We start from the raw sequence: 142,467 nt of genomic DNA, 5'->3' as shown, positions 1-142,467 counted from the left end.
TAGTTGTCTTAATATGTCATTAATATGTCAGCTGTTTATTGCTGCTGTTCGGCTGGTTTTCTTTTACTATTATTATTATTTTTATTGTTTTTTTTGTTTGTGTTTGTTTGTTGTTGTTTTTCTCCTCCCCAAGCCCCCCTCTCTGTTCTCTTGCAGGTTTCGTTGCTTTCTGCAATTGGTGTTTCCCACAGCTTTTCCCTGTTGTCCCCACCCTCCATCCCCCTTTCCCCCTTCTCTTGCAGGTGTTGTCCTTTCTCTGTGCTGTCTGTTTGTGCCCCCCCATCCCCGTGTCTGCCCCCCTGTCCGGCCCGGTGACAAATCAATACATAATTAAATAAATAATAAAACAGACAAAGGAGTATTTTAATACTCTCTTGTTAAAGTAAAATCTGTCTGGCAGAATATGGTATCCAGGTCATTATACTCTATACCAGGCTGCTGGGCAGGACAGGTTTAAAAAAAAAAAAAAAATGTGGTATTTCTCATCACTCTAGAGTCACCACCTCTGGCAGGAAAGGAGCGGTACCTGGCTGTGACTTTGGCTGCTGCTGAGTCTGTTGGTGGTTTTGTTTTGTACATTCAGGAAACACAGACACAATGAAGCAAGAGGTAGCTTTGTGATCTCAATTTAACTTGTATGTCCCTGCAACATTATTATTTACCCAATGCTTCTCTAACATTCAAAACATCTTCCATAAACATTTTTCCTGGTTATGGTTTGTACAGTCTAAGCTCATTGTGTATTAGTCCCAGCAGAGTTTGGACGTGCAGTAGGCCCACTGATCAACACAGACAGTATGGTGAGAAGTCTTTCTGTGTGTTTCTGTGAATATGTTTTAGTTTACAAGGCCTTTATTCAACACAGTGAATGTCCTCCAGCAGCTCAACAACATATACGAGGAGAATCACAGCCGGGTTCAGCTGCGAGAACTGGACCCATCAGTCAACACCAGTTCATTTGACAGCATGTACGTAGCAGTAACCAGTCGCAGAGGTCCAGATGCCCATATATCAATTTGTCATCCAGTCCCAATCCAGACTCAACAACTCAATCAGTTACTGTCTGCAGGACGATGCTTCTGCACAGATAATGAGTCAACACGAGGAGAACACCTGCAGCGTCAGCAGCCCCTCCACAGAGGCTTGAGAGCAACACATCAGTGAGGATGTCCATCTACTCTACTCCACGGTCTGTTTTAACACAAAGGCAGCCACCCAGCCCCAGAGACAGATCAGATCAACTGCTCAACCCTCTGAGGTGTATACCACCATCAGACACCCAAAAACATAGCTGGTGTTGTTTTACATACTCATTTGTTTCTGTTTATAAGTTGTCAATGACTCATCCCTGGAGTTTGATAAATATGGTCACATCTTGTTCTTATAATGTTATTGTATCACTTACATCGACTTGTTTTTACGTGTGGAAATAAAATTTACATTTCATAGCTTGGAGCATTTTAAATATAAATCCTTCCACTGTGTCACATGTAGCTGTGCTACACTCTTTCTCCACCCTGTTTAGAAAGTACAATAGGTCTAATTCATCCTATAAATAACTAATGTCCACTGTGATGACAGTTTTAATGTTGTTTGCCGCAGGGCTCTGTTGACTGTGCCACCATGCAAACACAGCCTCTACTGTGGCTACCTTCTCGTTTCAGTATTTGCGCGTATCCAAAAATCTGTTGACATCCAAGTCTTTCATGATATTTAAAAGTATGTGTGTTTCTCCTTCCAACCAGAAATGTGGTCTTTTCTTTTGGGCATATCTTTACTACAGCCATGCAAAATGTTTGGCTAGTTGGTTTACAATTCACAGAACTGACTGTAAACAGGCACATGTATTGCAAACTGCGGTAAGACCATAGACTGTATAAAAAAAGATAAACATTCTGCATGCGCTGCATTCATGTCCAAAGAATCCTCCTAAAACCCCAATAATGTCGGCATATCCCACATGTCTTAGTTAGAATATGCTACATTACAAACAAGCCTGATTCAGAATATCCAAATGGGATAGGCTATTTATATGACCCTTTCAAATTCATAATATTGTTATGTTCAGAATAATACTGAAAAACTAGTCTGCATGTAAACGTATTCAATGATGTGCTTTCAGCATATTTTGAATTTAGCATTCAAATGTACGTAGATGATACAGTAATAGTGTATATAGCCTACACATGAAAATGTCAGTCATACTAGACAAACCAAGGCTGAGTGTATGGAACAAGAGCACGTTTTATTTCTTACAAATTCTATTTTTCAGTTGTATGAGAATGCGTTAAATCTTCTCTCAAAATTGAAATAGTCTCTTTCAACTTTATAATATATGTTATGGTAAATGGTTGTTTAATCATCTATGTGGTAACACTCTCAAACTCACATTCAAATCAAACATCTGAGTTGACATGAGACATTAAATAATATTATGTTAGTAATAGTATTTGTTAAACTATAAGTTTAGAGGTTGACTGACTTCACCTGGGGGCCTTACTAATACTACTTCTAATAAAGCCACAATGTGAACAAATATAGGCTAAAAAATGGGGGTGAAGTTGTAAAAGTTACATTTTATGGAACTGAATTAATTTGATATAATCTAATATTACTAGTTATGTTATGATTTAATAGACTACTAAAGTTAGAATAAACGTCATCTCATTTTGATGCCTCTCTTGTCACGATCGGTTGTGTGGAGCAGGGTGGAGCAGGTTGGAGGACCCAAAAGCAGGACACAGAGCGGAGCAGGTATGGTTCAGTGGTTTAATAAACAAACAAAAGGCGAGCACACTTACAAACTGAGTGGCCCCAAAACAAAGGCTGTCCAACAGAAAACCAAAAGGGTGAAAACCAGAATCCAAAACTGAGCAGGGTAACAACGAGACACGGCGAGTAAGGCTGAAGACACGAGAACAAACTGCAACACTGGGTGACAACATACAATGACCCGAACAAAGACAAGACAGAAACACCAGGTATATATACACACACACAGGGACTAACGAGCAGGGCGGGAGCAACACAGGTGAAAGACATGAGGCTAATGAGACACAGGCAGGGAGAGAGAGAGCGAGTGTAGGGGAAAACAGAGACAGAAATGCAGAGTGTGACATCTCTAGCCTTAATTTCCACCACTGTCATTTAACTATGAAAAACATCCTGTGCTCTCCACATTGAAGAACTTATGTACGAGGTGTGGTGTGTGGACAGAGAGGACCCAAATGCAGCACTCTGAGGGAAGGAGGTTTATTGAGGGAAAAAGGGTGAGAGGGACTGGAGTGGAGGGAGAGGAGGACGTCGGGGAAGTACAGGCACGGGGAACCAAGGAGTCAGGGGACCAGGGGCCGAGGAAGCGAGGAGAGGCGGGGAAACAGGGAGGACGCCGTGAGGGAAGTCCCAGGAGGAGTGGGCCAGTGGATGAGCCCAGCCGAACGGAGGGCGAGGGTGAGTGTACCTGGGAGGGAAACAGACAGAGAGACAAGGTTAGGGAAGACAGTGACAAGGCACAGGGTAAATGAGAAAAAACAAGAAACATGGAAGCCTGAACACGGAAGTGGCACCAGGTATGGAGCAACGACGATCAAGCGAGGATGGAGTGGAGAACCGGGGTTGAAATACAGGCAGTCATGAGGTGATTATTAGCAGGTGTGGCAGGCTGACGAGGTGGCTGATGAGATGCAGGTACAGGTAGTTGGCTGGGCTCAGGAGCAGAGGAGAGAGAGAGCACACAGGGGGGAAAACACAGGGAGGCAGGCAAAGAACAGGAAACCAAGGAAAAAAGCAGAAAAACTGATAAAAAAGGAGAAAAAAACAGGACACTCACCGTCAGCCGGGCTGCCACCACAACAACTTAACTTTCCATATTATAAACATAGTACGTGTTGCCAATGTTACACCCACTTTAATAAAGTGAGGTTCTGCATGGATAGTGATTGATATCTAAAAGGTGACAAAGTTTCTCACTGTTGTGGGCCGGTACTCATCGGTACGCAGTCCCAGCACTTCTATATTTTACTCTTTGGCATACTGTAACTTTTTCTTGCGCACCCGCACTTCTCACAAGCTGCGCGTACGCTTCTCTGCTCTCTCCACCGGTGGCTGCTTTAATCTTGAGAAGCTGCAGAGCTGCAGTCTCTATTCATTCAACTGACACTGTAATTTTCCAGCTAAACAGAGGCTTTTTGACCCTTTTCTCTCTATCTCTCTCTCTCTCGCCTACCATTCACCGGTCTCGTGCAGAGTTTTGCATGCATGCCGTGCTGCCAACAACTGCATGCACACAGCGGTTCCTAGTGAGTCTATTTCAGGTAACCGGCTGTTTAAAAATGATAAAATATTCTTTGTGTGGTTCATCAACGGTGATAAATTACCCAAAAGTCCCGCGAGGTGCGGACAACTCGGCACACCAATGAAGCTGGGGCTCCGTTTCTTCTGCCACTACACACATACATGCTATGCCTATACATGCGCACTGACGACTCAGGGTTCGATTATAATTTTGGATTTATTCCCACACTTTAAAAACACTTATTGAAAGTTTTATTCTTTTTAAATGTTGATTTATAGCATTAAACATTGAAATGTATGTTGTAACTGGCTATATATTAACTTACTGGGACAAATCTGGTTGTTTTATGTAAAATCAGACGTTGAGCACTCCCATATAGCCAAAATGGCATGATCCTTGTTTCGCTGCGAAGGGTTGACTGTGAGATTGACAGTCGAATCAGGCTCCGCCCATCAAAGCATTGAATCTTTGACTATTTGGGGTCAGCCCTACTACTTTTCTCTATATATTTTGAATGTACCTGTTTCCAGACTTGACAAACAGCATAGTTGATCTGAGAGGAAGTAAGTAAATACTAAAATGATCACAAATCTCCTATCTTATCTCTAATTGGTGGAATTGGTGTTGTTACAACTCTCCCCATGTTACAACCATACCCGGTCTCCCCTACTTATAAACAGATGAAGAGACTGTGAGATGCAGCAGGTGAAGAATTTCTCTGAATAACACTCTCCATTTGTCTCTTTGTTTCACTCTCGCTGCATAACAAAACAACAACATCCTCTTTCTGAAATGCAAATGTTTTAAGTTATGTGCTGGACAAGAGATGCTGGCACACTCCTATTTTACACAGAGAAACAGAAGGTGTGACAGGAACTGTAAAACAGAAGGATCAAAGTAGAGACACTGCTGTCATAACGAAACAACAGAACAGAAATTTAGCTCAATATTTGATAAAGTAGGATTTAAACTATAGTTATCTGGAATAAATTACACCGAGACAATGACAATATCACGAAAAGTCATCATCTACTTAATGACAGGTAATTATATTTTCTTATGACTGTGAAACATATTTTGGCAAAAACTTGTTGATGCTGGAATAATGATGAAATCATTCTTTTCTTATATTTTTTGTGACAGCTAGTGTGAGTATACTGTGTGTGTCAGAAAACAAAGGAGGACCTGTCAACATTGCCTGTAAGTACAAGTAGGATGTAAAACATCATGCAAAATATTGTTGCAAAGAGACATGGTAGTTGAATGACTAGAAAATCATATATGTGGCTAGTACTGTAGTTATTGAGGTACTTTACTTAAGGATTTCTTTATTTTAGACTTTAAACTACTTGACTACCATTAGACATTTTACTTCACAACATTTATATGACAGTTATAGTTACTAGTTGCTTTGCAGTTAATGAACTTACATACAAATCATGTGATCAGCTTATACAATATAATGAAATATGATGAGTTATAGATTAAACCAGCTGTAATGACTGTTCAGTGGTTAAAATTAGCTCCATCTTAACAAACTTCACAACTGTCACAATACTTATTAATGTGTACACACTAAAGTCTAACAAGAACATTTAGAACAGTTTTATGATTTCTGTGTGTTTTTCTCTTTGGTCCTCTCGCTGGTTTCAGCTAAATATACACTTGCATGCCATAACTTGAGGACAACCAGTGGAACACAAATACACAAAAAAACCATCATTCTATAGAAAATGACAAAAATGTTATTATTGTTTTCTTTTAATGTATTATGCTATGAGCATTATTCTTTTGTGCCAATAAAGCCATTTTGAAATGGAAAATTGAAAGTGGGAAAGAACATGGCTGAAATTAGAAAAGCAATGTAACTATTTCCAGTAGTGGAAGTAATGTAACCAGTACATTTACTCAAGTTATGTATCTGGCCTTATGTGCTGAAGTAACATTTTGAGATTGCTGTACTTTACTTGAGTATTTCCATTTTCTTTCTTCTACTCTACTCTATGTATTGACAACTACAGTTAGTAGTTAGCTTTCAAATTAAGATTTGACATACAACAGTTTATAGAATTACAGAATTTCATGCATGCTTATAAACTACTTGTTAAAATGAGCTCCCTTTTAACTGGTCTTTTTGCATGCAATAATTTCACATGCCTTTTCACCACATCTCTTCTGGCTTTTTACCCACACAGTCCAGAGGCAACACCACAATCAATGACTACATCTACTTCTCGCCAAACACAAAGAATGATCCGATGATAGGTGACCTTATCACTTTGATTACTGCTACCTGACAACACACAGCTGCTTTTCAACTTAAATATACTAACACTTCTACTGCACAAACACACACACTGACAAACCTCTCCTTTATGCATGAATCCTGAGGAAAATAAACAATGAACTGCATGTATCCTTCAGCAGTTTCAACTGTTGCCTCTTGTTTGCAGGTATGATTGCCGGGGGAGTAGTGTGTTCGGCATTGTTTCTGATACTTGTTATTGTACTGTACAGACACAAATTCCCCAGGACAAAAGGTGAGGGATGGACTTATGGCAAATGAAACTTGTTAACACCCATACATACACACAATTTAAGATGTATTGGTAGTTAACCGTACATAACCTTCTGTCGTAATGTCAGAACTTTAGGACTCAAAGGCAGACTCGGACAGCTCAAAGGAGTGAGAAAAGGTTTTATTGAAATGTGCTACAGAAGGCTGGGTGATGTGTTTCAGCAGAGCAGAGTGCAGGCATGGAGGGGAGGGAGTTTGTCCAGGCGGGGTGAGAGCGGAGTGTGGCGTTCAGCAAGGTATCTGGAGGGAAAGTGATCATGAGCACAGGGAAACACAGGTTAATCTGAGGTGAACACAGAAAGCACAAAGAATCATACTTGACTCGAGAGTAGGCCTTGACAAGTATTCAAGTGTGGTTAACTGACGATCTGGTAAAAAGTGGTGAGAAGGACCGGGGTTGATATACTGCAGGAGCTTGATTAGTGGAATGAGGATCAGGTGCATAACTGGAGCTTGGCAGCAGGAGTCAGGGTAGCCATGCCCAGACAAACACAAACAGAGAGACAGACAGAACAGACAGGAAACACAGGGAAGGGTGAAACAAATGAAAACACAAGGGATGAGGTGAAGATACTGCAGTACCACAACACCTTCTTGTCTTGCACTGTCCTTCGATTGGCAAAAACAACATATTTCTATCAAATAAAAATTAAATAAATTTATTAGTCATGTTAATATATTAACTTACAAAACAGATCATGTGAGTTCAATGCTGAATGTCTGAATTAAGTAAGCAAACATTTTTCAGATGCAAATGAAAAGCATAACTTGCACATAATTTTGAGTGTTAGGAGAAACTTTGAATGCGGACAGATGCGAAGAACTTGTTGTTTACATCTATTCAAATGTTCTGTTTCTCAGTGTGTTGTGCCACAGGGGGATCATCAGAAGACAAGACAAACACTGGACATAACACAGAGGTGTGTGTGTGTGTATGATGAGTTTGCATAGAACAGCTGCATCTATCACACTGTTTAACACTGTTTCATCCTCTGCAGGGATATATTAGAGAGCACCACTATGACGACATACAGATGCAGAACCAGCAGGCAAGTTTAGGAGAAGCGCTGCCGTCTGTTTATGCCACTGTCAACCTTCCCGCAGACCAGCTTCTCTATGCCAGCGTCAGTTTTCAGAAGGACTCAACAGATGGGAATGCACTTCCTGTCCCTCAGCCTGCGACTGCTCCTCTATCAGTTGGCCTCAGGGTGCCACCCATCCTCCAGCAGCAGAGCAGACTCTTTATTCTACAGTCACATATCCTAAGCAACCATGAGACAGTCTTTCACCTGTTGATGTTCACTGTGCAGTCTGAGGGGAACACGCTGTGAAGGATTTGCTTTTGTCCTATGTACATACTGCCCTTTTACATTACATTACATTTAGTCATTTGGCAGACGCTTTTATCCAAAGCGACTTACATTTGAGGAACAACATACAACCATAAACAGAGCATCAAATACAGATCTATAACTGACAATACATACTAGTAAGAGCAGCAATAAATACTAGTAAGAGCTCATAGTACATATCACATCAATGGGGTAAATACCAAGGGAAGGAAGTAAGAGTTAACAAAAAGTGCAATCAAAACAAAAAAGTGCAATCAATACAAGATAATTGTAGGAGATAGAAGAAGAAGAGCACAGGAAGTGTATGTTAGAGGTTAGGAGTTAGAGTCGTTATAAGAGGAAGTGTTCTCGGAAGAGATGAGTTTTTAAGAGTTTCTTGAAGTTAAAGAGGGACGCCCCTGCTCTGATGGCATGTGGTATCTCGTTCCACCATCGTGGTGTCACAGATGAGAATAGCCGGGACTGAGATTGCTTTGTGTGAAGGGATGGCAGAGCCAGGCGGCGTTCGTTGGAGGAGCTTGGCGGCCTAGAGGTAGATGGGTGCAAGACCCAGTAGTCACTCTGTATGCAAGCATTAGTGACTTCAATTTTGATTCTGGAGGCCACGGGGTGCCAGTGGAGGTTACTGAGTAATGGAGTGACATGCGTCCATTTGGGCTGATCAAAAACCAGATGTGCTGCTGCATTCTGAACCATTTGTAAGGGTTTCACCGCTCAAGCTGGAAGACCTGCTAGGAGGGCATTGCAATAGTCGATGTGAGAGATAACCATGGCCTGTACCAGAAGCTGGGTGGCATACTGAGTGAGGTAGGGCCTGATTTTCCTTATGTTGTATAGAGCAAAGCGGCACGACCGAGAGACAGCAGCAACATGGTCTGAAAAGGACAGCTGGTCATCAATCATGACACCCAAGTTTCTCACCAACTTGGTTGGAGTGATGGTTGAGGAGTCAATTTGTAGTTTAATGTTATGGTGGATAGATTGCTTGGCTGGAATGACCAAGAGTTCAGTCTTAGAGTGGTTTAGTTGCAGGTGGTAAGCCTTCATCCATGCAGATATGTCCGAGACCGAGAGACAGTCCGTGATCCGCGCCAAGACGGTGGGATCGCCTGGCGGGAAGGATAAGTAGAGTTGTGTATTGTCTGCGCAACAGTGATAAGAGAAGCCGTGCGAGCGAATGATCGGCCCCAGTGAGGTGGTGTAAATTGAGAAGAGAAGGGACCCTGGCACTGAGCCTTGGGGCACCCCTGTGGAGAGGCAGTGGGAGGAGGATAATTGTCCTTGCCACAAAACATTGTAGGAATGCCCAGAGAGGTAGGATTCGAACCACAGGAGTGCTTTACTCGAGATGCCCATTGCTGAGAAGGCGGATAGCAGGATCCTGTGGTTGACTGTGTCAAAGGCAGCTGGTCAAGCAGGATAAGATTGGGCTGCAGCTTTAGCTGACCTTAGGGCTTCTGTTACAGACAGAAGAGCCATTTCAGTAGAGTGGGCATTCTTAAAACCAGACTGATATGGATCTAGGAGGTCATTCCCTGAGAGGAATTCTGAGACCTGTTTGAATACCGCCCGTTCAATAGTTTTGGATAAAAATGGTAGAAGAGACACTGGTCGATAGTTCTCAACATGAGTTGGGTCAAGTGAGGGCTTTTTGAGCAAGGGTGTGAGCCCTTTTGAAAGTGGTCGGGAAGGTTCCTGAAGCCAGAGAAGTATTTATCACATGATTGTCGGGACCACGGTAGGAGATATGGCTTGGAGGAGATTCGTAGGAATCGGGTCCAGTGGCCATGTAGTTGGACTGTTACGGGTGAAGAGGATTCTGATACCGCGCTCTCTGTGAGAAGAGTAAATGAGGAGAGTGAAGAACCACTGACCTGGGAGGGCAGAGGAAAAGATGTAGTAGGACTGCTACAATGGCTGAGTTTGAGTGTTTCAGATAATTGGCTAGTTATAGCCGCCACTTTGCCTGTGAAGAAGGCAGCAAAGGTATTAGCAGACAAGTTTGGTGGTGGAGGTGGAGGAGGATTTAGTAGAGCTTTAAAAGTGGAAAATAATTTCCTTGAGTCAGTGGCACTGCTTATTCTGTCATTATAGAACGCAGTTTTGGCAGCACTGATGCTTGTTGAGAAGGAGGATAGGAACAATTGGTAGCCCTTAAGGTCGGCGGGGTCTTTGGTTTTTCGCCATTTTCTTTCAGCAGCTCTGAGATCAGTACGGAGCCCACAGATGGTATCAGTTAGCCACGGGTGGGACTGGTTTGGGCGAGCAGGCTCTGACGCAAAATGAGCGGGAGACAGGTTGTGGAGGTTGCGGCGGTGTGAGACCAACGGTGTTGGAACAATGGGCTTTTCCTGTAGGCACACCGTGAACTGAATGAAATAGTGGTCTGACACATGTAGAGGTGTGACTGTTAGGCACTCTGTAGCACAGTTTCGGACAAGAACGAGGTCAAGTACCTTGCCAGCTTTGTGGGTCGGGGGGCTGAGAACCCGTGTTAGATCAAAGGACTCAATCAGAGACAGGAAGTCTGCTGAGTTTGAATTGTCTAAGTGAATGTTCATGTCACCGAGGACAAGTAGGGGACAGTCATGCTCTGGTATTGAAAACAGCAGTGTGTCGAGCTCCTCCACAAAGTTACCCATTTGTCCTGGTGGAAGGTATATGACAATCACAGAGACCTTTACCGGAGCAGACACAAAGACAGCATGGTATTCGAAGGAGGCATATTGATTCTAGGGTAGTAGCTGTGTGAATTTCCATCTGTTGGAAATTAAGAACCCAGTGCCAGTACAAAGAATGTAAACTCAGCAAAAGGACACTGTATTTTAAAGTCAATTCCATAAAATTCCAAATAACTTGCCAGATCTTTATTGTAAAGTGTGTAAATAATATCTTCTATGCTTGCTCAATGAATCATAAACAATTAATGAACATGCACCTGTGGAATGGTAGTTGAGACACTAACAGTATACAGATGGTAGGCAATTACCAGGTCACAGTTATAAAAACTTAGAACACAAAAGAGACCTTTCTACTCACTCTAAAAAACACCAAAAGAAAGATGCGCATGCAAGGGTCCCTGCTCATCTGCGTGAATGTGCCTTAGGCATGCTGAAAGGAGGTATGAAGGCTGATGATGTTGCCCTGGCAGTCTTCAGTGCAATGTCTGTACTGTGAGATTGTAAAAGAAAGCACTACAAGGAAACAGGAAAGACAGCTGAGCGTCCTCGCAGTTTCCATTTCTGTTATCCACATGTCTGTGAGACTTTGTTCACTTTATGTCTTAGTTATTTATTCGTTTTATGTTCATACAAATATGAAAACATGTTAAGTTAGCTGAAAATAAAAGCAGTCGTAAGTGAGAGGAGGTTTCTATATTTGCTAAGTATGTGTTGCCACCACCTACTTCAATAAAGTGAGATTCTGCATAGATACTGATTATTATCTAAGATGGTGACAAAGTTTCTTCCTTTATTTCCTGTTTTATCTGTTTGTCTTACTGATCTTGTGTAATCTTGTGCAACTCTTTTATGTCATAACCTGACATTTAGTCTACTAACTACTAGTACAAAGTCTAATTTTAAAAAGTCCAGAGGGACATTATGGACATTGTTCTGTAAAGTAAAACTATATTTTGATGTACATATAAACAGATGAAAAGACTGTGAGATGTAGCAGGTGAAGAATTTCTCTGAATGGCTCAACACTCTCCATTTCTCTCTATCTCTTTCTTCTACCTTTGTCTCTCAGTTTTACTCTTTGTTGCATAAAATAAGCAACATCCTCTTTCTGAAATGCAAATGTTTAAAGTTATGTGCTGGAAGGAGAAGCTGAAACTATTTTTTTAGTAGCGACACTGCTGTCATGACGAACAACAGTACAGAAATGTTGCTCAATGTTTGTGAAAGTAGGGTTTAAACTATAGTAAGCTGGAAAAACTGAGACAATGATGATATCATGGAAAGTCATCATCTACTTTATGACAGGTAATAAATTCTTTGATGAGAGTAAAACACATCTTGGCAAAAACTAGTTGATGGTGGCAATATGATGAAATAACTTTTTTAAAGGATTTTTTCCCCCTGCATTTTGTTGTGACAGCTGGTGTGAGTATGCTGTGTGTGTCAGGAAACAAAAGAGGACCTGTCAACATTGCCTGTAAGTACAAGTAGGATGAAAAACATCATGCACAATATTTTGCACAGAGACATGGTAGTTTGTTGGACATCAAAATAAAATAATGGCTAGAAAATCAAATACATGGAAGCACAACAACAATGAAAGAACATTTACTCAAGTACAGTACTTACTGATTTTTTAATTTTCTACTTTGAACTACTCGACAACCAGTGCACTTTTTACTCCACAACATTTATCTGACAGTTATAGTTAGTAGTTGCCTCGTATTTAATGAATTTACATACAAATCATGTGATCAGCTTATACAATATGATGGGTTATAGATTATACTAACCAGCTGTAATGATGGTTTAGTGGTTAAAATTGCTCCATCTTAACAAACTTCACCAGTGTCACAATACTTATTAATGGGTAATAATGTTTCATTAAAGGCCCTGAAAATGTATTTACTTAATGGGCTTCTTGTTGTGAGAGATGGAGTGCGATCCTTTACATGCACACCACACATCTTGAAAACAGTTTTCAGATTTCTGTTTGAGTTTTTCTCTCTTGTCCTCTTGCTGGTTTGAAGTGGGCTGGGCTCCAGTTTAAAAACTTAAAGGGAAAAAATTTATCAGGTTTAACAACATTTGAACCAGAATCTGGCCAAACACACACAGTCCCAATGAAGCAGAGTAAGTAAAGTTTTGAGTGTTAAATTCTTAATAAATAATAACATTTTTTTTATTATATAACAATCTGGAATATATTATATAACAATTACTTTTCCTTTTGATGCAATATTTGTTTTGATATATTTCACTTGTAACACTTAAGTAAAAAATCTAAATAATTAATCCGCCACTGAAAAAGACAGATTCTGTGCGCATGATAGTCCATAAAACAACGATGTGTGGCGTGGACAAGTTCGGGGTGGAGACAAAGATTTATTTAGACATGCTATGCTGCTTTGTGAAGTGCAAAGCCTTCTCTTTCAGACGTTGCGTTACAACCCCTTCTGTAGGTGACAACACACCAGTGAGTCAGACGGCACATTTGGGAGGCTCTGTTACCATCAACTGCAGGTATTCAAGAGCAGAAGAAAGCTACGTCAGATGCCTCTGCAGAGAAGATGAAAACTTCCATTGCAAATCTCTGATATCAGCTTACACTTCAGATTGCACAAAAAAAGACAGGTTTTCTCTGATAGACAACAAACAGCAAGGAGTGTACACTGTAACTATTTCCACACTGACCCTAGCTGATGCTGGAAGATACCAGTGTGCTATGGAAAGATTTAACAACAGTTCCACTGCGTGTTTAACTCGGATCGACCTGCAAATTTTGAGTGAGTATTGATCTGCTTTTAATCATCCTGATTCAAAACTAACCAACATAACACAAGCCTATACAGTCCCCTCCAAAAGTATTGGAGCGGTATGGCAAATTCCTTTGTTTTTGTTGTTCACTGAAACATTTGGGTTTAAGATCAAAAGATGAGTATGAGACAAGAGTTCAGAATTTCAGCTTTTATTTCCTGGTATTCACATCTAGATGTGTTAAACAACTTAGGACATATCACCGTTAGACCACAGCATTCTTAGGTGAGCAAAAGTAATGGAACAAATTATCTAAATAACATTTAATATTTGGCGACCCATCAACATCACCAAACGGTTGTTGTTGGGTGTTTCTCCCTTCAGTCTCCTCTTAAGGAGGTGAAATTCATGCTCTATTGGGTTAAGGTCAGGTGATTGACTTGGCCAGTCTAAAACTTTCCTCTTTTTCCCCTGATGAAGTCCTTTGTTTTGTTGGCAGTGTGCTTTGTCATTGTCCTGCTGCATGATAAACGTCCTTCCAATTAGTTTCAATGCATTTCTCCGTAAATTGGCAGACAAACTTTTTCTGTACACTTCTGAATTTATTCTGCTGCTACCATCATCAGTTACATCATCAATAAATATTTATGAGCCTTTTCCAGAAGCAGCCATGCACGCCCTAGCCATGACATTACCTCCACCATACTTCACAGATAAGCTTGTATGCTTCGGATCATAAGCAGTTCCTTTCTCTCTTCACACTTTGGCCTTTCCATCACTTTGGTAGAGATTAATCTTGGTCTCATCAGTCCATAAGATTGTGTTCCAGAACCTTTGCGGCTCATCTCTGTACTTCTTTGCAAATTTCAATCTGGCCTTCCGATTCTTACTGCTGATGAGTGGTTTGCATCTTGTGGTGTGGCCTCTAAAATTTCTTCTCTCTGAGTCTTCTTCGAACATTGGATTGTGATACCTTCACCCCTGCACTGTGGAGGTCATTGGTGATGTCACTTACTGATATTTGGGGGGTTTCTTCACAGCTCTCATGATATTTCTGTCATCAACTACTGTTGTTTCCTTGGCCGACCTGTTCGACGTCTGTTGCTCAGTATACCAGTAGTTTCTTTCTTCTTCAGGACATTCCAAATTGTTGTGCCTGCTACGCCCAATGTTTGTCCAATGGCTCTGGATGATTTTCCTTCTTTTCTCAGCTTGACAATGGCTTGCTTTTCTCCCATAGTGAGCTCTCTAGTCTTCATGTTGGTTTATCCTCTTTAACAGGAAATGCAGTCTTTATAGGTTTTAACCTATTTTTAGGATGAAAACTTAGACTAGACATGCAGAGCTATTTAATGTTTGGGCAATCAACCTAAACGGCAACACCTGGGCAACAAGAAACATCTGTCAGTCACATGTTCCAATAGTTTTGCTCACTTGAAAAATGGGTGGGTTCAAACAAAGGGTGGTATGTCCTGAGTTGTTTAACACATCTAGATGTGAATACCATGAAATGTCTTCAGTGAACAACAAAAACAAAGCAATTTGCCTTACCGTTCCAATACTTTTGGAGGGGACTCTATATACTAAAAACCCATTTCAACGGAACATTTTATTTAGTTTGTAGTAAAGTGTCAGCATTGATCTCTGTTTTTCAGATTGGGATGACATTAAACCAACAACAACAAAAACTTCTGACAGCGGGGACACTGTAAGAATCAGTTGTTCATATCCAGACATCCATGAGAACAATCAGAAATTCCTGTGCAAGGGGGAGAATCCTTTCAACTGTGAGGAGCTAATACATACAACAGTAAATGACAGAGATGTGGTTAAAGGCAGGTTTGATATAAGGGATAACAGGAGAATGAAGTACTTCTATTTGTCCATCAAAAATGTGAGCACAGCCGACTCTGGAACGTACTGGTGTGGCTCTGACAGGACATGGCAGCAGGATAAATACATCAAAGTCCTCCTCTCTGTAGGTAAGTATACTGAGCACTTTATTGTTATAAATTAACACAAGTATTACTTATTCACTCTATACCTTTGTATTAAATACAGTATTTTATTATTACTTATTTAAGTATTTAATCAATTATTTGCAGCTGTTAATGAATATATGTATAGTAACTTAGTAAAAGTAAAAAGGTGTGTTTGTATTTTGTGTGTCTCAGCTGCATAACTGAGCGTAACAATAAAAACTGAGAGAGGGATTCAGAAAGAGCATGGCTGAAATTAGAAAAGCAATGAAACTAAATAATTATTTCCAGTAGTGGAATGTACTTGTACTTATGTACATAAGTAACATTTTGAGATGACTGTACTTCAGTAATTCCTGTTTACTGCTACTTTATAGTTCTACTGCACAACTAGAGATAGTAGATATTTTTCAAATTAAGGTTTGAATGCAGGGCGTTTTACCCACACTGCTGAAGGACACTTCATATCTGGAAAATCTGGCTTTCCAGACCCAGAGGCAGAACCAGAATCAGCTCCTGGATCTAAATCATCTACGAGATATGAATCCCCTAATCCTCCGAATATAGGTGACCTCATCACTTTGATTACTGCTAACTGACAACACACGGCTGCTTTTCAACATAAATATACTAACACTTCTCTTAGACACAACTTCTCCTTTATGCATGAATTCTGAAGACAATAAACAGTGAACAACATGTATCCTTCATCAGTTTCAACTGTTGCCTCTTGTTTGCAGGTATGATTGCCGGAGTAGTAGTGTTTTCGGTATTGTTTCTGATACTTGTAATTGTACTTATACTGTACCGACACAAACTCCCCAGGACAAAAGGTGAGGGATGGAAATACGGCAAATTCAACATGTTGAACTTGAACTGTCCTTTGATTGGCAAAAACATCATATGTCTATTATCAGTAAACTTACTTAATTTAGATATAGAAATTAAAGGCTTAACTTCCACATGTTTTGCCTGAGGAGTAAATTTGAATGCAGACAGATTATCTTGTTGTTTACAGATATTCAAATGTTCTGTTTCTCAGAGTATTCTGCTGCACGGGGTTCATCAGAGGACAACACTGGACACAGCAATGAGGTGTGTGTGTGTGTGTGTGTATGTGTTTTTGGGTTTGCTTACAACAGCTGCATCTATCACACTGTTTCATCCTCTGCAGGGAGATATTAGAGAGCACCACTATGACGACATACAGATGCAGAACCAGCAAGCAGGTTTAGGAGAAGCACTGCCGTCCGTTTATGCCACTGTCAACCTTCCCGTAGACCAGCTCCACTATGCCAGCGTCCGTTTCCAGAAGGACACAACAGATGGGAATACACTTCCTGTCACCTCAGTTTGCGACTCCTCCTCTATCAGTTGGCCACAGGGTGCCACCCATCCTCCAGCAGAAGAGCAGATTCTCTATTCTACACTTACATATCCTGAGGAACCATGAGACAGTCTTTCACCTATTGATGTTCGCTGTGCAGTTTGAGGGGAAAATGCTGTGAAGGATTTGCTTTTGTCTTATGTACATACTGCCCTTTTACACAGAATATGGAAAAGTGATTCGGCAACATTTATGACTGTTGGACCCAACATTTGACATTTTGGCACTAGAGTTATTAGAGTATAATGTGTCATATGTATCTGAATATGATAATTACATTTTTGAGAATACATCTGTCTCTGGCTTAGGTCTGTCATTCTTAGTAAAACTTGCTACAAATCAGTTTGGTTGATGATTCTCTAACAGATCATTATTTGTTATATAAGCTTTGATTCATTGATATATCTGGCACTATCCAGATCCAGTATCCAGAGAGGTTAAATAACACTGTTAGATTAAATAATGTGATAGGCCTACCTCTCCTGCCACCTGCTCCACATGAGCAAATTTGTCTATTTTATCCTGCACAGGCAATCAAACACATTTTTAGAAAATAATTTCTGTGATTCAAAGACTACACTGTGGCTGCTACTATTTTGAGCCTTCCCTGAATACAGGATATTTGTTTTGAAAACAGTGGTATATGTATTTGGCTCCAGCTTCCTCCCACCGTCCAAAGACATGCAGTCTAGGTTAACTGGCGACCCTAAATTGTTCTTAGGTGTGAGTGTGAGCGTGAGTGGTTGTTCATCTATGTGTGGCCCTGCGATGGACTGGCGACCTGTCCAGGGTGTACCCCGCCTTGCGCCCGATGTCAGCTGGGATTGGCTCCAGCCCCCCCGCGACCCTGTATACAGGATAAGCGGTCACTGTTTTGCGCCTTCCCTGAATACAGGATATTTGTTTTGAAAACAGTGGTATATGTATTTGGCTCTGGCTTCCTCCCACCGTCCAAAGACATGCGGACTAGGTTAATTGGTGTCCTTTGGTGTTCGTGTGCATGGTTGTCTGTCTATGTGTGGCCCTGCGATGGACTGGCGACCTGTCCAGGGTGTACCCTGCCTTTCGCCCGGTGTCAGCTGGGATTGGCTCTAGCCCCCCGCGACCCACGCAGGATAAGCGGTTGATGATGGATGGATGGATGGTATATGTATTTGTACAGGAGAGATTACGCTATTTTGTCCTTGCCATGTTTTGCTCTGCAGCGCCCTCTTCTGGTTGAACTAGTGATCAGCTGGAGATTGGTGACTGTTGTGACTGCGCTCCAGCAACAGCTCCCAGAAATACAGTGTCCAGTACCCATTATAACTTTTACCTGATACAGAAAAAATCGATTTGCCCTTTATATTAACATCTCATAGGTGTTTTTGTCACAAGTGGATAAAAAGTTTAATTATTTTCAGTGGACAGTGGACGTGGTGGTGTGCACAGGAAAAACTACGCTGTGATGAATTTGCTTTAATTTATCGCCCCCCAAAATGCACTCTTTCTATGAGGTCCCTCACCAGCAACAAGATAGTTTTAACCACTTTTATCCCATTGACTTGTCCCAGCTTTTAAAAACAGTATCACAGATAGGAGTGTCTTCCAGCCCACTTGATGTTATACCAACAAAGTTTTTATTGAAAGTAATGGATTCTGTCAGCCCCACTTGATTTCTGTTTTTAACAGCTCCCTATCTACTGGTTGTGTCCCTGATTATTTTAAAATTGCTTGCATAAACCCACTTTAAAAAAAAAGTGGATTAGATTCCTCCCTCCCTCAAAATCTTAAACCAATTTCCAAACGACCTTTTATAGCAAAGATTTTAGAAAAAAAGTGTCAAAACAACTGCTCTCTGTACTGGAAAATGACAACATATTTGAAAAGGTTTAATCTGGTACTAAAGCAGACTTAGACTGCATGGGGATCTCTGGTACAGCTTTGGAAAGGTTTTCATCCTACCTGTCCAGTAGGAGGTTCTGTGTCTCTGTGAATAACTATGTCTCTTCATTTTGTTCAGTTAAATATGGAGTGCCTCAGGGATCGGTCTTAGGACCCATTTTATTTTCCTTGTATTCGCTTCCCCTTGGACACATTATCCAGGAACATGGTGTCTCTTTTCATATTTACACTGATGACACACAGATCTACATGCCTGTCTTGCATACTGAGTTTACTTACAGACTGCCTCTGTGAAGTCAAAAATTGGATGTCAAATAATTTCAGACAAAACAGAGATCTTGGACATTGGGTCCTAGCAAATGGCAAAGTAAATACTGCCATCTGCTGGTTCCCTATGGAGGACTGATCCTGACAAATTCAGAAATAAATACAGAAATAAATAAATGCTCAATAAATAAATAAGCATATGATTAAATGCACAAAAAAGTAAATAAATAAATGTAAGCAGTAATTAAATTATACAAGGAGGCATAAATGTATATATCTACTTTAATTAGCTTCTTTATTATTCACCTTTGTAATAATTACCTTATTTATTTATTGTCCATTATAATCTTCAACTTTATTTATTACTTATTTTTTAAATTAAATTATTTATGTGTGTTTTAATATTTTTGTCTGTTTTATTCTTCCGTTGCATCTTCTACCCTATTTATTACCCCATTTATTTGCCTGTCTTTTTACATTTCTTATGCATCTGCCTCATTATGCCTGTGTCTCAAGGTGTGAACTTCTCTCCTATTGGTGGACCAGTCAGTCGTGAGAGCTCTAGGCCTACTCTGCCTGCACACATTAGTGATGGCAAGTTCGGGTCTTTTGACAGACTCGTTCATTCAAATCTCGTTCATTAAAATTAACTAATATTTTTTTTGAGTCATTTCGTTCATTTGAACTAGGCTGGTTATTGTGGCGCTGCAGCCCTCTTGTGGGCGATTAAAAAAACAGCGCCGTTCTCAAACACTGAAGGCTGCCTGGCTTGCTTTATTTGACAAAGTATAATGCACAAATTCACCTCTTGATTACTGTATGTCATCATTATATAACCCCCCCGGGCCCACAACCAAATTCAAACCATAAAAACCACAGAGATATGTTGTCTATATGCAATACACTACTCCGCCTAAATCCTTCCATTTTCACAATCTTTCCTAGTAGTATACAACCAGACCAGCCATATAAAGGCTTATGTATATAATAATATCATTATCTCTAAAGTGCTCATTCATACAGTAGCCTAACGTCCCTATCCATGAGTAAAATATTAGTATCAGATTTGCAGTATATATATTGAAGTAATAAGCTTGATACACTATATGAAGAAACACACTTATTAAAATTCAACCAATTTAATAATAATTTGGATCAAGCCACCAAGTTCTTAAAGAACTCCAGCACACAGAGAGGAACAAAGAAATATTAACACATTATATAAATGCAGCAGTTTGGCAGTTCTGGACGCAGAATGGGCCACATCAGGTCCTGATTCTGCAGACAGAGAAACAAACATGAGCACATCGCTCTCAAACACTGCAGGTTGTTCACCAGTCACGAGCTGTGAAACATCAGGGCTCTGTTGATAAATAATAAGTAAAAGTTACGTTGCGTTCTCTGGCAGACCTGGATCAGCTGTTACCTGTTTACAGGGCTAACGTTGCTACGTGGCTGTGTTTTAATGTTTCAATGACCGGGTCTGTTTGTTTTGGAGAGGAGACGACCTCGGAGGTAATTCGGCTCCATGTAGAACCCTGTCAGAGCTCTGAAGTGGAACCAGAACAACTCTCATCAGCTTTTAGCTGTAAACACTAGCAGGACTAAAGTTACGGTGCGGCTGTGTTAAAACTATAACTTAGCACAACATCACTGCGCTGTAATAACGTTATGCTTTATAAAATGTCACATAATTAACAAAATAGTTATATAATGTCAGTCCAGTGACTGTTACCTGACAGCCGACCTGCCTCTCATTCTCTGGCGCTGGCAGTCACTCAGCCTGCGAGTGAACAAAAGACTGAGGAGGACCCATGTGAGCGGTGATCGAGTCGTTCATTCCTGCTCCACAGTAGGAGCTGTCACGTGACAAATGAAACCTCAAACCTAGAGACCCACAGTTGCTATAAGTCGTAAACTAATCAATTCTGTTTCCTGTGCTGACGGAGCCCATGCAGCTGCCGTGTGACGAGTGAGCGTAAGAGTCCAAGATCCTTCACGCATGCGTGAAAATGACCGAACCACTCACTGATTGGGTCTTATGAACGAAACGTTCTTTGAAGGACACAACACCAGCAGACAGACAGTACTTTCAGTTTGCTACATACATGGACACAGAACTGCGGTATAGGGAGAACCACACGGTCAGCTGGCTGCAGCTAAATCTGGAGTGCACTCGTATTCAATTCTGTATGGTAAATTCAGTTTTAAGGTGGCAGAGCGAGCTGACAGGCAGAGTTAGAGACTGTTTCTGTCTCAGTAGTACGCTACTGTATATTTATACAGTATGATATGCAGTATGAAAATAAGATTAATTGGATTATATTCACAGGAAGTATAAAACCTGTTACATGTGTCTATTAAAAGTAAAATAACACAAAAATGTCAGGGAAATTACTTAGATTTAAATACTGCAGTTGTACATTGAAGTATCTTCCTACCTTGAGATGGTATAAAACATTTCTCCTTAAATTCTGATTTGAGTTGTGTACAACTATGACCCCATGAATTTAAAAATTATTAATTAATATAGTATTTGTTCTGAGTTCATCCTGCATTGCAGCAGCTAATAAAGCCCATTTAATCCCAAAAATTGTTTCTTTTAGGCAGGCTGGAGCAGAAAACAACTCACCTTTCTCAAGTTGTACAGTAATGTCACATATGTGTATGAAGGTGGATCCAAACAAGCTAATCTTAAATGTCAAAGTAGAGATGAGCCTAGGAGGCCTATTTATTTTCATTCATTACACAAGATGAATAAACTATACAGACAGTTGTAAAAAATCTTGAATGTTCCCCACTTGTTATAGTTACGCAGAAATATTAGGGATGTGGGCTGTTTTGAAAGTATCCACTTTCTCCCATGCTCTAACACACAGTAACGATGAGATGTGTGCTGTTCTCCCATTCTTCCTCTGTAACTACACATAAACAACAAGGCATGTAAGGGGAATATAAAAGGAATTTATTTTATTATTTGGGGATTATTTTCCTCTCCTCCATCTTCTTCTTTTCCTCTGAGGATTATGGTTATGTTCTCCGCATGTCTCCTCCTGTGTTTTCTGTGCAAGACATAGAAGTACATCCAACGAAGGTTAAAATCAAGGGCAACTGGACTTGGTTGAAGATACTGGAAGACGTTTCGTCCCTCATCCAAAGGACTTCTTCAGTTCTGACTGACTGGCAGGGAAACTCAGCTATTTAACCTCATCGATACCGCTGGTTCGTTAGTGTTCCTTGTTGCTGTGACGACAGTCGTTACAGTCGTTAAGACTACCTGTGACCAAGACTGAACGACCATCGTTGGTATCTTCACCTGAGGCCAATAGGTTACGTTTGTTGAGTTTCCTGGGAAGTGATGAAAGGACAGCATTGTAAGTGGGGGATAGGTGGTGGCGTAGACCCCCTCCTCTGTTCAATGATGGCTTCTCGACCCTGGTGTAGATAGCTTCCTTGACACCTCTTTCAAACCATCCATCTTCTCTGTCTAAAATGTGCACCTGGTGGTCCTCAAACGAGAGTCCTCTGTCCTTCAGATGTAAGTAGACTGCTGAGTCTTGACCTGAGGAGTTGGCCCTTCTGTGTTGAGCCATGCGTTTGTGTAGTGGTTGTTTAGTCTCCCCAATATACAGGTCTGTGCATTCCTCACTGCATTGGACCGCATACACTAGATTGCTTTTCTTGTGTTTGGGTGTGCGGTCTTTGGGGTGTACCAGCATCTGTCTTAGTGTGTTCTTGGGTTTAAAAAACACAGGGATGTTATGTTTGTTGAAAATCCTCCTGAGTTTCTCTGATACTCCAGACACGTATGGAATCACAATGTTGTTGCGTTTGACCTTCTTTTGAGAAGAAGCTAATTAAAATAGATATATACATTTATGTCTCCTTGTATAATTTAATTACTGCTTACATTTATTTATTTACTTTATTTTTTTTTTGCATTTAATCAGATGCTTATTTATTTATTGAGCATTAATTTATTTCTGTATTTATTTCTGAATTTTTCAGGATCAGTCCTCCATAGTTCCCTAGTGGAACACATTAAACCTATACAGCTCCTCTCCTGTGGAACCAGGTTCCAGTTTGGGTTCAGGAGGCAGACATCATCTCCACATTTAAGACTTTCCTCTTTGATAAAGATTATAGTTAGGGCTGGCTCAGGTGAGTCCTGAACCATCGCTTAGTTATGCTGCTATAGGCCTAGACTGCCGGGGGATTTCCTATGATGCACTGAGCTCCTCTCTCCTCTACTTTCTCTCCCTCTGAACGCAACCTCATCCCATTATTGCATGTTACTAACACAACTTCTCCCCTTTCTGGTAGTCTTGTGCTTTCTCGTCCCTCTCCTCTCTCCTATCACTTCCTGCAGGTTTTCTGGCTACTATTGTTGCAAGTCTTCTTGTTATTATAATCATTAACATTACGACTGTTACCATTAACACTACTATAAATATCTGTACCATTTTTCATTTAGTCTATAGCAACATCACCTTTACCATCTGTACCTCTGTGTGTATATTGTGTAGGCTGCCTTCCTCCCCTCTCTCTCTCCTTCCATCCCTCTCTTTTTCTCTCTGTTCCTCTCCTGCCCTCCCTCTCTCTCCTTCACCACAACCGGTCGAGGCAGATGGCCGCCCACCCTGAGCCATGGTTCTGCTCGAGGTTTCTGCCTCTTAAAAGGAAGTTTTTCCTTTGCCTAGTGCTTGCTCTTGGTGGGAACTGTTGGGCTTCTGTAAATAGCATCATAGAGTACGGTCTAGACCTGCTCTTTTATGAAAAGCGCTGTGAGATAACTGTTGTTGTGATTTGGCGCTATTTAAATAAAATTGAATTGAATTGAAACCTGCTGCAAAGAGTATTGGTGTCTGGTTCAATAGTAGTTTAAGTTTTGAGCAGCACACCACAAAGCTTGTACAATCATGTTTTTTACCCATTTAGAAATATTTCAAAATAATGATCAATGATAACTTTTAAGGACACTGAGACCATTTTACACGCCTTCATCTCATCACGCCTGTATTACTGCAACAGCCTTTTTACTTGCTTAATCCAAAGCCAATTGATCGACTCCAGACTGACCTCAACTCAGTTGCCAGGCTTTTAACCAGAACAAAGAAATACGATCGCATAATCCCTGTTTTAGCTTCATTACACTGACCCCCAGTATGTTTTAAAATTGACTTTTAGAATTTAATAGTCACGTTTAGTAATCAATAAAATAGATTTTTTTTTTTATTAGAGATTTGCTGTGGCTCTGTCAAAAGAGAGAGAGAGAGAGAGAGAGAGTTACAGGTGAGGTTTGAAGATGGTTTACAGCAGACAGTTGTCACAGGTTATTTTTTATTGACTGATGTCTCCGATTTATATTGTCAATATAAATTTAAAATATCTGTTTAAAATCAGTAATGAGTAAAATTCACATTAGCCAATATAAGTCCTGTTTTAGGCAACTTAAAGCTATTCATGCAGTGAACCAGGTGAAGATGACGCCCAACACGTAGGCTAGGCCTATATGTTTCGTGGTTTTTATTATAAACACATCCAGATTCCATTTTCATTGCTCCCATTTCAAAGTGCAAGTCCCAAAAGCTGTGCTGTAGAAATATGTCTGTGTACATTGACAGATGCCCCAGCTGACCAATGACAGAGCAAAGTGACGCTTGGGGCGGAGCCACACTCTCCGGCGGAGGCTGGGTGTCGCCTGACCGGATGATGACAGAACTTTTAGGTTTAATGTGGCTACTTTTATCACATAACCGTCCAGTTGAAACCTCACCAGAGCTCTGACCGCAGTCGGGACTCTTAACTGCTTGGTGTTTTCATAAAATAAAGTCTTAGAGTCTGTGACAGACTGCTGTGCCATCTGGGAACTTTTGGTTTGCTGGAAGAGCCACCTTTTGGCTCTTATTTGACCGGGGAGAAGAGCAGAATAGAGCCCACTGGGCTGACCGAGGTGCCGCTATGGGTAACCGGGGAATGGAAGACCTCATTCCCCTCATCAACAAGCTCCAGGACGCCTTCAGCTCCATCGGCCAGACATGCAACTTGGACCTGCCGCAGATAGCGGTCGTCGGTGGCCAGAGCGCAGGGAAGAGCTCCGTGTTGGAGAATTTCGTCGGGAGGTTGTACCGTTTATATGTAGTTTTGGATTAATCTGTCATTGTGCATGTGGTTTATGACTGTAGTTTGTGCCTGTCGCTGTTCTTTTAAGACAAACTACGCCGAACTTTTGCGTAAACGTCGCCAACAAAGCACTTGGTTACGCGCTGTGTGTGTCAGTGCCTCCCAGTTCCTAACGTTTTTTTTCCGCCAGCGGATTCTTTCCATTTTGGAGCTGAGCCTATTCACGACCCAAATAACGCATTTTACGCAACAAATCAGCTGTAGAAAACCGGAGGGGGGCTCTTTAGTCGAGAGCTCCACATCCTTAATCCACAGTAAAAATGTAACTTCCTCAGCAGGAATATTAACACTGATCCGTGCTGTTACTGCTTCAGGCCCAGTCTGGTAAACATTTACAAAGGCTGTTTTTTTTCCTTGAGACTGCTTGCCTCAATGGTTGTAAACACAAATTTATAGGCCTCACACTACATAGGCCAGGTCAATGTTTTACTTTCAAGGTTGTTGGCGGGTTTGATGAGATCATCATCAGATAGACAGAATTATTGGAGAGACAGTATGAAAAATCAAAGTAGTCTGCTCTGCCAGCACGCCTGCTGCTGAATGTCTTTGTGAGGTTGATGAATGAGTTTGAAAGAATTTGAAGGAGCAGTTGTTTGACGGCAAATAGCAGCAAACCAACTGTGCCATCAGTGCCATTTGTTAGGGTCACTGCTCAGTTTACAACAACATAGAAAATACTGGCGTAAGAGGTTTTGTTTTGCAGTTAAAACACAGTTACACACGCCTTGGGAGTAAATCTTTTCATGAGGAAAAGGAAAGGGAAGAAGATACGGTTGTGTTGCCGCAGTAGAGGCCTCATCCGCTGAAGATATCCGCAGCAGCTTTGTGTTGTATCTCCAAGTGAAGGTGCCCAGAAAAGGTTCCTCTACACAGAATGATTCCACTTGTTGTCCAAGAGATAGGGAATGTTGATTAGGCCGCCATGTCTCCTTATTTTCCTGTTGCCTTTTGTCTCCGAGTCCCAAGCAGTGGCTCGGGGAGACAGTAGGGGCATTCATGTGTTTGTGCTGGGGTCATCAGTGATGTCACCAGCTGCACTGTCATGTGTATATGACACACTGGGTACCAGATACCCACAGAAGGGTACTCCACTGTTTTCATGTTAGTTAATTAGCCTAGTGACAGAGGTGTAAGACTGGATTATGAGATCAGTTTATTAAATTTTTACTTAATTGAAGCAGGTTTTAGTTTGTCAGGGCAGCAACTAACAGTTATTTAAATTCTTGATCAGTCAATTTATTGTTTTCCACTTAATCGGATAGACCAGTGGTCCTCAACCTGGGGGTACAGACTCATCATCATCTAAGGGGTCACAAGATGATTAAAAGATTGTTCTTCTTTGTTTTTAGATTTTTCTATATTTTCTTTTGTGTGTAAAATATTGGAAGGTTTTACATTTTCCGGCCTTTAATAATTTAACAAAACCTTTTTTGGGGGGGGGGAATAACTCTTTAGTGGTCAAATGCAAGCAGTGACAAGAAGTGGCAAGTAATCACTGTTCATTTTACATGGTCAAAAGCCAGGATGGTTGGGAATATGGTTGCAACAAATGATCATTTTCACTATTGAGTATTGATTAGATTATTATTTTGATTAACTGAGTCATTCTGTAGTGTATGAAAAGTAAAAACAACTGTGAAAAACGCTAGCTCTGAAAGCACAAGATGATGCCTTCAGATGACTTGTTTTGTCCGACCAACAGTCTGAAATGACAAGTGACAAGATGTTCAGCTTAAAATGATAGAAAACAAAGAAAAACACCAAATTCTCACATTCAAGAGGCTGAAACCCGAAAATGAAGACCAGAAAAAGATTTTAATGACTGAAACCGTAGATCATGACTCAAAATTGTTGCAGATGAATTTTTCATTCTTTTGGTCGTAGTTGGGAACCACTGAATGAGACTATAAAATGTAGACAAAAATAACAAGTAGACAACCTTGCAAGTTACCAGAGGCCAAACCAGCAAATGTTTGGGTTAGATTTAATTGATTAACTGTCTTGTTGGTGATCGTATTATTCATGTTGTACTTTCACAAGTGACAGGAAGAGATGAGGAAAGAGGATGGGAATCACTCTTGTGTAACATCCTGACTGCTCTGTCAGCAGTGGACAACAGGCACAGGGTGTGTGTGTCTTTTTCTGTGTGTGGCTATATGTGTGTGTGTACAGCCTGCTTACCTCACGCTGAAACCCAGTCTTTGCTGCTGACCTGGCAAAGAAAGACAGACAGACACAGACATATTCTGGTAGCCTGGAGAGATGTGTGGTCAGTGACCTGGACATGATCACAACTCTATTGAACAGCAGTTTCCATTCTGATGATGTGTGTACTGAGAGGAGGGGATAGAGACACGTTTCTTTCTCTCTGTACTATTTATAATGAATAAGGTTGTAAGTCAATCTTTGCCTGACATCAATAATGCAGACATGAACATGCACAGGCTCTAGGGATTCATTTTTCGAGCTTGTACTATTTTGGTCAAAGATGACACATATTTTGTATTTTGACATAGAATGCCTCCCATATATTTATTTACTGAGAAAAGTTTTACTGAAAACTGGATTAATGTTTTTGATTAGTCTTGTTCTACTTTTATTGATTTGACATATCGTGGTGACACATGCCAAATGGCAATTTGCCTGTCAATACCTTGTCCCTAAGTTGTGTGTTTGTGTGTTAATCTTTATCTGTTGTATCTCTCTCAGGGACTTTTTGCCCAGAGGATCCGGCATCGTCACCCGTCGTCCTCTCATCCTCCAACTGATCAACAGTAAAGCAGGCAAGTTGTATGCATCAGTGAAACAGTTTGGAAAGGGTTTGCACACTAAAAATCTTTTCAAGAAATAGAGTCAGGTGTGTGTAGCCAAAATTAACAGTCCTTTCTAATAAAAATGAACAAGAATCAGTAAAAAAGTAATAATAATTATTCGGAAGGTCGGCGGTTCAATCCCTGGCTCCCCCTGGTTGCGTGTCAAAGTGTCCTTGGGCAAGATACTGAACCCCGAATTGCCCCTGGCGGCTGTTCCGCCAGTGTATGAGTGAGTGTGAATGTTAGTTTCTGTTTGAGCACACTTAGGCTCAGTATGTGAATGCAGATGTAGACATTTTGCGCCTGGAGTGGAGATAACGCTATATATAAATGTTATCCCATTATTTTTTTAAATGTACTTTAAATCTGTATTATTGAAAGCTTATTACAACATGTTTTATGCAACTAATTTATCCTTTTTTAGTTCTTCCCCCTATCCCCTTTTCTTGTCATATTGTTTTAATGTTCATCTCCCTTCAATCCACATAGCCTTCTCTACTGTCTAAATCTCTCATTGTCTCCATGTAGAGTATGCAGAGTTCCTGCACTGTAAGGGACGTAAGTTTGTGGACTTTGATGAGGTCCGTCTGGAGATTGAAGCGGAGACTGACAGGCTCACTGGATCCAACAAGGGCATCTCCCCCATCCCGATCAACCTCCGTGTCTACTCCCCTAATGGTAACACACGCACACATGCACATACAAACTCAGCCTTCTAGCTTCACGTTTCCAACCTCTGTCTTCCTTTATGCTGACCTCTCTCAGTGCTAAACCTGACCCTGATCGACCTGCCGGGGATGACCAAAGTGCCCGTGGGAGACCAGCCACAGGACATCGAGCACCAGATCAGGGAGATGCTGATGCAGTTCATCACCAAGGACAGCTGTCTGATCCTGGCCGTCACCCCAGCCAACACTGACCTGGCCAACTCTGATGCCCTCAAGATTTCTAAGGAGGTGGACCCTCAGGGTAAGGGGACGTTGTGACAGTGAGGAAAGTTTGTGTTTAGGATCCTATTTATCTGTCTGTTCCATCCATTTCTATGGATACTTGTCTAAATGCAAACATTTGGAACAAGGTTATTACTCTTTGCTGTATCTTGCAGCCGTTATCAATCTTCTTCTTTCTATTAATCTTTGCCTCCCTGCAGGAGCCCGGCTCGTCAGAATAATTAACAGTTACACTATTAAAAGACCTCCTGGCAACATAGATTTTAGACATATCATTGAATTTAATCATCTCCGCCTTTCGCCTTGGTTGGGTCCAGACATTTGAATCCGCCTAATTCTGTCTGATATCAGGCAACCTGTCCTTCTTTCATTGAAGGCAAAATATGTTTTTAACCATTTAATAACAACATACTGTGTGTCTGTAGCATTGTCAAAATGTACAAAAATGAACCCACCCAAATATTAAGGATTAAGGTAGTGACTGAGGTTCAAAGCAGGGCTCAGCTGTAGATCATGATGTGAAATCCCCTTTCTGTAGTATCAAATAACTAATTAAAACCAAACTTGAAAATGAACACTTGAGCATAGATCAACTTGATAATGATTTATGACCTGTACTGCAGCCATCGATGTGGCTTCACTTTTGGGGGGCTGTCATGTATGCAGAAATTCAAGCAAATTATCCAGTCACACTTTATGAGCAGAAAGGGTAGGTCTACCCTAAATTTGCCTATATCCATAAATTGGTTTAAGTAAGTATTATTTACTCAATTGCTGGCATATAAACATTCTTGTTAGCCATGCTAGTGGCAGTTGGTCTTTCTCAGGATTAATTGTAATAACTTTGGTCATTCCTTAACTTTTTGTCTTGCCTTGTCATCTAGTCTAAATTTTAACCTGTCCAATACTTTTGTTTATGACCAAAAACGTGCAAAACTAATGACATTTCCATCAACCTCAGCTGTGTTTTTTTTTGTTTGTTTAGTGCTTATTAGCAAATGTTAGCATCATAATATGCTACTGTAAGATGTTGATCAAGATGCTATATAACATGGTTATCATTGTAAACATTGTACCTGCTTAACATTAGCATGTTAGCATTGCCATTGTGAGAATGTTAGCATGCTGATGTTAGCATTTAGCTCAATGCAGCACTGTGCCAAAGTGCAGCCTCATTATATATTTTAAGCAGTGTATGTAAGTTTTTAACAGATGCTACATGTTTTTGACACTACAAAAAGACTGCTAACACGTTGTTCCACTGTGGGCTATTAGAATGTAACTGGCTATATGTGAGTATTAGAACATAATCGTGACACCTTTGTCTTCAGGGCTGCGGACCATTGGTGTGATCACAAAGCTGGACTTGATGGACGAGGGGACGGATGCACGAGACATCCTGGAAAACAAACTACTGCCACTCCGCAGAGGTAAAACCACACACACACACACACACACACAGACACACAAAATGCAAAGCAGTCAGAGAGCATTAGGACTGTTGTGTTGGTTCTGCACATTGGATTGGAAATGAAAAAAATGTCTTTGACATTAAAGTGACACTAAGTTTTAATTTGACAGTGTAGGAATGGAAGCCCTTTAAATACCTAGTATTTGAATTTTACAAAGTAACAGGACAAGTTAACATTTGGGTACAAATATGCAGTCTGAAGTCTTCTCAGGTTGAAAAAATAAAAAAAATCTTGGTTGCTCCTCTGTATTTTTCTTTAGGGTACATCGGTGTGGTGAACCGCAGTCAAAAGGACATCGATGGGAAGAAAGACATCCGCGCTGCTTTGGCTGCTGAGAGGAAGTTCTTCCTGTCTCACCCGGCATACAGACACATTGCAGAGCGCATGGGCACACCACATCTGCAGAAGACGCTCAATCAGGTGAGATACACACACACACACACACACACACACGCACACAAACCTTCTATTTCTATAGTTGTGAGGATCCTAATTGTCATAAGGCGTTCACTAGACCCTAACCCTAACCTTATCCGTCACAACTAAAATGCTGATCCTAACCTTAATCTAAACCTAACTCTACACTAACTCTTAAAATAAAGTCTTTACCTTTAAACAGCCCTTTGACTTTACTTTCCAAAAATGTCCTCACTCGGTTGGTTAAAATCTTGTTCTGGTCCTCACTATGTAGGAAGTACAAGTACACACACACACATCCACACACACACACAATTTAAGTTTATTACATATTTTTAATGTAACGTTTAAGCTTAATTTTGTGACTGAATTCCAGAGCTATCAATATTTTCTCTGGTATGTTTTCATTTGTTTCTCAACATGATGTCTGTTAGTGGAGATTTGCTGCACTGAACTTAATTACATTAATTCATTAAATTAATTTTATTTCTCTCCAGCAACTTACCAACCACATTCGTGACACATTGCCAGGGTTACGCAGTAAGCTTCAAAGCCAGCTGTTATCACTGGAGAAGGAGGTGGAGGAGTACAAGAACTTCCGCCCTGACGACCCCACACGCAAGACCAAGGCTTTACTCCAGTAAGTAAGCACACACACACACACACACACGCAGAAACACAAATACACATTTGTTTAAGAAGTTAAGACATTTCCGTTACACAACCTGCAGGATGGTGCAGCAATTTGGCGTGGACTTTGAGAAGTGCATAGAAGGGTCTGGGGATCAGGTGGACACCTCTAACTTGTCTGGTGGAGCGAAGATCAACCGCATCTTTCATGAGCGCTTTCCCTTCGAGTTGGTGAAGGTGACAAGCGTTATGTCTAATTTCATCATGGATATAATCATTATGTTTTATAGATTTCAATGGTTACATTTCAGCCACAGTTTTTTATCATTGAATTTGGAAAGGAATGGCTCTCTTTTCTTTTCCAGAAAAGCCAGCTTTGTGAAAGAATTGTTTTTCTAAGGGTAAACAAGTGGCTCTGTGACTGTTTTGTATTTACAGCACTGATCTAGTAATCTATGTAGCAATCTTTATAAATACTGTCATACTGTTGCTTAAGCTCTCATAAATCGAATACCAAGAATGGGCACACAAACCCACAGACTCTTCCACTTGTTTGGCCTCATGTTTGTCTGTGTGTCAGTTTACGCTTGGCAATGGAAAGTAGCATTTATTTTCCATAGAACAAACACAGCCTAAGCTTTCTTTTTTTGCACTGTGTCTTAGATGGAGTTTGATGAGAAGGAGCTGAGGAAAGAGATCAGTTATGCCATCAAGAACATCCACGGAGTCAGGCAAGTTGAAACAGCCTGCAAAAGGCACATCACACGTAGCACACATGCCTTCACTGTTGTTGTTGTCACACTTGTGTGTGCTTACCTGTCTGCCAGCTTTTCCCCTGTTTGTCTGTTCAGTTTTATGAAAACCTTCAGTCTTCTCTCTCTTGAAGTGTCAGTGTCTCTCCTGTTTTTCAAATCTTCATTAAGTGTGCTGGCTCTTCTGTCTGTCTATGTTTTCTTTTATCTGTGTTTTTATCCCCGGGGCTTATGTTAGTCTTATGGTTTTCTGGTTTTCTTCTGCTATTCCTCTTTTGGTCTCAATGTCTGTCTGCTCATGTCTTCCTTCATCTGTGTGCCTGTCTCACACTCTTTCTGTGTCTATCTACCCTCCTCCCCCTGCTCCATGTCTGTCTTGTCTGTATGTCCTTCAGGACAGGCCTGTTCACCCCAGACCTGGCGTTTGAGGCCATAGTGAAAAAGCAGATCATTAAGCTGAAAGAGCCGTGTCTGAAATGCATCGACCTGGTGATCCAGGAGCTCATCAACACAGTCAGACAGTGCACTAATAAGGTATCACTGCATGGTCTCCTGCCCGGTAGCCTCACCGTACATACACACCGCAGAGACCATTCAATTTAAGAGCTGCCGGGGGCTGTTTTATAAAGCAGCCCTTTTAGTTTTTAGCTCTGTGCTTTTGGATATCATTTCAGTATCTCAGGCTGAAAATAAATTGGATGAATTCAAAGGAAGGGTTCAGTTCTTTCACCTGCTTTGAAGTTAACCTGCATGAACATAGGTGGGTGTATTTGAAAGTCCTGGCTGTACTGCAGTGCACTGGAGTATTATCTCTGAGAGGCTGTGTGGTCAGAAACAGACAGGTTGTTACATGTTCCAGTACAGGTTCATTACAAAACAAGCTGCAGGCTTGGTTTTAAGCTACAGCTCAAACAAGGCTAAGAGTCTACAGCCATGCTGGCGGCTCTGTGAAGTATAATGGTTACCATATTCACCCTCTTAGTTTAGTGTGTTAGCATGCTAACATTTGATCTAACTAGCATTAAACACAAAGTACAGAAGAGGCTGATGGGAATGATATTATTTTTGCAGATATTTGATCATAAACTATTTTATTGGCATCCTGATCAGATGGTGGCGCTAAAGGAAATATAAAGGATCATCAAAGTGATTAGGATTTATCATGTGGGAAACACAGCAAACCATCTAATGGTTGTCGACGTTGCCAAAGCTGTAGGCTGACTCTTAATATACACATGAAGAGGAATCTAAAATCAAAATGAACCTGCAGCTTGTTTCCTGTTCTGTACATGAAGTAGAACTAACTAAAAACCTGTTTTTTTTTCTTTGTCCTCAATCTTCTTCATTCTTTTCCTTTTCAACTTTATTTCCCCCCAAAACTATTCCATCCAACTTGTGCTTTCATTTTGACCCATGCTACACACCGCCTCCTCCTTCACCTGACATTAAACCTCCAACTCCCATGATGCTTCACTACAGGACAGGCCTGTTCACCCCAGACCTGGCATTTGAGGCCATAGTGAAAAAGCAGATCATTAAGCTGAAAGACCCATGTCTGAAATGTGTTGACCTGGTCGTCACCGAGCTTGTCACCCTGATCAGGAAGTGCACTGAAAAGGTAAACTTGAGCAACGGAGAGACAGATGTGATAAATACAGAGAGGGGACTGAAATGGGATTGTGTGAAGGTAAAACAGATGCAAACAAAAGGTGATAGAGAGATGAAGAAATTACAAAAATCTCAAAAATTACTAACTTGTCAGCGTCTAGTGTTGTTGATCATTACCCCTCACCGCTGCTTGAAAGCTTCCCTCAGCACACGTCCCACCCTCCTTAGCCTGTGGTTCCCTCTATAATGACAAATCTAAAAGAGCCCTTTCCAATTCTGATCCTGGACCCCTATCAGCCCACTTACTCCATCAGCACTGCTTTTGGTGATTTATATAACAACCCCACACCCTACCCCGCTTATCAAATCAAATCCCAACTCTAACACTAAGAAATGTGGCTGTTAAGGGAGATTTGTATGTATGTGTCCTGTGATACACCCTTTGACAACAATAATACAACCTATACAAGACCCCGCCAGACCATATCCTATCATCGTCTCTTTCTGGACTTTAACCTCATCTCTTTTCCTAATTCCTCCCTGATTTGTTGACACTCGTTATCAGCTTGAGAAAATTAATTAAAAAGTTTTAGTTCACTGTTTCTTTACACTTGTCACAGTTTAGTTGTTATCACAACATGACAAGACTCAACAACAAATGACAAGGAATCTCAAGCTGATATGGAAGTCATTGGTGCATGCCTCCTCAGTCTTTATGTGTCAAATGTCTTGCCTCATATTTGTGTTTGTGCTGTCAGCGGCTGGGTGTAGCTGCTCATGAGGAAACGCAGTGTTTACAGTGTTGTGTAAGTCTATATAGGTGTGTGTCCTGTAATCACAGTGCCTGCAGTAGTGTGTCTTCGTGTGTTTTCTCTGTCTGTGTCTAAAGCTGGGATCGTACCCTCGACTGAGAGAAGAGACCGAGAGAATCGTCACCACTTACGTCAGAGAGAGAGACAGCAAGACCAAAGACCAGGTGTGTGTGTGTGACACAGAGCGAGAAAGATGCATCCTACTTGTACATTTGTACAGTTTCACTTCTTTGTGGACGTAACATATTATGTTTTGCCACTCAGGTGCTGCTGTTGATTGACATTGAGCTATCCTACATCAACACTAACCATGAGGACTTCATTGGTTTTGCAAAGTAAGACATAAATTAAGATACTTATTGATGAGTTTCATTAGGATCAGAAATTACAGGTCTGTCTTTGATTAGTCGATTGACAAGCAAAGCTTTGTTGGTTTCATCTGATGTTTTTCTTTGTCATATATGAGCAAGTGAATATGTCAACTTGGGCTCTGGGACATTACAATGCTTTTTTTTTGATTCATTGCTTTGTTCACAAAATACTTAAGTATTATTTATAGACAAAGCAATGAATAAAAAACCCCAATTGTGATTCACTTCAGCCTCTTGTGGCCGAAATGAGTATTACAACAACAAACACTGGGGAAAGAAATTCAGCTGCCAAACATTTTTCCCTCTTTACAGTTGAATTTTTTTTAAGGAACTCCTGGCACATCTTTTTTTCCCCGCCTATTCTTAAGTTTAACATTCTTAAAACTATTTATTTTCGGACTTAATGGATCACCAGAAAAATCATACATATTCCTACATATTCCAATATTCCTACACCAATCATTGTTTAATAGTTTGTGCTCGTTAACCTACAAGTGATAAAGATATTCATATGTTCAAAATCACAACAAATTAGGACGTTTTTGCTTTCTTAATAGTAGAACGGAAGCTCAGGAATAGATGGACAGCAAAGTAACTGTCCACCATTATGAGAAAAGATCAATCTACCTAGTTTCCGTCTCTAATTTGTGTGGATGTGCTGCAGTTCTTCTTCATATGTGACAATGAATTGAATGTCTTTGGGATTTAGAATGCTGATCAGACAAATTAGATTACTGGAAGACCACCGTCATCTTGAACTTGTTATGGGCATTATCTAACCTTTTTCTAAAGTTTTATAGACCAAACTAAGAAAACAATGGGCAGAATACTAGACAGACACTGAGAATAATCATTAGCTGTGGCCCTAGAGTAGGAAATACCTTCATCCTTGCATCAGAATAGATTCTTTCTCAGTGCCCTGTTTTAAATATGTACTGTATCTTAGACCAGAGTTTATGTTATTGAATCTCTCTCCTGCAGTGCCCAGCAAAGGACTGCTGCTAATGCCACCAAGAAGAGAGTCATGCCCAATCAGGTAACTCACTCATTTAAGCAAATAAACTATGCATCCGATATAAAGCCTTCACACCACTGTCGCATCTTTCTCCTGTTGTTTTCTTATTTCTTGTTCCTTCTGTTTGTCTCAGCCCGTCTCTCCTGTCATTGTTCCCCTGTGTTGCTTCACATTTACATACTCTTGTCTGTGCCCCTCTTGTCTTTTCTCTTTATTTCCCTTTCCTCTTTCTCCTCTTCTCTTACTCCTTTTTTTATCGTCCAGGGAGAAATTCTTGTAAGTATCATACCCCCTGCACCTCCACTTGTCACTTCCTCTTTGGGTGGGTGGGGGAGTCAGCGGCCATTCAGACCATGTCGAGAAGATTTGTGCTCCTTGACGAAGAAGGGGGAAGTGAAAGAGTTACGCTCATGGATGTATCATGAGAACTGGATACCATGTACCAAGATGGCTGCCATTCTTGCTAAGTTTCTTACCCAGCAAATAGCAAATTCTGTATTGCACAGCCCACTGCACATACACATTAGCGAATCTTTCCATGTCCCATTGACTTTGCACAGGGATGATGGTACACAGACAATGAGACTTTTCTATGCTCTGGGAAAGTTTTACAAACATTAAGTCTTTATGGTTTAAAAATTAACAATACAAAGATTAATACTCATCTTTGTCTGCAGCTTGAGGTTAACTGTCAACAGTTTTACAGCTTGCTTCTAGACATTTTGGTGCCCTACTAGATCAGTACAACTTTACTATTATATACTTGGTATGGTATACTTATGGTATATATATTTTTTTATATCTTTCACTCATTAACTACCTAATGACTCGAGTGTCCCAGTTATGAGTTTTATCCTTGTTTTGATAACATGTGGGATATGAACATAAGTGACCTATCTGGTTATCCATGTGTCTGATTTGTATGCAGCGGTGTGCACAAATAAAATGTGTGGGTCACAAAATAAGAGACAGCCAGCAGTAACTCTATACTATATTCATGGTTACACCACCCAGTCTTGGGTGTCCGCTTAATATCCCTGTGTCTGTTCCCTTTGTCTTCTTGTCCGTCAGTCTGGCAGAGAGAGGGATGCAGAGAAGGTGACTTTTCATTGGTCATTATTTGCTTTTACTGTCTACAGGTTGATCTGACTGCACTGTGCTCTTTTCTTTTTAATGATGAATACTGTCACACTGGCATGACTTTTTTGTATTTTGATGGCAATTCTCTGCATGTGTCTATATTTTTGTCTTTCCTTTTTTTTTAGATGTTCTTTTTGCTTGCTGTTCATCCACATTGCCCCTCTTGTGGGGTGTGTGGTTTAGCCAACTGTTGGACTCTCGTTTGCAGGTGATCCGCAGAGGCTGGCTTACTATCAACATCAGTATCATGAAGGGAGGATCTAAGGACTACTGGTTTGTCCTGACTGCTGAGTCTCTCTCCTGGTACAAAGATGAGGAGGTAAGGCTGCTAACAGGACAGTAAATGCATGTAAATTTATAGTTTACTTGCACTTTCTCTATGGCATAGAGAGGAAGTGTGCTTATTTTTAAAGATGAAACTTCCAGCACCCGGTAAAGTAATTACTGAGTTACTACAATAACACTACATTAAAACTGTAAAGTGCAGTCTTACTTGTTTTTAAAGAAAACACTTGATGCTGCTCTGTTGATGGATTCTTATAGTTTTCCTTCTGTCATATTCATCATTACATTACTGGGTATTTTTATCAGGAGAAAGAGAAGAAGTACATGCTGCCTCTTGACAACCTGAAGCTAAGAGATGTGGAGAAGGGTTTCATGTCCAGCAAACATGTCTTTGCCATCTTCAATACTGAACAGAGGTGTGGACGCTATGATCTTCGTAAACAATCAAGTTTATGGTGTTCTATTTGTTGTAATCGTTGGTTAATGTGTGTGTGTGTGTGTGTGTGTGTGTGTGTGTGTGTGTGTGTGTGTGTGTGTGTGTGTGTGTGTGTGTGTGTGTGTGTGGCTTATAGGAATGTCTATAAAGACCTACGTCAGATTGAGCTGGCATGTGACACTCAGGAGGATGTCGACAGCTGGAAGGCTTCGTTCCTCAGAGCTGGTGTTTACCCAGAGAAAGACCAGGTACACAAGAGTGCGTTCACATTTTAAAGGCTGTTGGCCGTTTACAAAGGATTCCCTGTATTTCTTTAAATGTGGCCTGGTGATATTTAAAGATACACAGCACACAGTAACATATGAGAATTTTGTTAGCTGTTTGCATGTATTTGGGTAAGATGCATTTGTGAACAAAGTTGTAAACTGTATTTTACTTTACAGTGTTATTGTTTCTGAGGTACAGTAGGTTTTACAGAGCTCCAAAGCTCTTTTTATGCCTCTGCACAATAGCCGTGGTATTATGTTTTCAGGTTATTCATCCATCCGTATGTCCGTCCCATTCTTATGAACGCGATATATCCGGGATCTAATAGGACTGTGTGGGTGTGGTTTGATCGGATTTAATTGATAGTGGCAAAACAAACAACTCTCATCAATTTCTGATTGTTGTATATTCAACCTGATTGGTGCTCAGAAGTAAATGACATTTTTCCAACAGAGCCCCGTCCACTTCTAAACAGTATCAAGCGCACAGACACAGACTTTTTCCCTTGTGATATAACCAAAACTGGTCTAACTTTGATTCCCATCACTCAGAATAACAATCGGAGGGAGAAAATACATTTTCAGCTTCAACGGATCACACGAACAAAACATGAATTCACGTCTGCACTGCATCCCTCACATCTCCTTCTCTGTCTCTGTCTCTGTCTGTCCAGCCTGAGAGCGAAGATGCCATGAACCCCAGCGACACCGTGTCCATGGACCCGCAGCTGGAACGGCAGGTGGAGACCATTCGCAACCTTGTGGACTCATATATCAGCATCGTCAACAAGTCCATCAGAGACCTCATGCCCAAGACCATCATGCACCTCATGATCAACAGTGTAAGTCTTGTGTTTCTTTTTCCATTAGATCATCAACCTCTAGATCTAGAGAAATATGGTAAATGAAAAATAGGCTGGGCCACTCTCCCATATAGTCTTGACTGTATTAACCGTCCTTCCTCTACTGTTCCCACTCCCATCTCCAGGCGAAGGACTTCATCCACTCTGAGCTGCTGGCCTACCTGTACTCGGCCGGGGACCAGGGCAGTTTAATGGAGGAGTCAGCAGAGCAGGCTCAGAGGAGAGATGAGATGCTGAGGATGTATCACGCTCTGAAAGAGGCCCTGGTCCTCATAGGAGACATCAGCACCACCACGGTTTCTACTCCAGTGCCTCCTCCAGTAGACGACACCTGGATGGCCAAGGAGCCAAGGTAACAGATATAAATAAACACAAATATATTCTAAGTAACCAGAAATGTCAGTGCAGAAATGCCAAACTACCGTAGGTTCGAGGTCATTTAGAATCAGTGTCACCATTAGACAGTTTGTCCACCAGAGAGCACTGACAGGCTGATTTTTCCATTGTATAATTATGTGTGTGTATATATATATAGATAGGTAGGTAGATTGATGTGTGTATATAAGTATAAAATATGTTTAATGGGTTCTTACAGTGACTACCGTGACTTACCATGACTAATAATCCATAGTAGTCTTTTTCTTTAATTTTCATTCATTGTCTTGTCACTTTGGAAGTGTACTGAAGGTTCAAATGAATGAAATGTAACTCCTTACTCACTAGCATCCTCTCTTTCTGTCTCAGTCCTCCGCCGGCGTCCCGCACTGCCTCAGCAACAGCGCCCCCTCCCAGCCGACCCCCGGCAGTGAGGGGGCCTACCCCAGGTCCTCCACCCCCTCTCAACCCCTCACCAGCATTTGGAGCCCCGCCGGTGCCGTCTCGACCCGGCCCCAGCCAAACGGCCTTTGCAGGCGATCCCAACTCTAGTGTTGTGCCTCTTGTGCCTTCCAGGCCGGCCCGCGTGCCTCCAGCACTGCCGCCCGGCATTCCAAGGTAAAATCATGCACAGTCACACACACACACACACACACACACAACATGATGCCTTTTCTGGTTTTGGTATTGAGGGAAGTTGCTGGGACAACCTAGACTGCTGGTGACGGGTCGTACTATATGTTCTGGCTTTTGGTGGATTGGGAATTGGTGCATGACTTTCTGATCATATTTTTCCTTGCATGTTTCTTTTCTCCCTCCCCCAACACCTCCCCCCTCTCTCTTCCTGCAGCAGAAGACCCCCGGCTGCTCCCAACCGGCCCACTGTCATACGTCCTTCAGAGCCCTCCCTGCTTGACTAGAAACACACACACACACACACACACAAAAAAAAAAAAAAAAAAAATTATATATATATATATATATATACACACACCTTTGCCTTTGTTTACACTTTTCTCTTGAGCAGAGATAGTCATTCATTTTTTCATATATATTCCTTTAACTTTCATGTATGAAATGACCTTTAACTACAAACTTTGTCCTCCTATAAGTGGTAATCTGATGCTGTTTCAGTCTGTGCATTTCAGAAGCATTATGTATTTAATTTTGACTTTATGTGTAGGTAGCTTTTTTTAACAGTTTATGATAACATTTTCTGCATTGTATTATGAAAAGGGATACATTTCATGATTTTATTGACTTAAAGATTATGAACCAGCAGGTCATCTTGAATTTTACTTGTTTCATTTGAAATGAAATGTTTCTTAAAACAATTTATGAGTCATTACTTTTATATAATGATAAGAAAAGACTTTCTAGAAGCCTTTTTTCTGTGAGCTGTATACTTGCTAACATTTTGTCAGAATTCTTATACACTAAGCACCTCATTAAGTAAGCAGCACCTTTTGATTAAGTCTCTGAGTCTCTTCATTGTTGATAGATTTTTTTTTAGTCAGCCTTCAAATGAACATCATAAATTTAGACTGATCAATGGATATTTTTGCTTCAATATTTTGGCTTACTTTATTTCAAGGTTTTTCAAGTATAGCAAAGTTGAGAGAAGAGCGACCTTGAGTCTGACAGTTACCTCCCACCACTGCTCATTCTTGGTGAAATTTGTACCTTGAGCAGAAACAAAATTGTAATTACTTATTATCACCTGAAAAAGCCATAATGAAAAAAAGTATAATGTACAAAAAAGGGCCTTTCTTTCAGAAGGTTCATAAAGTAATGGACTGAATAAAAGCATAGAAAAAGAAGGTTTGGTGGCTGGTCCTTATTCCCCCTGTCCTTTCTTTCTTGTGTACCTGAAAAGGATTAAGTCCGGGCTAGGCCGGCTAAAGACCCAAAACACGTCTTCACCACTTTAAGAATCTTCAAAATAGTCCGAAAAATTCACTGGAGACAGTCAAAAATCGATGCAAAAGAGCTTTTATTTCATTACAAGACAAAAACCCAAACTTTGTAAAATCTCCCCCCACATAGGCGGAATTTCTACGTGATCTCTATGCTCGCTGACTCCACCCTTTCTTGCACACTATGATGATGAATTTCTTATCCCCTATTGCCATCTAGTGGCCTCTTTGTGTACTAATTTAAATAGTGTTCCCCTGAATGTGAAGCATAGGAATTTCCTCTGCCTGGGAATGACGGGGAAATGAAAAAGTCCATAGGTTAATGGATGTGGACCAATCACCAGGGTGCACACAGTCCAGCACGTGCTTCATTGTGATCATGTGAAACAGTCTCCTCATATGAACTTTGTTTAAGAGGATTATGAAAAAAAAAAATTGAAAAATATTTGTGTTCAGTGAGGATCAAACATGCAACCATAAGACTATGAGTCTTGCACTTCACCAACTGAGCTAACCAATGACACTATTAGCCTCACCGAATTTACCTTTAAGAAACGTTCCTGCTTTTTAATATATTTCACAAACCTATATTTCTCTTAACAGAATCTTACGGGTTTTCCAAAGTAGCTCTTAGAAGTGTTGTTTTTGGCGTAAAATGGTCAACATTTCTTGCAGGTGGAGGAAATTTTGGAAAAGAAGGGCCATTATCTCTCCCGGTTGGCTCCTTTGAACTACTATTCTTGGAATGTAATGCTCATTATCTCTCTTTCTTATCGGTGATGTTTACTTCCTAGGTTATACTCCCTCTTTGTCCATTACAGATAATTGATAATGGCCCTGTACTTCCCCTGCTAAGTCTGTCAGTATGCTAGGCATGCCCACAGATAATATCATCCTCCAGACTCGCACCAGGATCTTTATCTCTGTTAGGCTTTTGATCCTGGATCTTTGATGTTTAGAGTGCAAACAGCTTTTGGTTAAAGGAGAAACACTATATAGAGTGAATGATTTGACTTTTGGAACACACTTTTAAAATGTAAAATATATATATATATAAGATATAATACTTGCAACAGTATAATGATAACAAAAACATACAACAGTAATAACAAAAATACACAACCGAGCTTTTCTTTGGTTGTCTTTTTTTGACACATCTGTTGTTTGATCTGCCGTCTCCATACATAGACAGTAAACATGTCGTACATGTGCTTCCTGTCACTTTGAGCGTACAGCAAGTTTTACATAACAGAGCCAAGGTCAAGACCCTTTGACTTCCGTGATAGTCAAATGGAGTCAGCCGTGCAGTACAAGAATGTTTTACTTTTCTGCATGAAGCCGTGGGTTACCATGGTAACTGTGGTTGCAGATAGTTGTTGCTTTTGGGCTGTTCATAGAGCAGGCCAGGAATGAATAAAGGTATGCAATCCCACTCCTATCTGTTTTAGAGATGTTTCTTCTCCATTGTGTCTGTGTAACTGCTCCGTGTACAATCAGAAACTGACTTTCTTTTCATGGTCTTCTCACACAGGCGCCCTCCACATATCCCGTCTCGTCCCAACCAGTGGTGATGGAAACTCAGATTTTGACCACAAAAAAGTTGCTGTTTTCCATGATGTTTCCTGTGGGTAATTCTGAAACTGTTGACGCTTTGTTTTTATTAGATGTTTAAGGAAGAGAAAGATGCAAAAATATTTGGTGACATGAGGTTGTGGCTGGACCAAAGCTGACATCCTGTGTTTGTTGGATTGCTTTGCTCCACAATTAAAAAATGATCTTACTGCAACTAAATGAAATAATACAAAAATACTGATGACCTTTGTACATACAAGTATGTCATTAAGCTTATACAGTATTTCTAGTATTTAATATATACTGTAGATCAGTGATCATGTTTTTTCTTTGCTTGGAAATGATACTGAAGTACTTTTCTCTCTCTCAATGTCTGCCAAATTAGTAAATGTAAGAAAAATCTGTGCCAAACTAAAACACCAACAGCAAGTCAACAAGTCCACACATGCATTACAGTATATTGTAATGTCCTCCTTTAAGACTGAAGAATAAAGTAATTTACAGTCCTGCTACATCTCTTTTCTTACATTGCTAGATGTATATTGTGCATAACATAAACTGTGTACACCATGAACTGTAAATGTAAATTTAACTCATAAATTCTTCTCTCTCAACCACATGTCACTTTCCACTGCATGATAAAGCACACATGCTGCAATGTAGTACTTTAGCAATTCCAGCAAATTCAATGTTTCTCATAATACACTTATCAATAGTTAATCATTCCAATTCCTAACCTTTATACCAGCTTAAACATAATGTTTTTGTAAACACAACACGGAGCCTGATTCGACTGTCAATCTCACAGTCGAAGCTTCGCAGCGAAACAGGATCACGCCATTTTGGCGATATGGGGGTGCTCAACGTCTGATTTTTCATTCAACTACCAGTTTTCTCCCAATAAGTCAATATACAGCCTATTACAATATAAATTTCAACGTTTAATGCTGTAAATAAACATGTTAAAAGAAAAAAAAACTTTCAATAAATGTTTTTAAAGTGCGTGAATAAATCCAAAATTGTAATCCAATCCTGGCTCGTCAGTGCGCATGTGTAGGCGTAGCGTGTATGTGTGTAGTGGCAGAAGAGAAAAGCCCAATCCTAATGTCCCCCCTGAACCCTAAGCTTTTTTTTTTCATCTTTATTGCAAAAAGGGGGTTACAATTTAGTTATATATTATATATATATATATATATATATATATATATATATATATATATATATATATATAAAAAATATAATATATATATAAAACACAGACACAATTATGTAAAGCTTTGCCAAGGGAAGCCTACAGGCTATTACAAGGAGAAAGAGGACCATATGTTGACAGTTTTAACCGCCTTTTTGTTGTTGGAACCAGAAATCAAATTAATATAAAGCAAAACTTCATGGATAAAAAGTACAAAATTAGGTTTTTCAGCGCTGAATTTACATTTATGAATGTATTTAATTTAGCCAACAGAATTAATAAATTTATAATGAAGTACAACTTTTCTTTACTTTGATTTCTATAAAAGCAAAACACAACATTCTTCCACAATAAGGCAAAGTCTTTATAGATATGGTCAATGATAAATCTGCTGAGGTTTTGCCAAAATTTTCTGGTTTCACCCTAAACCCTAAGCCCTGAACCCTCAAAGACTTTACTGACGTCACTTGGAAAGTGATTGAGTGCAAGAGGCTGTGAGGGCTCAAAATGCTGTAAACAGGAACGGGACAGCCCTTTGCCACTTTATCAAGTTACCTTGACGACCTTGAAACACGTTGCACACTTTTTATTTGATGTTTTTGCCTTATTTTCAAGTCCTGCAGGCTCACGCCCTACAGAGTGGAGGAGAGGTAGCCTAAATGTCAATATATATTTGTAATTAATCAATACACTATTGTTGGTCAAATAGCATCATTAAGCAAAAACTAAAATAAATAGTTGAATAAACTAAGTATGTCATAAGGTTATTGCATTCCTCTGACTTAATGTGTTCTATGCAGGATCTTAAGTTAAGAAAGCTTTCAACCATTTTGACATCAGCGTTGGTGTCGATGCTTGTTTACTGTTTTCTTCTCTTAATAAATGGATTTGCTGTGATATTTCTCTCGCTTCCGGGCTTCCCATGGTAACCCCATACAGTATATGGGTAAACCCCATGTTTTACGTCATACCGCTATGAACTGTGAGCAATTCCCTCAGTCAAAGTCTGCAGAAATGCGGACTTACGAAAGGGTTCTATAAAGGGCTCAAAATGTCCACGAGAGTGCCCTCACGCACTTGACGATTTGACAGTGGGACAGCCCAAAGCCCTCACAGACGTCCCAGGAACACGCCTCAAAGTCTGTGAGTCTGTGAGGGGGGACATTGGGATTGGGCCAAACACTTGCTGAAGAGAGGAGCTCCTGCTTCACCGGTGTTGTGCTGAGTTGTCCGCACCTCGCGGGATTTTCGGATAATTTATCACTGTTGATGAACCACACAAAGAATATATTGGTTTTAAACAGCCGGTTACTTGAAATAGACCCGCAACGTACATGCTGTTGTCGGTAGCACGGCACGCATGCAAAACTCTGCACAAGACCAGTGAATGGCAGGCCAGATAGAGAGAGAGAAAGGGGTCAACAATACTAGGCGGGACTTGACAATTCTGATTCGACTATGTAAATCCTTAGTCGAGGACAGCCCTAGTGTCTATACAAGTTGGTCCGACTCCTGATTGGTTCAAGTACTGCAAGCAGGGTTATGTAAAATAATCTAAAAGATACAAATAACGGATAATAATATGTAGGTCTTCACAGAACCCTTTTAAAGAAATTATTCATTTGTCAGCTGTCTGTGTTACCATGTTTTATTCTACAAGTACAACACATCAAACCAAGCACTTAATGTGTAAAAAATGCATTTATTAATAACAATGATGCCCATGAAAACCTGATTTTTACTTATTCTTTAGAACACATAATGAAAGTCTGTTCTTAGTAAAAAAAACAACTCAATAGCTGTCTGAGCAGAATCAAAATGTCACAATGTGTAGACAAAAACATACATTTGTTTGAAATTTGATCATCTAGAAATCAGAATAGAAGCCAGAAACATACAAACACACATCTAACAATCAGTGTGTTCACTGAATTATCCCAATATATATCTGAACGTACACACTAAATATTTGTCTGAGTACTGACACATTTACATTATTGGCAATCGCACTGTAAATCATCCCATCTTATTCTACATTCTTATTTGTCGACAGGTCAGCATGGGCTTGAACTGGCATGTGAAAAGAAATCAGTAACATCTCAAAAAAAAAGCTAACCATCAACAAGGCCGTAACCAAGGAAAATACCCAGTCACATGGACAAATCACTAATGCCAGGGAAATATCCTAAACTTTCAGGTAGAACAAATACGCCAACAGCACTATTGCACATTGTTATCCCTTGTAAGGCAAACCAGTAGTTCTGTTTTTGAGCTGTGTCATATAATCAACCTTTAACCTTTGATAAGAATCATTTTACCTTTAACAAAAAAATCCCCAAAACCTCTCACTTGTTTCAGAAGTGTAGGACGGCAATATACTACAACATTTCCTGCTCTGTCTATGTAGGCAGTCCCTTTGAAAATGGATTTCCTCATCGGTTTGTGGTAAGATTTGACATAAAAGGCACTAAATGAAATGAAACCCCAACTTCCTCTACGTCTTCCTCATCTGGTTACCCTTGATGTTTTAATGATTAATTATTGCTCACAAACCTATCAAAAAACAACAACTAAAATTGATGTTGAATGCTGGTGTTCATGTATACAAAATGAAAAACAATGGAGCATAATCTGAATGGGTAACATCTTGTGTCACGTTGTTCTCCTTCCCAGACTTTTATCACTGCAAAATAAACCCTCTATGTGCAGACCCTCCGCTTATCGTCAAACAGTTTACGGACTGTGTAGACCTGGGAATGGAGAAATAAACACAGACAGCATGATGTGTCAAACTGTGTAACAGGTAAAAACAGGAAGTAATTCCTCTGTCCTTATTTGAGCTCGTAAACCCCCAGAAATGTGATGACCCCAGTGCTCCATTTACCTGGGTAAGGGCCACACACAGCATCACCAGCACACTGGCACAGGACCAGAATGAGACCCTCCACAGGTTGTCTTCCAGGAGGTTTCGGTCCCGTGCCTCAAAAGCACGCAACACCGTCTGCATCTGCCGGCTGCGTTCCAAGCGCCTGTGCAGAGAGTCCATGGACTCCTGAGGAAAATGTGAGGAAAGCTTTAGGGAATTTAAAAAATGATGGCTGCAATGACAAAGAAGCGGGAGTGAGAAGCAGAGTCAATAAAGTGGAAACGATGGTCTCAAAAGTACAGTTTTAAATAAATGTTAACACAACAAACCTGTTACAACTATCTCTCCTTTTCTTCTTGCCTGGATGTTTTTATAGACATTGGTTGAGTATATCTAACAACATGGGTTTATTAAGGAGGTCAGCTGCATAGAATTAACTTCTACACCCCAAAACAGGCATCTCACCCGGATGTCCTCCAGCTTGTACTCCAGAAGGCTTCCATCGGGCTCCTCTAATCCTGCCCACTCCTCATCTCCACCCACATCTCCTCCTTGACCGTCGATGATGATCTCAAAGAACACGATCTTCTCTGAGAAGCGACTGAAGCTGTTGTCAAAGCACATTTGATAGTCTCCCTCATGCGTAGGCTCCAACCTGGAACAACAGGAAATATAAGTGAACGATAAGACAGACAGAACCAACAACGCTCAGTAATATGATCAAGGATTCAGGCCAGTGTGGGGTAGCACTAACACGTGTACTCCGTCTGAGCGCCGAGACTCCATGATAAGCAGGATGCCTTCTGGAGAGAGGATGGTGAAGTCTACATCCATACCGGCCCCAGCAATCACCTGGATGTGCACACACAAATAATAGATATCACACACAAACACACACACAGAGCAACAAGCAACATGCTCACAAATGATATTGTCAATTAAACCATTTTCTGCAACCATTTAGTGAGGATTATTTTTGACAGACAGGAAATCCTGTATGTGGAGAGGGGGGCTCTCAGCCGGGATGGTACCATCTCCCTGCACTTATATGATCATGCATCTTGCAACAGGCCACCAAGCCACAAATTTTCAAGAGACATTATGTGTGCCTTTCGAGGGAGAGTATGTTGTCATCTACTAGGGACTCTCCCACTAAACAAACACACTGCTGACTAGTAGACCTTTATGAGACCTGTTCATGTGTAAATAACTGTTTTACATTTATATGATGTTACACAGTACAGTAGTAGAGCTGAAACATGCAGCTGACCAATGAATCGGCAACGATTTTGATAATTGTCAAATTATCACAAAAATTCACACTCATTCCAGCATCTCTACTGTACCTCTGTAATATTAAATTGAATATCATTGAGATATGGATCCTTTGTTTAAACAAAACAAACAAGACATCGCGTTCAGCTTGTTTTTCCATCATTCTCTGGCATTTCACGGACCAAATGATTAATGGAGAAAATATCCAGCAGATAATGATGAATGGATAATGAAAATAATTGTTAGTTGTAGCACTAGACTGGAGATTTCACCGGGCACTCAGAGCTCCTGTGGCAGCTGTGTGTTGAATTAACACTGATGAGTGGGCATCCTGTAAGAGAACTGACTGATTCTGCTCTCTACCATTTACACAGTGACTCATTAATAAGACCTACTACACTCAATTTGTGATGTGTTATCTCATTTCCTGTATTTTTATATTGCTGATCTTTTGATCAGTGAAGTGAAAGACTTGCATCAATCTCTGTGGGGAAGCACTGCTTGTATTGTAATCTTGCACACAAAGTACCAGATATAATAGTTTGACTTGACGATGGGCCGTTTTACCACAGTTTCAGGAAGCTGTGAGCCCACAGTACGTGGTTATTAGACTGGTTAACTCCCACGATATGAAGTGAGTGGAGGAACGTGAGCTGTCATTAGCTTCCTGTAAAGCTGCAGTTTAATGCTGGAATATACAAATATGCATAGAGTATGCTAGCTTACGGTATAGTGGTTAATAAGTTGACTGTTAGCCATCAACATGGTGTTCCTGTATCGCTGCCTGTAACAGATAGCATGTAAATGTTAACACACTGCGTGATTATGTCTGCGGACCACAAACACAGTTACCTGATATTCGACCTCCATCGTACCATTCTTTACTGCTGTCTGAAAGAAACACTCGGATCTTCCGGCTGGTAGCATAAATGTGAACTCGCTGTCGAGGCTCTGCCCGAAACAGCTCACAGACCCGAAACACCACCCAAACACTAGTGCAAGGACAAACAGTCGTCCTCTGCTCCCGTCTTTCCTCAGGAGAAGGTCCATGGTGAAGATATTCCCAAACACAAGGCTATCTAAGTTCAGCCATCTCCTTCGCATCCCTCTTCCGCAGCAGAACTTTGCGACGTTGTGATTGGATGGAGTCCTCCGAACGAGGGCAAAGCAGCGGACCAATCTGAAGTGGAAGAGTAGCAGTCCTCCTCCAATCACCGGAGGGCTGAGGTTTTCACTCATAACCATCCCAGCTGGTACAGAGAGGCCACTGTGTGACCTGCTGCTACTGTGTAGGCCTATGGCAAGCCGTTTTAACACGTATTCCTTAAAACTTAGTGGTAGCAATATAAAGGCTACTTGTACTTATTTATTAGGTACTAATAACTATTCCTGCTCTACTACAAACAATTGATTAGATCATAGTAGGCTACTTGCAGGGCCGGCCCTGGCAATGTTGGCGCCCTAGGTGAGATTTAAAATTGGTGCCCCCCCCCCCATGCCCAACCCTAAAAAGTGCACCTCAGGGGTTGGGGCCATCGCTCCCCTATCCTCAAGAATTATTTTAAACGTTCAGCGGCCAAATTAGCATGCATAGGTGAAAAGCCAAATCATGGTCAACCTCAACACAGAGACTGTTTACTTGCGGTATGTCTTAGATTCCTAGAAATGCAAAAGCACTGGTTTAGTTTCAATAGTGGAGATGACTCAAATGAAGAGGAGGGTCTGGGGGTCTTCCCTCAGAAAATTTAAAGCATTGGGGACTTCATTTCCTGCATTCTGGTGAAAATGTCTGCCTTTTCTGCCTCAATTTATGGTGTAAAATTCTTCATTTATGTAAAGGGGAATAAAAATTCAGGCAGCAGATGACAATTCAAAATATAAAAAATGTATAGAATATAATGCAGTAAGGCTTTCAGACATACTGTAGCTATTGTTTTTAAATAGCCTATATTTCTCCTGTAGATCAACTTTTCTAATTTAATAAAATCCCTGCTGAGTCAGCACACCTGCAGGCATGATTCAGTCTTCCCTCCTCTTTTGTGTCTTTTGCATGGGGATTTGCATGTGGCACCTTTTCACCTCAAATAACTTATAGTTATAAATTCCTGGACTTATAAAATAAATAAATCCTGTGTTTCAGCAGGTTTTCTGCTCATGTTCAAAACTTTCTGCACATTCAGAATCTCTCCCACATCTGTGTTCTCTGACATGTCGAAAAAACAGAGCAGGCTATTATTAATAAGAGACTAACGTCATCATTTGATGAGAATTCCTAACATCTTTTAATTCTACTTGCCCTATACTCCATATATATATATACATATATCCACAACTGTCTGAACTCATAGCGCGAGCCGCAAGGTGCACTTAATTGCTATCACGGCGTACGCCGGTGTCACAGCAGCTGGGCTGAGATGATTTGTGCCAGTCGAAAACCTTCTCTTGCGGCGTCCCCTGACATTTTGCACCCTAGGCAAGGAGATCTTGTAACAAGAAAGAACAAAATACAATAAAAGCTGAATCGTTATGTAAAATATATAGACACTTTCTACAATCAAAATAGGATCTGCCAGCGGAGATGGGAGATGTTTAGTGCTATAGCGTTGTGGAGTCTGATGGCAGATGGCACAAATGACATTTACATTTACTTATTTAGCTGACAGTTTTATCCAAAGCGACTTACAATTGATAAATCCACTCAACGGCACTTTATTAGGTACGCCTGTTCTATTGCTTGTTAGGACAAGTAGCTAATCAGCCAATCACATGGCAGCAACTTTAGCAGGCAATAGGGCCAAGGCCCAGGGAGGGAATAAACAGGTGAGACACATCAGGCATGTAGACATGGTCAAGACAACTTGCTGTTCAAACAAGGCATCTGAATGGGGAAGACAGGGGATTTAAGTGACTCTGAACGTGGCATGGTTGTTGGTGCCAGATGGATTGTCTGAGTATTTCAGAAGCTGCTGATCCACTGGGATTTTCACGCACGACCATCTCCAGGGTTTACAGAGAGTGGTCCGAAAAAGAGAAAATATCCAGTGAGCGGCAGTTGTTTGGACGAAAATGCCTTGTTGATGTCAGGGGTCAGAGAAGAATGGGCAGACACGAGATGACAGAAAGGCAACAGTAACTCAAATAACCACTTGCTACAACCAAGGTTTGCAGCATACCATCTCTGAACGCACCACACGTCGAAACCTTGAAGCAGATGGGCTACAGCAGCAGAAGACCACACCGGGTGCCACTTCTGTCAGCTAAGAACAGGAACAATTTACACACAGAAGTACAGATAGTAAAGGTAATATTGGTACAGAATTAATGAATAATGGTACAGATATTTATAGTAATGTTAATGATAATAATGATAATCGTAATGGTAGTGATAATAATAACACTGATGATAACAACAATAGGAGTAGTAGTAACAATTGTAGCGGAGGGTGTCAAGCAGGATCATGGAGGCAGTGACCCGCAACCACAGATCCAACTCCACAGCTCCAGAGACAGAAACACCTGCAGAAAGTGACAGGAGGAGAGAGGAGAGGGACGAGAAAGCACAAGACTACGGGAAAGGGAAGAAGTCAAGTATTGATGCATCCTGCCTTATCAACAGTTCAGGCTGGTGGTGGTGTAAGCATGTGGGGGATATTGTCTTGGCACACTTTGGGCCTCTTAGTACCAAATGAGCATCGACAACCTACCTGAGTATTGTTGCTGACCATGTCCATCCCTTTGACCACAGTGTACCCATCTTCTGATGTCTACTTCCAGCAGGAAAATGCACCACGCCACAAAGCTCAAATCATCTCAAACTGGTTTCTTGAACATGACAGTGAGTTCACTGTACTCCAATGGCCTCCACAGTCACCACATCTCAATCCAATAGAGCACCTTTGGGATGTGGTATCTATAATTTAACAAAAAGTACACAACTCATTGTGGAAGTCCAGAAATTACATGCAAATCCAACTTTTCCCAGGGAAGCAAAACAGGATTGAGGAGGAGATGAAAATAAATCCATGGGAACACATGACAGGACAATGATCTAGCAAAGACAGAACAGCAGGCAATAGGGCCAAGGCCCAGGGAGGGAATAAACAGGTGAGACACATCAGGTGATCAAAACAGGGAAGACACAGACTGGTACCCTGGTACTAATTTGGATTCCCCCGTTTGAAAAGAGAGTAAACCATATGCTTGTGTTTAAACATGTATTTAGGCTACACAGACACTCCACTCACTTAATGAGGCTGGCGATGAGTTAAAATAAATAGCCTGTGACTTGTGGTAAATGACAATAAAATATTGTTATTTTTCCATAATGTGCTAAGCAATTGACACTAACACTAAACATTGTCAATATTTGCCAATATATTTGCCACTAATGCCCAAGAGACACTCATCAGGCCTTGGTCAAAGCCGTTTTTTGACTTGTTTTAAGTAAGTAAGTTTTACTGTGTGTGTGTGTGTGTGTGTGTGTGTGTGTGTGTGTGTGTGTGTGTGTGTGTGTGTGTGTGTGTGTGTGTGTGTGTTATGTAGTGTAGTGCCAACATATGGAGTCTGTCATAACAAACTGTCCACTCCTACAACAAAGAAAAAAACCCAGAATTGAATTTCACACTAAATTAAGTGCAGTGACATAAACACTTTATCATCATTCACTACATTTGACACAGCATTTAAACTGCTGCGAAAGAGAAGAAAACATGCTATACCCATATTCACATACAGCATATATGAAAAAGAGTTTTGATAAAGAGAAGAAAATCAAAGTATTTCTCAGAGTAGAGAAAGAACAAAAAGAGAAAAGAAAGAGAAATTTATAACCCAGATTGCCTACATTTCTGTACTTACATACACATATGTAAAGTGGAAATTACATTGGTACATTGGTGGTGTTGGTGGGAAGCAAGTATAAAAAGTGGGTAAAAACACTGCACTAAATGTACATAACAACAGAAAACAAGTATTGATAAATCACCCCTAATTAAAAAGGAAAAGAACAAGAATGCTTAAAGTGAAGCAACTCTTGAACAGTGACCGTAAACATGGGAGGAAAGAAGAAACGTTGCCACAGCTACGCTTCGCAATCCTACCATCCTTTGCAAAGCATTAGTCATCTTCAATCACTGCAAGGTTGTTCAGCAGAAATTAGAAAATTACCTCCTAAAACTCAAATAAAAGCTACATTGCTTCTGAAGCAAAGCACCTGAGGCGTTTGTATTGGCAAATGTGTAAGAAAGCGGTAGCCTCAGGGATGGGTGAGTGTATGGCGAAACATATTCATACCAAAAGGTGGGTGGGTGGTAGCTGCAGTGGGATATGGCGGTCAATGGTACGGGTGTACATTTAACAGCTTGAACACACTCCAGCCCAGCCTCCAAAGCCACCTCTACTGTCACAAATGATGTGTTTACTGCATAAATCAATAGGATTAAAACTGTCCCAAATGCACGGCTCAGATAGTCAATGCAATTGAGCAATTTTTCTCAGGAACTGGCAAAACAACAATTGCTGAAAACACTGAAAAAACAAACCGATGTCTCAGAATATGAGACACAGAGAGTGAGAAATTGAAAAGAGAGAGAAGGAAGTGTCAGCTGATGATAACTACAGTCAGTAGGGAGTGTCCCACACTCACATGCACACTACTCACTCTCTCTCTCTCTCTCTCTTAGTCTGTGTTTGCCTCTTCCCCATGTCATCTTCATTTCCTCCTTACACGAGCTTGCTCAAAAAGCAAAATTAGTGATAGTTGACAACAGGCGAGCAAACACGAGAGGTGAGGGAGGACACAGATCTGTACTCAACAGAGGATTTTCTATTCTCAGAAGGTGAGACATCTAGAGAAGTCATCATACACAGAGAATGTTATTAATGTTATTTTAATTTCTTAGAAATTGTTTCATAACATTTTTTTGCCATTCAATGTCCCAAAGGAGTTTCAGAGGAGTGTCTGAAAACTGCCCTGTGCTGCTGGATGGTTGACTGAGCTTTGGCGGAACATCTAGTGCACAGTTAAATCCAAGGTAGTCTCTTTCTGAATTACCTTGAACAAAATGTGACAATAGGATGTTTCTTACTCATTCATTGGACCTGTTGAAGCCATCTTTCCTTGTGCGCTTGCAGTAGTCAGGGTATGCTGAAATCACTAGGTTTCCCAGAAGCTGGTTGAAAAACTCCTAAGGTCATGTCTGCATGTGTCATGTCTCTCTCTCAGTCTGTCTCTGTCTTCCTGTCTTTCATTTCTTTGTTTTTTCTCGTCTCTCCACAGCATGCCTGTCTTTTGCCTCTCTACGATTCTGTTCCCTCATTTTTTTCTTTACCTAACTCTAGCCCTGTCTCTTTCAGGAACCCTTCCTTGCCGGGCCCTTTGACCTTTAACCCTAACATCCCAGGTGGAATGCAATCTGGTGAGATGGCAGAGGGTGGTGAGGGTACATGTCCCAAGGTGTTTGTGGTGGACAGCCAGGCCAACTACATCTCCATGCCCAGCAGGAGGGAATCGAAATGGGCGCGAGCAGGCCAAAAGTATCTTTTCCTGCTGGTTGGACTCGCCATGTTGGGACTTGTTGTCGAGGGATGTTTAATCTACAATCTTTACAAAAAAACCCAGGTGAGGTTGACGTCTGCATGTTGTTTCTGTTTGTGTGTGTGAGTGTGTGTGTGTGCCCGAGTGAAGGGAGAAACCTCAGTAGGCTACATGGAGCACATGGAAATTCCTCCTCGAGAATTTCCCTATTTTACTCTACATCATAACCAGACAACAAGAAGCAGAGAGCTTAACACATTTGTACGTGGGTTACAGATCCGTAATGACAAATGTGTCAAATGGACTCTTTCACTAGTTGTACTTCCCTTTCTTTTCTTACTCAAGTGCAAACCCAAAACATAACTTCACTTTTCTGAGACAGTTTCATAATGCTGTTTATTACACACCTATTTCTTTGATGTAAAACAGTGTCCTGGTTTGTTTAGTATAACAGAAGCTAGTAAAGACAGTAACATACCAGATTAACTCCCTGCATCCCTTCACTGGCTACTGTAACTCTCAGTAGTTGACTTCAAAGACAGAAAGTTGGCACATTTTGTTACAAGATTTTGTCTTTTGTTATATCAGTGAAAACTGAGGTGTTCCTGTATTACCTGTGTTATATGGCCAAATTAACACAAAACAAAAAACAGTGATCAAGTGAAACCTATATATAATTTAGCTTAAAAAAACTACTTTAAAATGTAGTATTGTTTTTTAAAATTCAGTTTGGTTATTTTTCAAATCTCAATGTGCCTTTCTTTGTGTGTGTGAGTTTAATATATAAAAGTTATAATGTGCTTTTATTTATACTGGACATGTGGATACTTTCATATTTCCATTTCTTCCACATGTGCATTTCTATTGGTTTCCACGAGGCAGGACACTTCCTGTTCTTCACACTCTTGAACTTTTGACATCATGCTTGCAAACACAGATTTTGTAACTCGCCCCCATGTTCAATTTGTATTTCTCACTCTTTTTATTTGTCCTCTCCCTACAGGCTTTTCCCCTCAGTGGGTCTCACCTTCTCTGCCAGAACTCGTCCAATCCCAAAACATCTGTAAGTGTTGGTGTACAATATACACATGTCTTTACAGGTTACACTGTTGCAAGGCCTGACGTGTGTTGGAGTGTTGAGTTATAACTATTTTTTTTTTGTTCCAGGATGGCACCATCATGAGTCAAGTGGGACATAAAGGTATTGAGTTACTCAAATATCATAAATAATTATGCTTCATTTTCTATACATGTGGCTCTGGACAGAAAATGTATGAATTAATCTTGTATTTTTAGCAAAAGTCAGTTGCTAAGATGATTTGACTACATAAGACAAAATGTTGCAGCTAAGATTACAACATATTTGCAACATGTAATACCTCATGTGTGAATTAGAACATGAACATTGATTGAATAGTTGGGGTGATTGACTGATTGATCTGACCTTACTTTCTCGAACAGAGTCCAATGAGATTCCCACAGTGCGAACACATCAGGAACAGATCCAACAGAGGCCCTTTGCTCAACTGTTAGGTTAGAGCCCAGTCAGCAGTAAAACCTAAATATTATAAATGACCTTAATGGTTCATTTGAACTGATGTCCTTCATTTTCTTTGTTTACAACAAGCCTTTTCTCTTTCTCATCTTTATCCCAGGATCCAGCCATCCTATGGACGAGCAGAATGTTGTGCAGTGGGTACACGAAGGTGGCGAAACCATCACCCGCAACATGGACTACAACAATGGCCGGTTGTTGGTCCAGAAAGACGGTTACTACTACCTCTACTCCAAAGTGACATTAGAAATTTCAAATACTGCAATGGAGTGTTCGGTTTTCCAGCACAAGGTCATGAAAAAAACCGAGGCCTATGGCAATCCTATAGAGCTTATGAGATCAAAAAGGTTAGTCAGTGTGCCACTCCTCACTTCCTTCCTCTGTCATAGCACACATGCTTAAGAGTACTTATTTGAGCGCAGCCTGTAAGTAGCTTTCCATATGTGTATTTAAAGGCCAGCTGAAATCAGTGCTGTCTTCATGTTTCCTCTAGAGTCAGCTGTGGGACCCAGAGACCTTCAAGTTCAAAGCCTTCAAGTGTGGAGAACCTGTGGAACAGTTTCCTGGCTGGGATCTTCCATCTGCAGAAGGGAGATAAAATTTTTGTCAGATTGGATAATATCAAGAAGATGCATGAAGGATCTACTGACAACTTGATGGGGGCCTTTATGATATTTCCGTAGAGGCATATAGAAATACCTTTGTTCCACTTTGTGAATGAACACACAGAAATACAGAATTGTCTCTCTGTGTGTTCATTTACACCATATGTTGTGGTGAATTTTATATATATAATATATACAACATGTATAATATAAATTATATTGTAAATGATTAATGTATTTGAATCACTTATGAAAAAGCAACAAATGGTTGTAGTATCATAAAAAGTATCTGATATTCAGGTTATAATCCTACTTAATATAATTTGTTATAAACTTTGTTGTGTGAATAAAATCTTGTTTCTTATCAAACAAAAATGTGAGTTGGCATCCGTTCATATCTCAGACAGATAACAAGACGAAAAGCAAATGCTTTTGAAAAGATAATCAGTGGGTATTTCAAACAGATTTCTTTTCTGCTCACTTAATAAACAGTGCAAAGAAACGACTATTTGGAACCAGCTTGGATACTTTTATTACTCTGCGACAAACCACAGATGTGCAACCCACACAACACAGTTTCAAATCTATCGATTTGCAACATACACAAACACCTGCAGCGCAGTGTTTGTGTATGTGTGTGTGAGGAGCAGGATGTGGTTAAGTAAGGATGCTCTGAGGAGAGGATGAAGGGGAAGGTGGTGAGGTTGGTGTAGCTGACTCAGCTCTTCTCACAGTGTACAGGGGAAAGTTTTGCAGACATTGCAACATTGTGAAATGGAAAATAAAGACATGGAGGTATAGAAACCTTAAGTAAAGGAGAGTTCTGCAACCAACGAGGGACATCTGCCAGGGAATTAGTGTGGGAGAAGTGTAAAAAATGCATGAGAATAGTGTGAAGGCACAGGAAACCATGTAGACAGGTAGACAGACAGGCAACCAATCACCACTAAGACAGATAAAGGTGAGTGGAAAGACTGACCTCAGACGCTGCAGAATTATTTGGGTCATTTCCTGCTCTGAAACACAGATAAAGATCTGTGTATCTAAATGAAACAAACACACAACAAAATACTTGCAGCTTGAGCATGAAGGCTGTGCACATCAGGACACCTCATTCCTCATTTTGATGTAGGCTACTTTTGTGTCACTTGATTGTTTCTATGTTGTGCACTAATAATGATAACTAATTTGAAGATTAAGATTTTACATGCATTACATATATTGTAGCTTATACAATATGATGTATTGCTCTAGATTAAACTACCAAACAGTATATAAAATAGCTAAACTTAGCTCTAACCATATACTGTATAAAAGAAGTGGACATGGCCACTGTGATGTCATCCATTAGTTTGAGGACTACAGTTTTAACCCTGGAGTTTGGCATTTTGGCTGTCGCCATCTTGTTTTTTTGGCATCAGAAGTGACCATACTTGTATATTTCTTTAAATGGGACCGTAATTTACTAAATGAACATCATGCTTGACCATAAACACATTAGAATTGTTTACATGAATGAAAGGTTGCATGAATGCATCAGTACTAACATATCATTTACATAATCTGAAAGGGGCTATTCTATTCTGCATAATAAAGTACTATTACTTGTGATACTTGTGATATGTTCCCTTTGGAGTTTTTGAACTCTAGTAGCACATTGAAGCTACTTTAGGTGTAGATGCCAAAAGGCAGCAATGTACCATCCAAGGCAGAGAAGAAGAATCCTAGCAAGTAAAGGGACAGCAGATGTAAAATAGCCTTTTGGCTAATTCTGGCACACTATACATTTATTTATGTGTTATTAGTGTGCATTGTACGTATGTGTGCATGACGAGACAAGGGGACTAACTTGTAGAAAGACAGTTTCACAGGTTGAAAACATCACAGCAAACCAACAAACCTACAATAACTAATTTTATTTGCCAATACTGACGTTTTATCACCTTTTAAATTAATAAATTACAGTTACTTAACAAACAACGTTTACGGTAACATGAGCAAAAAAGAAAAGAATCATGAGCCACACACAATAATTCATAACAATCTAATGAAACACATCATCTGACAGCTTAATTTAGTCTTTTTACATTTTCTTGAACTGAAATATATTATACAAGCTTTAAATCATTATAGAATTCCACAGTTTGACGTCAACCACTGAAGTATACATCTGCTTTAAGTAGTTTGTCCATACTGATGCTTAAACTGATACTTATACTTTTTGCCCTGTGCATAAACAGTAAATAAAGAATTTGGTATAAATAATTCTTATTGCTCTTTTCTGTGATCTAAACAATGGCTTTATGTTGCTCATGTATGTGTTGCTTCACACTTCCATATAGTAGCTTAAGTTGATATGTTGAACTTGTTAGTGAACCATTACTTATTCGAACATCCAGCAGGTATAGAACAACATTATCATTCATTTATAGTCATGTTTCTGGCCAGCAGATGAATGTAAGTTCCATTTTCTCTCTAATATACTCTCTTTTAGCTTTGTTATTGGCCTCCACCTAAAACTGGTCTCTTTAGCTGCTAAATGCTCCACTATGTTCACCAGCTAGTTGCCAACTGTATCTGTCTGCTGATTGGTGCTGAGCAGGTAGTGCACAATGGTTTTTAGAGCTTTTTTGCTGAAAACAGCTGCCTGCTGCAGCTGGAAGCGATGCTATGAGAGCTGTGAGAGTGAACCAAAAAAGGAAAGTTGCACGTCAGAGAGCTAAATAAAGAGCTTTAACTACCTTTAAAGCTCCGTAAAGCCGAGCTGCAGATTCAGGTACTACTTCTCTTTTCGGTTCATCACTATAAATGAATCCTTTCACATTGTCATTTTATCCATTGCTATAATCAAAACATTGATTATAGCAACTTTTAAGTAAAGGATCTAAATAAATCTTATGTCACTGTTGTGTAGCAGTAAACAAGGAATTGTTTATGTGTTTCTCATTTGGGGAACCCATAGTTAGTGACAAGAGTTCCCATGAATAATGGCAGAAATGAATGACTCACACAAAATGGCTCATGAAGATGTGAATGTGGACTTCTCTTTAAAAGTGATGATAATAATAATAATAATAATAATAATAATAATAATAATAAAACAGCCACAATTTCAGCACTTCCTTTCAGTCTCAAATATTTGAGCATGCCTTCTGCTTCATATGTGCACTAACAAAATGAAAACTCGTATATCACATAGGAGTTAATATTTGTTTTCACTTGACATCTGCACCTTGGGTTTATATAACACAGGAGGTGTAATAGTGTTTGTTTGCTGGCCCACAAAGGTTTTTTTTCTAAACCGCACTGTATGGTAAATAAACAGGAAGTGATGTGAATCCAGTTCCCGGTATGGGTTGCGTAACAGCAGGGAACTTTCCCTTACCTATAAACTTTTTATACATTCCACTTGAAACTTGTCACAATCACTTTCACACTTGTCATTTTCTACTTTTCACACTCGTCATTTTTTACTTCTGACATCAAACAAGTTCTCAGAGTTCATTGTATCCATGTTTAATATGGATTGCAATAAAATACATTCAACAATGTAGTTTGTCCATAGGACTTACATATTTTTCAAAAACATTTTCTAAATCCACAGTCCACAAGATATTTTAGTAATTCTGGTCATCTTTTGATTACAGAAGGATCACTTTTATGGGACCTTGTTTCTGTAAAAGTTATGTTAAGTGCAGAGTGTTACTCATCATTTGCCAGAAGAGATTAGTTCTGAATGAGGTCCCTAAGGAGCTTGTTTGGGGTTTCAGAGCAGAATTATAATCACACATTTTTTTTAAGCCTCAACTTAATCTCCCCAGCCATTTATAAAATGAAAATGGAGCTATAGAGTCACGTACCTAACCCAATGTAGGCTGATTAATTTGCAGTGTATTGCACATCAACACTAATGTAGTGATATCCACATCAAAATAAATGTCTATAAAAATAGCAACACTGTTATAAATATAGGTACATAAATAGTTACATGTTAACAAATAAATATATCACATATAGAGTAAAATATATACATATTTATAGAGAATGAGTGTCTAGTCCTTTCCACATGATGTTTGTATTATCACAAATGCAACTTCTCTTCAGAGTCCACCTTAAAATCCTGCTGAGCTGTCACAGCTTTGAAAATGGCACAAGCACCTGCCCATTTTCCCCTACTTGGATTTTAGGAAAACACAAACTGGTGTTGTTCTTTAGTGATGACCCACAGGTCACAGACAGATCTGCATCTTGCTGACAGTAGCAGCCCTAGAGTGTCTATGTTAGTCCACGAGGAACATCCCAAACCTTGAGCTCATCTCCAGTCTCCAGTTCTGCAGCCCGGCCTCTGGTACAGTCATCTGAGTGAGCAGTCCCTGCCCCTTTGTTATCCTGCTCACTGTCCAGCACTTCCTGCTCACAGGTGTTGAATCCGCCACAGCCTGAAGCTTCACCTCGCAGGTGAGCTTATCGTCCACGCGCACACTGAGGACGCCTGCGCTGCAGCTGAAGGTACAGGTGAGGTTGAGATCAATGTATATGAAATACATCCCCTCCCGTTTAGGTTTCAGCAAACTCTGAACTGGGTCAAACAAGTAGTTGCTTCCTAGAGACGTCCCAGCGGCGAAGGCAACTGGAGCCCATTGCATCGTGAAGTTCTTCAACTCGCCTGCAGGAGGAGACAAACACGTGTCATTTAGAAGATGTTTACACAGTGCAGCAACAGGCGTGCCCGTTAGATTCCTTTCTGTTGTTGTCTTGCCTTAAATCTGAAGTGATTTGGCTAGACAGCTAGAAAACATATGAAATATTTTAGGCTAATTTTAGCAATGTATGTAGCAATCTATCTATACTTTGTCCAGGGAGAGGGGAAAAAATAGGCCTATTTATGACATGACTGCTTTTAGCAAATAAAAGTAGACTTACTTGAGGTTGCTTCCAGCTCGACAAATTTATGCATCTGTTGACAAAGCGTTAAAAAAGAAGTGGGTTAAAATGTGCACAGAATATGAGTCAAACTTGAAAAGCAAAATAAACAGCTATTTATTCAGCTTTTAATAACAGGACTCAATTGTTTACCTTGTATGCTGGGGACGATGTGCCTCCTGTCTGTTTTGATGCCTCAATGTTGAAGGACGGAGGCGAGGGCTCTAGGTTGGGGTGCAGTGTCATTACAAACATCACTCCGCCGGCAGCCACAGCTGTCACCGCCACAAACAGAAAAATGATGGACATGACAAGAAACATGTCCAAGCAACCTCCACGCCGGCGGCCGATCTTCTGGAGAGACTCAACGTCCATTTCTTTATTTTGGTGTCCCATCAATAGGCAGGAAGGTGCGTGAGCTTCGTCCACTTTTAAAGATTCAGCGTATAGAAAAGCTTCGGGTTGCAAATGCAAGCTGGAAGTTGTACAGCTCCAGGTGTTGTTTGGTTTAGCTCCACAAAATAGTCCTCTTGGTTTCGCACAGCCCAGTCGGGGTCTTTAAGTGAATGTCGCGACTGAGAGCTCCATGGTGCCTTTTTATAGTCTAGCGTACTGTACTGTGCTCTCAGTTTCATTCACGGAGGAAAAACGCGGAAGTCATGGATTTCCCTCTCGCCTCCTCACACCCGCCTCCCCCTTCTGCGATGCGTGTACAAGGTGAGAAAACGAGACGCACAGACTTTCCGCAGCTCTCCCTGCTATTGCGCAAGTGCGCACTGAAGGCAGCGAGTGCGGTGGAAAACGAAAGGGAGACGAGATGCGCTGCCTCCAACCTCACTTACATTCCGACGCAGTCAAACAGACGCTCACCTTTCCCTCTCCACTTTTAACCCCTCACAGGACTGGCAAAAGTGGCACAATGGAGATGAAGAGAGACTTTGTGTGTGTGTGTGTGTGTGTGTGTGTGTGTGTGTGTGTGTGTGTGTGTGTGTGTGTGTGAGAGAGAGAGAGAGAGAGAGAGAGGGAGAGATAGGGTAGGGCATTTGTCAACAGTATTTCATCACCAATCTAAAAAAAGCTTACAGTGTCATACCTGGCTGGCGCAATTCTGGCACAACCACGTGCCAACTGCCAAACAAATCAGAATGTGACTCTGCGGTTGTGCTAAAACAAAGGCCTACGGGAATGCCCCAGCGTGTAGTCTATATGTGTGTGCGTGCGTGTTTGTGTGAGTGATAGAGAGAGAGTGTGAGTGTGTGAGAAAGAGAGACGGAGAGAGATGGGGTTGAACACACCGGAGGTGCTGGAGTTACAGGCATCCCAAAAAATTAAAAATAAGTTTTTCAGCCAATCAGATTGCAGGCTTTTGTCAAAGCCTGGACGACGATTGATGGACGGGAGTGGCCCAGGCAGAAAAGAGCTAGAGACTGAGAGTGCTTTTCACTGCCCTATATAGGCCAACTTGCACTGCAGCACTGGGTCATTTAAATGTAAATTATATGGCTAACAGTATTGTCAACATAGGCTACTTCTGTGAACTTTTATTCTGGCACTGTTTTTCATGGTTTGGTGCAATGAAGTGAATTCTTAATGCTATAGCACACCATGATAGTATAACTCCTGGTCTGTGGCGACCTTCTAGGTAAGACCCTTTGAGCTTGAACTTTGGAAATCATAGTGAATGTAGAGGCAGCCATGGTGAAGTTGCAGAATCATTCTCATCACAATGTGTAGCACAGTAACACATTTTAGCCACACTTGGCGGCATTGGCTCTAAGGATGACAATGTTGGTCCGTCTGTTGGCACTGCTTTGGTCCAGATTAAAAGATCTAGATTCTAAAGAACTATTTGACAGATTGCTGAAATTTGATGCTCACGTTCAAGGTCCAAAAACTATCAATTCTGACTTTGGTGGTTCCTGTCGTGCCCCCAGCAGTTCAGAGTTTACTTATCCAGTGAAATATCTGTCAGATAGATTGACATTTAATGCTCCCAGATAATGAATTGGAATGACGTTGGTGTTCCCCGGATGGTTAATCTAACAAGATGAGGTAAAAAAAAATTTTTTGTTTAAATTCTGTTTAAATACTATGGTTTGTGACCAAACATGTGTAAAACTAATTGGCATTAGTAGTTAGTAGTGCTAATCAGCAAATGCTAACATGCTAACTAAGGACCTGGTGAACATGGTAAACATTAAACATGCTAAACATCAGCAAGCCTGTCATTGTGAGCATGTTAAGATGCTGACATTAGTATTTAGCTCAGAGCACAGCTGGGCCTAAATACCCAGCCTCACAGAGCAGCTAGCATGTCTGTAGACTCTTTGGCTTATCAATCTGCAGGCAGGATGCAGTCAGATTGCTGATGTGATTCTGTAAATGCAAAGATGAGTCTATAAATTTGGTTCAGGTGACCAGAGCTGTAATTGTAACTTGGGGCATTGGTTATTTTTAGTGTAAAATACAGTAAGTTATGCATTGATCACCAATGTTTCAGTGCAATTGGTGTAATTACTGGTGAGAAGGGCTTTCCCTTCTGCATCAAGTGGTGATCCACACAGCCCTGACCTCTTACAGATGATTTTTAACTGGGATTTATGGTAATCATGCTCAAATGATCCTTGCTGATCAAAACATAACCAGCTGACCTGATTGTAAAGAGAGAAATATCAAGGGAATGTTTGAGGTTGTTACTGAAAGGGAAGTTCATGGTTAAATAAAGACAGACTTAATACGGGAAGTGACAGGCGATGGTTCAGAGATATTTGAACTGCTGAGAAAGCTAAATGTGTCAAAGCTGACGTTAACATCATTAGCATATGTACAAAACAGTTACAGTCAGATACATGTATATACCTTTTATGGGGATCAACAAAACAGTACTTGTTTAAAATGTACAACACTACATTTGAGCTCAATCTATGTGTAAACTGACTTCAAATGTGAAATAAATGAGACATATCGTCACTTTGCAGCTGATTGTCGTCACTTTGCAGCTGACCCGTCTCGATTCTGTGTGCATAATGGACCTCTTAATGTGAATACAATTCTGTATTTAGATTCTTTGTGTTCATTGCTTTCCTTCACTTTCCCCCTCTTTCTTATTGTTGCTTAGCCCGTTATATATTGCTTTCAGGAACCAATGCTGCTGTAAAGTGGGAAATCATTCCGCAACTTGCAGTAATTGCAACATTCTTGTCTGTGGTTTAATCAAGGGCTTGGGACATGTCAAAAGTCAAGCAAATATTATTTTTGTCTTTTGATGTGGCCCTGAATATGAAAACATCACAAACAGTGCTTTCAAACAAACACCTCCATCATCAGGCTGGTTAACCTCATTTGTCCCGATCTTTAAACGGAAACAGTGAGTGAAAGTAGATTGCATAAAACATGCATTCACTACAACAAATGTATCGTTACTCAAAAAGTTATGGTGAATGAGCATCATTTAATGTGCTGCGAAACAATCCTGAAACATCATTCGCCTGTAATGTGTCAGACTGAGCAAGACATGAATGTGTGTTGTTTTTGCTCCATGCAGAAAAACAAAAATATTAAATGATGAAACTCCCCAACTTTGACGTCAAAGAAACACCTACAACAGTAACGATATGTAAATACTGTTAATGCATGACCATAGTAGTTTAGATATAGTGTGTATATGTGTCATATATTTTTTCCCTTGCCATATTGTAATGTTAGTTTGGTTGCTAGTCAACTACATGACAAATGCTGGAAAGTTTATGATTTCCCATTTATATTTATTCCATTACATTTCAAAGGTCAGCGATGTACCTTTAAATTAACTTAATTTATTTGAATACTAATTTGCAGGCTGTATTCCATAGTATTTTTGATCAAACAACTCCAATCTCCAATCCAACCATACATTTTGTCAAATTGGCAGCAAATAAGCCTGATTTGCCCTCACACTGTCTATCAAACTGCACATCCTCCAAGCTATTATCTATTACATATCCAATCCTCTTTGTGCCCATTTTGTCTAATTTCTATTTTCCCACCTACAATATGGCTACTGATGGGAGGGGCTGCTTTGTTTAAATGTCCTCTTCTGAGGTTTCTTTATTGTTTTCTCCTCCTGTGCTGAGGGGTTTTTTAAAATGTTGTTTTTCCTTTTTTTAAAGAGCTTTGAGTGGGTCAGGAACCTTTGCGGTTGCAGGTCTGTAACTGAGACATTGTTTGTGATATTGTAGTAGACAAGTCCCCATAAAACGCAATCTAACCATATGCAGATTTAAAAAAGAGAACCAAAAATGTGCTTCAGTGATATATATATATTACTATTATATATATAATGAGGAATGACAAGTGAGAATAGGCAGTGGCTGTGATGGGGAAGATGCAGGGACTGTTTCTGTGTGGGAGTGATGGACAGAGAAGGGGAAGTCAGCATTAAACAGAGAAAATGAGAAAGGCTGTCTTACAAGTATGACATACAGTTTGTAGAAGGTCATATGCTCCTGCAGGGCCATTCCCTTATGAAACTAACCACACTTGTGCAAATATCAGGACATCACTGGTGTTGTAGCCAACCACATTTGCACTCGGTCTTTTCTCGGTCTCGGGACATTGAGGACTCGTGATTTTATTTCAAGACTATTCAAGACCATAATTTTGGGAATATCAATAAATTGCTTTGATTTGTTAACATCCTAACTTTGATTGGAAGTAAAACATATTGCTTCAAATGCAACCAATAACCTTAATTAACGACTGTCAACCCTCCCTGCGATGTTTACGTTGATTTCAGCTCTTAGTGTTTGTATGTGGGTGTTTTATTGAGAATGTGGATCCTTCAGATCAATTTGTTAAATAGGCTGCCTATGACCTCGTTCCACATTTTATTGCATGCCATGCAATGCAGGGAACTGGTCTTGGTCTCGACTGCTCTCAGCCGCTAAAAGTCTTGTTCTTGTCTCGGTCTCGATAAACTCTGGTCTTGGTCTCGGTTTGGGCGGTCTTAACTTCAATAGTAGGACGCACACACACGCGCACACACACACACATGAATTCCTCAAATGTTTCTATTTGTTAACAAAAGCTTAATAAAAACCAGCAGCACACTTGACTGTCTGGACATGTCTTTATATTGCTAAATCCTACGTGCTGGAGTATGTTGAGTGTGTGTGTTTGTGGGTGTGGATGTGTTTGTGTGATGGAATTATTGGGCTTTACCTTGTCTGTATAGATAACTTACATATATATATTGGACTGCTAATGTACTTTATCAGCCAGTTGGTAAGAAAAATCATTAATTCTCCAAGGCCTCTGCTTTCCACCTTTCATCAGAGGAAGTGACAGGCTGCATTACTCAGCGAGTGCTGTAATATGTATCATTTCATAGATGGAAGGCCACTGGGTTTTCTTTACTGAAAATGATGTAAGACCAGAGAGAAGTGTAACAGAAGTGACGTAATTTTTATTTGGCTTACTTAGGGCAATCAATTACTGCATGCGCGCGCGCATACACACACACACACACACACACACACACACGCACGCGCGCAGTTTTCACATCCACAGCAGGATTTTCTGTGGTCGGGGTAAGGTACGGCCCTTCTGACTAAAGAAAGAACACCGTTGTGATGTTCAGGGCTTTCTCACAGGGAAATCACTGTCTCTGTTTTCACTTCACAAAAGTACAATACTCTATCTCTCTCGCCCTCTTTCTGTTTTTCTCTGCGTACAGAAATGAAACAAAAATTGCTGACCATCAGCAGAAGAGACGAATGAAACCTCCCCTGGCTGTGCTTTTGCTGCCCCCTGCAGCAGACTGTCCTAAATGCACTGCTGCAACTGCAATTTCACTATCAGAACAAGTGCAAACACAGACTTCCCCACTCTAATTATAGAGGTAAGTGACAAAACCTTTCCATACACGCGATTTACTACACTGTACGGTTAAATAAAGGAACTTGTTACATGGGGTTTCTTTTACTGTGATGAAACTGTTGTGTCTCATTTCCCATGTTGTTTTAAATATAAACAATATCATTTTGGTCCGTTACCCCTAATCAACTTCATTCCTGAAGAAAAGAAAGGCAAAAGAAAAAAAAGGCGAAAGAAAGAAGACAAGAGGCTGGATTATTTAACAGGGTAATATTACAATTATACTGTAATGCCACATTTTTGTTGTGCTAATTGGCAATACTGCTTCCCTCAAGTGAAGTTGTGGTAATAACATGATATGTAATGTAAATGTGACCCGTAGGGTAAGTGTGGTCTAAAAATTTTAAACCATTGAACATTAATAGGTGTCTGGTTTGTTTTCAGTACTTGACACTTTGATGCTCTTCCTAAGGGGGACACAAAAAATACTACGCTCAGTAATGGCAATGTAATCATGAAGTAATGATACAACAGAAAGTCCAAAGTTAAGCTAAGCTAACTAGCTGCAGGCAGTAGCTTAATATTTACAGTAGCCTACAGACATGAGAGTGGTATCAATCTTCTCATCTAACTCTTGGATAAGCATATTTCAATAAATGTCAAACTATTCCTTTAGTAGGGAATATCTAATTAACATAAACTTAATAGATCAGTTATAAGCCTAGGAACAACTATTGAGGTGCCAGGTTGGATTTATGACCTTACCTCCTGGAAAACAGCTGTAGAGGATCTGCACCAAAATCTAGGCTATTTAAAGTTCACATTTAGTCTATTTTTTGTGCCAACCAGTTTAAATGTACTACACAGAGTTTTTAACTGGTTATGAAACAGTCTCAGTGTAACACTGATGTCTTTACATGACCTACATTAGTAAACAAGAACATCAGCAAGAAGACTGGCTATTTGTATATTCTTAATACCGGTCACCGGGTCCGAATTCACGTAAAATCAGATGGAACGATTTACAGCAGGCAGACCAGAAGAGCCAATGTTTACATTTTCCCAGGCAAAGAGAAATACAGACATTGATAGGGCACAGGTGAAAAAAAACGTGTCAACCTTGGTCGGTCATTCAACAGAAAGGATTCAAAACCAATCCTGAATAGGCCCTCTTTCTCACAGACAGGTATGTAATATGTCTATTTTATTCGGCTGTGTACATTCCATGGAGGTAAAGGTCACAGTGGACATTACTGTAAAACATCTGGCTGGTAATGTAACATTGTATGTTGGCCTTACTACCAAGCTGTATCTGGCTGGTGGTTAAGAGGACATGACATAGTCTAACTAATGTTGATAACTTTAGCATTCTTGCCAAAATTATTATTATCGAGCAACCTAATCTGGTAATTGAATGCTTTGTGTAACCTAGGTGTATGAACTGTACTAAAACAAAGTTTTCTTTGTTTCAGCATCTTCATATTATTGTTATCAATCATACAGAGCCACAAATAGATAGTTCATCTCATCACTATGTATCCTGTAAACATTTGTTTAACCATCTACATCTACTTTCCGTTGCCTGAGGGCAAAGTTTTCTTAAGCCCCATATTCAGTAATTGTTGTTTCTTTAAATGATTGCAATCAATTAGAATTGTCAATAAACTGTCTTGAACAGTCCAATAATGTGTGGGGGTCACTATGAAGCACCATTTGAAGGTGGAACTTCCTTTTCTGAAACTTGGTCACAGGAGCAAGTGGTGTGAGAAGAAGGCAAGATTATTTGGTTTAGAAATCTAATTTAAAATGACATGAACTTTAAATAAAAATGATGTTGGTATGAAGGTTTAGAGAAGACTTTTGTCAGGTTTTTGACATTTGTTTTTATTTTGCATGTTCAGAAATTCAGTGTTTCATTTTTTTGCCTCATGGCAACTTGTGCGATAAGGGCCACTTTTCAAGGAGGTCTTTAATGACCATGTTTTGGATGTTATCACATATTTTTACATGTTGTAGTTCACAATATAAGCTCTAAATATAGTTGTATTTGTTTATTTATTAAATTTTACTTATTTTTACACATTTCCACAGATAAATTGTTCTATGTAACTAAAGAGCAGGATTCGTCTGTTAGGTCAATCCCATCTGACAGCAGGGACAGTGAGGAGGAGTGGACTAGAGAAAAAGGCTTGAGCAGAAGTAAAAAAATAACTTCTTTCAGTAGCTCTGGTTGTCATTCAAATGATAGGTTTATAAAATGATAGGTTTATATGGCAGACAATATACAAAAAGGGGTCAAATATCAAGCCTTAATTATTCTTGTTGTATTTTTGTTGCCAGTGGAAACTTACTGGTATCTAAGTATCTGTCAATAAAAATATATAAAAAGGGAGAAGGAAGATGAATACACAGATGAAGATGACTCCCATCTCTGACTAAGTTTGGGTATCATGAACCATTTCCCAGAACCACGGATTTGATAAGAAACGTGCATTTGGATTTTGAACTTGATTTGAACTTTCTGCATATTTCAGGGGTGCTCCGACTGAACTGAAGTGAGCATTTTATTATTTAAAAAAGTGTCACTTATCTGCAGGGACCTGCTAAGCGGATCTAATGCCATGTCATTTGTTACGCAGTACCTCAACAAAGCAACATCTCACACTCAGGCACAAAACACAGGTGAGCAGACATTCACCTTTTAAACTGAAGGGAAACGAATGATGTCTACAGATTATTCCAATATATATTGTTCTTAGAGACGAGTCCCCAGAGACCCCCCTCTAGTGCAGAGACTCCTTTCACTTTAGCCATGAAGATGAGCAAGGAGGAAGTGGATAAAGATCTGTAGTGAAGGGGTCAGAACCAGAACCAGGAGCCAATAAAATTGAAATCATTAAGTAGAATTGGAAACAGATTTAGAATCGATTAAAGTAAAATGATACCCAACCCTATCCCGAACCAGCATGTCAGCTTGGACAGTAGGCTACCTCACACAGGAACACCCAAAGTAATATGCAAAAAGTGTACACAGCAGAGAACTGCTTTTTGAAGTTTCACAGGGAGTGAAATGTCATTACATAAATAACATTATATGACAGGACACACTACATGATAGCTACAAACCGTCTGTGTCAAATCCAATTTATCAATGTGTATCTAGTGTTTTTTCGTTTTTACTTAATGATCTTGACTGTTTTAAAAAATATTTATGATTTTGCATCACTGTCTGAGCATTATCTTATGATCTGTGAATTCATAATAGTCTGTATGATTCTGTACCATGGTTGCAAAAAATATTTTGGGGCGGGAATGTCCAAAAAAATTTTTAAAAATAGAATGTTAAAAAAATAGAAAAAGTTTTATCAATAGAATGTCCCAAAATTGCGGAAGAGGATTTTTTCTCAGAATTCTGACTTTAATCTCAGAATTCTGACTTTAATCTCAGAATTTAAAAAAAACATTCACATGTGGCCCTAATCCTCTTCCGCACAAAATGAACCAAGAAATGATGTGGAATCATTTTTTTTCATGTACCATCAAAAGATTTTCTTTTTTACGCATGTGTATCTTTACCTAAGCTCGAGCAGAAGAGGATTAAAAACACAAGTCTATTTAAAAATAAGTTGCGTCTTTCTTTCACACTTCCAAAACAAATGCAGGTGCTGGCACAGATCAAGATCTTTATGATAGGACGCGGAGGAAACATTGTCCACAGGGGCCGCCAGAATCAAAGCTCCTTGTAGTTGCTTTAATGAGCGAAACAAATTATGTAATGATAAAAGTGGTAATGATGTATACCCTGATATTAAAGTAAACCTGATGATTTCTAGAGATATGGGGCCAGTCCAGGCTGATATCATTTTTATATTAAATATTAATATATTCTTGGTAACAGCCATTAAAGCCAGCAAACAAACAAAATGAAGGTGAAAGGTGAATCATAGTGATGGAGAAATATCTCCCAAATTACATCCAACCACCGTCCCCGTGACACATACCTGATGCTCTTCCTTTCTTGGAAATTACACCCACATCACGTTTTACCAACGTAATGGGAAGAGAGAGTGAGTGAGAGAGAGAGAGAGAGAGAGAGAGAGAGAGAGAGAGAGAGATACACGTCGTATCCCTGAGGGTCTCTTTCGCAACCCGTCTGGAGTTTTTCGCTCCACCGTGGAACATATCTTCAAGGTGACGGATGTCCTGCAACGAGTCAGGGCGAGCCCTGCAGACTCTGTGATGAAATTAAAAATGCATAAAAAAGACAATTTACTTTGACAGTGAAGCAACGCGTGCTGCGGGGAGAATATTAAATACTGTGGGAACTTGTGGATTTAGTTGCAGTCTCACCGCAGCTCTGCACATGAGTAGTTCAAGGGCGCTCCCAAGTTTCTGATGCCAACAAGTTTTTTACTCCGACTCCACCCGCAGCCAGTGATCATGTTGGATAAATGTGGACTGCAGAGCGCCGGTGTGCCCGTCTCCAGCGCGGACCTCCAGCTTAAACTAACGGACAACAAGAGTAGCCTGGCCGCAGCCGGGATGGGGATGGAGAACGGCACTGGGAAGAGACTCATAGAGATAACTGGACCGGCTTTATCCAAAAGAAAACTTCTGGTCGGTTTAGACCTCCTCTGCCTCTTCCTTGGTAAATATCCACATATACACATCATATTAGATGTACAATATAATTAATTCCAACAAAATAGTGCCATTATGACATATCTGTAAGTCTGTGTTTGTGTCAAAGAGATGCAGATCTGTGGCCAATGTAAAAGCCATGTGGAGTTAGGTTATGGTTTGCAATGTTATTTTGTCCATCCATAATATATATGCTATGTTAGTATGCAAATGCAGACAATGCAAATTCTCAAATCAGTAAACCAATACTGAGTTTATACCGAGTTAACTTAGCTTAATATATATATATATATATATATATATATATATATATATATATATATATAAGATAATACATTTGAATATTGTTAGTCGTGAAATGTTGCTCGGAAAAGCAACCTGATACAATCGCTGTAGGCGTTAAGAAATTGTGATTTTTCACTATTTCCTTACATTTTATGGACCACCTGATTAACCGACGAATTGAGAAAATTATCGGCAGAGTAATAGGCAATGAAAGTAGGCTAATCATTAGTTGCATATTTATTTAGTACCCATTTATATTGCAGCTATAAAGAATCCTCCCAAAAGTTGTTATTCCTTACAATTAAAGGTAGGCTATCTCTAGTGGAAGTTAACTTCAAGCATTTTAGTTCTGCTCCGCTTTGTTTTCATTCCTTTATATGTAGTCATTCTGCTGCCCTGCAGAATATGAGCCGCAAATTAACGCCAGGTTTGAAAGCAGAAAGAGGTAAGAACGAGAGAGAGAAAAAAGAAGGAAGAAAGAAAGTTTTTCAAGTTCGCTCTCCATCTACATGTAGGCTGTCCGCGGCTCTCTGTTTTCCACTCGTGCGTGCTCTCGAGCTCTCCGTGCCAGCTGGTTCTTGCATTGCCCAGGGACCTCTACAGTTTCCATGACAACCCCAGTTCTCAGGGTAGAGCAGGGCCACGGGGAATTGTGTTTGGTCTAAATAAATAAATGCACGATTCACCGTGTGCGTGCGCGCGCGCGTGTGCACACGAGTGTAATTGTTGACCCTCCCTCCCATGCTCCCTATATGTGACAGGAGGGTGGTTATGTAATGATGGCTAATTGGAAAAAGGTGGATGGAGAGGTAGTCTGTGTTAAAAACAGATTGGACATGTGCATGAAGGGAGGGAGCCATGCTAGAAGTATCTGTCTCTCTCCCCCTCTTTCTCCTGTGTGTCTGCAGGCATGCAAGACAGAGAGAGAGAGGGAGAGGGAGAGAGGGGAAGAGAGAGGGAGAGAGAATCAGAGGGAGAGAGAGAGAGAGAGAGAGAGAGAGAGAGAGAGGGAAGGCAACCCAGAGACAAACAGAGACAGTGTAAAGGCTGCTTCTGGCTCTGGTTTGCTGCAGCATTTACTCTTTGTTTTGAAGGGAAGAGTTGAACTAAAGTCACAAACAACCCCCGCGCGCACGCACACACACACACACACACACATATGCAGTTCAAACTGGGTCTCTATTGAGCTCTGCCTGCTGTCTATTTCCAGACCCTCACATTCCTAATAGTTGTCTAACATGTTAGGTTCTCCAGAGAAAAACTGAGGGTTCCCACCCTTATTTTTCTGAAAAACTATTCCTCGTTTGACCTTCCCTCCTTTTCTCAGTCTCTTCACTAATGTCAAATTCCCTGTCAGTTTTATTAGCCTTGAATTTCGGTTACCTACATCTATCTTTTTAATTTTAGGCCTTATTACTTTCATCTGTGATTAATGTGATACTTAATGTGCATCTCTTGGTGTGTGACAGGGAGACAAGGGCATCAAATTTGCAGTGGTTTATTATGGTACTACGGTGTTAGTGAACATCAATGCTTTTAGGGTACTCAATGCTTTTAGGGTACTGGCAAAAATGTGTCCATGGTGGGTGTCCAAAGCTGTCACGTACCGAAAGGCTGGCATAGAAAAATTCTTACTTTTTCCCATTTTAGGCTGTATTTTTTTTGCACAGCTGCTTGTGCTTAGACAACATTTAAAATATAAGAAACATCTTTTCATGGCGCCTACAGCCATGTTACCAGCTCTGTGAGACTGTACTTCTTTCATGGTAGTCCATCCGATAATAGTTGAGAGTTACTCAAAACCACAAATGTCAACCTCATGGTGGTGCTAGAGGAAAAGTCAGGGGATGTCCAAAGTCAGTAGGACTCATCCTCTGAGGACGATGAATCCATCCTATAGTTGTTGAGATATTTCAGTCTGGACCAAAGTGGTGAACTGACTGACATTGCTATCCCCAGAGCCACACCTCTAGCTAGGCTCAAATATACAAGAAAAACATCTTTTTCCTCAAAGTAAATTATTGAAGAAAATCTGATTTTGGTTTTAGTACACAGGCGCCATTTAGTATCAAAATAAGTCAAATGATTCCCAGCCTTTGTCTGCACATGCAGTATGTAGCGATAACACAGAGGTGACTAAGGTTGCAGATTCCTCCCCAGAGCCCCTTCTCATCCTTTTGCTCCTCTTTTCTCCTCCTACGCATCATCTCTAGTTTCTCATCACAATGAGGAATCTATACTCCCGCTGGGGATTGTTGTGATATCCTTCTTGGTCCAATTCCATTCATATTCCTCTTCCTCCTCCTTCTGTGCAGCTTCCATCCCTTTCTTTGCATGTGAACTGAAGGCCATGAGACCTTACAGAAGGGGCTTCATGTGCGGCGACCCCGGAATCACCTATCCTTACCTGCACCGAGAGGCCATACCAGACGAGTTACTCATTGCGGGTGGCATCATCATCACCGGCCTCACTGTGAGTACTCATCATCCTGATCATCCCTGTCATAGCAGTCAGTCCATCATTCATTGTACACCATGTCCCAGCTCACAAGGAGCATGAGGGGAATGTGATATGACGGTTCTGACTACGTGTCCACCACCAGATCGCCCTCGGGGAGTGTTACCGGGTTCGTTTCAGAGGCGTCAGCTCCAAGGCCTTTGTCAAGAACCTGTATGTGTCCTGCCTGTACAAGGAGCTGGGCTGCTTCCTGTTCGGTTGCTGTGTTGGCCAATCACTGACCAACATGGCCAAACTAAGTGTCGGGCGGCTGCGACCACACTTCCTGTCTGTGTGTGGTGTCACGTACGCGTCGCTAAACTGCACCCCTGGCACCTACGTTGCAACCGTGAACTGCCACCAGCCTGACCACCGGTTGGAGGAAGAGGCCAGGTGCGTGTGTGTGTGTTTATGCACATTTGTTGTGTAATGTGCTTTTGTTCTGCGTTGTTCTAATCTCTTCTCCAATTTTTTTAGGAAGTCCTTCTTCTCTGGTCATGCTTCCTTTGCAATGTATACAATGCTCTATTTAGCGGTGAGTATTTCTTTCTTTCTATCCATTGCATTGTCTTCACCACATATTCTCACACACACACACACACACACACACACACACACTCACAAACACAATTTGACTATCTTTCCGATTTCCAATTACCATCTCTCTACAAAAAGCTGAGAGAGAATGAATGAAACAGGCACCCATCATCGGTCCAGTTAGCAGCAGAAATCGGGAGAATGAAAGAGTATAGGGAGAAAGACAGGAACTGAAAGGAGAAATGGGACAAACAGAGACAGCTTTGTTCTGCTGTGGGAGGAGTGTGACCTCGCCTCACTGCCTCACTGCTCTCCTCCATTGTGTGTGAATGTGTGTGTGTGCAAGCCTCTGCATTAATATGCGTATTTATGCAAGTGGCTGCATACAGTATGTACCTATGTGCATGCAACATATTAATATGTGTGTGTGCCATTACTTTCTCCAACTGTTGCCCTTCTTTTTGTTACAACAGCTCTGCATTGCATTTAGCTTACGAAAAAGGGGGTGATTAAAAACAAGGCACATCCAATGCCCTGCTGCACCAATAAGATCCAAAAGGCTTGTTTATGTTTGTTTTCACCATAACTTGAGAGCAGCATCAATCTCTAGCTAGATCTCCAACCAGGCAAAGTGGGTAACTGCGCTGTCGCAGGACTGCAATAAGCACAGCCAGTCATTGACTGACCTACCTAACTACCTATCTGCACACACTCTGCCCTTGCATGCACTGCACATGAAAATGTGTTTTAGGGGAGTGGTTTTGGACGGAGGCCTGAAGGGAGGGGGTGGTATTTTTTTCCGATGGGATACTTTCAAAATGTAGTTGTCTTTTGCAAGTCTCTCCAGTGTTACCTACCCTAGCATTTGTGGTAATTCAGACATCACCAGCATTATTATGTAATCTTGGAGCGCCATCTTGGAGAGAGGCACTGACTTAAAATCAAGTTTTAAGGCTATTGTTATTTCATTGTGGACTTTTTGGACTGTAGGTGCAATTAACAGCATTCAATCAAGTTGTCACAAAAAAACTACTACCGTACTGATTAATACATACAGAAGTGTTGAGTCTGACACCCCTCTCAGTACTGATTTATTTAGTACTGTGGGGATTGTACAAATTGCTGAGTTTGCATTAGCACAAATGGCATCAAGAGCTATTTTAAAAAGGAGTAGATAAAAAAAGCAGGCATAAAACAGGTAAATTCCTGAGAGTTTCTCCAAATGTTCAAAATTACCCATCAATGAATAAGGCCAAATATCTTATTATTGTTTTATTTATTTATTTATCTTATTATTTTTCTACGCACTAAATAACATCACATTCATTTTTGTCATGCAGTTTTACCTGCAGGCACGGTTGACATGGCGTGGGGCTCGGCTGCTGAAGCCGGCACTGCAGTTCTTCCTGGTTCTGCTGGCAGTCTACACAGGTCTGACCCGCATCTCAGACTACAGGCACCACCCATCTGATGTGCTAACAGGCTACATACAGGGAGCCCTCACTGCTTACTGGGTGGTCAGTATACCTTTGCTTGCTTGTTTTTGTACATCTGTGCGTGTCCACACGTCAGCGTCTGTTAGCGTCTTATGGTTGGTTATGTGTTTGTGTGTTCCCCAGGCCTTCCACATCTCGTCCATGTTTAAAACCTCGAGTTCAGATCTGTCTCCGACTGAGACCCTGGACAGCCCCTTGTCCCCCCACCATACTGTCTGCTAAACCTCACCTCCACCAACCTTTGCCTGTACCATCCACCTGCTGCCTGATGTCTGGTTAGGATAGACAAGAGATTTGAAGAATGTGAGACCATTTCCCGTAAGTCAAACCACATACCTCAGTATTCGGACAGAGTGTGTGTGAGAGAGAGAGAGAGAGAGAGAGCGTAGAGCTTGTGAGAGAATGTATGTGACCCATAAAAAAAAACATGTGAACTGAGAGAAAGGAAGAGGGAGGGTACTGAGGATAATCAACCCTTTGTCCTTGTGACTGACCGTAACTTTACATGTGATACACCTGTGAGAGGAATCCTGAGCACACAGAAACCACTACCGCTCTATACGTCATCTGTAAATATATACTGATTTTGTACAACTCAAATGATACTGTAAAGCACGTTTTGATTTCCATGTTAGTATTATTAATTACCACTTTGCAATGATTTGGCACGTAGGATGTAATATATTTTGTACAAATGTGATATATGTTGTAGCTATTTTTTTTTATTTTTACATAAACCCAGTGAATGTAATGGTGTTGAAGGAAAGCACAAATAGTGAGAAAGCAACTGATTGTTGTACTACTAAGAAAAAGTAGGTTGTGTCCGTCCTGTTTCAATTCTGTGAGCAGTGTGTTGTACATGTAGTTTATTAATGAGAGAATGAGTATGAATATGTCTACACAATATATATGTATATATGTATATCTACACACATATATATATAAAGCATGTTTGAAAAGTACAGACGCTACTAGCTCTCTGAAAAAATTTTTATAAAGCTTTTTTGTTACTAGACTACTTACCAGTCCAAGAGCACATGGATCATTAAAGAAAAAAAAATGTTTTTTTTCTAAATCTTTGTCTCTTTAAGTTTTTAAGTTTGTGATTGCATACACATTTTGAGAATAACATGTTTTTAAAAATATAATTATTATATTATTACAAGTATTATTGTAAATCCTGAAGTTCAAAACAGAAGACACAGAGAAACATTAGGATTCATGTGGGGTCATGTTTCTGGCCAAGTCCAATATTCACCTTCTTTTAGCTCTGTTTTTGGTCTCCACCAACCACTGGAGAAAAATATTTGTCTCTGTATTTGTTAAATGCCCCAATATGGTCACAGCTAGTCACTAACTTCATATGCCTGCCAATTGGTGCCAGGCAGGGTTTTTTTTGCTTAAAAGAGCTGCCTGTTGCTGCTGGATATCAGGTTGATAAGAGCGGTTTGACTTAATTAGAACCAAAACAATTAGCTGAAAGGCACTAAAATGCTGAACTAGAGCCGAGGGAACTACAGAATCTGGTGATAACACTCTCTGAGTTTTTCACTATATGAACACCTTTTACATCACATAGTCATGTGACTATTTTTCATAGGATCGTAAACAGCTTCAGCCACATTGATTATCGGAAATTCAGCTTTTTCAAAATGTTCAAATAAGTTTCAAATAAGTCCACACATCTGCATTTAAACTTTTATTTATTAGCCTTAATTTAATAATGCAATAAAGTTGTGGACCTTATTTTACTCTCTGTCTCTGTCCTTTTTACCTTTTTGGACGAACATGTTCTACCTTGGTTTCAATATGATTTGTGTAAATTGAGGTTGAAAAAGTACAATATTTCCCTCTGTAGAACTATAATGCAGCAGAAAATAGAAATACTCCAAGAAAATTAAAGTACAGTACACAACTTGACTAAATAAACTACTTTAGTTTTTCTTATCATTATACGCCCCATCATTCTCGCCTTCCCTTCCTTTTCCACGGTGGATATCTTTCCCCTTTTTCTGAAACTCTCCCTCTCTCTCTGTACATCCACACAAAGAAAAAGACAAGAACATTTATTTCACATGTTTACTTGAACTTCAATAGCAATACAAGACAATCAGAACACTTGAGGTCGATATGTACAAGGATCTCAGGGGGTTGCAGAAAAGTTCTGAGGTTTCATGATCTCTGGCTTTGGAGTCAAGAGTTCTGCTGCAATGAAAAACTTCATGGCAACAAGTTCCATCACCAAGTTAGTGGCAGGTGGTGGGAAAGTCGGTGGAGGGGGGCAAAGGTTTTGGTCTTGATGTGAAAATGAGATTGGTCAAGAGTTCAAAATCAGTCGGAGGGGATGTGTGTAAGAGGCCCCCCAATTTGATATTGATAAAATGCTTCACTGTGATACATTAATTATACAAGAATGATGTATATACAGGCACGCACTCACTCACACACACACACACATACACACGCACGCACTCACAAACACACACACACACACACACACATGCATGCTCATCAAGCTACACCCACACACACACACACACGCACACACACTCGAGCGCTTTCCTCCTACAGTATGTAGCCTTGTAAAGCCACTATAAAGTCATGCACATGTTCTTTGAAAGGATTTTTTGGCAACACACAAGTGCTTCTTTGACACACTGCTTGCTTGCTACAGGGAGGGAAAACACCCAGCCAATGAACCAATAGAAACTTCGACGATGTGCAAATAAAGATAAGCACCGATGAGATGGGACGACACAGCACGGTTTCAGGAAAGAGAAAAGAGGGACAGGAAGAGGAGGAGGAAGAGTTATAAATGGATCACAGTCATAGAAAAAGTAACAAAACATGAAAAGGGGGAAGTCTCGTGGTGATCGGGAGATAGAAGCAGGGAGGAGCCATCACTGTCATCATCCTTACCTTCGTCATCCATCATTATCCTCAACAGTGTCATCATAATCATCGTCTTCATTTCCATCAGTATGATCATCATTATTTGTTGCTATCACCATCTTCCTCCTCCTGCCTGATTTCTATGCCCCGATCACCACCGCCCTAGTCACAGGCTCGTCACCCGCTGCATCTGTCCGTCGTCTAACTCAGAGGCGGGCTCTGCTGAGTACACTGCTTCTCCATTGGATGCCAGCGGCGGCGGCTGGTAGAAGGTCTGCAGGTGATTGGGCCGAGGGCCCAGCGGCGGTCGTCCCCAGGCTGTAGGGAAGTTCCAGGGCGGGTCGCTGGGGCTGGCCAGTAGGGCTGACCTCTTCTAGACCTTCAGGGCTGCTGTCGGGGTACGAGAGGGTCGGAGGGGAAGTGCGGGTGTAGAAGCGAGGAGGGGAGCTGCTTCGGCTGTACACCTGGGGGGAGTGGCGGGAATATAGATTGTTTGGAGGTGAGTTAGTTTCTCGAGGAGCAAAGATATTCGTCGGGGGAGAGCTTCGGGGGAAGATGCTGAGTGGGGGCGAGCGGCGGTCTCCGGGGTAGAGCGGGGAGGGGTTTGAATCTCGGGCGTAGATAGGTGAGGAGTCTGGGTCAAGGTCGAGGTCAGGGGTCAAAGGAAGAGTAAAGCTGTCAGAATCCTCTCGTTCGCCGTGGTACCGAAGAGATCCTCTTTTCCTTGCGTCAAGACCTCCATCTTTGCTCTCAAACAGGAAAGATTCATCCCTGTCTACATCCATCCCTCCCCTCCACACATCCAGTGCTCTATCCTTCTGTTTCTCATTTTCTCGTTCAATCCCTGCCCTCCATCCATCTCTGTCCTTCAAAAACAAGGATTCATCTTTCTCTCTCTCCATTCCACCTCTCCATCCTTCAATCCCAAAATCTTTCTTCTGTGTTATAAAAGTCTCCTCCTGCTCTGTCTCTGCTCCTCCCCGCCACACCTCCATCCTTCCACCTCTCTTCTCCAGCAGATGAGATTCCTCCCTCCCTCTCTCCTTTCCACCTCTCCATTCGTCTTTCTCGCCATCTCTCTTCTGAGAGGTAAAAGACTCGTCCCTCCCTTTCTCAGTTCCTCCCCTCCATTCATCCATCATTTCTTCTCTTTTTAAGAGAAATGTATCGTCCTTCTCTCTGTCCTGGACGCCTCTCCATGTCTCTGTGCCTGCCTCCTTCTGTTTCATCAGCAGCGGCTCTTCCAGAGCCTTGTACAGGGGCTCAGACTCCTGTGGGGGAGGGGGAGGAGGAGGCGGGAGGGGCCTGTCCCGGTAACGATCCCTATCTCTCTCCTTGTCTCTGTCTGTCCCTCCGTTCAACTCCACTGTGTTGCGGTGGCGGGACAGAGTACCAGAGGTGCGGCTGAGGGTGGAGTAGGGCCGAGCCTGAACATCAGGGGGACGAGCTTGCTGCCTATCCTGGAGCCCGCGGCGACCCAGAGTGCCTTGCAGCTGCGACCTGTCCCCATCTTTAAGCAGCTCACGAGACTCAGAATCTCCAGGAACACGTGAGTGTGACCAGCCATCTTGTAAGCGTGGTGTTGTGGCGTGGTCTTGTCCACGTGTTGTGGAATGTGTCTCAGCGTCTTGTGTGTGGTGCCTCGTATGCGCCCAGCCCTCCTGTGCATTGTGACGTGCGTTTGGCTGCATGGTGGCAGCCCATCCCTCTTGGGGAGGCGGTGCGTGTCGAGTTAAAGTGGCAGTGTGAGTGAGAGCTGCCCTGTCGTGGTGGTGAGGCCTTGCAAGGCTTCCGTAGCGCTCAGGAGGTACAGGCATAGGAACTGAGGGCCTCAGGTTGCTCTGCACCAGCTCTGAAATTATCATCTTTTCCAGCGCAGCTGCATCAGACAAGTTACGACGTATTCCAGCACCGCTGCTCAGATCTGTGGCCCCATGGGGGGGTAAGGAGGGCAGGGGAGATGTCATCCCCTCCTATCCCAACTCCTCCCTCCCTCAGAAGGTCAGTGCTGCCCACCACGCCGGCTCGGGACCCGGGTGTGGTTCCCAGACCATGTAGGGTGAAGGTGTTGGGGGTGTAGCCTCCGTTGAGACACACACTGTCCAACCCACAGGACTCCTGGTTCTGGGACACATTACCCTCTGTTGGAAGAAAAACGAAGATTACCGAACAGGGATAAAAGATTTGACATAAAGAGATTTACGCAAATGAACGTATGAATGAATAAGCAGAATTTAGGGTTCATGTGCCTACTGAGGATGTGGCTTTACTAAGAAGATTTGGACATTAATGATATTCTTTGATGAAATGTTCGGTTTTGTAGCCACATGGAAGAGATGTATGTTGAATGTCATGGTCTATGAATAATTACTGTGTGCAAACATTGCACAGACTGAAGCACAGTGCACGAGGGAGTGGCGCTCAATGATTTGAGTGAGCACAATAAAAGAGCTCATACTCTGCTTGTTTCTGAAGGTTCCTACAGGTCCACGTAAAGACAGAGAGACAGAGAGGGAAAGTGTCAAAACTATTTAAAAGACAAACATTTCATGGTCAAAAACTGAAAACAGAACATAACACTGATATAAAACAAAGATATTTCAGCAGCTTTTAATTCCAAACATTCAGAATGTAAAGAAACAGAAAAATGAGACATGTGCTGGGCATAAGTCTTAGGCCACTTAGGGTTCAATAAATTGTCCGCCCGATATTTTTAGCCAGTATGATCTTATCACAGATATACAGGCATCGGCATATAAGTAATGTATGCTGGCATCGGCCAGAAATATGAAAGATGTGTTTCAGCTAATTTAGAAACAACATCATCATCACATACTTTGCTCATGAGAGAACACTTATAAGTTTCTTTTTTTAAATGTAAGTGTCCTGCGCTGTACGTGTAATGGTCATAAATCTTTAATAACCAAATTTAAGGATCCTTATTAAAACAGCTTGCATATGTAATTTAATTATCAGATTAAAACTAGACAATTGTCCTCAAAAACGGCTCTATCCAACACAAAAACACAATAAAGTAGACAAAGTCAAAAGAGGAATATTTTCATTGATGAAAGTTGTCCTGACTGAACTGTCAAAAAGTATGTCTTAGTTCATGCTTCCTTTAATCAAGAAACTGGAGGGAATTACTGCTGGATTTTCATTTTTGAATGTATCTCTCTGGAACGGTGTTGCTGCAAGCTATTTTATAAGCTAACAAACTCATTTTTAAGTTACTAAATAGGTACAAAGACATTTTTCAGTGATGATTGAAGAGTTTCCCAAGGTGCTGTAAGTGCACACACATAAAAGGAAAGTTAAAGAAGCCAACATAAAGAGGGAAAGTTAAGTAAGCTGTGTAGAAAATGTAGAAACAAAATTAGGACAAATCACAGAAATTTGTAATGAAATGTACCTGTGGAGTTGAAGGGTTGATTGTATCCCTGGGCCAGCATTGTATCATAAGGAGAGGCTCCAGCATGCGTCTGTAACACCGGATTAGTAAGGAAATGGTTCCCCAAAGCAGCTGGGGATGGAGAGTGACAAAGGGAGAAAAATTAATACAACATTCTTGAACAAAAGAGGGGGAAACACTGAGATTTAAGACAAAAAGAAAAGCAGTAATCTTTACCTCGGTTAAGAGTAGGGGTGTTGTTAACGTCTGCAGCGATGAAAGAGGATTCAGTCTGTCTGCGAACAGTGTCGTTCCACATCCTCCTGATACGACTCTGGAACAGAAATATTCCACACAAGGTCAAAACTAACTCAGACAGAGAGAAAGGGAGACAAAGACCTGGAGACATAGTGTTGTAATGTACCTGTCTGTTAGCAGTAGCTCTCCGACTCTGGCTGCTGGTGTAGCGGCTGTTTGATCGCAGGGCGGCACCCTTCACCGAGTCTGGAGAGCTGGAAGAGGACGTGGCACAGCACTGCGAGAGACGCAGGCATCGGCCATAGTCCTTCTGACCCTACAAGCAATATTGAAACATGTAACATGTAACAAATCTGTTTAGTCACAAATGACGATGTTACGGGTAGATGTTGCAGTTACATAACAACAACAAGAACCCAGAGACAGACCTTCCTGGCAAGGGTGCAGTGCAGTATGGTGATGAGGAGGCCCTGGGCGGTGTTGAGGGAGGAGAACAGGTAAGCCAGGAGGAGAGACGGAGCAGACAGAAACATCAAGCCAGAGGACCATGTGACGCTCTGCAGAAAGAGCAGTGTCAGGGAGCCAACCGCCCACGCCCTGGAGACACCAGAGGAAGTAGGGCAGGAGAAAAATCACATTACATTTTCATTCTTACAAGCAATTTCAACAAGAGTTCCCTCACCTGGATCTGTTTAAATGCTTCTCTAATTTGATTTTTCAGGCCCCCACACTGAAAATTGTACAGAGAAGGTTTAACTGTTTTACTCAACCATGGACAAAAAGAGAGCTGGTGTGCATAATACTAATATCAATATCTAGACAGTTCAAAGAGAACTTAAAATAAAATAAAATAAATTTCTGAATTTGCCAGACATTACTAGCACACCCTAGCTCTCTTTTTTTGTGCAGGTTTCCCTCTATTTTTAATTTATACAGAATTGCTAAGGTTTAAACTTTACTTACTCAAAAAAATGCAAATACAATTAAGATTCCAAAAGTGGTGAATGCTCCCGTTTTAGCTAGGATGGGTCATAAATGTTTTAATTTACTCCAGATAGGGCTGGGCGATATGGGCAAAAATGTTATCACCATAAAAACATTTCATTGTAATCGATATCGATAATTATCACAATAAATGTCAAATCTTTATTTCTTTTAAATTTAAAGGCTGATTTTTGCTTCTAGGTGAAAAGTTGCGTGGTTAAAGTTGCCTTTATGGTCAGAACGTGACAAACACTTGTTGCCAAACAGAGGATCACTTCACAAATTTCAGGTAGAACATTCAAAATGATTCTGATAAAATCTATTTCAAACAATCTTTTTTCAGTTCCATATATTCCGATAATTATCATTATAGATTTATTGCCCAGCGTTAACTCCAGATATCTAAATGGATTCAATTATTCACAAAAACAGACTCATTTTCTTTTTACATCTAGTTTTAATCAGGTTTTGGGCCACTGCACAGCAGGTCCTTTTTCACTTCATAAATTCAACTTTACCGTCTTCGTCTAATGACTGTATGATTGGAGCCAAAGCTACTGAAACACAATGAGGCATAATCACCGAAAACAGATCAGCATGAGACACTATACTTACCTCAGGTTGTCATGGCGACTTGAGTCTGGCTTCAAAGCAGCAGTGCTGTGCATCTTATGTAAAGTCATCACCAAGACAACCAGGTTCAACTGAGGCCAAAAAGAACAAATACTATTTAATATACATTCATTAAAGTGACTCAACGTAAATATAGCATCACGCATCATAGCATGTGAATATATGAAAAGGCAGGGATCTGCACAAGAGCATGGCCTCTCACCGTAATGACAACCGCCACCGGTCCAAGGAAACTCCAGATGAAGTAATTGTCTGTTCGTAGCCAGCATCTACACACACACAAACAAATCACACACATACACACAAATACAAAGACACACACAAACAAATCACAATAAAATAAGAACCTATAAAATAACAAAGTCTGGGAGCTTACACAAATTATTCTGATGTAGGAAGGTAACTGTCCCCATTCAAAACCATGCACACACACACACGCACACACACACCAGTCCACTTACGCAGTTTTTGAGCCATAGCCTCTGAAGTCTATGGCTGCGGACACGGCCACAACCAGCCCAGGAATTGAGTAGCCACACAGGTAGAAATACTTCCTCCTGGAGTTACGTCCCTCAAATACTTCCCGCTGCAGCAAGTACAGCTCCACCCCCTCCAGACACAACCAGCAAAACACTGAGAGCAGCGAGAAGTGCAGCAGGCCAGCAATGATGGAGCACACAACCTGGACATATGGACAGAGTTTCAGTAGAATTTTCCAAAATGCTATAAAATACAACAGTAATATCCACCGCATCATAAATTTATACATTTTCACCCACTCAACTCCTCCTCTATGTCTGTATTTGCCCAGTATCGAAGGACTCACTGTGTATTGGGTCTTGTTGGCACCAACAAGGAAGAGCAGTTCAGTGATGAGCAGGTTAGCCCATAGGTTGCAGTGGATGGTGCTGTGGTCTGTGTGCCAGGGCGCCCCCTGGCAGCACAGAGTGGTAAGGCAGATGGCCAAACACACCAGTGCCACAGAGATGCCAACCCAGGAAACCACATAGACGAGAAGCTCTTCTACACCGACCCCAAACTGGTAAAGAGAAGCAGACAGGAAAGAAGCTGATCATAAAGAGAACATGTATGAATGCACTGACACGGGTTTATGAGTGTATAAAATGTATTTTTTGCAGTGTGGATTGCTCGTGTGCCTTTGCCTCTGGTTGTCTGTCCCTGTGTGTTACATAACATCTATTCGAATGAATAAAATCTTACCCAACAAAGAGAACATCTCACAGATAAACACTTAATTTAATTTCATGGCCTGCAGCATTGGTCACTCCCTCTCTCTTATTGCTATAACCCCCAATTATCACCCCCTCTCAGCTTGATTTTTAAACAACATTTTGAAGAGCACGGCGGGTGAAGTCCAACTGTGCTTCAGCAAATGGGTGCATAATGGGTGGAGTCAGGAAGTCTTTGGTGGCTGAAAAATGTGGCATGGGTTGTCTTTTTGTACTGTACTGAGAGAAGGTTCACACAAACCAAACAAAAACAAACCCACACACTGTAGCCTTAAAGCTGCTTTCTGTCTGCCGTGAAGGTGAATTGAACACTGCCACGTGTTGTTTTTGTGGTGTGTGTTACTTACAGCAGGTTGCTGATACGTCATGAGGACGGCATAGCTGGACAGGTGGTTGCAGGCGCAGGTTGTGTGTGTGTTGTTGGTGTGTAACAGGCGGCAGCCCTGTGTAGACCACCTGCCGCTCCCCGAAACCCCTGATGCGTTCCAGAAAGAGCAGTTGGGGCCAAAGTGGTTCTCTAGCTGTGGAGACAAACACACACCAAAACACATATTTGTGCCAATAAAGGATACTCAGGGACCAGATTCTGCACAATGTCAGGACTTTGCTCATTCTAACCGTTAACTTTGAGGTGAACAGATTTTGAAACGGACCTGCAGGTGCCTGAGAGTAAAGATCACTGGCTCAGAGAGGTACACTCTGTTGGATCCTCTATGTACAGAGGCAGAGATGACATGGGAGTTGACCACCAGGCTCTTACGCCTGGCCTCGGACACCTGGCCCAGCCCCAGCCCGAGCCGCAGAGTTGAGTTCTGGGTGGTCAGGAAGGAGCCCAGGTTCTTATAGAGAGTGAGTACCAGCTTCACCTGGCCTGCAGAGGAAACCACAGAGGGGAGGGAGACATATTGAGAGAGACTATTTTTTTTCTGTTCTTTAAATTATCACATTCAAGAGAAAACAGACTTTCATCTTATACTTTATAATGCTTGGATTTTTGATATGTGGAGAAAAACTAGTGTAAATCCCATAACCCGTTACTTGTCCTAGCTATGGTTTATCAACCCAGGCAATGTGACTTATAATACTGATTTTTCACTGTACATAATGCTGATTAGTTTTTGTGTGTGCAGTACAGACCATTGTTGCTGTACTGTTGCAGAGCCAGTGCTGATATCTGCAAGATGCTGTCACTATCGTAGGAGTGAGGGAATGTCAGGTCCTGGATGTCTGCCTCTGTATTTAGAAACATATACCTCCAGATCTGCGTACACACACAGGAACACACACACACACACACACATACACACATACAAAAAAAGCTTAAAAATTGTAAGTTCCACAATAAGTAGAGCAAAAAACACCAAGAAAGAGGGGAAAAAAATACCACATACCAACATTTGGTGCCCTGTCACTGAAACGGCCTTCGTAGAGATTGTTAGCCAATAGAAAAGCTCCTTTTTCTACTGCGTCTAGCAGCAGTGATGCTGAGCGGGACTGATCAACACTGCTCATATCCGCCCAGGACACCAGAGCCTCAGGACCCAGCAAGTTATCAACTGTCTGAACGACCGCCTGACAGAGAGAAAGACAAATATGTTTTATTCCTATTCCTCATCTATCAGTCTGTCCGTCTGTCTGTCTGTCTGTTTGTCTGTCTTACCTGAACATAAGCTCTACATGTGCGTTCCCTCTTCTGCAGCTGAAAAGAAAAAAACATCTGTTGTTAGAATCATCATAGCTGACATGTCCTCTTTCATTTCCAGGTCAAGTACACATCCACACTGACAAGAGGAACAATTTACCTTGTTGTAATTACGTGCTGCTGACTCTTTATTAGCTGGTCTCAAGGCCTGGAGCTGTGAGTCCAGGATATCCAATAGCTGTTCAATTAGCCTGACGGACATGCTGACATCACCGGCATAGATCCGCCCCCGGGTGAGGTTGACCAACTCCCCGGCGATGTTGGCTGCGTTCTCGCCACTCTTAATCTAAAGTGAGGCGGGGGTGTTTATAATGTCAAATATTTTGACATTTACAAGAGCACTGCTTGCTGACTGGCTTTAGGGCATTTGCACAGTGTGTGTGTGTCTGTGTGTGACTAACCTTCTGTGCAATTTGGCTGACCCAGGGAGAGGTGCAGTTGGAAAGGTCAGGCCCTCTGGAGCTCCAACCCACCGGAGACTGCATGCACTGATAGGAAGCTATCCCTGCAGAGACAGACATGGTGACGCCGACAGTCAGAAAGAGAAAGGACAGCTCGTGTCTTAAAGGACCTGAGGTGATTTGTCACTTCTGTTTCTCCCTGCATTTGCGTCTTTTATCCTTGTAAGTGTTTACCCAAGACCACAACGGTGAAAAAACAAACGAATTTTCAAAATTTGTGAGAAAACAAAGCGCTGGATTCTTTGCATTCTTTCCATGTAAAGCAAAACACTTATTCACACATCCAACAAACATGAATCAATATTAGCATTAATTTTGAGTCTTGTTTGAGTACGAGAATATTCACAGTACTTTTGTCTCTGTTTTGATCTTCATCAACTCCAACTGACCAATCTTGGCTGTAGAGCAGCAGTCGAGGGATGATTCTCTGTCAATTAATTGTTTTACCTGATCTGTTTAATTGTTGCATACATAAAAATATTTCATGAAAAACAGGATTAGACTTACTAATGCACACCGGTTCTGCAATTAACTGTAAGTAACAGCCACGTCTATTTTCAGTTATTTAACATTAGATTATTCCACTGTGTAATAATCATCACCTCTGCGCTAAAACCATGTCCAAACCATCCAACATGATTAGGACTGGGCAACATGCACCACAGGCTTATCTGCATAATCTGCATAACAGCTTTTCCTCAGAGGGAGCCTGGGCTGCAGACAGCTGCACAGCGAGAGGAAAAGTTGATGAACCCAGCTTGTCTTAAAACTATAACCTCTTCTCTCTCATCTGAAGGCAAGTTCAAAGAGAGGGCATCCAACTACATTTCAAAGGGAAACGAGATACAGACACACACACACACACACAGTCTGCCATGCTCACATCTGCACACACACACAAACACAGGCCACACCTACCCAGTGACCCTTTAGGGCAGGGCCTCTCCACGGTCTCTCCCTTCAGGGTGGGTGGCCACTGCACCCCTCTTGCCACCCGGCCCTCACATCCGCCCACCTGACCGGGGCCCCCGGGAGCCATGGGGACACGCAGAGGTGGACGTGGGGTCAGAGGGACCATAGCTGTGATCGGCCGCTGATCAAAGGGTCCTCGGTTGATGACGCCAATTGGGTGAGAGGCCGACGGCCGCACTGGGGTCAGTGCGACAGTGGCTGTGTAGGAGCGGACGGTCGTCATCAGAGAGGAGAGGGGACCTGGAGGGACAGAAACACTTTGTTGTTTCTCTAGTTTTATCACATATGTCCAAATACACAAATGCACTTGTTCCACAAACCTTTAGTGGGCGGTGGCGGTGTGAACTGTAGCGGGTATCTCAGCACATAGTAGTTATTCCACACATACAGCTGGTTGTCTCTGGGGTTGTAGTCTATGGAAGAGATGTACTGGTAAGGGTTGGGGAATGGTATTTGAACGGGCAGTTCCTGTCCACGGCTGGTGTCGTAAGCGTAAACCACCATGTCGCTGCCAACTCTGCCCTCCGCCTGCCCCTCATCATCCTGGAAGACAGAACGCACGGCGTACAGTACCCCGCAGGCCATGAAGGCGTTGCTCGCCCCACGCTTGTCAAAGCCAGTGGCCCAGGTACCCTCAAAGCGCAGGGTATAGGGGTTCACCTGCGGGATGTGAAGATGAGAGAAATCAGTAATAAAATCCTTCCTTCTTCTCTCTTTCCCACCATCGATCTGTTTGCATTCCTCCTACCGCACCTGGCTGACCACGATGCGTCCATTATTGGCTTCAGTAGAGTAGATCACCCAGAGGCCGTTCTCGTCCACTGCCAGATCGATGTCTGACTTCCCTCCCCAGCGGTAAGGTGATGTGTCATGGTAGTTAGCATTGACCACCACTGCTTCACCACTCTTGATGCGTGTGCGCAGGTCATACTTGACCAGGTTGCGCGTTCGCTCCTTGTTGTAAAACACGGCGCCGTCATACACCACAAAGCCCGTACCGTCCACACGGCTCGGCAACCTAGGACAGGGAGTGATAAAAAAATATGTAGTGTACATGCAAATGTACACTATTTATGTAAGGATGTAATTCATATTCAATTAAGAGACTTGAAACCCTCCAGAACCTCCATGCACACGCAATGGACCTCATGCAAGAACCACTCCAATTTGCTTTTAAGCAGCTTGTAAAAGTGATTTAGCACTTTTCTAGAATTTTTACAGTTTTTCTCAGTCGCTTTGGTGCATTTCTCAGATCAGAATTGAAATTCTCTAATACTAATAATTGTTCAACCTCCACATCATCTCGTCACTTTCGCTTTCTCATTGTTTTGAACAAATGGCAAATGACTTGACACACTGATGCAAATGATTATGTACAATTGTCTGCTGTTTCCTACCTTATCAATTGCTTATGTCATGCTGATCACAATTAATTATACCAGTCTCTGTTGAATAATCTTACCCCACCCCCCCAAAACATTAGTCACTACATGCAAAATGGTTGAACACGTTGTCAAAAATAATAGTTAAAATACTTTATTCATATCATTTGCCTACAAGTATATAGCTAAACGAAATGTTGTTTCTTATGGACCATAAACAAAGTAAGAATAGACAACAACAACATCACAATGGCAACACCCAGACCATTCTCTCACAATACCATATATTACCAGTAAACAGTAACAATACACAGTGAGCAGTATATATATATATATATATATATATATATATATAACGAATGTTGTTTTCCCCTGAAAACGAGATAATTAATTTTGTCGTGATCACGAGATAACAAACCATAGCTGAATACAGGGGCTGGCAGGTGCGTTTCTTTAGGATAATTTCAAAGCAATTACCAGTGTCACTTGTAAGCGCAGTTGGTAGAGCACAGGGCTCAGTTTGATTAGTTTGATTCATGTTCTTGTTGACTTTCTTTTTCTTCTTTTGTGTCTTATTTATTATCCTCTTCAACAAAATTGTTATGAAGAGATTGAGAGGAATCCAATCACACATTTCCTGAGGGCTATTTAAAATGTTCCAAAAGCCATCAGGAAATGTGTAACGTTACATGGATTCTCCTGAATGAGAAGAAATTTCCTCTGCCTGGGAATGATGGGGAAATGAAAAGTCCATAGGTTGATGGATGTGGACCAAATGCCGGCACGTGCTTTACAGTAATGTGAGCATGTGAAACAGTCTTTTCATAAGAACTTTGTTGAAGAGGATTATGAAAAATATTAAAAAGAAAAATTTTGTCTTCAGTGAGGATTGAACACATAACCATAAGAAACCATAAGACTAAGTCCTGTGCTCTACCAAGTGAGGAACCAATGATACTACAGACCACACTATAATTACCATTATGCTTATCTCAAAATCACAAGAAAATTATCCTGTTATCACAGGAAAAGTGGAGTGAAAAAATATTTGATTAGGGCTTCCGTATGTATATATATGAATGTATATATAGATAGACGTTCTATACATGTCTATTTGAATTTTTTTGTAAATGTGTCCTGAATTGATGAAGATATCTGTTGTGATGTGGAAGAGAATCTGTGATACAACAGACCGGAACGTCAGCCAAAGGGGTGTATCCCATGCAACAGTCATGCAACAGTCATGTCTCTTTCTTTTCTGTATTACAAAGACATGCTCTGTCAACAAATTACAGTACGAACAGTAAAAGCATAGCTGTGATTCCTGTCCTCTCTCCTGCAATGTATGTACTGGTGAAAGTGATATATGCCATACAAAAAAAGTGCAGCCATGTGCATTTTCAATCATTGTCATCAAAATCTTAGCCAAAGTGTACATCAGAAAATACTTACAGAGTACACTGTTATATTGACAAGATGGCTAAACATTTTGACTTGCTTGTTCATAAACAAGACACAAGGACTTGTCGTTCTGATGGCACTGAAAGTTCAATGACATAAAGATTTGCTTTTGAGAGATAGACTAAGTATTTTGAGCAAGTTATGGGCTTTTGCAGGTAAACCACTGTGTTGTGCTGTTTGTACTGTACTGTTTCGAGAAATGCACTTACTGTTTTGCAAATGTACCAAAGCAACTGAGAAAAACTGTAATGTTCTCTTAGGCACGAATATAATTTACGAGTGGTCCAGACCTGTCGTGGGAATCATGTGCAATTAGTCTGCTGTTATCCCAACCTAGGTTTTTCACCATTAGTGAATGGTGAAGAGGGGTGGCCGTGGCTCAGGAGGTAGAGTGGGTTGGCCGTTAATCGGAAGGTCAATCCAATCAAAGGTTCAATCCCTTGCTCCCCCTGGTTGCACATCGAAGTGTCCTTGCAAGATACTGAACCCTGAGTTGACACCCTGTTCTGCCAGTGTATGAATGAGTGTGAATGTTAGTTTCCGTTTGAGCACTTAGGCTCAGTGTATGACTGGTGAATTCAGTAAAAAACTTTGAGTGGTTGAAAAGACTAGAAAGGCACAATACAGAGCATTTACATTATATTTTTGATAACTTTGAGGCAAGTTTAAGTTTACGTTTGAAAATCCTACATAAATTACACTTTAATTATGTTGATACACTTACATTATGTTGTTATCCATACAACATCATCATTCATTTTAATTGTCTGTTGATGCTACTGTATACCATTACAATACCAATATGAACATCTCAAACTGCAAAATGACTTAAATGATGCACTAAGTGCAGGTTAATTTGTTTCTGTATATAATAAGGTCAGATGAAAGTGTAATTTTTTTGGAAGCCTTAGCGCAGGCCCTTGGTAGGCCCTTGGAAAGTGACAGCGTGCTTATATATTGGCACAGACAGATAAAATGGCACTTTTGATTATGCGGGGCTGTGCTTCTGCAAATGTGAAGCTTGTTAGAGAAATGATAGACTTTCTTTATGGATCGCCGAACGCAGGACTTTAGTCTCCAAACTCTTTATTGTCATTTTCATGACTGAACACTTCCTGACATATGGGGCAGGACGAGTAGCCTTAAATGGTATTATTGGAGCATTAATTATGCTAATTTCCGAATCTTATGAATGGGCGCTCAATTACATACAGAGGGTACTCATCAAGTTAGGAGTTGAATCTGATGTGGCACACTTACACGAAAAGTAAAACAAAGTTAAGATAAGATCCAAAAATGTTCTCGCGTGAGGTACAATCTTTTTCTGTAGTTACAAGAGCTTTGGTTATTTCACATAAAACATTATGTTTTCATCTGTGCTAAGAACATCCCAGAGTTTCCGTAGAAATGGCCTTGAGTTAAATAAATCTGAATCTGAATCTGGATAGGAGGGGCTACATATGTAGTTTCCTGTGAATCCATTTTGTAAATGTACGCCATTTAAAGCCACAGCGATAATGGCGGACACCACCTCGGACAATTCAAGCAACTAAATAGACAGATTAAAAATGGTGTTAACACATTTACTGGCTATAGCAGAATAAATACCAGCCATAAATAGTATAACATGGGTTTGATATGATGAATTTTTATGGATTATAACGTTTACTCTGCTTGTCATAAATTCTTACTATTATATATTTAGGGGCTTTAATCTTTAATCTAGAAAGTAAATGTTGCTCTATTCCCATTTTGAATTGAATGAATGTGAAATTAGCCCTCAAGAGCTGGCACTATTATGAATTACGTTTTGTTATTTGGATGAACTGATTAATTGTTTAGACGAAACATTTTTAAAACAACAAATATATGCCAATTATAAGCTTTCAGAGGGAAAGGTTACATCTTCAGTCTGCTTGTTTTGTGTTTTGACGAAGTCCCAATCCCTAAAAATAACTAATCAATCTATTTCAACAATTTCAGCAATAAATACAGTACACACAGACATTACTCACTTATAGGTGGTGGTGACTCTGTTCTGGCGGTAGTCGTCCCAGGAGGCGTACTCATATAGCACCTCCGTCCTATACGGCGTCCACGGCATGACGTACAGCCTGTCGCCAGCCTGCAGTGGGTCCTTACACCATGCCCCTGACTGATGCTCTGCCTCCAGGAGAGAGGAGGCCGGCTGGATGCTGAGCAGTGAGCCAGGACACACGAAAACTGGTAGACGGGAGTTAGGAGGGGTAGCCAGCAGGATATGAGATAGAAGAGAAAGAGGGATGGAGAAGAAGATCAGGAAGGGAGGTGAGGGAGAAAAAGAGTGGTAAGATAGTGGAGGCAGGTGCAGGGAGAAAATGGGTCGATGCATGAAAAATGGATTGAATTAGATGCATTTGATGCAGCAAGAAGAAAAAAGAATGAAGAGAAAAAGAGAGAGGGATTTAAAACACCTGTGCTGATCTCAAGAGGCAAGCAACAGAAAAGACATAGCAGTGTTGAAAATCACACACTGTTAGTGTGTGTGTGTGGTGAGTAATACAACAGGGACACTGCAATGAAAGGTGTGTGAGTGTGTTTATGTGCGTTGTGTGTGTATGTGTGTGTTTGCATATTTATGTGTGTGTGTGTGTGGGAGGGGGGGGGTTAGTGCAAAAAGAGTGAAAAAGAGTGTGAGGTAGAATCAGGGACGCAGAAGGCGGGGCTAAATTTTGCCTTGAAGTGAATGAGAGGGCAGGTTAGTTTACGCCGAGCACAACGATTGGTCCACCCACATGGCAATAACTGTATGGGACACATATGTATACTGAACAGTCTCACACTGGCATGCAAATAGGCATGCACACATCCTCACACACATAAGCAGTGCTTGGTAAGCACACATCCAGACGGATATATAATCACACACATTTGGTCTTATTTTTCCTATGAAGATAAATAAGGGGCTCTTCCTATAAGGGAAGAAAAGGGAAAATAAGCATGAAGAGGATGATCAGACAAGAAGGAAGGAAGAAAGGGTGCTTGTGTGTGAAAAGGAAACAGCAAAGAGAGCAAAGAAGACTATGTTTATGTTTGTGTGAGCAGATGTGTTTATGTTGTGTGTGTGTGTGCACAGAGAGACCGAGGGAGAGAAATTAGAGACAGAGAGATCGACCAGGAGCAAGAGAGGAAGAAGAAAGGAAGAAACTGGAGGGAGAAAGGAAGTGAGAAAAGAGGAAGAGAGACTAGGTGCAGAACCTGCATAAAATTGGATAAAAGGACGGGTTTCCATACAACAAGAGATGAATAAAATGGGGGGAAAAATAAATAACCGAATAGGAAATGAAAAAAGGGGGGCAACATCCAGCATGACTACGAAACAACGTCCTAGGGTAAGAGGAAGAGAGAAATGGTAGGAGAGAGGAAGAGAAGGAGAGAAAAGAGGGGGGTCGGGGGTAAAGAGAGATCAAGATGCTACAATGTATTGTCTTTACCTTTTTGGTCCACTTCTACTCAAGCATAGGAAAAAAAGAGGGAGAGAAAGAAAGAGAAGTCAGAGGGTGAAAGAAGGGAAGTAAAGAGAAGCAAGAAAGCAAGCAAGAAAGAAAGAAAGAAAGAAAGAAAGAATTGCACAGATAAAGACTTTGGAACTCATTCTCGCCACAAACATCATAGTTCACATAAAAGAAAGAAGAAGCACAAAAGAGACCCAGCATACTCCCCTCCTCTCCTCTCCCCTCCCCTCCCTATGCCCCCTTTTCCCTCCCTCCACCTTCCCGATCTCTCCTTCGCTCAATCAGGCTCCTGTGGAGAAAAGAGAGCGACCCCTGTGGCGTGAATCTGAAAAAGAAAACACACATGCATGCACGCGCAGGTGTAAACGTGCACTCTTGCGCACACACACACACACACACACACACACACACACACACAGTATGCAAATGTCCTACAGTTTCCCTCTCTGTACTTTCTCCACCCAATTTTCTGTCTATTTTGCACACACACACATGCAAAAACACACACTCCCTGAGAAAAAAATATTTTCTATCCATCAATCTCTCAGGGATATAGTCGACATCAAGGGTTAGAAGAACAAAAAAAAAACACCTTAAACCTAAAATGTAGCTGACAAAAACTGGTTAAATCTTTGTGTTTTGCATGCACATGCACATATTTGCGTTTAGTCCTGTTTCTATGTATGTGTGTGTTTATGTGTGTTTATATATTCTTACTTACTATAAGGGACACACTCATACTGGATCTCCAGGTACTTGTATGTTCCAGGACAGGGGTCTGGGAAGACGTCGACCCCTGCGACCACCACACACTGGGTCCTGTTGTTACACCTGGACGACAGAAGATGGATGGATGGATCAGTGAAAGGGATGAGAAAACAAAGAAGGGAGGGAGAGTGATTAACAGACAGGAAAGGGAGAGCAAAAGACACTCCATTTGTCAACTCTCCCTCTCCCTCTCCCTCTCCCTCTTCCTCTTGCTGAATATTGATCAGTTCTTCAAGGAAACCACTGCTGAGTACACAGCTAATAGCGCAGCCAGGCAGTCAAACTCAGCTGGAGAGATTACTGCACTTGCACGTACACATGACTTACAACACAAGCATTGGCTTTGTCTAACGTTTCCTCTGACATGAATCCACATGTGTGTTGTACAGCAGTGTACACATGCAATATGTACGAAACAGTATACGCTCTCATTGATTGGTTTAACTGCTTCAAAAACACACTAAAATAGCACAAGAATGACATAACAATGTGCGTCTTTGCTAATTTAAGCTCTTACATAAACACAGTATACAGTCAGCAAGAAGTGTAATCCAGGACATACACACCTCTGTGCCATAATCTTGAGTGCGTCAGGGAGGTAACACTGTGTGTTCTCCATCTGGAAGGGGTCTGCGTCACAGATCTTGTCATCAGTGCGGCCATAGTTAGCGGTCTCCACCATAACCACGTCACTTCCTGGGCAGCGCAGCTCTATAGGGTAACCCTCACACGCCAGCTCCCTGCGCAGCAGCCCGAATGGCATGGCAGCCCGGGACATAGCTGTTCATGAGGAGTGGAGGTGGGGAAGGTGGGGGGTGGGGTAAAATGGGCAGATGGTAAAGGGTGGAAGAAGGAAGAATAATTAGCATTTACTTTGTCTTTGGACTGTAATGAGCTGGACAATCCAGTTGACAGAAAGCATTGTGATTTGTGATGTTCTGTAAATTTAGACAGCAGATTAATTTGGTCATATTTGCTTTTACTTCTTTTTAGGAAAATGGGAATAATGTTAATGTAGCAGCCCGTATGAAGGGCTAAAGGGGAAATCTAGCAATTTAGCATTGCACTTCCATAATGTTGTAGGACTCACCAGAGACAGATTTTAAAAAGACTCAGAGTTTACAGTTAAGCTAGCGACTCTATGAGTCCTTAGGCAATGAGTGGTACTTTGAGCTAAATGCTAACATGCTGAGACATTTCACTGAAAGCAACATATGTCAACCTCATTGTGGCACTAGAGGTAATGTCAGAGTATCACCAAAATCAGTAGGAGTGTAAAAGGTCTGTATAACATTTCATGGCAATTCATCTGTTAGTTTTTGATTTATTTCAGTCAGGACCAAAATTGTGGGCTTGTCAACATTTCCGTCCATAGAGCCACACTGCTAGCATGGCTAAGAAATTATCCAAATTGAAGCAGCAGAGGTGAAGATATCCTGACTTTTAGTCCCTTGTTTGGGTCTGTTATAAATCTGTAGTCTTTAAGCCTAAATTGAGATAACCCTTATGACATTATCTGGGTAATTCTCTCAGACTTTGGAAAAGATCATGGGTAATTTAATACAATCTTTTAAATGCACACGTGTGAAAGCTTACAATGGAAGGATTCAAAGACGCAAACAGTGTGTGATTGTTGACATAAATCACACTTCTACTCCACTGTGACACCTAAATGTGATGCAATGTGTGGGCACATCACAATATCTTGTGTTTTAAGTCAGTGGGGAGGATAAAGCTTCTACTACTGGCTGTCAGATGCTTGGTACAAACAATCTGTCGCGTATGATATCTCATTTTCTTTCCTTTGAAGGCTGGAACTCACTATGTCACATCTGTGTGTGTGTAAACTCGCCTGACTGCCATATTAATCCATGTAAACCAGGGTTATTTAAGAAAATCACATTACCATTACCTTAATCCGGTTGTTCACATCAGCTTGAGTCTCATGAACACATGAAAAGGTGGTTTTGTCATATCAGGAATAAACCGAATTTTATTCCAAACACGTCTGTGTGATCAGCAGGCTACTGGTGTACTGTAACTGTCTGTGGTGCTGAATGACTGATTGCTTATTAACTAGGAGCTACAGGTGGCTCCTGAAACACTCCCTTTGTCAAGATGCACAATTCAAATGTTCTGGTAAGCCAGTATTTATGTAGGTCACAGAATTTCTTGGCCAAGATCACTTTCTTTCTTTAGAGGCAGGCTGGTGTTCCCCTGTTAATGATGACTTTGCTCACTGGCAAAACAATTACGTATATTTAAGTCACACAAATCCAAAATGCATTGGCAAAATCCATCGCTTCTTTTTTAAAAGTGTTTGTGATCATTACGCTGATTGCTGTGTCAGGATCAACACCTCAAACCTGATACTACCTCAGCGCCTTACCTTGGCTGGAGGGGGCGACGTGAGCCAGAGTGAGCACACACACACCCAGGAACCACAGTGACACAGCCATGCTGGGCAGGAAGAGTTAGGATGTCACACCACCAGCAGCGTTAGGAGAGCCTGGGGAGGAAGCAGTGCAAGTGTGAGATTGGGAGTGAAGAACTGCACCCTCCCCTTGTGTGCAGATCATTGTGTGTGTGTGTGTGTGTGTGTGTGTGTGTGTGTGTGTGTGTGTGTGTGTGTGTGTGTGTGTTGGATGGTCTATACCGAACACTGACAATGAAAGAGTACACGTGAGGAAAAGACAGAATAATGGAGAGACGGACTGTTAGGAGAGAGAGAAATAGAGATAACAATTGAGCAATCGTTGCAGTGAAAAGTCTCTCAATCTGCTGTTACCATGGTGATAGCACAGTGCAGTCTGACAGAGTGAGACAGAGAGAAAGAGAGAGAGAGGAGATATGCTGGGAGTGTGTATCTGTGTGTGTTTGTGAGAGAAAGTGCACGCATGTGAGTACGTGTTTTAAGTCCGTAATTAGCTAGGAGCAACAGTGGCTGCTGACCCATAAAAGAGTCTTAATCTTTGTATCCTCACACACACACACACACACACACACACACACAGGCAGAGAGCTAGGCTCAGCTAAGGCCACTTTTCAGTAATCCTAAATAAATGATGTCGTGGAGACGATCTCTTCCCCCAGCAGGGGTAACGAGATAAACAGCTGACTGAAGGCGCAAGTGATCAGAGGACAACGCTGCACTGTGGAGTTTTACGAGGGAACATACGGGACGCAGGCGGGCGAGCTACAAGAGAACAACGGTAATATGACTCCTTAATATAGACTGAACTCTTGGCCCTAGACAGAAGGGAGGATGGAAGCGGAACTGCACCATGCACAACATTACATAAATTATTTTTCCTGATTAGCTTTCCAATCTGCTGCTGCAGTGTGTACACAGTATCTGGCATGATGGTCTGCTGAGTGATTACTCATGTTGTTTACACACATCGTTGGGATTCGTCTTTCTTTAAGGGACAAAATGCATTTCAGGGTGAAGACTTGGTTTTGGTTTACGGTACAGGTAGGTTTAGGTTTGGGATATTGTTAGCGTGAGACTCCAGGAAATAAATGTAAGTCAATGTATTGTCATAGTCTGTATATGTGCGTGTGGGTGTGTTGGTGTGCATGTGTGTGTAGATATACTGTACATATGTGTGCTTTCGTCTGTTTATTTGCGACTTGCTTTTGTCTCCATCTTCTTGTTAGGTAATGATGGCAGACAGATTTAGGTCACTGCTCAACAAATGTCCAACATGCATTCAAAGACTTGTGCTTGCACCGGGCCTGCTCGCACACACACACACACACACACATGCAGGCACACACATAAGAAAGAAAAGAGAGACCTCTGCCTTCTTTAACTCCACTGAACCAACAAGACTGTAATAAAGGCCTCAGGACCACCGTGACACGCACGCACATCCACACACTAAACAAAGTACATAAAAGACGCAACAGAATGTGAACCTTTCCGTTTTTCATCACATAGGCTACACACACTGACACACACACAAACATACACAATACATCCCATCTCATCCAAAACCCTTATGGCAGCATGTTCTTTTGCCTGCAACCCCATCGGGCGCTCTCTCTCTCTCTCTCTCTCTCTCTCTCTCTCTCTCACACACACACACACACACACACACACACACACACCCTTAAGTGTTGATGCAGATTAAGTAGAGCAAGGACACTGATGGGCCTTGACAAAGCCACACACCCAGTCCCCCTGTTCGCAGCACCATGCTCCCTGCCTGCAACCAAAATCCAGCCCGGGGCCACCGTCCGGCCTACTTGGAGGAGCAGCAGTCTCTAACTGAGAGTGGGTGAGTAGTGGGCCTGGAGTGAAATATATTACACATACACTATAATCACATACAGTATACACAGAAAAACTGCATTCATCTGCATATCTAACAGTGTTAATAGTGACTGAATTGCAAGAAAAAATGTATTAGCATCTATTATGATAATCAAGTTAGTCCCTTAACATACAGTGTGTCCCTTTTAAGTACCAATAAGTAGCTTTAAGATTGCTAAAATCAAATGTTTTATCATATATAATATCACATATCAATCAAATAGGAATGTTCTATATGTCAAATTTCACCTAGGTTCAGCCTGACACATTTGGTATTGTTGGAAACTTTGGGATCTGTAAGGATATAAAATAAAGTTAGTTTGTTTTGAACAAAGTTTGGTTTTTACCACATGAGTTTGTAATGACAGGCACTAGGCGGTTAAGTAATTCATAAATCAAATTTGATAATATTTGCCGTTTCCAGCTTCTCGAATGTGAGAAATGCTTTTTTTTCTGTTTTACATCAATGTATTTGGGTTTTGGACTGTTGGTCAGACAAAACAAATAATTTCACTTCAGGCTCTGGGAAACTGTAATAGAACTTTTTTACTATTTTCTGACATTTGTTAGTATAAACATTTAACCAGTTAATCAAAAAATACAGGCCAGATAATCAATAATGAAAGTAATCTTTCCTCGCAGCCCTAAACGGCAGAGATGTCAAACAGGAGTCTGCCAGACTCCTGTGTGGTTTGGTTCTTCACAAATTTAAGCACTAAATAAAAAAGAAAATTGACTGACTCACTGCTGTGGGAAGCAAATGATACCTGAAAGCCATTAAAGTCTGCCTGTTGGAAATCATTCAAACTGATGTGAAATCGTGCCAGGTACAAAGATTCACGCTGTTAGAGGTAGAGGCCATAAAATCAACAGTGAGAGAGAGAGAGAGAGAGAGTAACCTCACCCTCTTTCGGTCACAGAGCTATCACTGCCTGAGGGTGGATCGCCATGAAGCACAAAGTGACAAAACAGCCTTGTAGTGTTACGCTTCTAATGGAAAAATGAATGTGCATGTGTGTGTTTGTGATGGAGCGAGAGAGAAAGTGAGAGCAATCAGGAGATGAGGGGGAGGCTGAGAGATTAGACTTCTGACAGCGCAGTGAGAGCAAAAGCTTTACTGGCTGAAATACTTTTTTAATAACAACAGTATTCTTGTTCTTGTTGCTGATAATATTTAAGGCTGAAGAAAGGATTTTAAAAGACACTACAGTGGCCTCTGTGACTGCGAGCCCGTTTCAGACCATTGACCCCTACAGCTCCCAGAGGACTGAGGCATGCATGCCGCAGTCAAAGCCACTTACAGGGTTTTAGAGCCTGTATGTTTGTCTGGTCGGTGCAAGGCTCTGGGGAATGGAGGTGTCGCCCTCTGTCAATCATTCGCTTGTTGCAAGCCGGAAACACGTTCAAAGCATTAGGACCTGCACTGCATGTTGGACGATCCTGAGAGCATTAGGGTTTACACTGTATGAAGGAAATGGGAGTAAATTGTTTGCAGATAGATCCAGATCATGAAAAGTCATTTTCACTTTTTATGAGATTTTCAAATTCGGTCCAAACAAACTGAATACATAGCTGTAACACTAATACATTTAAAGATAGTTAATAGCATTTATACATAATACATGGATGGCCAAAGGCTCCACACATCCTCCCTGGCATCGCATATTATTCTACATAGTCTGCACGTGGTAGACAGAGATGGTTTGTGAGAAGGATTTGTGTGAGAAGTCATTTGATTTGCTTTGACCTAAAGAAGTGAACCTCTGCAAAAGACTGCGGGAAGGCTGAATAAACATCGATAAGTTTTCTCACATATTTATTAAAATCGTAATCCTGCCCTCAGCACACGCTCTCTGTGTTAAAAGCACACAGAGCCTTAGTGCCCTATAAGCACTTTCTCGGTATATGACAGGTTCAGGTTTCTTTATTTGTACCCGTAGGTAGATTAAGTTTGCAGTAATGGCATCCATCTCGACACACATTTTACAAACAACACAGTCAGTACACAAACATGATAAAAGTACTCCAATAATCAGTAGCCTACTTAAAAAGGCAAACACAACAATAAAAAAACACCAAAATTAAATAACCACTATAATAAAAAAATAAAAAAATAGAAGTGCTCAAGTTCACTTACTTTTTACTTGAAGGTTAATTTTAGTATTTTTAAACCCGGGCCCTATTTTCATATATTTTGGTGTCAAAATGACTAGTAGGCACAAAAGGTTTTGGAATCCATGCAATAGATGGCTTCAGCTGGCAGCCGTAAGCCAGCCTCAGTGGCTGCAACGTATTCCTTTGGGGTAATTTGTGCACAAACAGTGCTTCTTTTTGACACTGACAGGCTCAGACTGTAAGGTGTCTAGCAACATCATGGAAAGGATTCCTACGAGTAACACCACAATAACAACCATTGTTTTTATCAAGAAGCGGAAGTCTTGCTCAAGGACAGTTCTCGCTTTGAAATCTTGAGAAAGTTGTTGCTTTAAACGTTGGTGGAAATGTGAGTCACAGTTGGAGAGTGTCGATACCACGCTGTAAAAATACTCTGTTGGAAGTAAAAGTCCTTCATTGAAAATGTTACTTAAATTAATGTAAGTATAACCAGGAAAACATACTTAATTATAAAAGTAGAAGTACTCAATCATTATACTATTATATACTGTATTAGATTTTACTGGAGTTTGTTGAGGTAGAACTAATTACCTAACTATTTTGTATTAGACTAAAACTAACAATTATTTTCATTATGAATTACCCCGCTGATTATTTTCTTGATTAATCGACTGATTGTATGGTTTGTAAAAATTCTAAAAATTGAGAGAAATGCTATCACAATTACTCCGGAACTCAAATTGACACCTTCACAGTGCTCAGTTTGTCCAACCCTCAAAATGATTAAAAACATTGTAAAAATTGTAATTCTTAAAATAATTAAAAGGAAAAGCAGAAAATCTGAAAAATGACTTAAACAATTGACAGAAAGTGAATTATATTTCATTAGTTGACTAATCACTGTACTTGTATAAACTGTTGAATAGTTTAACTTAGATTTCCTGTGATTCATCTCACAGAAGAGACAGAGAGAGAGAGAGAGAGAGAAAGCGTGCATATGGACAAAAGTGTTGATGTTATACAAACATTTTCTTTGATCATTCAGCCTAATGCATTGGTTTATCAGTGACAAGGTGACTGTCTCATATGAACACATCAGGTTGAATGCACATCGATAGACTAACGAGTACACTATACAGGCTACGTTCGTCTCCTCTATGAAATGTCTGTATCCTCACTGTGCTGCATTATTATAAACTATGATGAACTGGCCGTTGGTCTCTTCATGTCCTTGTAGTTCTCATGCATTAGTTCCTGTTGTTGACTGTGTAGTTGCTGTGGCTGCTTTCACATACACCATGTTGGTGTTCTAGTTTGATGTCTGCTCTTGTGGAAAACAAAATGTAAAAATGTAAATTATTCACTGTTTCTTGCAAAAAAATATATAGATCTGAAGCAAATATGAAGCTTCCTCACTCCAGTCAGAGGTGGACAGGACCCAACCATAACCTAACAAAGCACACCTGGACTAGGACCAACAGTCTTCCCGGCTTTTGTTGTTTCTCCCAGGAAGCTCTCATAATTTGCATGGCCTTCAAACTTTATTATGAATAAACATCATGCATGTATCCAAGTTATGGATGTTTGTCTGACATCTCTCAATTTGACAGATCGTCTATGAAACACACACATTCCAAACACTAGCTACATACAATTTCAACCCATCAGTCATCGCAACCTGGCAACCTGACAATCTGGCAATCTGGCAATCTGGCAACCTGGCAACCTGGCAACCTGATCCAAGGGGTGTGCGGAAGAAAACTGCTCTCTTCTACTCCTCCTTTTGTGATCCTGATTGCAAGGTGCAACTTTTCTAATCTCTTCTGACTATTGGTACTTTTATTTTCTTATCTTCCGTTTAGGAAATAATAATAACATAATAATAATAATAATAATCTTTATTTGTAGAGCACTTTTCAAAAACAAGTTACAAAGTGCTTTAACAAGTGAAAAGACAATAATACCCAAAAGACAATAATACAAAAACAATACAAGATAAAAGCATGAAAACATTGAAATAATGGTGCATTGTCCCTGCATCAGACTATGAATATTATTAAATATTATTTTAATTACATCAAATGGCAGACTTTGGCTGATGTGAGGCATCCATGTTTGTTTGATTTTCAGACACTTATGCGCCAGGTGTGATATACCTATGGGAGCTTTCAGTCCTAAATACGACATGGATGTTGACTAGAACCTCAATGATTAGTCGACCAAGATTCAGCAACTATTTTGATAATCAATTTTAGTCATTTTTTAAGCAGAAAGGAAGAGAAACCATTTATTCGTTTCAGCTTCTCAAATGTGAGGATTTGATGCTTTTCTTTGTTGTACATGACAGTAAAGTGAATATGTCTTTGGGTTTTGGTCTATTGGTCCACAAAAACAAGACATCCTAAGACGTCACCTTGGGCTGCAGGAAATTATAACAGGCATCCATCAATATTTTCTGACACTTTACGAAAAAGCATTCAATTGATAAAAAATAATCAGAAGAAGATAATGAAAGAAATCGCTGGTTACAGCATGTCGTTCTAGAGGGCATGGACAAACAGACGTATTTTGATGTTTTTTTGAAACTGTTTATAATTACAATAACACGGATTGGACATGAACGTGGCACAAGGTCAGTCCATTCCCTTCTGTTTTGCTGGAGCATGCTGCAGATCTGCTATCAGTGTTTCTGCAGGGTTCACAATGTTCAGTGTGAGACTTTTTAAGACTTTTTTAACACCACATAGTATGCAATTTAACCCTTACCTACTTCACTATCATACTGGCCAAAGTATAAAGGTACGATTGAAAACCAGAAGACAATAAGGCGTAGAGTTATTATTTTATTCAGTACTTACCAGCCATATATAACAATAACTATTAATGATAAAATTAATTTAAAGTAATGCAGCTGGACCAGAATAAATGGCAGAAAATGGATGGATGGCTCAACCAAAGACAAATTATTAATTAATTTAAGTGTGAGACACATTCTGCTGTCGAAACAATCCTACTTTTTGTTTATAGGTGTTATATTTCCTGATGTATGGCTGCAATCAGATACTTTACTGTCTACTGCTGGCAGGAGAAAATATTTAAGACTTATGTAAATTAAACAGTTTTTAAGGGAGAAAGGGCTAAATTTAATGCCTGCAGATACCCTGGTTTGATAGTAGACAACACCTTTTCCTGTTAAAGGCAGATGAATGCATTACTTGTTTAAGTCAACATTGTGTCTCAATTATTGTTGCTATTTCACATTGAATTGCCATGTAGTTGTGTGGCAGGCTACTTCTAGTTGTTTCAGATTTATAGAACACCTTTCAGTATGAATTATTATTTTCATTTTCCTTGCAGCTTCAAATCCATCTGTAACAGTCATCAAGTATAAAGAGAAGTTCAAATCCTTGAGAAGAAATATAAAGGAGTTGAACGGCTCTCTGGTCCTCAGGCCAATGGAGAGGCTTGTTAACTAGAGCCAGCCACTAGAAACCTCTCTTTCTTACAAATTGAGTGAGACCAATCAAGTGAATATCTTCCAAAAGTGTCTTTTTAGTACAAAATGACCTCTTTGTGTTGTTGAACTTCACAATGCATTTTTGCACAGAGCAAGGACTGCAAATCATCTCTTAGGTTGGAGTACATGTATCTCTAAGTGTATTAGGCTATTGTGAACAATACTGCAAATCAAGGAGCTGAACCTCTGAACTGCTTTATGGAAATATTGGATTTATTTGTATTATCTTTGCATAAATTTGATGATGAAACTTATTTGTTGTGTATTTATTTCACTGGATTAATTGAAAACATATATTCTTGTCTGATTATTTTAGCCATAAACGGTTTCTCATGAGATTTTACAGAAATGTCACAATATCATGATAGCAAATTTATTTGTAGATATAGACAGGAAGCACAATTATATCATCATTTTCAAACAGCACGCTGATTGGCTATGGTTTTTCACAATAAAGCAGCAGGGAAACGTTGCAGTAAAGGTCAAAAAGATGTTTCTAGTTCTTGGAAAATGTTAATTTCACTATGTGAAGTGACCGGGAACCAAATGTCTTGGGGTTGGTTAATTATTCTTAGTGGATCTACAGTTGTGGTAATGTATGAACAGTCACGTAGAGTTTGAGAATTTAGCACAAAAAGGCTGTGTCCTTTTCCTGCTCTTACAGCTTTTAAAATGACTGCATCACATTATTGAAGTAAAACATGAGAAACCTGTTTTCAGAAAATTCAAAACTTGGCATCAGATGTAATCTTCAGCTCATTTCAGAGTCATATAGTTTTGGTTAAAATGTGCTTTTCCATTAGCCACAGCTCAGCAAGACCTGGACAGTTATGTGCAAAGCATATTTTGAACAACTGCTGAGATGACATGCAGTCTGGTACTGTCTGTCCTGCCTCATGGTACTAAATATGATTTGTGTGTCAGCATAACCTGTTAGTATAACATCAGCTGTTTCAATTTGTCACCAAGACCAAATTCCCGGACAAAGAACGTGACTGTGATCCTGAGGTGTGACAAAATGTCAGGGCTACAACAACTGCTTCTGCTTCCTCTGAAATCACTGACGGAGGTGTGACAGAGCAGAGCCGAGTATAGCTTTTGTTTTCAGGAAGGCACAACAGGCTGGATAATAGGTTTTTGGCAAACTGACAACATGTACAGCGAGATTCTGCCATAACGTGTATAAGATAGAAGCGATTTCTTGAATGTCTGGTTGTTTTAAACCACCATTGTAAAAGATCAATGTGATGGACTACCTTGATTTGTCTGCATTACCCAAAAGCAGACGTTCCTGGTTATTTTATCAGAATATGGTGTACTTCTGTGCCAGATAAAGAGACGATTTAGGCTCCAGACGCTGTACTTAATGAAGGGGAAAAATGTAAAGGGAGATTCCACAGTGTAAATTACTCTATACAGTTCTTTGGACTCAGCACCAAGATAGTGTGTTTTGCACACTGATCTATTTCATCCTAACAGTTTCTCAAATGGGCTTTTAGAAAATTGTATCATGATTTAAAAAATGACATACTGAGATCAAAAATCTTATCCATTTCGCCCACAACTACTGGACAACATATTTTAAAAGACAATGTAATGCAATGTAAAAAAAAACCTTGACTATTTGCGATTATTTGTAACCCGCAGAGGTTAAATGGCTGGGACTCCCTACCAGTCGGTCCGAACCGAAGAAGCCCATGAGAGGCGAAACATCTTCATCTTCAGCCAAATCCAGTTGCCCTTGATTTTAACCTTCCTTGGATGATTATTTGTGCAATTTACACCCTGCGTCTTCTGTCTGTTGTTTGTGTTATTTTATTTAATCCCAATCCCCATTCCCTACAGGAGGCCTTTGTCTCCTGCCAGGCCGTTAATGTAAATAAGAATCTGTTCTTAATTGACTTGCCAGGTAAAATAAAGGTAAAAAATTGAAGAAGCACAATCTTGAGAAGAACACTGATAACATGGATAAGGTGACCAAACAGGCTGTTACTGGTCATTTTCCTCCAGTCTAACAAGCTCAGATAAATGTATCACTGAGCTGTAATGCTGCCATCAATACAGGAAAGCTATAATATAATATTGTTGTACAGCAATATTATAGCAATTAGTCGATCGACAGAAAATTAAATAATGTCAAAAGAAATTAATAATATTTTTATAATTGATGACTTATTTCAATGATTTTAAAGCAAAAATGCCAGAAATTCTTTGTCATATCATTTTGTTATGTCATAGATGATCAAAGTGTTGAGAACAAAGCAACCGACTTGACCTCACCTTGAGCTCTGGGAAGCAGTTTGTCACTGTTTCCTTTTGTTTTTATTTCATACATTCATTGTCAATTAATCAGCCAATTGTCTTTTGGATTAATCGATAATGAAAATAATCACCAGATACAGCCTGACAGTATTGTGACAGGCGAAATCCCATCTGATGTCTAATCTCATATCACGATATTGATATACTCTGATGTATCCACCCCCAGCTCTGAGCACGCCTGCACAAACGCTCACAGCACAAGCAAGGAGACTGACTCAGTGTGTCTGACTGATGCAAGAAGACATGATAGGAACCTGCGTGAGGTGGTCCAAACAGAAAATAACCAAATATGGTGCGTTTTACAAGTCAAATGACAGCAGATCCATCCAAACTGTGTGTGTGTGTGTGTGTGTGTGTGTGTGTCTGAGTGGTTTAAACAAATCACCGTGCTTTTTTCTCCTCAGTGGTTGATGTAAATGATCCCTACATGGACACAAACCTCATTATCTTTGTCGTCTCTTTCCCATATAAGGTGCATGGCGCGAACACATGCACTCCCACACACACACACACGTAGGTGAGTCACCTTGTTCAAATGTGTGTTCACTAACATTTCTACATATAAATCTTCCTTTTCATCTCTACCACGCAGTGTCTCCCATCTGCTATTAATATGACACACACACACACACGAAATAATACAAAACAAACAGTTAAGGTTACAAATGTATCAGAAATTCAGCCTGACAGAAGAGCAGGAGTCCTGTCAGCCACTGAGCTGTTTCCGTCTCCTCTCATCCCTCTGCATCTCCATCCTTCCCTCTGCCTTCCTCCTCTTTCATTCATCTCCCTTCTCCTCCGCATCTCTCTCTCTCTCTGTTTCTTCTCTCCCTCACGGTCACCCCTGCATCCCTGCCTGGCCTCCTCCACTGACCCAGTCCTCTCATCATCCCTGCTCTGAAATATTGATAATGGACTGTCACTCTCTGCCTTGCTGTCTCTTTTCTCCTCATGTTCCCATCTGTGGTGAATCAGCAAACCAAAGCAGCACACAGCATGTGTGTGTGTGCGCGCGCGTTTACACCACTTTTCACTGCAGCACACCAGACACTGCAATGAAGGTGTGTGACAATGAACATAATTCAGACAGACCCCTCTGATGGGACACCCTGAGTCCCTGCACTACTCTGAGGCCCAGAGGAGGCTAATCACGTGCCCGTGAATATTTCACAGCACTCACGCCTCACAATACTCTATACTACTGACCCTGCTATAATGGCAGCCAGAAGCATGAGGCCCAGCACATCAGATCCCTGTCCGTAAGTTATCAAATGGCCAATGACAGCAGCAGCAAAGGAGCAGGGTACCTTTGAGAGAGAGAGAAAGGGAGAGAGAGAGAGAGGAGGGGCGGGGTGCATCCGCCTATATCCATATCTTACCGTCAATCCTCAGGTTTCCCTCCTCCTCGTCCCCCTCGCTCACTGCGTCTCCCGCATCCCGTCTCTCCGCTCCCTCATGCACCCACTGTACTCTCCTCCCTTTCTCCCGCGCCGCTCTGCCCGATGCATGAAACAAATCAAATATTCAGTGGGGAAATGGTGGTGGGCGATACCTGCTGGGCTATACAGCAGTCATTAGCGCGATGTGTCCGACAACAAATGGGCGTCCTCCTCCTGTGATCAGTGTACTGTGTTCGGCTCTGCTCTGCTGGACCTCACACCCTCCCTCCGTCCTGTCGAGGTTCGATGTCTTCCCCGCTGTGCTGTGTGACTGTGCGTCACGTTGGTATCATAATTCCCACGGGTTTCATGCCCAGAGATGGTGCGGGCTATAGGCCTTATAGCTCCGATGGATGAATGGAGGGAAATACGCGATCACTTGCGAATACTGTAATGAGGCGCAAATTAACGCACAGACCCGGACTGCTCTGTCTGCCTCCGTCGATGTCCACAGCTCATCAAGCCCAGTCGTCGGTTGTCATTGTTGGTCATATGATTCCGATTTTACATCCTTACATTTAATGGCAAATAACGTCGACGTGAAAACAGCCGCTTTGCATATCCTTGAAGAATCGTGATGAGGCGCACATCAGGACGGACATGGGGATAGGCTATATATCAGGCTTGTTTTAAAGGCAGAGATAGTCTTATAAAATTATGCTGTGATTAAAAACAAAAACAAAAAGACAACAGCAGGACGACCAGGGGAGATAAGGTTTTTCCGCTCCTGGCCTCGCCTTGCATCCGTCCGTCTCTCTTCTTCTGTCTCTCTCTCTCTCTCTCTCTCTCTCTCTCTCTCTCTCTCTCTCTCTCTCTCCATCCGCTGGTCCGCTTGTTGCGCGTTCTGCACTCGAGAGCGCGCAACGAGCGGGCGTGTGTGTGTGTGTGTGTGTGTGTGTGTGTGTGTGTGTGTGTGTGTGTGTGTGTGTACGTGTGCAGGGAGGCAGGGAGAGAGGGCGCTTCGACTATATTATCAAGGTTTGTCTGAGTGAGCAACAATAAGCTGCTGTGTAGGCAAAAGGGAAGGAATATGGAAGACACAGCAGCTCATGTTTATTTAGGCCGCTGTGTCTTTTCGCAGGTCTGTCCATCTCGGGTTTAGGTTTAGCATTTACGTTTCTCCAATGACAAGAAAACGAAGCTATTGTGTTTGCTGTGCAGCCTGTGCAGCACAGCGCACATCCAGCAAACACGGGCACTTCCATATATTCCCATTAACCTTAAAAGAGCTTTGCAATCTGTCTATTACACTGGATCACTGCCATTTATGAAACACATCAAACGTACCAATCAACCAGTCACACCTTGATGACACCTGAGGGCATTCTGGTTTCATCATCGGTCTCTGTAGAGACATTTTTATCCCATGTGCTCCAGCTATTACTGCCATTACTCCTATAATGCAAAACATAAAGCACTCCACTGCTTTTCGTATTTGCATATGAGGAGTAATGGCATAAGGCTTAGGTCACTCAGAGGAGAGAAGAAGGAAGCAAAGCTTCTGGGCTGAGAGATCCTGATCCTGACTGATCAGATAAAGGCATTATATGCATTTTACATGTGCGAGGAAGTGGCTAAACACAGTCTTTAGTATGAAAGAAGATGAATCAAAGGAAATGACTGATTATGTAGAAAATCCACTTTCTCCATAATTTTACTTGACTCCCTTTGAATAGCTCTGATTGCTTCTTGCTTAGTCTACAAAGAGGAGCCAGACTTCATAAACACTCAAAGCACAACAGTCAGTAACAAAATTATTTTAATGGTGCTGAATAATGCATTGATTTGGGATTGTGCTTTGACTGGATGCTACAAATTATCATGTGAAAAACGTGCATTGCATTACAGAGCTGTGTTGTTGAAAATAGAGGAATGGTTTGAAAAATCTCCTGGGTGTCGTAAAAAAGCCATAATGGCAATACTTGGCTCAGACCTCACCTTGGCTTGACTGTGTACTTGGCAGCATTCAAAGACATTAAAGACAACCAATTCTGAGCTGAGGTCAGCGTTGGTTAGCAGTGTTCAGCGTTCCTTTAGATAGTGTTTACATCACTTTTTATAGGTTGTTGGCATATCCGCATCCACTTATAATGCTGGTATAGAAAAGCAAAGCTAGTCACAGTAAGGCCAGTCTGACATTTCTACTTCTTGAATAGGATGAAAAAATGTTGGTATTTATTTTTTAATGATCAACAGAGAATAGCAAAAATAATGCTTAAAAAAGTGTTAGCAAGATAGTTTGACTTTCTTCACTAGCTAGTCACTAACCTTGTCTGCTTGCCACTTGTTGCGAACAATAAGCTAAACGAGGTGAAAACGTGCTGCACAGTTGAGTTAGTGACACTAAGAGTAACCTCTTTCTCAATACACGTGGTCATGTGACCTGTAAATGCACCCATATTGATTACTGGAGCTCAATGCGTACATAGGTGTAAATGTTTCTGTGTTTGACATTTGCTCTGATGACTGAAAACTCAACTTTTCATATTTTCATTTACTTCAGTTAGTTGACAAAGTAATAAAACTGGACTGGATAATAATTTTGATATAATATTAAGAATAAGAATAAGAATATAGGTTTCAATAAAATTTACAACAGGTATCAGTATCAGTAGCACATTTCATAAGATAGAACAACATGATCTTATTTCATTCCTTTTGAGTTTTGCTGGTTCTCAGTCAGAGCTTTAAATTACTAATCATCTCAACTTTTGTTCTTGGTCTCCATCAAAATGGTGACCCTCCTTCGTCTTTGTCCACTTCCGCATCCTGATCTCCACCTCCACCCCACCCTGTGCACTTTTTCTTCTTTTTCTTTTTCTTCTTCTCATCTTCCACCTTGTACTTCAATCGTCTGATAGGGTCACTCAAGCTGCGCATGGACTTCTGCTCAAAGTCCTCGCTGATGATGAAGCTCCTGTCAATGAGCTCTGCTGCTTCCTGCCAGTTGCGGTAGCAGTCTGGGCCGAGGCAGAGGATCTCCTCCACTGCATTAGGGATGAGGATGGAGCAGTCGGGACGCAGCACTACCACTGTGGGCAGTTCCTCCACATTAAACATGGCCTCCAGCTCCCTGTGGACACACACACACAAACACACACTGTCATACACATTGGCAAAGAGCTAATTGGCTTTATCCAGCTAAGTACATTTACATTGCAATGATCCACCAGCAGGTTGTGCACACAACTGGCCAATCCCACACACCTCCTGTAGGGGTCCTCGAACGCCAGGAACAGGCACTTCTTGGGCAGCTCTTTAAGGAAGCTTTCTTGCTCTTCCTCTGACTGGTCCAAACTGATGGATGAAAGAAAAAGGAAGACCACATTGCTGGGAGATATGGGATGGACGGATAAAAATCAAAATCCAGAAAATCTATCCAAGTGTTTGCTTGTGTATTTTTATCCATATGAGGACATTAGGGTCTCACAAAAATAGGAAAAAGGACTATGACAATCATTCTGTCTGAGGATATCTTACTGGTCCTTCTTAGGGGATACAATGAGATTAATATATTGTAGCCAATGTACAGTGTTACACGTACATATGTATGCAGGTGCACATACTGTAATCACACAGAACGGTTTAAATCTATGTTAGGGTAAGGGGTATGGTTGAGCAGTTGGCAAACTACCTTTTGGTTTGGTGGTTTTGGAATAAATGTGGTCCATTGCAAGTGCTAACAACACCTAAATGCATGTCTCTGTGTGTGTTGTACCTAATGTACAGGAGAACCAGCTGAGCAGAGCGATCCACATAGAATTCATCTGTCAGCCGTTTGAAGAAGTCTTTGAGCGTGGGCGCAAACCGCTGGCAGCCCTCACATGCAGAAGATGCAAAGAAAAGCATCAGGATGCGGTTCTGCAGGCGCAGATCGATCTCACGCTCTGTGTCCAGCTCATCCTGGTCCTTGTTGTTCTTTACCAGGATGTGGTCAATGAACAGGTCCACCATGATGAAGTATCACCATAAAGGCGGCTGGGGCTTAGATGAAAAAACAATCTAAGCAGTCAAGTGTTCATCAGAAATGCACAAAATAGTATATAGTGAACAGATATTAACAACAACTGTCACCTGAGAGGGCTTTCACATGCATATGCCCAACATGAAGAAAGCACAGACCAACAGCCATAGGACACATATTTGAAAAAGTTTTGGCATTTTCAAAGTTTTATCTTGCATACTGTATGATTTATAAACTTCAAATTCTATAAATTGAACTCTATGTACTCCACTCAGTCAGACTTGCAAAACATCCCAATAATCACGAGCCCATCTTGCTCGCTGTTAAATCGGATAATCCTCACAGTTGCTTACCTCTTACAAATATTATCTCCCCTCGAGGCCGCAAATCCAAAGAGAAAACAGCCTTCAAAATATTGTGTTTTTTCTTTTCTTTTCAGCGGTTAGGTTGTGCTCAGATCAGTTCCCAGCCTGTAAGTTCATATCACGTTGACTGTGTCTCCTTCACCTTGATGGCTGTAGCTGCTCACTCCCTCTTCCTTTGTGTCTCTGCGCTCCACCTCCCCTCCTCCTCGGTCTGGGAGGGAGGGATTGAAAGACAAGGTGACAGAGAGACAAGGGACATGAAGTGCTCACACTGATTGTGTTGTGTGTGAAGGCAGTGACTGAACGAGAAAGCACAGACATTATAGAATGAGAGACATGCTTAATAAAATAAAAAGACTTTAATGAAGTGAGCCACAGCGAGACCTTTATTGTTCTGTAACTAATGGATGAGCAGAACCACAGGGAATATCTGTGATAGTCCAGTTCACTCTACTGGGAACAGCACAATATGGCCATGAATCCATAGCAGTGACGTACAGACACAGATTGTGATTGCAGAATAGAGAATTTCATTGTTTTTGGAGATCAATGCAACTTCTGTTTAACTATTTAATAACAAAATAAAAATTATCTCAAGAGACGCAGCATAATCAACAGACAACACCAAAATAATGCGAAAAATAATAACATATACATAGTGATAAAATGACAAAGTATTAGTTTAAATTTTAAGACCCGAACAGGAGCCAGCGCCAACATTTTGTTTGTAGCTTTTGCCTTTTGTTGCAAACAATAAGCTAAATGAGGTGAAAAAAGATCTGCACAGTTGCATTAATGAAAATAAGAGTGACCCCTTTCTTACTACAATTGGTCATGTGATCCACTGTTGCACAGATATTGATTACTGGAGCTTTAAATTGGGATTTTGGGGCTTGATGCATCCATAGAAATGATTTGACACATGTACTGTAGATGTAAATATAATTATATATTTATGATGATATTCTGGACTTAAAGATGTGCAGTAAGACAATCGACACAAAAGGCTTTACCTTTTAAATATGCAGTACTGTGCAAGGCAGGTGTGGAAAAAAATCTTTCAAAAATAGACATTGGACACAGAGACAGATTATTTTTATCAATTAACAAATTACAAAGTGAATGAACCAAAGAAAAATCTAAATCAAATTAATATTTGGTGTGATGCCCCTTTGCCTTCAAAACAGCATCAGTTCTTCTAGGTACACACAAAGTCAGAGATTTTGGAGACATATTGTCAGGTGTGTGATTAAACAATTATACCAAACAGGTGCTAATGATCACCAATTCAATATGTATGTTGAAACACAATCATTAACTGAAACAGAAACAGCTGTGTGAGGAACAGAACTCAGCTAACAAGGTTGCTGTAGACAGTTTACTGTCAAAAGTCACACACCATGGCAAGACTGATCACAGCAACAAGACAGAAGATAGTTAAACTGTATCAGCAAGGTCTCTCCCAGGCATATCTTTCAAGGCAGACAGGGGTTTCCAGATGTGCGGTCCAAGCTCTTTTGAAGCACTAAGAAACAGGCAACGCTGAGGACCAAAGGTGCAGTGGTCAGTCAAGAAAACTTCTTGTAGCAGATAAAAGACACATCATGCTTACCTCTGACATGGAATCAAGGACACGCGACTCATTTTGCATAGAGACACGGTAACTGGGGTGCAAAAAAAGGCAGCAGGTGAACTGATGAGTAGAAATGTGAATTATTTGGCTGCAGCAGAAGACTGTTTCATCATGCAATACCATCAGGGATGCATCTGATTTATTCTGCAGAATGACCACGACCCCAGGCATACATTGAAAGACATTAAGATCTATCTTCAGCGTAAAGAAGAACAAGGAGGCCTGGAAGTGATGGTGTGGCCCCCACAGAGACCTGATCTCAACATCATCGAGTCTGTCTGGGATTACATGAAGAGTGAGAAGCAACTGAGGCTGCCTAAATCCACAGAGGATCTGTGGGAAGATGTTTGGGCCAACCCCCCTTTAAGTGTACCCAGAAGAATTGATGGTGTTTTGAAAACAAAGGGTGGTCACACCAGATTTAGATTTTGATTTAGATTTTTTTTTTGTTCACTTACTTTGCATTTTGTAAGTTGATAAATATAATGTATGTGTATGTCTATTTTTGAAAGCATTCTTACAGTATTTTTTTCCACACCTGCCTAAAACTTTTGCACAGTACCGTATATTTATATTTATGTTTTGGAGTTATGTTATCTTCTCCTCCATGTTCCTTTATCTCCCTCCTTTTTCTTTGTATCCCACATTCCATCTTTCTCTTCCTCCTCTTCATTTCCATCTTTGCCCTTCCCCAGCGACTTCCACCATCTCTTTTTCCTCTTATCGTCCTCTGTTTTGTACTTGAGTCTCCTCAAGGGGTCAGAGGCGCTACGCAGATTTAGGTTTTCAAACTCTTCATTGAGCATGAAGCTCCTCTCAATGAGCTCAGCTGACTCCTGCCAGTTTCTGAAACAGTCCGAACCAAAATGACATATGTCTGGCACAGCATTTGGAGAGAGCACGGAGCCATCAGGACGAAGTACTACTATTGTTGGTATATCCCTCACCTTGAACATAGCCTGCAGTTCTCTGAAAAACAGAAAAACATCAGGTATGGCGGTGTACACTATTCATGTAGAATGTCATAATTTGACTTGATTTTGAAATAGATAGCAATCCACACTCACACAGGTTAAAACAAAGGCATTAAAAAAATACACAGACTCTCTCCATCCACCTACTTCCTGTATGGGTCCTCAAAAGCCAAAAATAGAACTTTTTTGTGCAACTCTTTGAGGAACCTTTCCTGTTGCTCCTCTGATTGGTCCAAGCTGAAGAGAGGAGAAGAAAATGGAAATCTTATGATTATTTAAAGTGTGAATGTGAGTTTATGCCATCACATGAGTGCTATCAAAGATAAAAAAACCTGATGTAGATGAGTGCCAGCAGTTTGGGGTATTCGATGTATGATGGATCTTTCAGTCTCTTAAAAAAATCATTCAGAGGAGACAAAAACTCCTGGCACTTGTCACATTCAGCAGATGCAAAGAACAGCAACAGGATGCGGTTTTCAAGGATTCCAGTGATCTCACGCTCCGTGTTGAGTTCATCCTGGTCCCAGTTGTTCTCTACCAGAACTCGGTTTAGGAACAAATCCACCATGATGAAAGAAAGGAATGGGAAAGGGTAAAAGCTGTCTGTGGAGAAAGGTGAGTGAAATACAGATTTGTATACATATGTGCTACAACATCTATGATCTTTATCATGGCTAATGCAGTTCATGGCCTTCATCCATACTGGCTGCACCCAAAGAAAAAAGCTACTCTTACACTGTTTGATGATATCATTAAGAGATCATCTGAGGTTTCAGTGCAGCCTCAAGAGATACAAGAGATTTCCTTTTTTTCCCCGGAAATACTTTCAAAATCCAAGTTGTTGCTTACAGTTGCTATTTAAGTTTTGCAATGAGAAGTAACAATAGCACTGTAGCAGAAAGATGATGGATTTTTTTTCTCTCTAAATTTTGGAAACGCAAATCCAGCCTGCATTACACCATATTCTATTAGACCATAAAAACTTGGTTTCAAGTGTTTGGTATTTCTCTCTAGAATTAAATATTCATGATTAAATAAGCATCAAAGTTAAAGCAAACATCTTTAGCTATTACTTATTAAGAGTTTTGCCAAACAAGAATTCTGCTTTATCAAAACTGTGTGGGTGTGGTTGGAACAGATTTAATAGTGACAGCAACAACAACTTTGGCAGATTCTTATGTAGGAGTCCATCACTCAGAGTCCCTTCGTCAACTGCTTTGGTGTTTGTACCAGTAAGTTCTGACCCAATATAATGTGACACTTACTATATATATACAGCAGCTTATATTTCTTCCATATTTATCCTTTTTGTTTACATTAAACACATCATCACTTTTGTGAATTTGGTATGAATTGAATCACTGTTAGCAACTAGTGATTTATATGCATGAACACAAAAATACATGAATGAAGAACATTCCCTACATGAATAAACTAACGCCTGCCACCTTAGTCATCCACTCTATAAGCTACAATAGTAGACAAAAGTAATCACAACACAACAGCCCAGCCCCGATCAGCTGGTCAGGATGAATCAATCATTGATGGGGTTGTGTTTTCCCGAGAGCAGACTTATGGCTCAGAACAAAAAAACACATAAGAAATAAATTTCAGATATAGAAATAAAGTTCAGGCCTAACAGCTCAGAAATGTGCTTTATCTGTCTCGGCCAGCCTGTATTTTACTGTCGCAGCAGTCGCTGCAGGCTGCGAATTGACAGCGATAACCTCACAAATTAGATTTGGCTCTCTGGCTCTGAGCTGTGCCAGATCCATTTGAGACTACAGCTCTGGACTGAAACGTCCAAGGCTGATATAGAAGAAATATATTTGAAATTGAGCAGCATTCCACCTTACCTGGGAAAAAAAGAGGATTTAGTAGAAGACTCACAAAGGTCAAAGCTTAAAATCCTACATTTGGAAAAAGTATTTCAAAATCACATTTTGAAGCTGATTAATCATACCTGATATAAACTAAAGATACTGCCTTGTTTTGTTAGTAGCAAATTTATTAGACCATCAATCTTTGTTCATACTGTGGCAGCTGCATATACCACAAGTAATTCACCTCACCTTGAAGATCCTCGACTCCTACATGGAATGATATATATCCAGTGTCTCTTCTCTTTCAAGCCATTGTATTCTTTCTTTGGTTTGCTTTCTTTCTGCCGTTAAATCCTGTGAAGTTTCTTATTTTAGTGACACCTTTCACTGCCTCTTCATCCCTCTCACTGCAATTTCTTTACCCTGCACTCTGTGGTTGACTGAGGGAGATTACAGATCGCTGGACGTGCGGCAATGCTGTAATTCAGAGGCAAAGGTTGCTCCTGTGTGTGTGTGTACTGTGGGCCCTAATACTCCAGCTCAAGAGTAGCAATCTTATTACTTAAAGAGAAGAAGGGAGGGAGGAAAAGAAGGATGAAGAAACTGGACAAATTGGATTGCAAAGAGAGGACTCTAACATGCAGGTTAAATGATGGAAAGGAAGACAGGCAGGAAACAAAAACAACCAAGTGAGAAACATTTTTCTGTTAGCATCAAGTGAGGCCTCCTAGCTTAAACCTGTCCTTTACAGCCAAACAGTGCTAGTTAGTCTTACTAAACTGATGTCCCTCATTTACCCCTCCGAGTATTATAATGATTCTTTTGCATCCTGTTATCAAAGTGATTTGACAGCCAGGATACGGAGCATCTAGGAAATGAACTGAGAAAGTCGATAGTTTGAGTCCAGCCTGATTCTAGTAAACCCCAGCAGGTCCTACTGTAGAAAAGTGGCTATTGATCTGCAAAGGCACTTTCAGAAAATACCTGGCTTAATCTCAGAGAGGGGTGAGGTAAATATAGAGGAGGGGAGAGCGAGAGAACTAATAGGATTAGTCTCAGTCAAACAGACGTGTGCTACTGCACGTGGACGCACACACACACACACACACACACACACACACACACAGGGCCTCCCGTGGCATTACAAACATAAACGTACTGTGAGCAAACACACACAACACATGCGAAAGCTTTTCAGCCATGCTAGCACCACAACTGTACATGCTGTATGGGTGGCAGTGACAAGACTGAAATGTCCCAACAATTCTTGGATGGATGGTCATTAAATTCATGTTTAAATTCAACATTCATGTTCTCCTCGGGATTAAATGTAATAACTTTGGTAATCATTACAAATGCACATGCTCTGTCCTTACTTCCAACAGCGGTGAATTATGCTCAGTAGGGGCGGCAAATCTCACAACAAAACAAATCTTATATAATGTTGCTTTAAGTGTGGCTGTAGACTGTTAGTCCTGAGGGACATGCAACAAAGTGGTAAAAATAATTAAAATACTTTGTACACACCCTCCATCCTGTAAATAGAATGACCAAACACACCAGGTGTGTTTTTAATGAAGTAATTTTAAGTATAATTTCATTAACTAATGAAATCTTTGTTTCTAATTTTGTATAATTAAATGACAAAATCTATGTGTTAGATGCAAATATCATGAAAGTGTTTAACAGTCAGTATAGCAGGGTCATGCTTAACAGGTTATCAGTAAATAAGAGGCTGTGTGTGTAAACACTGAGGAGGAGTAATGGCAGCCTGCTACAGCCAAACTGACCATTATGTACTGGCAGGGCAGGCAAACAACAGCAGACACTAATTAACAGTAATGTCTTAACTGGGTTGTGGGACGTTCATGTTTTGCTGAAATAGAACTGCTGTGTGCCAAAAAAAAGAGGCAGAGAAGAGTGTGTTTGATGTTTCAGCCACTGTAGCTCTGGCTGGAAATGAAACCATAATTTGTACAATGTCAGTGTTACCATGTACTTTAACAAGGCTTTGAGGGAGTGACACTCCAGTGTATAGTTCAAACTAAATTCAGTAGATAAAAACACGACCAAACCAACCTTTCATTAGAAAAGTTTTTATTTATTCTTTTTCGTTAAAAAAAAGACAAACGTTTTTAAACACAGAAGAAAGAAAACATTAAAAATCTATATTTATTTTTCAACAAAAAAAATGCAACATAAGCTGCAAGTTTGGGTTAAAACTGCAATATGTAGCAAGGGGGAAAACACTGGAACACTAAACCAAAAGGCTGCTTCTGTCAAACTGGAAAAAGGCTTCACAGCAAATAAAATAAAACACTGATACATTCATGAGTGAAAAGATATGAAAGGTTAAGTAACAACCTTATAAAACTTACTTCAACAACACACCGGCTACTTGGAGCTAAACTAAACAGCAATGTTTTATGACTCAAAAGAAGAGTAGAAGAAGAAGAAGAAGTCATTTTTTTCCTTTGAAAATCACTAGATAATTTTACTTTAAACAGCAAGGAAAATCTATGGTAGAAGTTATCACGGCTCCATGTGCAACTGGTGATTATGGGTTGCAAGCAGACATTGCTCATGCAGAATATGGCACGTGTAGAAGAAACTGAAGAAATGTAACATAATCTTTGTATATTTTAGAGGCTCCCAGAACATACTGCAGCTTTAACATTTAATTAGGTGAGGTTTTAATGATGTTAAGTTGTGCTGGACAGTTGAAATGTTATTAGAAGAAATTTAGAGACATTTTAGAGTTGAGCTAATAATGCATCTTTTTCCAATTCATTTTTTTTCCTGTTAAAAAGTAACACACAGGGGGAATTTATGTATAATGTGGTATGGGACAGGTCTGGGCAAAATGTTCTTTTGGGATGTGCGTTGGATGCAATAAATACAACAAAAGTTGCTAGCCGACTCTTCAAGAGTTAACTCTACATCTAACCTCCTCTCTTAAGAGAAAGATTAAATAGTGGAGACAGAAATGCCCCTCAGCAGTCCTGTGTCCATCTACTTTGTGTTTCCTCCCTCTTCTCCTGCATTCTGTTATATTCCCTCCATCTTATCCATTTCCCTCACTATGACAGCTTGGTTCTGTCCTCCCTCATCCTTATCTCTGTATGCCCGAGTTCTCTCGGTTGCTCCTCTTCATGTCCTCTCCTCTTCATCACAGCTCGTCCCGTGTGCTCCAGTTCTCCAGTTCAGACTGCAGCACGTCCGAATTCTGGGCCTCAAAGCTGAGCTCCCCCTGCTCCTGAGTTTTCCTCGACTTGGCTCGGTCCCAGTCGGTTTTGACAGCCTCATTGTCCCAGACCACGGATGTTTCTGTGTCGCTGATGTAGCCTGGGTCTCCTGTGTAATGGGTTGGATACACCAGAAGCGGTTCGGTAGAAAAGGCATGCAGGTCCCGACTGTCAAAGTGGTCCATGTACTCTGAACTGATGGGTGAGAGAAGCGGGGATGTAGTTAGATTAAACTGAGCACTACACGACAGAATCCAAAAGAAGAGACAGATAAGAGGAACAGAAGCAGGCTCGGGTGGGTCGGACTCACACTGGATGTTTGTTGTACATGACAGGGAGGAATTCATCGACAGGAAGCATCTTTGTCAGAGGTTCGGCCCTGAGGAGCTTTTGGGCTCCTTGTAATGACAACATGTAGCCTAGTGTCCAGTAGGAGTAGTCTGCCTCCACCAGATTGTGGACGTTTGGTACAGACGTTTCTGGGTGGTCCACCTGCATTCTCTTCCGCCCAATGTAACTGTATGAGTATTTAAGGTAAGAGAGAATATAAATATTACAATCACTAAACCTGGAGCTGAGTTACAACAGCATGTAAAACAGACTGAAATCAATTCATTTAAAGAGGTGGTATTATGTTCATTTTCAGGTTCAAAATACTACTTAGGGGTTGTACCAGAAAAGGTTTACATGGTTTAATTTTCAAAAAACACCTTTTTTTTTTTTTTTTTCATACTGCACATTGCTGCAGCTCCTTTTTCACCCTGTGTTGAAGGTTTCATTTTAGCTATGGAGTGATACATCTTGTCTCTAAATGATCTTTGTTTGGAGCTGCACATGCGCAGTTCCTAGTTAACTACTACTACTACCCAATCAGAAGCAGCGAAGGGCGAGTCAGCGAGAAGACGGTAAACAGCTTCGATTCAGCTGTAGGCATGTTGCAGACCAGCTTGGCAACATGGACTGGCGCAAGAGTTTCAGAGCGGTGAGTTATTAATCTGCAACAAATGTATCTTTCATCCATAAAGTTTTAACTGAGCTCTGTCTCTACATCACAGTAACAACTGTGGCGCATTTAGCTTTCATCCCTGTGATGTCACAAGGATGAAAGGGAAGCGGTTGGACTAGAAACAAGCTGTTTTCAGGCAGTTCTGAGCAGTGTTTTCTGTTGGGGATGGGAACTCCCTTTGGGGTGGACTTTAGGCTTTTTCACTTTGCAAACCTGTTACATGCACAAAAAAGGGTATATAACTCAATAAAGGAGCCAAAAAGCATAATGCCACCTCTTTAAACACGTCTCTCTCGGTTCCTCTCTCCCTTTATGTGTCTGCTCTGTTTACTTTATTGGTCAGCAGTATGTTTTATATAGCTGTCCAAAAACCACAACTCGCGTTTTCAATTTTTTTCACCCGTGATTCAGTTTCTACAGCAGCAGGTGACTGGCATGTAGAAGAGGCTTGGTGTTAATGACGTAGCAGATCAAAACAACTGAGACCAACGTGGTACTGAATGACATCAGCACCAACAGGTGTGGTTATGGTTGCATTACCTGGTCCTGCTAGTAAAATATCCACCATGTCCTAACGTAATACTGGCTGACTGATTGGTACATCTCTAAGTCAGTGGATATGCTCATAAAAGCAAACTGAATCTGTATGGTGCTTTCACATTGAGTGCAAAATGGTGTGTTGCACCACATAATTTTATTTAACCCTGTTATATGCAGCATGGGTTTCTGTTGTTAGACAAGAGTGGATGTTACAATACATTTCCATCAATTAAATGTGTTGTCCTACTGTCCAGTTAGTGACCGAAAGTCAAGACAATAAATAAATTTTGTTTTGACCAGTGGTGAAGTGAGAGGAGTGTAAATTCCCATTTGAAAGTTTTGTTTCAGTGATATCCTCATTATTATTCAGCTTAGAAACACTGGGGTCTGGATACTGGATACTGTGACAATACTTTAAGTTTAGGTTATGGCCATCAGTTTGAAATATTTCAACCTTAATTCTCAGAAATTGTGTTGTTGTAGTCAGCTTGGGATGGTGGATGGCTCTAATATAATATCCACAAGCCACCGCCACTGTTGCTATGGAAAAGATGGCAGTCAAAGAGGAAAATCAGAGTTGTAGCAAATTCACACTTTACTGCATCCAATTTTTAGTTTAGCCTCAGCTTGTCATTAGTGGTGTACCTTAGACTATAAAAAAAACCATATGTTCTAGTGGAGTTGCTCATTTCTGTACAAATGATTCAAGTTTCATGCCCTTTGGAAGTGCTGTCAGTCACCTGATATTATCTATACAGAAAATGAACTTTCAGAAATAACTTCTTCCAGAGTGATATTCTCTGACAGGGATCAATCTCTGTAAATATGAATATGCTGCAGCAGCTCAGTAGTGTGACAATAGTAATAGATAGTGTTTTCAGCATTTGTTCAGTGCTGCTCATGTGTGACAGATGGACGTATTTCACTGTAGGGGTACAATAATCCTCTCTGTTTACTACATCGTGTTTTCTTTCTGTTCGTTGAAGCATCACTCACATGAGATCCCAGTCCAGCTTGTGTGTCGTCACCTCCTGCAGCAGCGTCTGCAGACGTCGTCTGAAGAACACCTCGAAGCGGAGGTCGTCCTCAATGACCAGGGAGGTCTGCAGACCACGGTCCACTATCTGCACAGAAATACACACACAGAAACACACACGTTCTCAGTGCTGCTGAGATGACAGTATAAGCATTAGCGTGATGGGAACGTTCCCTAAATCCTTTACAGGTATCAATAATATATGGAGTCCTTTATTCAAAATTACTACAAGTATAGAGGTATTGACAATAACACATAAAAAGTATATTTGTGTATTCTTCGTTAAAAGTGGTTTTACTATTCTGTTGATGGTGCTCTTATTGCATTAATTTGGTTGGGGTGGTTGAATGTTGCTGGCTAAACTGTGCATTTGAAGACATAGAACTGGTGACAGGTTTCTTGTGGCAAAACAGCAAGTTGCTCAAAAACCTAATTTCACAAAAAGGCAGCACAGTTATTGAAACATAAATCAGACAAGCTCATTATTTCCACTTCCACTGTTCATCTCCTCACACAATCTGAGTTACTGTGTTTTCCAATAATAAACGTTATCTACCATGTACAGGTAGACCCAGAGGCCCGTCCCTGCGTCTCACCTCTTTCCAGATGTTGTAATGAGAGAGGAAACAACCCAGTTCCCCCTTGGTGAGAGGTCGACCATGATAGGGGTCTTTGTATCCCGGGAGCATCTTAATCCCCATGGACTCTATATCAGTCTTGTTCAGAGCTCTGAGGGAGAGAGAAGGGATAAACAAAGAGATTAGAGGTGGGAACAATAAATTATATTGATGGATGTGTGTGTGTGTGTGTGTGTGTGTGTGTGTGTGTCTCTCATGTTTCTATATCCCTGTGGGGACTTTGCCTGAACGCACACTAACAGATTTTAAGGGTAAAGACTTGGTTTTAGGGTTCAGGTTACAATTACGTTAAGGTTAGGATTAGGGAAAAAAATGAATAAATATAACATAAGCCATGCAGGTGGTCTTTTAAAATCAGGCAATGGGTTGCATTTTCCTTACAGATGAACTAAAGCTATAAGGTTAGAGGAATCTTTAAACGGCAGCATGCGCCCACTACTCTTCCCTTGGTTGTTTGTCTTTAGCCCAGCCTCTCTGCATCAATCTACACAACATGTTGCAGAGGCGCAAATCAAGAAGACACAGGCAATGGGGGAGGAAGAAAATGAGAAACGTACTTGCCATCCACAGCAGCAACAACCTTACAGCTGAGCTCCTGCTCGTACAGTGCTCTTAGCATTCGCTCACGACGGTCAGATCTCCGCACCAGATTGATCATAAACACCTGGGTGCACACAAATGCAAAACCTCACACACCTGCTTGTTATTGTGCGCGTTCTTATGTGTGTATGCGGTTGAGTGTCTGTACCTCATCAAAGCCCATCTTGTTAGGCTGCTTGGGAGAAAGAGACAGGAAGCTGGATGGCTCCAGCGGAGGATTTTTCACTTTCAAAGGAAAAAAAACAGTGGGGGGTTACAAAGAGAATGTGTAATGTGTTGGAACAGGGGATCCCAAAATGTGTTCCAGGGATGCTCAGGAGTTATCCAGGGAACTTCTAAAAATGAACCATTGTTTAACTTTTGCTTGATTTCACACACTACAATTTTGCAAGATGAGAATATGTATAAAGATTACTATTTTATAACTGTTAGCATTCATTATGTTGGTTTCACAGCCCATCCTATTGGTGTTTCCTCACCCATAATGCATACAGTCATGCTGTACAAAGAGTATACAGTAGAATATAATTTTATCAAACAAAGGGCAGTTTCAATAAGACCCTCCTTTAATTCTGATCATATTTTGGGAGTCCCGGAATTAAAGGGCTACAGTCACACATTAACTTCTTTCACTTGCACTTTAATGGCACTTTTTTAGTGCACACTGTTTCCTCTCCTGTTGTACTGTTTGTTGGTGGAGTAACAACAAACCGGTCCATTTGAAACCAACTTTCATTGTACAAAATGCACGATCACAGAATCACAGCTTCGTGTCTGTTTAAGTGCTTCATCACAAGCAAACACACAACCTTTTGCGAAAACTGTAGAATACAAAGAAATCCTCCTGGTCTTTCTGAGCACCCTGTGACCTCTTGACTCACCCATGATCTCAAGCTGAGTATGCAAGAAGCTCTCCGCCTCATCATCCAAGGTAGCGTGGGAACGCATAGGAACTGGGAAATAGCCGTAAGTTTCTTTGTTGCACACGTACATCTGCACATCTGAGAAGATAAAAGAAAAACATGCTTACAAATACATACACAACATGCCTAGAAAGACATTTAACAAGCCCCCCAGATAACAAGCCTACCTCCGTTGCATTTGTCTCACCTGCCATTCGAGCTGAGTAGGCAAAGACAATGACATCATCCAGGGCCCAGCTGTACTCTGGGTGTGGTGGATAAAAAGCCAGCTGACGGGAGGCCTCTTTCTGTAAGTCCACAAGGTAGGTAGAGTGGACCATCGGTACAGCGAAACAGCCAAGACGCTCCCGCTTACGGATAGGCATGTAGGCTGGTGTACGCTTGTAGTAACCCTGTAGGGAGTGCACACAAACTTGTGATTCCTCAGGAAATAAAATGCATAAGATGTCAGGGGAACTTGATCTGAGATATCCGACTTAGACTTGATTGAGAAAATTGGCTGAAAAGACACCTTTTAGAAAGACATATCTGAAACGGCATATTTTCCTACCAAATTACCAAAACAAAACTCACTATTTTTATTGTGAAAAATAATAATAATAATTAATTGACTGAGACTGAGTAATACAGACATGTAGAAAATGACATTGACAGACATTATTTATTTTCTTTTGGCAACAGGCTCATTAACTGTCTTTGAAAATGTTCTTTGCAAGAAGCATAGAGGCAGACTCTTGGTTGGAGCTGGTTTATTTTGTGCTGGAGGATAGACAATGTTCGTATGTCTGCTCTGATTTTAAAAGAAGCAGAGATGAGTACTTAAAGGCACACTCTCTAGAAAGAAAAAGATCAGAGACAGATCTGTATCCCAGAACATTCAAATAAATGAATTAGAATCATGTTAGCATAACTTTAATGACACCAGCCTGTCTGCATATTAAAACATTTTCAATTCCACACTGTTTTGACATATATATTTTTAATCACTTTTAATGAGAGATAAAACATACAATTAAAAGGCGCTGAGGCCCACTGATCAGCAGCCCAAACAGCAGTGGTATCTGGTAAAGCCAGCAGTAACGGACTGATTTAAACATAATGAGCTGTGTGGGTTGTCACCGATATCACAAACCTGTATCAGAGCTACATATTATGTTATATCAGATCAGCAAAGTTTCATTTCACCTGTGAGACAAATCATTTACACATTCGCGCAGTAATTTGAGAAACACTGAACACAATAAAAATAAGAAAATGTCTCTGCTACACCTTCAAATTGACTCATTTACTGTGTTTCTAAAGTGGCTTATTTGCACAAATTTGATTTGCTCATGCATAAGAAAAAATAATGAAGTGTAAAATCCCTTCTAAATCATGTTTCTGTGTTATGAAGGTGGCAGGAGATGCACTCTATTATTCAGCAGGACTGCATGAAAAGTGACATTTCATTCAGTAACAGATAGTTAATAGACTTTATCTGGATTGCATTTTTCATCCAAGATGAAAAAAGGTTTTTATAGATGCATTATGAAGAGGCTACACTTGATAAATCATCTTTACTGTCTGTTGGTTCAGCTCGTGTGTAAAACAGGATGCTGGTGGAGACTTTATGTGTTGTAATGTAACAATGATTTTTCTAGAGCTGTACTAACATGCAGTTCATCATTTCAAGCCCATGCACAATATTTGTATAATTATCTTATAGGGTCTTACTGTAGAAAGTATCTGGTTGGGTGTGGTGATTTCTAATGTCGTAAGTCACACAATGTAATATCCTTAATTAACTGAATTAAAAAAAACTGTGAGGTGTTCCTAAAGTGGTTACCAAAAATAACAGCAAAACACCTGCAGTACCTGTGAAGTCATGCCGCACCAGAAGTTAGAGTATGCAGCCCTGGACTCCAGCATTGGCGCTATAATAGTCTTGTTCTCGCTCATCAGTTTCCACAACACATCTGGATTGGTGAGCAGGTTGTCACAGTCAGCCACCTACAGAAGGAAAATAGGGGCACAATTATTGACAACAATCGAACAAACGTGAACACACTAAATGTCACCCACTGCCACTAAATGACTGATTGAGCCACAGCAACATGGTTCAGTCACAGAGTACTGTGAGTTCCCTCCTGGCATCGCCAACAGACTGCACTTGTATTTGCAGCAGGCTGCTCTGTACTCTGGTGTGTCTAGAACAAACGCTGCTGTCCAGAGAGGAACGTTTCAATGCCAAAACTCAACTTTTAGTCCTTGATGAAAAGAAGACTGCTCCAAATCAACCTGCATTTTCTTCAGCCATAATATTTGCCCACATATATTTAATACTGTCAATTTAAAGCTGAGGTTATTCTTTAACTAACATTTGAAACTGTACCTAAATGTCACCAAACTGAGGTTTTTACTAGAGCCTGACTGATAATCAGCCGGAGCTAAAGTATAAGCTGATATTAGTCAAAAAATTTCCCAGTCATTTGCCCTAACCCCTATGAATTTTTGTTGACCTTGGAAATAGTAGCGTAACAACACAATCCCAACTCAAGGTCTACTGACTAGATTTTTCTGGGTCTTAGAAGCTTGGGGAAAGCATTTTAACAGTCTAAATCAGTGCACATGTCATATTAAAATGCAGGTAACCATAGCAACAATACTTCGTTTTACATTATCAGTTAACTCTTTCTGGTAAAACATAATCTAATCAAAGTGACTACAAACATTTGAACCCCACCCCCTCTCCATCACATATTCACACTGTGGTGTTCAATGCCTCTATCTTCTCCATGACTTTATTATTTCAGCACAGCTCACCATGCATGCATTTGTTTGGATTACTTAAATCGGCTATAACAAAATGGCAATTAAGGAAGGAGATAATCTCTGGGAGTGTGCCACAGCTGTCAGCTTTAAAAGATACAAACACACACTTTCCTTCTCTGCATTAGATTTGAAGAATAAAAAGCTGCATTAGTGAGTAGTCACGGTGACTTAGTGAATTCACTTTAATGCAGTTCCTTTTCTTTTCTTTGTAAAAAATTGAGCTTTGCTTTCTCATCCATATTTAAATTTTTTATCCTGTTACACTGAACAGTTGTAAGCAGGTGTAGACGACGGATGTACGTGTAGTTACAGAGTTGGACGCCACATAAGAAGAAGAGGCTCATGAAGCTGTTGAGTGGATGATGATGACGACGATAACATACCAGGAGGTAGTCGGCCCAGATCTCGCGGGCGGTCTCCAGTGCTGCTTGACGGAGCTTCATTACATGTTCATAACGGAGGTTATTCCAATGCTTAGGCCCCACCTCGTCTTCAAAGGCACTGAGACATGCACAGACAGACCAGTTATGTACTTATCACATACACTCTCTCTCTCTCTCTCTCTCTCTCACACACACACACACAGTACCTGGATTCATCATCAGGTTTCCACTCCACATAGTGATAATAATTCTGCACCTGGATGAGCCAGTCTCTCAGGATGGCTGTAGTGTTATCGATGTTGTGATCCGTCGCCACCCTGTGGAAGGATGAAAGACAGCAGAGAGAGAGCGAGAGACCATGACTAATGAGCAAACATTGATCAGCAATACCACCAACTATATGAATCAAATCTTATATCACTCGTGTCAAATTTTATGTGATTAAACAGAGATGCCCCGATCTAATACGCAGGAACGACAAGACATGACTGATCCCCATAAAAATATTTTCTCCGTCACTGTCGTTGCACTGGGCCACTGACAGACTTCTGAGCGCCACAGCAGTCGCTGTGCATGATAATGCCTTGTTTATTCATATTTGCCAGCGGTTATTATTCTGTCACTCTTCGTTCTCACAGCAGGAGCTGCACTGTTTTTCAGGTCTGCTTCATTCACTTGAGCTCCACATAAATAGCTCTTCCACTTTTAGTAAGAAGCGATCTATAGATAAATGCTTGTGTTACTATACACATAGGAGAATGAGCCCAGTCCGCTCTAGGCATTGAGGTATGCAGATTTTAAACTGGGGGGAAAAACACAGATGTCTTTACTGGTGTTCCAATCAATATTGGGGAATAGGTCTGATCCAGTGATATGTATACTGATATAGTAGATTTTCTGGAAATTTAACTGTGGAATAGTTTATACATTAAATAATAAATAGTTAGCAGTGGGCAATACTGACAAACTCAAACACTTTGATATTTCAAAATAATGCTGAAATAATTAGTCATCTACTTCATTATTGGATTGACTTCATTAGTAGAATTAAGCAATTCAATAAGTGATTAAAAGTAATTTATCAAGCAATGTGGGAAAAAGATGCTTTTCTGTTTTCAGCATTTATAATTTCAGTAGCTTTGTGTTTTGGAACACTTGTCAGACAAAACAAGACATTTGTAGACGCTTACCTGGGCTAGAGAAATGTGTAATGTATCCTTCTGATTCTTTTTTAGACTTTACAATTAATCGCTTAATCAAAAACGCAACTAAGAGATTTCTCAAAAATGAAAATAACCCTATTTCAAAACATTAACTTGATAGCAACATATGGAAAATTATTCACTGTTCATTTATTTGAGCTACACCACTCAAATATCACTTAACTGTAAACACCACCTCAAAGCTGCAATTAAATGGGTTTGTTTTTGGCTTTTTGGGGTCTGAAATCACAACACTGACAAATTACCATCGGTATTACTGTACGTTTCCTACAGTATTTACACAGTCATTTTAACCATTTTTACAAAACACTGATAAAAAGCCAACATACAATATGTCTCTAACCAAACCCCAGATAATGTTCATTTCTCTTTCTACAATTGATAACATTAATTTATTATCCATCCCTACTTCGGCTTTCATCCTCTGACAGTCTTGTTGTCATTAGAGCAGAGTTGCACATCACTAATGTCAGGCGTGGACAAAGAATAACAAAGACAGACAATAGGGCCTGAGAAGGGGAGGAGCGGCATTCATCTGCTGTCTGTGTTATCATAACAAATCTCTGTGTGTGCCAGTGAGGGGCAGAGACAAAGCACGAGAGAGGGAAAGAATGTGTAAATATGAGAGAAATGGATTTGCTCCCAGCCCTGCCATGCAATGAGTGACAGTCGGCGTGCTGCAGGTGTTAGTTTACCATCTATCTGTGGCGTTTTAACACAGCAGTGCTGCCCTAGCACCTACATGTGACCAACTCACCGCTCCATCTTCTTCCTCCTCCTCCTACTTCTCTCTGCATCGGTCTACCTTTCTTTCTCTGACTGCTGTGAGGTTTTAAAAGGGCAGTGGTAGTGAATAAAAAAGGGTTTATGGAGAGCAAATATTGCTTACATGCCAGCAATAGAACCATGACAAAAGGATAAGTGATCCGTAAAAGAGACAGAGGGATGAAAAGGGATGATTTATAGATCGATAATATCCATCCTGCATGTCCCTGCAGAGCACACGCACATCATTAAAGATGTCTGTATGCGTGTGTGTCTATGTTGTTGCTTGCCATGTACTCCGTCTTAACCTGTCAGGCCGCAGTTATGAACAGGTGGCCGGCTACCTGCTCAGGTTCATGTCTTTCACGCTGCATTTCAAAACTTTTACTATCTGTTCATCCACTGAAGGAAGAGATTTGCTGTAGATCAAAGCAACCATGCAGAAAACTGAGCTCAGGCTGCCACATGGGCAAAGTTTGACTCTGGCTGAAGTTTTGGCACAGATACAAGTAGAAAAGCTCCACATCCGGGCTGGTTTGTTTAAAGAGACACACGGACACTTGAATCCCTCACTCTAGCTCCCACTGAAAGAGATTAGGCGAGGCACAGCACCCTCTTGGATCAAACAATCCGATCTACAAGAATGAATGGTGTTTCATTTTAATCCAAACTCACACAGTCACATTAAACACAACTCTGCTTGAGGCTATTGTCAGTATTTGCCTTTATTAGGGCAACTGGGTTGCCAAGAAATATAATCCAACCTGTCAGGTCTAAATGTCAATGAAAAGATTAAGTAAATCTTCCAAATCTTCAGATCTAGTGGCACAGGATCAAAATGAGAATAGGAAGTGAGCATTGCAGGAGACAAGAATAATCTGGAAGGCTGGTGGGCTGGGTGACAAAACAATGGCTGAGGTAAAGACAGATAAATCCTGCAGTTTAATAGACAGCCTGGCAGACAGCGGAGGTACCAGTTTAGTTATTTGTTGTTGTGTTGTTGTTGTTTTTTACAATAGCCTTTTTACAATAGCCTGTTGGTTTAGTTTCCAGTCGAGTCTGCAAGACGAAGATGTAGAAGAGGGAGAGGGAAAGCAAACGGGAGGGAGGGGTAACGTTAGAGGGGAAAACGGATGGGTCGATGAGACAGATGTGACTGAATGGAACTTTTCATATCCACGACTCTGATGATACAACCCGCCTTCCGTGCTCCACTGCCGGGCCAAGTCCATACAATACCTTGTACAGTTACGCTGCTTTAACTTTCACTCATTTCACCGCCGATTAGTCTTGTTAACAGTGGAGATAAAGCGCTCATGGGTTTTCCTACATCTTGAGCGGCCAAACCCGGCTAAAACCTGCGCGCGCACGCGCAAACGCACGCAGAGTTTTCCTTTACAATATGACTAACTTACATGGGCTTGACGTGTCTGTTGCGCCCTTAATGAGCTCACACTGACAATTAATCACACTTTGTTTTACTTTACTTTACTCTAAGTTCAGACATGATGTAGTCTGTCATTCTATGTATTACAGTGCTCATTTTAAAGGGTTTACAGCGATGATACTCACCACAGCGCAATGCGGTCCTTCGGGTAGTTGAGTCGCTCGATAGCTCCGAGGAACAGCGGCAGGGAGTGCGCCGAGTTGCGGCAGGCCAACGCGATGATGACCCGTGGAGCGAGGAGCGGAGACTCGGGGCTCCAGCGCTCCTCGGGGAAATATCCCCGGCTCGGGCCCGGCAGGAGAACGAACAGCAGGGCAGGCAGCAGCGAGGTAACCCGGGGCATGGCAGGGGAGAGAAAACTCACTGGTGACGCGGCGGACAGAGACGGACACGGAGGATGTAGAAGCTGGCGGTCCCGCTGTTGTGTTATGCCGACCGTGGAGACATGGCGGAGGAGCTGGCTGAATTAAAGGCCAGGTCTGGACCGCTTTAAGGGAAACTCGTTGTTCTCAAAAAACAGTCGTAGGTCCACCTTTCTGTGCCGCCTTTACACGGTGAACATGAATCATGTCGTGTCCAGCCAGGTTTGGGTTTAGGATTAATATTTTATACAAAAAACGTCTTGTGTCCTACAAGGCCAAGTAGACTATAAAGCTCATGTTGCCCTCCCCTTTAAGAACAGCTCCAGCTGTAGGAAGCTGCTAGAAGGCGATATGGGCGTGTCCACGTGTTCAATATTGCAGGCCTGGAATACCTGCAGGACCATTGAAATTACTCAGAAACTGGTGATACCCTTTTTTACAGGAGTGGTTTCTAAATCTATTTAGCTTGTGGAACCCATGAAGCAACATTTTCATTTCAACAAGTTTTTTGTAATCCGAGAGTGTTTATAGGATTTTAGAGGCCGGGGGAGGTCAAAGTAAACAGTAATTCACAAGAAGAAAGCAAAAATTGACATAAAGAAAATAAACACAATTTCCACTTTTTTTGTATCCCTTTAATTATCCTATGAGATTTTTCTTGAGACCCCACTGGAGGTCCCTGGGTTGGGAACCGCTGCTTTGCAGCATCCTTGAGGTGAAATGGACAATTCACTCATGTGAAATACATGTAAAGCTTTTCAAACTTGATCTCATACAGGCAACTTTATCTATTCTTCTTGAGCCAAAAGTAAAGGTGCAAAGTAGAAAATATGCATAAAAACACAAAACAACATTATTAAAAGCTGTTACAACACAGTGATGCAGCTCAAACCATCACAAGTGCATGCAACAAGGCTACTGTGCTATGTGCTTTCATGAGACACAATGGGTCTGCTACTAACGTCTGTTTAATCTAAGGATTTTGTTTAGATAACCCTGAGTCGTAGCCCTGAGTAATCTTTCAGTCTAAAATAACAGTCACCATTTCCCTGGACTTAAAGTTAAGTCAAACAGCTTGTTTTGTTTGACCAATAGTCCAAAATCCAAAGATATTCATTGCTCTATGATGTTAAGAAGGGAAAAGTAATTGATCCTCGCATCTGAGAAGCTGGAATTAGGTAATGTTTGGAATTTTTGCTTAATAAACATCTTAAACTATTAATTGATTAATTAAACACATTTGCTGATTTATTTGCCATTTGACTAATTGATGAATTGTTTCACCTCCAATATACTATAAAATAGACATACAGTAGCAGATTACAGTGAGTTTTTGTATATTCTCCTTCTTCCTTGATCTTTGTAGTTTTTAATTAATGGTACATTTTAGGTTTCAAATCCCTGTCAATTAGGCAAAAGCAAATTCATATAGTCTCTCAAATTGTCCCCTTTTTATTTAAGCTGTATTAATCAACGCTAAAAATAAAATTAAAATATTACTACGCCCTGCAGTGCTGTTCTTCTTTTCCTTCATGGTTTGGTGAAATGGATGTATTCTCCTGCATCAAGCAGCGAGATTTTCTGAGTTGGCCAATGTGTCATCTCAGTCACACTCGGTGCTTGGTGTGATTGTTTCCTATTCTGAGGTGGAGCCTTCAGAGGTTTGGCAGAAGTTCTGCTGGGATCTGCAGTCAGCAGGTCGCAGCAGCTCGTGGTACACTGGCTCAGAGAAACTAGAGCTGGAGCTGCAGGGGTTGATGGGACTGACCGGGAGACGCATGACCTGTTGTGGCAGGGAGTACCTCATCACTGCAGGGGGAGATGGTGTCAGGGTGGAAGAAGAGTGCTTGTTCTGAGTTCACCATGGAATAATAACGAGACAGATCCTAAAATCAAAGGTGTTTACCATTTAAATGAAGACCAAAATAAAGAAGATAAACCTCTAAAGATGTAAAGACTTATACCTGCTCACCCACAGCATGTGTAAATGCCAGCAGTGTTATCTGCAGGATCATCTCCAGAATTAAATGAGATCGAAGAGCCAACAGTTCTGCCTCCAGGTGCTATGTTTGTTTGCATGATATGTGTGCGAGAGAGACAGACAGAGAAATGTGTATTTGGTTTGCAGTTCAGGACAAGTGTGTTTTTCCTAAAAACCCATCCTGTTACACACCTTGACCACTTTCTCTTTGACCCTCACCGCCGTGAGCTGGGTGGAGTCAACAGAGAAACGAGGATATCGAGAGACCAGCCTCCAGAACATCACAGCACACATATCAACCGCCTGGGAGAGAAAGAGGAGTGGAGGCATGTGAGAGACAGCATCGTCATTTTATTAAAATTTCTATTCTTTACCAATTTAGTTGATGTACGAACATTTTTGTTAAATTACTTTGTAGAGAGCGTTCTGATATTTGAATATTTCATGGAGCCACATACGGCCCTCGGAGCTCAACTCCAACCTGTCCAGGCACTGCCACATCCTGGCATCACCTGGTCCGAGGCCACTCAGAGGTGTCAGCACCTAAGATGAAAACATCTCAAGTACAGTGCAATGTATTGTGAATGAGCTGCTGCCTTTTATCAGCTCACATTGAAGTGTAGCTCTTTGTGCAAGCCTCGGATTCTGCGTAAAAATGTTATGAAGATAAAATATTCCACACTGGTTTAATAGAAGATGGTTAATAAGATATCCACATGCATTTTCAGACACTACATTTTTGGCTTGTGAGCATTTAAAATGAAGCAGTGCTATTTGTGATCCCTTAGTGCCTCAGTGTGAACGTGAGCAGTCAGCAGTTCAACAAAATAGTGATACTTTATCATTTCACATGATTTTTTTTTCTTTTTTTCATGTCCCTTAATCATCTTGGCACACCTCCAATTTAAATTTAAGCCCACCGATGGGTCCAGTGGACCAGGAGTACCTGGTTAAAAACATTTCATTGTTCAAATGTAGAAGAACAACATCAAAATTAGCATCTTGAAATTTTCTGCACAACGCACCTCTTTTTTGATATCTTTCACTGAGGTGCTTTTTGATCCCAGGTCTATGATGTAATTACATGTCTCCATGAAGTTTTGCCAGGCAGAAGCAAATCCGTCACAGGTGGGTTTGGCCACTCCCTGCAGAGTATGTTCGATCCTCGGGATGATCATGTGTAGGAAAGACTGTAACATCGGCTCACACATGTCCTCTAATGTGAGTGGAAATGGATCAAGATGAAGAACAGGGTCTTATTTGAAATGTTCTGACCTCGTAGACACAAACACACACCTGCGATTGAGTGTGCGATGTGGTCTTGCAGTGCATTGGCCTGTTGCAGTCCTGCAGACTTCAGAGCGATAAAGTGACAACTCCTCATTCAGAGCAACCATGGCAGCTTTTACCTGACTTTTTACTGTCCTGTAGATCTCCAACAGCAACTAGCAATGCATAAACGCACATGTACTAGAGTTTATGAGAAAGATATATGGGATACATTTTGCTTATGTATGTGTATGCTTTTAACTAACTCCTATCCAGGCCTTCCTCCTCCTGCTGTGGCATACAATAATCCTGGGAAATACTTGCTCCTTAAGGTAAGGCATCACTTCAATAGCAACAAGTCTGGATTGCCTATGGACAATAAATAGCAGCAGCAGGCTAAAAGCATACCTTTGATGTGTTGACACATGTCATCCACTAACTCACGATGCTCTTGTGTCGAGGTGCAGATATGACACCAACTCTGTGATACACCCCCAACCAGCATCAAATACCTGGAGCATTTCACACACACACAAACACACACACACACACAAACACACACAAACACACGCATTCACAATATGCAGGTGCTTGATCAGGCCACAGGAGAAGAACTAGATGTAGGTCAAGATGGCTCCTGGATTTGTAACTGTTTGGAATCACGACTCTCGACTGTAAAGCTGTTGGTGACCTGTAGGTGGCGATGTGTCCAGATCCCATCCAGGTATTGAGGCAAAGTACCCTCCAATACAATCCCAGCCTGTGCTGCAACCTCCTGGAGCGCAGGGTCCACATGTTGGTTAAGAAGGCTAGATTTTCTCGCAGGATGCTGAACCATGTGCTTGTTCCTCATGTGGGCTCAGTAGATTTGAGCTGAGGTGACGACGATAAAGAGGAGCCAACGTCTCCATGATGTCGGCAACGGGCTCTGTTCGTTCACAGAAGGAAAGGTTAGATTTTAGTAATTTAGGACCAGTATGCATGCAACGTAAAGGATGAAAAACATTAAAGGAAAAACCAGAATAAGTGAGTCAAGTGAACCCCTTTATGGAGATTTTGGTGCTCTCTCCACCACAATCATGACAACACAGTATGTGGGAATTTGTTGTTTTTTATCCTTTAATTTGTCACCAAAGTCGACACGGACAGGCCTGAGCAACAGATAATGTATTCATTTGCAGACTGAGTCTGTGTAGGTGAGCTTCCCTCCCATTCTCTGTGGTGTCCCTTTTATCAGTCTCTTTCCACTTGTTTATTTCTTCCCTGTGCACTTTTCTCATACTGACCTGTAATTATCGGTTGCAATTCTTTATCCTCACCCTTTCTCCACCTCTTTCTTTACGCACACGTCATTTTTGCTGCGGTAGACTCAGCAGAAATGATTTCTGTTGACAGTCAATACTAACCCTACGCCCCTCATATTCTAGTTCTTTGCAGCAACATTAAACATTGGAGTCAGGAAGAGGAATGGTGTTCCAGAGAGAGAGAGAGAGAGAGGACGTAGTATTTGATGATTATAGTCACATGACAGACTACTTGTGAGTTGACAATAACTTTAGAACAACTGAGGTAATTTAGCACGTCACCCTCTCATCAATTGGACTCCAAATCCATTGATGTGACTATTGTTAAGTAGCACAACCCAGAATCAGCTGCTGTAATTGAGCAAGTGGATGACAGAGCTGCAGATTTGAGAGAGAAACTAGTGAACAACCTTTTTAAGAGCAATGCCGTGAAGCCTTTAACTTCACCAAACATCTCCACTGTCACCACTTTCACAGTCTCACAAACTGTCAGAGGAGAGAGAGGCAACACTCAGCTGTCAGGATTATTGGAGCAGAGAAGGAGAGGAGACAGCAAACAGAGCAGGGCCATGGAACAGAGAGCTCTACAAAAATATTACAGAGAATACATACAAACACACATACAGCTGCTGTAGAATGATGTGTTTCATCTTTTCTCAGCTAGCGTGCGAGACCCTGCTGCTCAGGAGATTGGCCAAATAGGTTGATCAGAAATCATGACTGACAACAGAAGCTTGCACATGCACACAGTCATTTATGTATAACAGTACCCGTATAAACAGTGTAGACATGGATAAGCAAACATTTAACATCTTTAAAGCCATGTTCACAGGGATAATAGACAGGGATTTTCCCTGGTATGTCTTTGATAAACCCTTTTATAGTTCCCACACAGAAAAAAAAAGAGTTTTTTTTCCAAAACATTTTTTTCAACTATGCACACAGTTTTTAAATCATCACTAAGTACCAGGCAGTAGAGGTGTCCATTAAAGTAAAAGTACAAGAGCAATGTGTAAAACTCCCAAACTAAAACATCTTATAGCCTATGAAATATGTTTTAAAATAAACAAGGAATGTTTTTGTAATTTAATTTTTTTTAAAGTTAGCAACTAAGTTTAAAAATAACTCTTGAGAATTTTTCCACAATCAGGATATATTCTCGGGGGGGGGGGTTCCGCTGCTTCCTTACTAAAAGATCTTGTTCTTACAGCCGCAGTGCACCCTGGGATTATATTAGGTGGCTAACATTCATCTACTGAGGGATAGCTAATTTTTCAACAAGATATTACAGTTTAAAATTGTTTTTTAAAGGGTTAATGATGCATAGGCAGATACATAAAGTCATGGCTGTCTGCTTTTAGATGTGAAATTGTGCAGGAATATTAACAGACAATATTAATGACAGTTTATCTCTCTACTAGTCTCTTACACATTGTAATCTGACACATCGTAGGTTAAGACAGTCCTGTTAATAGTACAACAAAGCCACAAATTAAACATGTGTTTTTACTACGTGACCTGTTGCAAATTGAGGAAAAGCAGGTTATCTCGTCTTTCATTTCTGTAGATCATGTGATTCTTTGAAATATGTTCACCTGTCAAAGCTGATCTGCTTTACATGATCTCTGGATATGAGCAGCTCAAAATGTTGAAGGTCAGCAGAATTGGATCCATTCAGCATAACTCGCCTGGCACAGAGTACATGAAGTACTAGCCTACTGACCAACTCACAGACATGCTCACTCTTGCTATTTTATTAAACCCTCATACAGGCTTGAACCTGGTAGAACAAACATGCAATAACTTAATACTTCATCATTAAAAAGTAAAAATATATATAACAATCAGATGCTGTGCACATTACACAAATTCACACTCTACACAAGCAAATTACTAAATGTCACCAGAACCCAATTACACTTTATTTTTGCTTGCAAAATATGCCATTCATTGATAGACTTGCTGCACCTCTATGAAGCAAAATAGGTGAAGTAGTAAAAATAACGAGCACAGGCACGAATTTGGCCTTGGTATGTGAGAATAAACCATAAATCACACAGTCATGAAAATCACTACAGTGATGTATGACTTCAGCTCATGTGGACACTTTGGCTAAGTTTCAAGTCGAAGGAGGACTGTTTAAGCAGATCTACTTTAGTGCCTCTCTCTGTACACAGATAGAGCATGAATCCATCAAGACAGCACATACAACACAGATACCCACATACATTAACAGACAGCGCCTCCGCTTTGTCTGTCCCCACACTTTTCATCTGTTTCGTGCAAACTCACTGCTTCATTGTGACACAAACCAAATTGGCTTCTAATCTGGAGGCTCCGACCACCAGCAGCCCCTTCATGAGCTGCAAAGCCTTTCTCCCCAACTCTCCAGAGGGTTGTGAGGAACATGAAGAGAGACTGTCCGTGTTCTGTTTGGATGACATGGAGCCTTTATGTAAACAATGTGCAGCTGTGAATCATGCAGGACACAAGATTTAATTCCTGACTGAGGCTGCTTCTGACTGCAAGGTAAGAATCTGGCATTAGGTGCTGCAACCATGACTCCAAAACATTTAAATTGCATGGAGAACATCAATTCTACAATTGGTGGAATATTGTATACCTTAGATAATACTGAATCAGTGTAAATGGTTCATTTCCCCTCTTCAGATCACTGCTACTCCTTAAATGAATTGGGTTATAAGAGGACATTTTGTTTTTGATACTTTAAATTACTTTATATTTATAACATTTTATGTTGTGTTGCTATTTTGGTTCTTAACCTTTTTGGCTTGTGTCCCCTTAAAACAAAGTGACTTCTTCATGCGACCCCCGTCATATGTTTATTTGCCCACGAGTCATGAGCAGTTCAACCAAAATGATTTTTCATTAGAATATGTTTAGTATAATATAGTATTTTACATGGCTAAATTTATTATTAGAGAGAAGTCAGGTAAAATGAACTTATTTTTGTGTAGAACAGAGTGTATTTTTGATTCTTTTGATCATCTTGTGCACCATGAGATTTATCGAGATAAATCTCGCTGAAGTAGAAGACCCACAATAGGCCTATTTATTCCTCAACTGAAAGCAATACTGCATCATGCTGAAGGATTGATACAGAGCAGCTGGCAGGAATTCAGTGTTTTCCTCAAGGACACTTCAGCAGGCCAGATCATTGCCAGCAAGAGTGCTTGAATCATGGTTTTCCAATTAGAGCTGTCCTGCTGCCACAAAGCCAAAGCAAACAGAAACTCTAAGACGCCAAATTACAGCAGAGTGAACACGGGCTATACTTCCGAGATTTGAACCCTATTTTTTACTGAGTCTAAAGGGGGACATCTCATGACTGTTTTGTACTTCTTCCTCAACATTCTTCCTGCAACCAGAGGAAGCAGATATTTAAACAAGGACGCAGTCAGGCATTTTTTTCAGCTCCTGTAAATATTCATTTTCCTGCCCAAACAGATGCCGCCTTGTGTTAATCCAAGATTAGTTTAT

General features: G+C 40.9%; 9 protein-coding genes and 1 pseudogene across 23 annotated transcripts; 4 read left to right on the top strand and 6 right to left on the bottom strand.

Annotated features, from left to right (window-relative positions):
• Nucleotides 1-12,081: 12,081 nt before the first annotated feature.
• Nucleotides 12,082-17,370, top strand: LOC119899455 (CMRF35-like molecule 8). 6 transcript variants are annotated; one of them, XM_038714021.1, is made up of 9 exons: nt 12,082-12,210; nt 12,326-12,382; nt 13,368-13,691; nt 15,318-15,449; nt 15,567-15,644; nt 16,092-16,208; nt 16,382-16,474; nt 16,684-16,736; nt 16,816-17,370. In XM_038714021.1, the coding sequence occupies exons 1-9, from the start codon at nt 12,171-12,173 to the stop codon at nt 17,092-17,094; spliced, it is 1,173 nt and encodes a 390-aa protein (XP_038569949.1). In that variant the 5' UTR covers nt 12,082-12,170; the 3' UTR covers nt 17,095-17,370. The 6 variants fall into 6 exon arrangements, 5 of the variants coding, with proteins under 5 accessions (XP_038569949.1, XP_038569948.1, XP_038569947.1 ...); XM_038714020.1 differs by having other exon boundaries at nt 16,074-16,208; XM_038714019.1 differs by having other exon boundaries at nt 15,318-15,644; nt 16,131-16,208.
• A 7,488-nt stretch (nt 17,371-24,858) lies between these two features.
• On the top strand, nt 24,859-43,075 carry LOC119899452 (dynamin-2-like). 9 transcript variants are annotated; one of them, XM_038714013.1, is made up of 21 exons: nt 24,859-25,301; nt 28,072-28,145; nt 28,704-28,853; nt 28,941-29,144; nt 30,457-30,555; nt 30,857-31,017; nt 31,512-31,654; nt 31,746-31,881; nt 32,308-32,375; nt 33,876-34,014; nt 34,894-34,980; nt 35,081-35,151; nt 36,169-36,223; nt 37,274-37,300; nt 37,551-37,661; nt 37,934-38,043; nt 38,200-38,311; nt 39,004-39,171; nt 39,318-39,544; nt 39,937-40,185; nt 40,421-41,387. In XM_038714013.1, exons 1-21 carry the CDS (start codon nt 25,141-25,143, stop codon nt 40,485-40,487), a joined length of 2,619 nt encoding a protein of 872 aa, XP_038569941.1. In that variant the 5' UTR covers nt 24,859-25,140; the 3' UTR covers nt 40,488-41,387. The 9 variants fall into 9 exon arrangements, with proteins under 9 accessions (XP_038569941.1, XP_038569935.1, XP_038569940.1 ...); XM_038714007.1 differs by having other exon boundaries at nt 40,418-41,387; XM_038714012.1 differs by lacking the exons at nt 33,876-34,014; nt 40,421-41,387 and adding exons at nt 32,792-32,930; nt 43,015-43,075 and having other exon boundaries at nt 24,860-25,301.
• A 2,854-nt stretch (nt 43,076-45,929) lies between these two features.
• On the bottom strand, nt 45,930-49,520 carry tmed1b (transmembrane p24 trafficking protein 1b). Its single transcript, XM_038714005.1, has 5 exons — nt 49,241-49,520; nt 47,868-47,965; nt 47,579-47,768; nt 47,132-47,299; nt 45,930-46,997 (listed from the first exon to the last, which is right to left on the bottom strand). Exons 1-5 carry the CDS (start codon nt 49,490-49,492, stop codon nt 46,947-46,949), a joined length of 759 nt encoding a protein of 252 aa, XP_038569933.1. The 5' UTR covers nt 49,493-49,520; the 3' UTR covers nt 45,930-46,946.
• A 4,545-nt stretch (nt 49,521-54,065) lies between these two features.
• On the top strand, nt 54,066-57,458 carry LOC119899450 (tumor necrosis factor ligand superfamily member 14-like). Its single transcript, XM_038714004.1, has 8 exons — nt 54,066-54,225; nt 54,331-54,420; nt 54,743-55,007; nt 55,927-55,986; nt 56,091-56,124; nt 56,385-56,456; nt 56,579-56,825; nt 56,972-57,458. Exons 3-8 carry the CDS (start codon nt 54,795-54,797, stop codon nt 57,159-57,161), a joined length of 816 nt encoding a protein of 271 aa, XP_038569932.1. The 5' UTR covers nt 54,066-54,225; nt 54,331-54,420; nt 54,743-54,794; the 3' UTR covers nt 57,162-57,458.
• Nucleotides 57,459-60,577: 3,119 nt separating this feature from the next.
• On the bottom strand, nt 60,578-62,829 carry LOC119899449. Its single transcript, XM_038714003.1, has 3 exons — nt 62,160-62,829; nt 62,007-62,040; nt 60,578-61,749 (listed from the first exon to the last, which is right to left on the bottom strand). Exons 1-3 carry the CDS (start codon nt 62,400-62,402, stop codon nt 61,364-61,366), a joined length of 663 nt encoding a protein of 220 aa, XP_038569931.1. The 5' UTR covers nt 62,403-62,829; the 3' UTR covers nt 60,578-61,363.
• A 9,196-nt stretch (nt 62,830-72,025) lies between these two features.
• Nucleotides 72,026-79,061, top strand: LOC119899448 (phospholipid phosphatase 3-like). The gene is made up of 6 exons (XM_038714002.1): nt 72,026-72,507; nt 75,101-75,258; nt 75,389-75,675; nt 75,760-75,817; nt 77,160-77,336; nt 77,439-79,061. Exons 1-6 carry the CDS (start codon nt 72,255-72,257, stop codon nt 77,535-77,537), a joined length of 1,032 nt encoding a protein of 343 aa, XP_038569930.1. The 5' UTR covers nt 72,026-72,254; the 3' UTR covers nt 77,538-79,061.
• A 305-nt stretch (nt 79,062-79,366) lies between these two features.
• LOC119899446 lies at nt 79,367-111,453 on the bottom strand (annotated as a pseudogene).
• A 1,366-nt stretch (nt 111,454-112,819) lies between these two features.
• Nucleotides 112,820-115,202, bottom strand: LOC119898555 (nucleoredoxin-like protein 1). 2 transcript variants are annotated; one of them, XM_038712686.1, is made up of 4 exons: nt 114,992-115,202; nt 114,393-114,676; nt 113,882-113,971; nt 112,820-113,747 (listed from the first exon to the last, which is right to left on the bottom strand). In XM_038712686.1, the coding sequence occupies exons 2-4, from the start codon at nt 114,626-114,628 to the stop codon at nt 113,402-113,404; spliced, it is 672 nt and encodes a 223-aa protein (XP_038568614.1). In that variant the 5' UTR covers nt 114,629-114,676; nt 114,992-115,202; the 3' UTR covers nt 112,820-113,401. The 2 variants fall into 2 exon arrangements, with proteins under 2 accessions (XP_038568614.1, XP_038568613.1); XM_038712685.1 differs by having other exon boundaries at nt 114,393-114,658.
• Nucleotides 115,203-117,192: 1,990 nt separating this feature from the next.
• Nucleotides 117,193-118,208, bottom strand: LOC119898580 (nucleoredoxin-like protein 1). Its single transcript, XM_038712706.1, has 3 exons — nt 117,943-118,208; nt 117,758-117,847; nt 117,193-117,605 (listed from the first exon to the last, which is right to left on the bottom strand). The coding sequence occupies exons 1-3, from the start codon at nt 118,176-118,178 to the stop codon at nt 117,230-117,232; spliced, it is 702 nt and encodes a 233-aa protein (XP_038568634.1). The 5' UTR covers nt 118,179-118,208; the 3' UTR covers nt 117,193-117,229.
• A 3,412-nt stretch (nt 118,209-121,620) lies between these two features.
• LOC119899445 (procollagen galactosyltransferase 1-like) lies at nt 121,621-134,711 on the bottom strand. The gene is made up of 12 exons (XM_038714001.1): nt 134,176-134,711; nt 130,822-130,932; nt 130,616-130,733; nt 129,276-129,410; nt 127,609-127,813; nt 127,380-127,499; nt 126,647-126,723; nt 126,456-126,562; nt 125,857-125,989; nt 125,221-125,348; nt 122,989-123,195; nt 121,621-122,873 (listed from the first exon to the last, which is right to left on the bottom strand). Exons 1-12 carry the CDS (start codon nt 134,391-134,393, stop codon nt 122,603-122,605), a joined length of 1,830 nt encoding a protein of 609 aa, XP_038569929.1. The 5' UTR covers nt 134,394-134,711; the 3' UTR covers nt 121,621-122,602.
• Between the last annotated feature and the right edge of the window lie 7,756 nt (nt 134,712-142,467).

The sequence above is a fragment of the Micropterus salmoides genome, unplaced genomic scaffold, assembly GCF_014851395.1.
Source record: "Micropterus salmoides isolate LMB-PRFRI ecotype aquatic unplaced genomic scaffold, ASM1485139v1 Ms_hic_scaffold_12, whole genome shotgun sequence".
NCBI lineage: Eukaryota > Metazoa > Chordata > Actinopteri > Centrarchiformes > Centrarchidae > Micropterus > Micropterus salmoides.
Note: the sequence above shows the minus strand (reverse complement) of the source record. Positions and strands in the feature narration are given on the sequence as shown.

Excerpts from the sequence above, each read along its gene's own strand:
- LOC119899455 (XM_038714017.1), top strand. The coding sequence starts at position 12,171 with ATGATGATATCATGGAAAGTCATCATCTACTTTATGACAG. Across the intron at positions 12,383-13,367 it reads AGGACCTGTCAACATTGCCT|GTGACAACACACCAGTGAGT; the intron begins GTAAGTACAAGT and ends CCCCTTCTGTAG. Across the intron at positions 15,645-16,073 it reads CAAAGTCCTCCTCTCTGTAG|GGCGTTTTACCCACACTGCT; the intron begins GTAAGTATACTG and ends GTTTGAATGCAG.
- LOC119898580 (XM_038712706.1), bottom strand. The coding sequence starts at position 118,178 with ATGGTGGATTTGTTCCTAAACCGAGTTCTGGTAGAGAACAACTGGGAC. Across the intron at positions 117,848-117,942 it reads CTGGCACTCATCTACATCAG|CTTGGACCAATCAGAGGAGC; the intron begins GTTTTTTTATCT and ends TCCTCTCTTCAG. Across the intron at positions 117,606-117,757 it reads TTTGAGGACCCATACAGGAA|AGAACTGCAGGCTATGTTCA; the intron begins GTAGGTGGATGG and ends TCTGTTTTTCAG.
- tmed1b (XM_038714005.1), bottom strand. The coding sequence starts at position 49,492 with ATGCGAAGGAGATGGCTGAACTTAGATAGCCTTGTGTTTGGGAATATC. Across the intron at positions 47,300-47,578 it reads ACAAGCTGGAGGACATCCGG|GAGTCCATGGACTCTCTGCA; the intron begins GTGAGATGCCTG and ends CATTTTCCTCAG. Across the intron at positions 46,998-47,131 it reads TGTGTGTGGCCCTTACCCAG|GTCTACACAGTCCGTAAACT; the intron begins GTAAATGGAGCA and ends CTCCATTCCCAG.
- LOC119899449 (XM_038714003.1), bottom strand. The coding sequence starts at position 62,402 with ATGGGACACCAAAATAAAGAAATGGACGTTGAGTCTCTCCAGAAGATC. Across the intron at positions 62,041-62,159 it reads CATCGTCCCCAGCATACAAG|ATGCATAAATTTGTCGAGCT; the intron begins GTAAACAATTGA and ends CTTTGTCAACAG. Across the intron at positions 61,750-62,006 it reads CGAGCTGGAAGCAACCTCAA|GCGAGTTGAAGAACTTCACG; the intron begins GTAAGTCTACTT and ends CTCCTCCTGCAG.
- LOC119899448 (XM_038714002.1), top strand. The coding sequence starts at position 72,255 with ATGCCAACAAGTTTTTTACTCCGACTCCACCCGCAGCCAGTGATCATG. Across the intron at positions 75,259-75,388 it reads TCATCATCACCGGCCTCACT|ATCGCCCTCGGGGAGTGTTA; the intron begins GTGAGTACTCAT and ends GTCCACCACCAG. Across the intron at positions 77,337-77,438 it reads CCCTCACTGCTTACTGGGTG|GCCTTCCACATCTCGTCCAT; the intron begins GTCAGTATACCT and ends TGTGTTCCCCAG.
- LOC119898555 (XM_038712686.1), bottom strand. The coding sequence starts at position 114,628 with ATGGTGGACCTGTTCATTGACCACATCCTGGTAAAGAACAACAAGGAC. Across the intron at positions 113,972-114,392 it reads CTGGTTCTCCTGTACATTAG|TTTGGACCAGTCAGAGGAAG; the intron begins GTACAACACACA and ends TTCATCCATCAG. Across the intron at positions 113,748-113,881 it reads TTCGAGGACCCCTACAGGAG|GGAGCTGGAGGCCATGTTTA; the intron begins GTGTGTGGGATT and ends GTGTGTCCACAG.
- LOC119899445 (XM_038714001.1), bottom strand. The coding sequence starts at position 134,393 with ATGCCCCGGGTTACCTCGCTGCTGCCTGCCCTGCTGTTCGTTCTCCTG. Across the intron at positions 130,734-130,821 it reads AAACCTGATGATGAATCCAG|TGCCTTTGAAGACGAGGTGG; the intron begins GTACTGTGTGTG and ends TGCATGTCTCAG. Across the intron at positions 125,990-126,455 it reads GTTGCTGCTGTGGATGGCAA|AGCTCTGAACAAGACTGATA; the intron begins GTACGTTTCTCA and ends TCTCTCCCTCAG.
- LOC119899452 (XM_038714007.1), top strand. The coding sequence starts at position 25,141 with ATGGGTAACCGGGGAATGGAAGACCTCATTCCCCTCATCAACAAGCTC. Across the intron at positions 31,882-32,307 it reads TTCCCTTCGAGTTGGTGAAG|ATGGAGTTTGATGAGAAGGA; the intron begins GTGACAAGCGTT and ends ACTGTGTCTTAG. Across the intron at positions 37,662-37,933 it reads CCTGGTACAAAGATGAGGAG|GAGAAAGAGAAGAAGTACAT; the intron begins GTAAGGCTGCTA and ends TATTTTTATCAG.
- LOC119899450 (XM_038714004.1), top strand. The coding sequence starts at position 54,795 with ATGCAATCTGGTGAGATGGCAGAGGGTGGTGAGGGTACATGTCCCAAG. Across the intron at positions 56,125-56,384 it reads GAGTCAAGTGGGACATAAAG|AGTCCAATGAGATTCCCACA; the intron begins GTATTGAGTTAC and ends TTTCTCGAACAG. Across the intron at positions 56,457-56,578 it reads GCCCTTTGCTCAACTGTTAG|GATCCAGCCATCCTATGGAC; the intron begins GTTAGAGCCCAG and ends TCTTTATCCCAG.